The sequence below is a fragment of the Anopheles ziemanni genome, chromosome 3, assembly GCF_943734765.1.
Source record: "Anopheles ziemanni chromosome 3, idAnoZiCoDA_A2_x.2, whole genome shotgun sequence".
Classification (NCBI taxonomy): domain Eukaryota; kingdom Metazoa; phylum Arthropoda; class Insecta; order Diptera; family Culicidae; genus Anopheles; species Anopheles ziemanni.
This window is the reverse complement of record NC_080706.1, coordinates 14,348,725-14,488,665: the sequence shown is the minus strand read 5'-3', so window position 1 is coordinate 14,488,665 and position 139,941 is coordinate 14,348,725. Positions and strand designations below refer to the sequence as shown.

The following is a 139,941-nucleotide window of genomic DNA, read 5'->3' as shown; positions in this document are numbered from 1 at the left end:
GCTACACGGACTGGGCATTGCGGCAGTTCTTGTTTCCAGCTTCACCGATGCCCTCGACATATCGATGTAGGTAGCAATAAACAAAAGCCTTGGAATGGTTTGCTTCAATAACACCAAACCATTATTTTTCAGTAAAAAAGGCCTCCCTGACAACATCGAAACGTATGGGCTCATCTCCGGACTGTGGACCTCAACCTTCGCCTTCGGTGCCTTCGTCGGACCGTCCGCCAGCGGGCTGTTGTTCGATGCGATCGGCTTCCGTGCGTCCACAGTGTTCATCATCGGATTGCAGCTGCTCGTCGGCATCATCACCATTCTGTTCCTCTTCTTCGAGCGCACGCCCGCTCCGTACAAGGAAGTCTCCTCCACCGAGTCCCTCATCAAGCCCGACAATGCCAGCACGCACGATGGGGATTCACACAACGAAAGTACCGCTAGTCGTAGCAGTAGTCTTGACATAACCTACAGAGGGTAAGACTGACACGGTGGCAGCTTCCTTCTGAAGGACTACTTATAGACACTCATTCTCACTCTCGTGCCCACAGCAACAAGTCGGGATTCTCTGGCAGTCAGAGTTCACTCATCGGTTCTTGGCGCCCGTCGGTAAACAACCTGCTAATCAGCAACAGCTATCAAAGCAAGCAAGGACACTGGGCACGTTCCGTCACCGAGTAAGTAGTGGCTTGTTAGTGCTCCGTCCCGTTTCGGGGTGAAAGAGGTCACCAACTTTGATTGACCATCGAGGGGTGACAAGTCGTTAGTGACACCCGGTTTGATTCGATTTTCTGAATGTTTGTTGTTCTTTCTCGCAGATTGGAGAGCAACAGTGGCACGCAGTACGGAACGCACTATGGAAGCTTCGATGCCAGACCCGGCTACCATGACACGATGGCTTAGAAACACTGCGTGGCCACGGGAGGACACGCGCGTCTCATGCCCGGCCCCGCATGGCGGCCTGCGGTTCGGTATTTTTCCTCTTGTCCCGCTCACTCAGCGCACCCTAGACCTGCCAAAAGACAACCAGCTTAACTAGTTGTAACTACTTCCTAAGTATCGAAGCACACAGAATCTACTCGAAAGCGGGGGCGATGTCTTTCGACCCGATGGGATTCCCGAAACTTAACGCAAGCATATACACACCAAGACACCATAAACCGACTACTCTCTGGATCCATAAGGTGATCCTTTAAGAGTCCTATAATGTTGGAAGGCCGATCAACGAGATCGTTATAAGAAAGTCGACAAGGACACACACATAATCTCTCATTTTAAAAACAAAATCCAAGCCCCCAAACTGAGCCCACGAGGAATACAATCTAGTATAACTGCCCGTGCAATCAACACTACCAACCAAAAAATGGCTGTTGGCTGGCTAACAGTCTTCTTTTCAACCAAGACTATTTTACGTCTCACCCCTTAGAGATAGCTTTGGGTATCTTTAAATCCTATGTATCTTAGCGAACCTTACTGGAGCATAATGACGGCACGCTACGCTTCATATAGAATTTTTATTTGAAAGCCCTTCACTGTATCCTTTCTGCGCATTCACTCTCATTTTCTTCATCCTATCTTCTATTTGTTTGCTTCGCATTTGCCCAGTGTCTTCCGCGGGTGTGCCTGTTCCCATTTAGGACATTTCTTCACAGCGCCGCGAAACAAGAAAGACTGTCCCAAAAAGCTGTCCACTTGCCATCATTCGGCTCGTCGGCAGCAGTCAGGGTTGGTGCGGAGCGAGTGGGAGCGAACCAGCATTATGTGTGATGTTGATAAGTTTTGTGCAGCGAAATGAGAGTATGTTAGATAAGGCATGTGAGCAAACACGCAAGTGGAAAGTGAAAATAAAATATTGTATTTATAATCAAATAAGTACTGCTGCAGTCGTGTCGGGAGTTTCTTGAACAAGAGTCGTGGGGGCCACCTTGGGCAGCGATAGTGGACCGAGGGTTCTCCAGTAACATCTGGCAGCTACTATAACCTTTGATGCGAAATAAAATGTTCCCTCAACCGGCCCCACGGGGGTTTTGCTTTGTGTTTCTTGCCACATCATTTAATTCAATAAACGTATCGCTTCTTCATACGTCTTGTTCAAATATTCATTCATTCTCGAACTTGTATGTTCACATTTTACTACGCAATTTACTCCATGGAGTGATTCTCACTCAATCGAAAATATTGGGAAGTGTGTTCAGGTTCGAAACGCACTATTTATACACGTTGAAATTTAAACCACCATCTTGCATAGGTAAAATCAAACTAAGGTATTTTGATGGAAGATGTCTTATTTACCATGACGCTGGTCAACCTACGATCGAAAAATTTTCAAATTGCATGTGATCGACGGTAAAAGTCTGGAATGAGTGTACCCCTCTCACCATTTTCGAATGCAGAGCTTCGAAGCTTTTTTACAAGCAAAAGCTTACACACTCGCGCATACAACTTTTAAGCTCACGCCATTTAAGTGTTACAAGGTGGGTCCAAATACTGTTTCATCCAACCAATTTTAACGGACGCATTTTCCGAAAAAATATGAAACCTGAAAATGTATATGCAGCCGTAAGGATCGAGTTCGATATGAGTCACACCAAGAAACTGTTTATTTTAGAATTTCTTAACATGAGCATAATCTTCATTAGATTTGTTATAAAGTTATAAGACTAAAGCCTCGTATCTCAAACAAATTTGTACAAAATAGATAAAATTTTGTGAAAAATTTTTGATGAGTCAAATAATCTTCTATTATTAACTATTTTTCACCGATAAAGATTGAGATAGAGAAAGAATTGAGATAGACGTTCAAATCAGTAGTTTACAATAACTATAAGATTTTCCAAAATAGGGAGAACATTGCAATTCTTGCGGCCACGAAATTAATTCACGGAGTCCACATTTCTCTTCAGTTGTAAGATCTACCGGTACAGGAGTAAAAACGATCAAGAGACTTGAAAGCGCAAGTGGCGACGAACCGGTCAAATCGTACACCGCACCCCACCGACCGACTCAGCCGGGCCTCTTTGCTGCCGCCGACCGTGCGCTCCACTGCCGGTGTCTCGTTACTTTTCCGCGTTCACACAAACAACCGTCCGGCTCTGTCTGCCATACGTTGGTCTGTGTTTGATTCGCGAATGGTTCGCGCACCGTGGCGCATCTCAAACAAAAAAAAAAAGCACAAGCGCCTCGCGAGGGCTTCGGTTCACCGTCACGAATCGCGACTGCAGACCGTCAGTTGAGTCTGAGAGCTCGCAGCGCATGGAGTGCGGTGCGAATCAAACGCCCGGAACAGTGTAAGATCCCCACCGACAACCGGTTTTCGATCGGAGCCTGTTTGGTCGAGCTTGGCCCCACACGCCAGACGACGAACCTCTTTTCTTGGCTGCGCTGAACCCGCGAAAAGGTTACCAGCCAGCCAGCCAGCCAGCCAGTACTTGTGCGCATGTGTCGGGATGCGTTATGAAAATGTGAGTGTCAAGTGTCGTAGGTAGTGGGTCCGAAAAGGCGGAGGCTGCAAACTGTGCAAGACGTTCAAATATTTGTACCTTCGATTCCAGTTCCAAATCAAAGTGTCACCCTGCGCGGTGGGCAGGCCGCAGGAAAGCTATCGGTGTCGAGTTCCATTAGTGAATACGTGTGAAAAAGTGGAGCATTTTACCGGCACATGCCGTGATCGGTGAAGTGATAAAACTTGGAAAGGACATTGTGGTGAAAGCGCACATAAGAAAAGCTGTGAAATTACTGCCAAAAATCGTAGCACATACGCTTATCACGACGAGTTCCTTGATTTCTGATCACGCCCAAAGCTTGCTAATTTGCTACATTCTCTCAGGTGTTAAATTCCAACCGTTTGTTCCGCTTGGACATCACCCTCCAAAAAAACCTGACGAATGTCCCGTTTTAATTTGTTTGCAATCTCTAAATGTTTGCCCAACTGCCTTCCTTAATTTCGCACCGAAATCGTGTGGTGTTCGTTAGATTCGTTCACATTCCCTCTTTCACCGGTTGTTCAATTTCTTCTCGGACCTTTCGTGGCGTTCATCTCCAGGCAAATTTGTTCACCAACACAATCGTACCACCAGTTGGATTCCAGCTTTTCGCCATTCGCATTCGAATCAATTCGCATAATGATGATAATTCGTGCTTGGAAAAGTTTTCGATCATGTTTTTGAAACTGTAAATAAAGTGTTGTCAAAGCATTAGAATCGATAAATGCTGAGAGAAAACAAGAGTAAAAACATCAAAATATTCGAATTAAATCAAAAAATTCCTTTCCAACAATAATTGCGCACCATATGTTAATTTTAAAATATTCATCCAAAGAATGTTTCTCACTCCAACAGAAGGATACGAATCATTTCGACTCAATAATTTTAAATATCTTTATGTTTTTCTCCTAAGCCTGCAACTGTATCCAATGTAGCTTTCACCCAAAGGGGGACAGCAAGTGACAAATAACAACTTTAAAAACTGTTTTCAAAAGTGATAGCAGTGAACCAAAACGAGAATCAAATAGAAGTTTACACTGCTGATATTATTTAAAAAGGTAAGAATAAAACAATGTAATATTTAATATTTGTGTGCATTGGATTTTAACTAACTAACTAGAAACATGGCTAAATAGGTCATTTGAAACACACCTAAAATAAGCGATATCTGAAAGGAGTTTTCTACAGACGGTCGAAATGTCCTTGTATTAAAACGCACAGACAGATTTTATCCACTCCCAAGCGCCAAAAGTATGCAGCAACCCCGTGACACACGGGTCTGAGTCAGCGCGGGTTGAAATTCGAAAGGAGTCCAGTTTATGGCACCGTTCAAGTACGCGTAACGACATCGACGCCAACGAATATTGGAAGCTTTTATTCCACGTTAGTCTCGGCAATTAATCAAACTTTAGTATGTCGCCGTTCGTCGTACCACGTGTGAATGTGTGGATTGGCAAGTCTAAGCGTTTCCCATTAGTTGGATGTTTTAAGCAAACAAGAAAGCAATGGATGGAGCCCGCTAGGAAAACCATTTCCAAAAAGATGGACAACCCGCGGACGAATTATTGATCCATGTTCCGTTTTCGTTCTCACGCACTTTAACGACCAGCTAATTGAACTTTACGGTCGTTCAATAAAATAAACCGCCTTTTTCCCGCCTCACCTACCCTCTTTCACGGTCCGGTCAGAAACAACTACTACCAGCACAATGGACCCCAATCGATTCGATCGAGTCCGGTGGGAGGAAAGCCAAACCAAACAAATCATTACATAACGCCCGCCACTAACTTTCTCCAGCCGAAGGTCCATCCGGGTGCATCTTTTCATCTCCAGACTGTTACACCCCCTACTTCGTCACCTCTCCCTAGCTCAGTGGGGCGCACTTTTCGATGCATCATTCCACGCGCATCGTAAAAAAAAAACAATGTGCACCATAAATCACTGCTCCGAAAATTCGAACCGACCTGTTGAAACGCATCTGAGCGATGGAAGCCAAATTGGAAAGACAAACAACAGCGGCGGCATGTTGCAAGGTGCACCAGGTGTAGAGCCCACTTCAGGGAAGGGAGGGGTTGTTTTTGAACGATCATCATCTGGTAGGAAGGTTTCAAAAACACGACAAACCCTTGCCCAACATGACTGCTGCGCGGGTGACCTAGTACTCTCGCTCGCTCACCATCTTGATCGTCTTCCCGAGCACCGCGTTACGCCTCGGAAAAGGGCCGTAGACTCGTGGGAGTTTAGCGCCTGCGAAAGCACGTGACGATGTCACGATGCCGTTTCACGCACCACTTTCGAAGTGCAATGTGAGAAGCAATGCATTATTTATGTTGGCTTGGCGTGCTTCAATCTAGTGCTCCAGTTTCTTCGGCACCAACTAAAGCTGGAAAGGGCAAGAGCTAAACGGACAAGAAAATTAAACGCGCTACACCGAGCGAGCGAAAGAATTACACCACCCCAATCCACGGTTGACGATCATCTTCAAATAGTCTTCATTTTATTGTGTGAAGCCTAATTTCGTCACACCTTCACCGTGGGCCGTCGGCGGATATGTGATAAGCTTCGCTTGCTTGACCACACCCGGAGATTGTGGTTAGGTTTCCGCCAGTCTCGGTCGTCCTTGAGCCGGCTGGTCAATGTCCCGTATCGGGGTGAGACATGAAACAGCTCGGAAAAACTACTCGATTATCAGATACACACGTCGTTCACCTGCTCGCTCGATAGGTCAGGTCATGATCAGGCGAAAATGAAATGATAATTGTTTGCTTTGATAGTTTTCGATCGGTTTATATTTCCTCATCCATGGTTCGTGTTTCTTACTTGTTGTGAAACATTTTTCTAACTCAACCACAAAATAAACGTCTTTTGCTTTTGCTCTGCGCTTCAATGATGCAAGTTAACAATTTGGAAACACTCTTGCACCAAAGTTATCTATCTATCGATACTACCGAATCCGATCGACCTTGCTGAAGGTCTTCTAGGTCTTCCGTAAGCCTTCCGGGTAACAGGTACATCCCAGTGCTTCTGCGTCTTGCAACCTACTTCCTTGTTTACGGATCGTTTTCATAACCGGATGGGAGCAAAAAAGGTAACATGCGTGCCATCCATCAAATGTTTCGTCAATATCGTAAATTTATATTTTTTCTGGTGTAATCTCCTCACCTTGATCGTCAAAACGATCGGACACGAATACAGTAATTAGGCGCCCGTGTGTGGAGTGAGGAAAAACTCGCTTCAACTAGCGTTTCAACGACAAAAAACAGTCCAAAACTAAACCCTTCGCTTGTGGTAGCATCCGCTTGAACTGGTCGGATAAATAGTCAAAACTATGCACCCTAAACTATGCCCTCCAGCACAACCGGTTGGCGCACACAAGAACGTTCACAAACTTTTAGTTCCGCCAAAAGGAAAGGTGGCCCCGGGAGCGAATTTATGAATAATTTGTGAGGCTTCGTTTTTGGTTTCCTCGGCACAAAATCCCCACACGAATGGCACATGGTTTTGCGTGTTCACGAGATGGTTTGCAGGGCAGGGCACCCACCAGGCATCAGAGCTTCCGTGTCGTCACAAGTGGACAAGGATGTCAGCCGTCAAGCAAGGTTTAGGGGCACGCAAGTTGAACCATTCCTTGGGCAGGCTTCCAAAAGTGAATGTCGCTGCCTCCAGAAGCGGGGACACGCAATCACAGTCCGCAAATAAAATCATATTTCTAGCTCCAAGCTTCCGAAAAAAACGATGACAGTAATGGATGTACGCCGGAGTCCTATCGTGGTCATCACCGGTTGCCCAATGGAATGGCGTGGCGCATGGCTCGGCTCGTGCTGGGAGCAAAAATTAAATATTAGCTCACTTGTTTATCATCATTCGAGCGGGCAAATACGATTCCGAACCGTGCATCCGGACCGACATTTGCGGTCGCGGTTGTCACGACCACCCTGCGAACTTGCTCTGCGCCATGATCATTAGTTTTCCAAACATGGTCCGAATGGGAGTCCGTTCACGTGGTCTTTTGATGGTCGGAGGGTAGTGTTAATTAATTGTAACCGCCGTCGGAGCGGAGTTCGTCAGCATCCGTCCCGTGTGATGGCCGTGGAGGCGGTCGTCGGTCGTTAGCAACATTTTCCGCCAATAATCGATCGCTTTCGGTGGAAAATGCAAGGCCAACGAGATGCAGCCCGAGGACGAGCGAGCGCACCTCTTCAGCGTGTCATCATCATCAGCGTTCGCTTCGATTTGCCAGGAAGCTGCGCGAGTGAGGCCGGCTTGATTGATCGATTCGGGCAAGTTCGGTGCGCGTATAACCATTCACTTGCAAGGAAGAGAACCATTTCGTTTCCCCTTGAGCGCCGAGGAAGGAGCGGGAAGCGAAAGTTTTCCTCCTCGTTGTCGATGCTCGCCGCTTTAAGTGACCGAGGGCCGGGAAGTGGCGAGAAGTGCGTTTCTTTTAACCGGTCACCCTCGGGCCAGGCCGAGAAAGTGCGACTTTCGAGCGAGCGAGCGAAAGGTGCGACCGGCCGGTTCGCCCAAAACTGCACTCCGAACCCGAACTCGTTGCATTTTGTGTCATTTCGTTTTTCGCTGTTGTTTTACTTGTGGTCGATCGGTTCTCGGCTGTGATGCAAGCTGATGTGGGCACGCAACGTGATCCATTTTCACACCCTCAGGAAAGTAAACAGCGCGTCTCGCAACGTAATTTGACCTGCCTCGAGGCGGACATCGGAGCAGCTTTTTTTCCAGCGAACGGGAATGTCACACCATTTTCCACCTCAAACCTGGTGAAACTGTGCATGCACCTTGGTTTTTGTGTGTTTGTATTTCGGTAAACCAACTCCTCGGCGGCTCATTATCGTGCGGTGGAAAACAAAGTTGTGTTTGCTCAATTAACATTATCGCTTTATTTTCCATTTATCCCTCGAGCCCTCGAGATTTCACCGGGATTAAGGCGGCATCTAAGGAAAAGGAAGGTCGAAAGGGAATAGAGTGAGGCTGAAAAACAAAACCGAAAGTTAACTCATTTGCTCCTGTGTCGGTGGGCGAATGTGACAGGTTTACGGGAGAAATAAAACACCGATCGAGGGAAAGAAAGTTCCACACGTGTTTCCCTTCGTGCCGGCACATGGGATGCCACGCGGAAGATGGGTGGTGGCCACCGGAGGCTTCCAGGTCCAGGAGGAAAGCGAAAGTTCGCCCGGAACAACAACGAAAAAACGAAATTCCGGCTGACAATCTCTCAGATTTCGTACGCCGGCGAAAATGACAACGGAGGAAGGCCAATTTAATCGACCGTTTATCATAACCGAACGTGATCGTAAACGCTTCTCTTCCGGACCAGTGAGAAACATTTTAAACGATATTGATCGAAACTTTACTTAAAAATCATTCACTGCTATTATTTCAACTGCCAAAATTGACTTGTTTGTTTCACCCTTAACTCTTTCTGTCGGCGACTCAAATCGATTTCACTTTCGGGTACACATTAAATTCCAGAGCAATCAAAACCCACTTCTTTGCCACCATAAAGGAACGCATTTCGGCGGCATGTGTTTGCTCTATTTACAACCGGCCAAGTACGGTATTTTCCACACACACACACACACACATACACCCCAGACTTGATCGTATCACCTTCAAAGACCCCCTTGTTTTCGAGTGATCCAAGCCGCGAGATAAAGCTACGCTAAATGCGGCTTTAAAAGTTAGTAAACGTCCTTCGAATTTCGCAACCAAACAACCATCTGTGTATGTGCCGGTATGGGTAGAGTGCCGTTGCCGTCAAGCTCGGGAGTAATATAAATGAGAAGCCGTGCCGCGAAACGGCTAAATTCAATTAAACCCACCACCGTGTGCATGGGTCAAGGCAAGAGATGGCGAGAGAAAAGGTGCACTTTGCGGTGAAACGAGAGGAAACACGGCAACAAGGAAAAATAATGTCAATTAGGCCACGGACAGGTTGGAAAAACGCGTGCGTGGGGAGAAGTATGCTGCAACGGGGGGAAGTGGGAAGTTATGCTGATCGATCGATCGGTGCAATGGATTGCGGGGTTTTTTTAATGCAGCGACCGCGTGATCTTGCGACACTCTCGGATGCATTATTGATCGTGATGTCGACGCTCGATGCAACGATGGTGGCGCTGATGAGCAACCGCAACCTAACCTCCAACAGAAAAGAAAAGAAACGCCAACGAGCATGAGGAGAGGCAATGCTGTACGAGGAGCAAGGAGTGTTGTAATAATGTCAACAATGTTTGATTGAAAAAACATCATTACGGTGATGTTCCAGGGGACGTGGTTTCAATGTTAAGACGCGCTTGGCTGCACCACCACATGTTTGTTTTAACGTCAAGTACAAAATTTGAAAGTCAATAAAAGGGTGAAGCAAACGGTAGCTCTTGTTTTCGAGAGGTGAATTCAACAAGATCCTCTTGTTTTAAAAATCATATTTTTAACAGTATTATTTAAGGTTCAACAACGGACTTTACTATATAAAGAAGACGGTGAAGAAACAAGATAAGATATTGAACTTAAGTAACAACAAAAACCCCTATTATTAACCGTGTTGTAGCCCCGGCATATCGGCATATCATTACGCGTTTAAACTTTCATCAGCATCATCCTGCGTAACTTGATCGATGACGGCGAGTGCACGAACTCGCGCTTCATCTCAAGCCGGTAGCTCGAGCATAATAACATCAGCAGTCAACAACCGGCCGAGGGGATGCTCTCACTTTTTGTAGCTAATTACTTTCAAAACGAGACGACGAGACGAGTGAAAATACACCCCGAAGCGATTCGGTTTAAGGCTCCGAACCTGGCCTGGAAGAAACCCCGCCCAGCGCAAAGTGTCCAGTGTCATGATCAAATTAACGTCATCCACACTGACCCGCTGGCTTCGGGGAGGGTGGGAGGGAAACTGATTAGACTCGAGTCGACTTAAGACGCCTGCCATTTGTTGTGCATCTCATTTATCTCCGCGGCGCATGCCACTTTGGCTGGAAACACCACACACAAAAAATGCCAACGATTTTCCTCACCGCGACGCGACAAAGTGCGCCTTTCCACGGAAGGCTCTCCGGAGCGTTACATGATGTGTTGAAATGTGAAATAAATAACGTTGACACGACAACAGACAAACACACATGCAAACAGGTTCACCTTCTCAAAGTCGAATCGCTTTCAAAACGAGTTGCACCCCGAAACCGGCGCTCCATCTTGGGCCGTGTGGAGATATGCTTTTTGCCAGCGGCCAGAGAGACCTCACCGTGCCGTCGGACAAGCCACGAACCCCACACAGCCCAGCTGGCCACCGTAGGGAGTCACGTGCCACCAGCTGCACCAGGTGTGGAGAGCGAGAAAAGGGTAAGACTAGCAAACATTCCTTGGCAATTAACCGAAACGCAAGCGCACAGACAAGAAATGACCAAATTCGAACCCGAGTCCGAGAACGTGTACCAATGCTTGAAAAGCTGGCCAGCAAATAGGAAAACTCGCCAACGAGTTCTAGAGTGTGGCGAGCAGGTGGCTGGAGAGCAAAACATTTTTTTTTTTCTGTTCCATTAGCTCCCTTTTGCGGTAATCGCTTATTAGAGGGATAAATTGCGCCGGGTTTGGTATTAAGTGCGAAAGGGAAGGTTTGCTTTCCACGAGACTGCAGCTGGGGGCGGAAAATCCACCCCCTTCACGGGGGCGGGGGGCAAACGGAGGCCAAAGTAAAGGCCGTATCAATTACCTGACGAGAGGTTCGGTTCCAGACTTTCGTTACACCGTTGCACAATCCGGATCCGGTTTGAAATCCGGTAGAACATTCGGCTGCTTCGTATCGAACAAGTAAAAACAGTCTTAATGTGTTGCAATAGGTCAGTTTTCATACTTTTTTTACCTTTTTACTTTTTTCATACTTTACATACCCAATTTTGGAATAAAGACATAAGTTAACTTGGAGCGTAAATAAATATTACGAATTTTGTGTAGGAAAGGAATTTTGATCGTCGACAAAAATGAACCATAAAACCCCAAAAGTTCTAGAAGGGACCGAAATTCCGTATTCTATTTATAAACCATGAAGGGTTCTGGTTTTTCTAATGACTAATTTAATCAACCAACCTGTTCTAAGATTGCTCTAGAAGTCTATATCGCTTACGCACAACAAGAGGCGCCTGGAAGTTCCACTTTAAACTTGGAAGATCCTATTCAAATTCAGCAAAATTCCAACGACTCAGCAGAACAGACTCACCCACACAGATGCACTTTCGTGTGCCGTCTGTTTAAAGTCCGTTTACTCATAAAGATAGCAGCGCCAGGCAACCGGCTCCAACCGCGCAACTCGTTCCGCCCACCAACCTTCCGACGCAGAAAACCCGTCCCGGCTTCGAGACCCAATAAGTCCACGTCGTTGAATATTCAAATTGCGATTGGATTGAGCTAAAAAAATGCGGTCCCCGACGAGTTGGTGAAGCTGCTAGCTAGTTTTGTTCTATTTTTCCCCAAAGGCACCTCTCAAAAGTCTCAAGGAAAGCCACTTTCCTTGCCAAACATCAGCAGGCAGTAGCAGGAGAGAGCGAGACATCGAATAGAATGGACAAGTGTTGGGGAAAAAAGGAGTCTCACTTTATTTTCCAATCCGAAAAATCACACCTTGCCCGCGTCTGGTCACAAATCTGCGAGAGGACGGACGGTGTAGATTGAAGGTCGTTCGGCCATTTTGGCGGATATTTGACGACGACAGTAAACATCCCTCCACGAGAAACTTTACGATGGGGGATTTTTTGTTTCATATGCCTCGGAATGCTCGACCCAAGAATGGGCTTTAAGAACTTTTCTGAGTGGCGCAACATCCACTGGATGGTCGATTACTGCCATTTTTGGATCTTCTGTCTTTGATGACTTTGTGTGGACTTTGTTGTTGATGTTTGTTTTCGTTTAATTTTTATTTCCCCTTCGGCGAGGAAAATGCTTGAAACATAATGAGTAAAAACCTGTCGAATCATCGTCAGAATCCTAGAAAATTAACAGTCCGAGGAAACAAAAACCGATCGGCGAACTAAAGAAAAAAAAACCAATGGTTGTTTGCGAAGAATAAAAACCGCGCTAGCGTAATGAAAGATGCACTAGTATTCCGTTAAAATTTAATCAAGTTTCAGTTGATTAGCAAAAATTGTGCCACCTTCTTTGCGCCAATCATGGAAGGCGATCAATGGCGGCTTCGAGGAACGCCAAAACGAGATAACTGTAATGAAAAATACAACTCTTACTGTATCCCTTTTGTTTCCCGCAGAAAACTCTGAGAAACGAAGAGAACAGACAGTGAAACATAACATAAAGTTAACTGTACCAACGTTTGATATTAGTCTTCGATGTTGGATTATAAAAGAAGTAAAAAGCAACCTGTGCGAATTCATTGCATCATCACAACACCCCCAATTTGTTGAACTAGAACAAACACCTTATGAATGAATAAAACCCGACTGAAGATTGCTTGTTGCAGATTTCAACGAATGATCAATGGAAAACGAAGTGACTGGTACTTTGATTCAATCGCTTCAGCTCCTTCCAACCGGTTTGCCTATTTTTTTAACATTAAACCCTCAACCTCTCGATCGTTGAAGAAAGAACCTTTTGGCAGGCAAAGTTCGTGCGATGTAGTAAAAACAAAAAAAAATCGTACACCATCCTCCACAACGCTAAGAGATTTTTGGACTACGGCCATGAGTCAGGGATTTTCTGCGCGTCTGGGAGGCCCTGAAGAACCTGAGTCTGACCTTTATGTGAGTCAGAATTAGAAGGCATTTTTTCGTGTTAGATGGCAAGGGGTTTTACAGTTACAATCCGGCCTACGAGGGGAAACGATAAATGTATTTAAAGCCAAGCTCACCAAGAGGTAAACGCACTCCGAACTCCCGCGTGCCACACACTGGGAGTGGTTCCAAACCCTCTGGCAGGGTCGTATTCAAATGAGCAATCGTCCCATCGCCGTCGATTATGATCATACACACTCCGGATCGATTCGGACGATGATGCGTCCTGCGGGGGACCGAATGCGGGAATCGATGACGCTGTCGACGACAATCTTTCGATCGTGTGAAGATCTTTGCGTTTGCTTTCCGGCCGAACGCCAACAACGACGACAACAGCATCGGTGACGGTGTCAGGGGACGAACGATCAATTTTGAAGATGGCCAATAAAGTACGATAAAGAAGCAGCGAAGAAACGGAGACGAAAGTAGGGGGAACAGAAAAATCAACGGCGGATAAGATTTTGCATCTGCCTCGCGACGAAGAAAGCTAGACGGGTCATTTGAGAAGGCGGATGGAATGGCTTCGAGAAGCGGGAACGGCGCGGGCGGAAGCTTAAATTATGGACCAACATAACCGTTCGCTGGCAAACTGGTTTCCATTAAGATTTTCTGGCCCGCACGGATTTGTTGCTTTTTGATACGGTGGTCAAAGGGTGAGGGACAACCGGGTGAATCCGGGCAGAAGAGAAAATCTGACATTCCAACATGAGCGCGCGATTCGTTGGCCGAAATATGGGACGCGGGACGAGACGCATCTGCCGCACCGTTGCATCACTTCTTGGTGACCTTCTTTGCCGCGAACTCTCTCTCTTTCTCTTATTTTTTCCCTCTTTCCCCCTTTTTTTAACTTTTTTTAAAATAATGGAATTTTTAAAGAATGCCAAGTCGTCGAAAAGGAAGGAAATAAACAAAGCTTATTACGGTACAACCAGGAGAAACGGTCGTATTTATATTTGTAAGGCCACCATTCCTTTATTTATCCCAAATCAACCTAAACAAAAAAGCAAAGATTTAAGAAATTTAATCTCAGATACGGTAAGCCTTTAAAGCATTTAACCTCGTGCAAATGAAATTGTTAATATTATGACTAGCAATAATTTTTAATTATTATAACATCACATTCTCGCTTCTTGTTCGATTGACTGAATTTGCAATGCTGCCAACAGCTACAGCTCATCAAAAAACCACAACCATTGTTCCGCCTTTTAGCAAGTGTATTAAATCTAATTATGTACATAACTAACGACCCGATGGTATCGATTTGGAACCTCACCTTAGTTCAGACACAAACAGACACATTCTCATGCAGTTTGCTTTTGGTTTTTCTCTTCACAGAACAACATTCGATGCCTTCACAGTAGCGACCGTTCCATGTTTCTTGATTTAAAACATTCCGTAAGTACGTTTTTCTAACCTTCAAACCTTCTGCCTCAAACGAGCGAAACAGAAGCTCGGACGATGGTGGTCGATCGGACGTAGAAAATTAATTCGCCTCAGAACGAGCGCAATATTATATTACACGTTTATTAGGGCCCCTATTCAAGTGCCGTGGTTTGAGAGTCGGTGGCGTTCGCGTTACCATCACCGCCACATACCATAAATCAACACTTCTATTCAAATGAAATTCTCAAACGCGGCTCTGGCTCGTCAATACCCCGATGATGTAATGCCGGCCCTCGCCAACGGATGACCATTGCCGCGTTCGGCGACAAGTGCCTTTTCTTCTGTTTGATTATTTTTATTCTTTCCGCAGCGACGAAAGCGACGCTCAGACACCGCCGCGATCGAATTCGTCTCGAATTCCAATCACGTGAGCCGTAACGAAACGGATGACTAACGTAAGATTGTGAGAACCATTTTCCGATTGTGTGGCCTTGTCCGTCTCGGGGTTTTTGGCGATTCTGGACCGCACGTTTCCATGCTGCCCCTTGTTCGTATTAGAAGCCTCTTTCCGTTCCAGTTACTTTTGGGGATTCATCCTAACTAGCGAACAACTTCCAAGAAGTGTCGGTTCGCTGCAGGCTACCTGGTGGGATTTATTAAACTAAATATGGATTTATACCTTGGCGTATAAATCGCGTTTTCATGCTCGCGAAACCCCAGTCGCATTTCAACAAAATCATAAATTTATCGGAAAAGAAATATTCGTTCGAAACGCAATAAAACCCCGACGCCTTTTCGGAAGCCGAGGGATGTGCAAGAAGCTCCTGGTTCAATTAAGTTAGTGATTGTATTTCGCTCAAATCATTCCCTACTGCCAGTAAGCATTCCCCAACGCACCATCGCGCATGTCACTTCCAAACCCAACGTATTTACGAGCCCCGAAGATGCGAACACCTAAAAATAACAAAAATCTACCTGCTGTGCTGCGAGTCCTTGGGGTGAAAAATGTGCACGAACATGCCATAAGCGATGCTGCATCGCGCCGTGAAGAAGATTTCTGCGAATTTTTCATTTCGCACCCATCGTCAATAAATGGACGCGAAAACAGGGTTCGTCGCTTGCCGTTCCGCTCGCAGTGCATAGGGAATGAAGCATTGAAGTTCTTTGTTCGCGCTTGCCGTGCAACTGTGTTTTTCGCCAGTTTTATTGTATCTGTTTCGATGTTTCAAGTGAAACTAAGGGAAAAATTATGTTTTAACACTCGGCATGATATCCGATTTCCCCCGATTAGAGAAAATTAATAAACATTTACCTGAGAATGACCACAATTTGTCAAGCAGATAAGACGTACACATCACCTCAAGCTGTAGCGGAAATGGCTCATTGACATCGCTAAAAACACGGCGACGTAACTGGTAGATGGTTAGATAATGGAATTCTTAATCCACCGAACACAAACGGTATTTCCTAGGCGCCCACTCGTCTCTCTCTCTCTCTCTCCGCAGCGTCCGCCGGGTGGTGGAATTGATATCATCTCGAGGCCGCCATTGTCGGACCGCACACTCGGCCCGTTCCCAGGATGCTCTACCCGATGCGCTTTAATTGTTTTAATTACACCCGGGAGGAAAGCATCATTAATTATGAAACGGAAAGGCTTACCCCGGTTTCGAAGAACGGTTTACGAACGGTTTCTTTCGGTTTTGCTTTTTACCTCGTGACAAAATAGCGGGGGGGCGAGGGTTCGAGAGCGCATTGCACTTGGTCTGCGCTGAGATGTCTGTCGCTAATTCGATTACAACGCTCATGATAATTGTTCGCCGGCCCGAGAGATGGAGAGTTTCACAGCGAACGAGTGGTAGAAATCCGGTGACCGAACCTGCAACCGTTAGACCGGCGCTAGGTTGACGGTCCTGCTAATGTGAGCTGGCGAGACACGATTTGATTAGACGGTGACAATTGACCCAGGCCAAATGATAGCGTGTGACGCGTGAGGTCGGGGTGAGAATAAATTTTGCCACGTCGATGCTACGCAATGCTCATGTCGATGCAGCCTGGGCCCAGCCGGGGATGCAATTGTGTTGCACAAGTGGGTGTCTGTGTTGGCAGTGTTTGTCGCAGGACCAGAGCAATCACCAACACACCGCACTGTGGCACAAAGACACAGCGAGGGAAACCACCCTTGCTGTGCACCAAAAACTGGCTCTCCTTGTGATCGTGCCCGCGACAACGCGATCGACGGCCTTACCCGACCCCGTTGGCCCGTAGGAGTGGTTCACTTTTACTTTCATCCCCGCACGAGCACCGGCGCCCGGCCGGTGGGAGCGAGTGGGTGACAGCGGTACACTACCGGCGCAGTGTGTGGCGACACCATCCGTTAGCTAATTAAATACCGCGCACCATATGCGATCGGGTTTGGCGTCGCCTTCCTTCTGCTGCCGTTCGGACTTACGAAAAACGCCTTCTAACGGCTCGGGGTGAGTAATGTTTGACCCATGTTTGGCATGTTTCACCCTGAGGGTGGTGAGACATAATTTTTGTTTTGCCAAATCCCTTTTTACAACAATTTCAAAGCACTTATATTAAAGCAGTTACAGTTTAAATGTTGTGTGTTGCCATCATAAATGTAAAACAGCGTGTTAAGAGAATTGTCAAACGCCTTTATACCATTCCAAAAGGAACCACAAAAGGCTCTCGAATACTCGCGATCATTCTAAATATTTCTTTATCATTGTTTTACCGTCACACAATTATGCTACTTTATTATTTAAATTACCTACTCTTTAAAAAGTTGAGTCTGCTATACTCATCATATGAAACCTAGGTAATCCTACGATTTTATTTGTGCTTCCCTACTGAATACAGACGAAAAAAAAATACTCATTATGATGTGGTTCCCAAAAATGACGTATCGTTTTACGGAAACTAAAAACCAGTTTCTACCCACAAAAAAACTCAACCTCATTTACCCGAAAACAACCAACGTAACGCAGCTCCCTGGGTTGCGGTAGCAACGTAATCTTCAGCGTTGCTAATGCTGCGCACGGCAGCTCGGATCGGTCGATCAGGTCGATGATTGGCGATCGGACGCCGCATCTCGAGATAAAATCCTCTCCATTGCTGACGGTGCACTTTTTTTTACTGCTCAGCCTAGGTCTTCGCATGCAGCGTTGCGTTGGACAAGGTGGCGCTAACGCGTGTATGCGCGCGCGCGCGAGTTCCATCGCCAAAAGGGTGGCGATAATTAGTGGTACGATATTTGAATGCTGAACACACAACATAGTGTGAAGCAAACGCTTCTTTAGTTCAACGGCCGTCTGCTAGGCATTTGATTCTTTTTTTCTCTCCTTCTTTTCGTCACCTTTCGTCGCTCTCATCTCATCATCACGTGTTAAATGGGCGGAATGTAAACATCGGGCTCGGTTCGATTAAATGCAACGCGCTTTGAATGCTTGCCACGGATCGAAATAGTCGGCAGGTCGGTTTCACAGTGCGCTCGCAGTGCAGCAGATTAATCCGACACAGGGAACCCCCTTTTGACGGTTTGCCTTCACCTTTACCAACGCCCTTCCCTTACCGACTCACCCATTTGCAGCAGGTCACGCGCGTACGAATTTTGCAATGAAGAAATTATCATATTTGCGAAAATAAACCGCGAGAAGCATTCCACCGCCGGCACTCCGCTTCCGACACGGTAAATCCCGTGAAAAACTCCGCAGCTCCCACTCTGTACCGCGATTGCGCGATCGAATGCAATTTTAAATCGTTTTTCCCTATTGTGATTTTCCCCGAGCGCGCCAAACATTCCGGCGCTTAGATTATTACGCATCACCTCTGGCTCCCTCTTGGTGTTTTGTTGTTTGAGGGGGGAAAATACAACGGGGGGTTCTTATGCGCACCCGTCGGTGCAGTGAACTTTCGAACGGTGTGTGTTTGAGAGCCGACGGAACGCCAACTCGGTGGAAAATCGGTCAAATTGGTCACCGGTACCGTACGTACGTCGACGTCTGCAATGAAATTGTCTGTTTGATATGGTTGCCGGAGTTGGGTTTTCGTTCTTCATCTTCTTATTTTGGATCTCCATTTGTTCACACCTCCCCTCATAACGAGATAACATTGTAATCGTCGGCAATGTTTCACTCTATCGCAATTGATCTCCTCCGGCGGCTTTTTTGCTGCTTTCCGCCGGCACGGGCCCGTTGATTTGATTTTTGTGTTTAACTTGTGCAGCTGTTGCAGTTGTTGTTTAACATAATGCATCTCTCCTGGCTGCCTCCCCAGCCGGGGTCGGTTTGTCCCCATTACCAACGTGTGGGTTGCGTCATCACCAACGGCCGCTGCGGCAACACAACCCATCCAACGAATCCGACATTTGCGAAAATAATTCGCACTTTGTTCAATTTCACTCGCAATCGGAGATAACCTCGCCCCGTTCCGTAAGGTAGGCGGGCGACGGTTGGTTACATTTTTTCTCCACCATGCGTACTTTTTCCACTTGTAAAATAAAAACAAACTACAGGATGACATAACACACGTACTCCAGCCCCATTATTGTGCTTCATCAGCTCACAATGTGAGGTTTGTTTTTGTCGTTTTCCACCAAAACTACCCACAATCATGCCAACCGACCGTCGCTCGGGACGGATTTGCAGCGGAAGGCGGATGGAAATATTTGAGATCCTGGTGGCGCAGAACGTGCCACCTCGTTCGGTTCGTGCTAGAGCTCGTGAAGCGTAAACATTTCGCGCAGCAAATCATGCACGAACGCCCCAATTAGTTCTTATCGTCACATTCCAGTAATGCGCGTGGTTGGCTCGGCGCCGTCAAACTCTGTTTCCGGGTGTGGTTCTGTCTGGTGAACGTTCTTTGGGTTTTCACAACCAATGACTCGATTTAAAGAATTCTATTGAATTTTAAAGCTTTGCTACATTCTAAAGAAAAGGTAATATGAGGACGCTCCAATGGACAAACAAGTTGGACTTTGACCATCAGTTTGAGCGTGACAAACGTGCTGCACGAGCGTGTCAACTAGTTAATAGGTCAATTTTCTTCCAAGCAGCTTCGAACCAAGGAAGTGCTAGCGAATGGATTGGATTTAGAAATTAAAACACATTCAATTATCACATAAAAACGTATCTTAAACTGGGAAGCATTTGCTACGGTATCGAGTAAGGTTACGGAAAAACGCGTCAAGAAAAGAAACACCGCTTTTCCATACTCCAATTTTGTTGTACAACTTTGCTTCTTCGCTCGAGATCTGATACAAATTATTGCTAACACCGTTAGTAGTATCTCCTGAGAACAATCGGCCGTAGTAGAATGAATTATTTTCGCACTGATTTCCTCCAACAAAGACCAACAACAAGGAACTCCATTAACCGGAAAACCCCTTCTTGGGCGGAAAATAGTTCATCGTTTATCTGGCAAGGTTTTCCACGCATTTTCCCCTCGAACGCGGGATGCCAACAAAATGGTGCACAAATTTACGCGCAACTCAAGGTGCAAGGTGGCTCCAACAGCTTCTCAAGGCACCGCTGACCTAGTGGCTTCGAAAACCCGAAACCAGCCTCTCATCTGGTTTGGCCATGCAGACGCGGAGCGACAAAGAGCGCCAATCAAAAATGCTAATATCTTATCGTTTTCCGCGGGTTCGAAGGCGTTTTTTTTTTTTTGCAAAACGGTTGGAGAATCGGAGCCACTGAAGCCGGGCACAATAATGGGTTCCGATTCGGAGGGAAGCTTACTCATGACATGGATGCGCCACGTTGTAGGGCTCGGAGCGGTTGAGGTTTCTCCCATTTCGATCCAGTTGAATGTACCCAATTTAGGGGGAAACACGCAATGGGCCATTCATTCCGGGCAAATGCAAAGCCAAAGCTGTTCGAGTATCATTCCGTACAAGTTGAGCGAAACGGTGGAGGCTTTGATCAACTTCCAAACGATCGTTCAAATGTTGGCTTCGTTTTGATATGTTTGAAGAATTTCAAGTGCCACATTGCAAGGCACATGGGAGTGTTCGAAACCCCGGCATGTTCAGCACTAACATAGATTCAGCCTTTATCCCATTCCACCTCAACGTTCACTGGGGCTGGATGCCCTTTCCGACCAGCCTCTTTAGACAAACGAACAGCGAGGAAAACAACACAAAATCCTCTGCAGACTCGCTCGAGACAAGCACTGGGCTGAACTGCACGACTCATACTTGACTCGCTGATCCGCGCGTCGCTGAAAACTGCTCAGACTCCGGATAGACACAACCACAGTGACACCAGATATAAAATCTGCCAGCCACGGACACACCGAAACGGTTCACGGTGACGCAACGTTGACGTGGTTGCATTTGTGGCCACGGTGCATACCGCACGCTGCCAAAGGAGGCGAAAGCGACAGGAAACTCCAAACCGCGATTTATTATTGAATTGATCGATTAGACTCGGAAGGTAACGCACCGTTCGCGAAAGGCACGGAGTTCTCATACCTTCACCAAGAGGTGCAGATTCCATTCTTTTACAATCACCAATAGGTAGGATGAGAGGGCTGAAGAGATAGAGGATCGAGATTGAAAATACCTTCAGGTTCTTGGATTACTCATGCATTGGTACTTTCACAGAAAAATGTATTTGAATGCCAGTTTCTGGGGGAAATAAATGTACGAACCTACGTCACAACATCTGAGAACAAACTTCCACTAAGACGGCCAAATGTACGACCAGAAGATCCCCCCCTCGGATAAAGTTTTATCCTCTTGGGAAAGACTGCATGAGTCAACCACTATGAATTCTCAGGCCAACGGTCAGCGATCAAATCAATATTCCTCGCTGCTACTCAACAACTTCAATGTCAAGCGCGGGATTGAAATAAATTAACTCAAACCACATGTTGGAGTGTTCTAGACTTAAGTACCTCATTCCCTGCCGAGTTCTTCAAGCATATGCATCATTACGCAGGATTTCTTCGTTTATGCTTTAGTGATCGACACTAATTGTAATATGCGTATCCTGAGATCTGTACGCCTTCCTCTCGATATTCACTGCAAATTCATATGATTGATGACTTCCGCACTTTGCTAAACATAGCTTTTACACCACTGGAAGGCGATTAAAACCATTTCGTCTGCGAACAAAACAGAGATGTGGAAGATTATTGCAATTTTCTTATTAGTCCGTAATTTAATTCATCGCTGTGTATGCACACGCTCGCTTGGAACAATCGTATGTATTACAGCAAATCAAATCAAATCAAATCAAATCCATCCAGCTGGAGCGCATGTTCCATTAATTATCAATCGGTTTTCAATCAAACGGAGATTACCGAGATTCAATCAAAACGGCGCTTCGCCTGGAGCTTCGTGTACTCACACCGGAGACTAATGAGTTGATTATAACTTCAGTCACCGCCAGCAGCCACGCTACGTCAAATCATCTCGTCAATATGTTTGCCTCTTCTCGACCCTCGCGGGTCGGTGAATGTGTTGGACGAGGTGGAACGACTCCCGCCAGGGATTGCAATATGTATGCAAAGCCGCAATTGCTGCAGTCCAAACATTCAATCACCGGGAGTGTGCATTGCACCACGTTGCATGAAATGGAAAGAGGAAACCGCATCGAGACGTGGTCCATCAACGTGGTGCCACTCCGCTCGTGTCTGGCCTACGGAACCTCGACGCTATAGAGTCCTCTTCCGAGGTCTGAGAAAAGTAAATCAACTCACACTCATTACCATGACCATCAACTTCTTTACGACCACATCTTTTCCTCTTGCGTGCCCGTTGATGACCCCGGTTCGGTTGACTTCTTCCGTGCTTTCGTTTGTCCAACGGATTCACCTTTCATGCAGTGGTGTGCTGAGGGTAAAACGTCTTCCAGACACGACTCACGCCTGGGGTGGGAATGCCCTTCATGCCGTTCGAGCCAAACTTTGCATTCCCCGCGCGAAATCGACGCTGCAGAGAGCACGCTCATTGCAAGCCAACCGTCGTGTAGCGCCATTTTGTGCGCTACACGTCACGTTCCGGTCGTTCGGGTGGACAACGGTTACGCGACAGGGACGAACACGGCGATTGCGTCGGAGGCTTCAGTTAAACATAAACCCCCGGCACGGCGCAAGAAGAACTCTGGTCAGACACAAGTGCCCGCAATGCTAAACTTTCCGTTTCACATCAATTTGCAGCCGAGAGCCGATATTTGATACGAATTCGAGGCTAGACGGGGCATTGGGACGTGAGGAGTAGGATCTTCCACGGACGCGAGCACGGCGACACTTCATAAATCATTCAACAGGGCGCTTAACATTCAAATACCGATCAAGGTCGAGCTTGCGATAACATAAAATTCAATGTTTTGAAAAACAAACCGGCGAGAGTGTCATGGCCGAACTGAGCTACTTTGCGATCGAGCAGGGGCGATGATGTGTGGAGTTTATTTTAATTCGTGTTGTTTATTGACATGGAAGATTGCGTCATGTGTTTTCGCCAAAATGGAGGCATGAGCCGTTGATATTTTACGCTTGTCTTTACGTTATTATGAAACGATATTGTTTCTTTCTTTTATTAAAAACCTTCATCTTTAATTTCCCGTACCTTCAAATTCCATTAAAAGACAAAGCATTTGTAGAAATTGTTTCCCATTCCGAAACCGGTAAACTTCTCCACAAACGGCAAGAACCAAGCGAGATCCGCTGACGAGAAGAAGAGTTGCTTGAGTCATCACCAAAAAACCGATTTATACTTCATCACAACGCTAAGTGCGCCGGAGATTGGGCAATTAGGTGAGCTTTCGTTGTGCAGCCCGGGCGCGATCTTTCATGGGCGCGTTTGCATTTGCTATAGCACGACCCCGAAAAGCAGAACTCCCCCTGCCGACATGTTGTTTCTGCGCATCATGCAGGCAATTGGAGGCAAATCGGACCAGAGATCGGTCGGTAGTCAGACCACCGTGGGGTTAGGCGTATTACCCACTCCCCGGCTGACCTATGCCGTTCTCTCTACCTTCCTCTCTCTCTCTCTCTACTCGCCTCAATCTGTCCCGTTAGACCTCGAACCGGCTGCTGGATGGGCCATTCCAGTGGGTCAGTCCATCAATCACATACACCCTATAGGCCAGCCGGCTTCATCGATCGCGCGTCGGGTGGGTAACCTTCCGATCTTCGGCACCCAACCGGATGAAGAACACACCGTGGCAGTTCAATGACAACCGTAACCTAAATCCGCTCGGGTTGGTACGAACAGCGACAAGTGAACCCGCCTGTCAAAGGCTAAGGACGGGTCTGGGGTGCTGAACTTGCGTGTGTATCGGCCACGCAGCAAAGAATTCGGCAAATGAGGCGGACTTTCAGCTCTCACGCAAACTTCCGGTTTGGCATGGTTGAATGGGTTGATTAACTGTGACGTACCGCAGGCGCCCTACCCATGCATACTAGTAGAGAAATCAGAATCAGCTTCATCATCGTCAGCTTCCCCAGCTGTGTACATTTCACCGACACAATGCGATGGCAAACAGCACTGATTTATTGACATTCTAAGGGGAACACCGTTTTATACATTCTACCTACGAAGAGCGGGATGGAGCGTACTTTTACATGGAAAATGTTGACGTGTTGTGTGCTTGGAACTTGCAACGAAAACCCACCTGACGCCATTCGCCATCGTAAAACCCAATCAGTCACCAATTCCTACTCTTTATGGCTGATTCTCCCCAAAGATCGTAAAACCCCCGTTTGACCTTCCCAGTTCTGGGGATATTTTCAACTTCAACCAAAGGGATAGCAACAGCCTCACTCGATCGCGATTTGTCTCTGTCACATTATCATATCCCAGGTGAGGAGGAAGAAAGAAGGAGAAAATACGCCCAACCTGACCGATACCGCAACTCCGTTAGAAAACGGGGAAACAAAACCTGATCAAGAGACACAAAGGTACGGATGCTGTTTTGACTGCTACACAGGACAGCCGTATAGGCATAGACATTTTTAGTGTACCCAGTGTCCCGTTCTGTGCAACAGTCGAAACGGGTTTCGATCATAAACAAAATGATCCCGCCGGCCTAAAATGACACAAAACACAGAAATCGGAATGCACCGCTGTGGCCAGCGATCTAGCCCGGAGCCCGTAGACGTGGTGGGCTGTGGTTATGTGGAGCTCCATTGGAGAACGGGTTTGGTTTCTGCGCTTTATCCACCCGGTGCACACCCATCGATCTGTTTCAGAGCTGTCGCTTTGGGGGTCCGCTTCGGGTGCGACAGATTTTACACTTCGATACAGAGTCGCTGGCGCTGCCTTATTCTAAATATACGAAGCCATATTGTCTGTGGGAATGAGCAATGCCGTTCGAACATATTAAACCAACAGAGAGCCAACTCATTCATGTCGATGTCGAACAGTTAACCTTCGCCGCGTTCCAAAAATGGGTTAATATGAACCGGTTCCTGTTTGTATTCTCCGTGTGGCTACTTAAAATTTAAGAAAAACTTGGATTATGGACTTCCCTAGGTTTTAATTAATAGAATGTATGTATGTGATAAAACAACCTTACGATAGCCAGTGTGCAATTCTTCGAATCATATTTGCAGAAGAACCCTCATTGTTTAGGATCAACAACAGCGGGCACCATCTGTTACAGAATTCTTTTGCGTCCACCTAAACCTTGTGAGGCATAGCTCATTATCCAAAGTAGACAAAACAGCCCACGGCCCTGTTTATTTACGAAGTTCGAACGATCGAAAACAACACTGGCAGCGTCGGCAGTGTCAACGGTGTCGACTCCAAAGTCGCCTCCCCATGAACCAACAGCGACTACGTCCCCACAGTCCATGGACTGTTGTTGTTGATTCAGGCAATGTTTTTACATGGTTCGATTTACAAACAACACATCGGCCCGTCCGCTCCATCGAGCGTCGCCAGGGAAACGAACGCGTTTGCACTCACCGGTTTTCCGCACACACGCGGAAATGTTCCGGAACTGGCCACTTGGGCGACAGCGATCCTTCATTTTTCCTCATTATTTATGCATTCTTCCAAGGCTCGGCCGGTTGGGAAGTGTATCGTGACATTTGAAGGCACACAACAATGTCCACGGTGTCGTTTCGTTAATCTCTAGTAGGCTATGGGATCTCGGAAGAGCAGATTCGCGGTGACGGGTGTTAATGAAAACCGAAAGAAGTCGGAAACAATCCCACCAAGCAAGCTGTGATCATTCTGTGGATTCAGTTGGAAGTTTCAGACGCTGCGAAGTGTTTTTTGTGCTTGAGTGTTTCCTTGTGCATTTCCTAGAACCCGAGTGAACGTCATCCGCTGGAGTTAGCGGTAAGTGCGCCGTGCCTTGTAATTCCTGAGCGGAGCATAAATATTACTGCTAACTGCCGTTTTTTATCCCAAGAACAATACGATTCTCACACCTTAACTCGTAGGTGCTAGCGGGAGAAGTTGTAGTTGTTGGTGGCTGTGATTTTACTATCGTTCCGTATCTTCTGCCTTGGAGCCAGTGCCTACTAAAACTAGCCGTACGTTTGAACTCTGTCCAAGCAAGTCACATACGAGCCCTCCTATGAAGTTACCTAGTGTCGGACAGGTCTCCTGCAATTCAAGTGCTGCTCCTCTATCTCTTCTCGTCCCTCTTCTATCCCTTCTTTAACCTACGGGGGCCAACAATTATTTTATTTCCCATCAAGCGTTAGCTGGCTAGGGTGTACGGGAAATTCGCTAACTACACAATTGTTCGCCGCATAAAAGGCCCCACGTGAGAGATGCATCGGCGACATCGATGCGCTTGCGGACACGAACCCTCGCCGGGCGTCCGTCCGGCGAGCGGTTATCCCATCATTACGCCCGCCGGATTAAAATGCGAGCGGCAAACCTTCACAATGCCGCGCATAAGTGGCCCGTCGGAAGACTAGACGCACCGTTGTCGGTTCGGTAGTTGGTTCCACGACGGGGTTTGTTGCATGCCCATCGCCTATGACCCATCTGCCTTTAGCCAGTTTAATGCCGGCCGTGACACCGAGCGTCCGGCGAGCATAACTACCTGCTAATAAACGCCATCATTAGCCTTCATCATTAACCTGTGGCGTTCGTAGACAGGAGCTGAGATTTTGGAATCTGTAGAAAAGGGTCAACCAAACGCTCGTTGACATGACTATTTCGGACACATTTGGAAGATGGCGTCTCAGGCGCAAATGTGTTCTACTCGCCGGCTGTCGATTGTGACGATTAGTCGCGTCTTCCAGAGTATCGCGAAGAACAGCTTTTCTTGTTTGGACCTGCCTTTGCCGAGGTTCACTAACGACACCGTCATAAAGTCCCAGGTCGCTGCCAAATGGTAGCCTAACGAATGCGTTCGAAAAGTCAGACAAGGCGGGAAGGAAAACAACACCAAAGCCAAGAATGCGATAAGGATCGTGATGACTAACGAAGGCACATCCACGGAGGCAAACTCACCAAACACTCTTCCTGTTCCCTTTTCGGGACCGGACACAACATTATGACACCGACACATTTCCGCCCATTTCCGATCGCCGTTCGTTCGCAAATTCTGTAACCTGTCGCCGGCTGCCGTGTTTCATGACGCGGCCCGAAGAAGCGAACGCCTTGCGTGCTGAAGTTCGCCTTTGTTCGGGGAGGGATTGCAAGAACAGGCTCGTTCAGTCAGTCGTTCGGCCACCGTCGCCCGGGAAAGATTGGGTTCTTATTCTACCCCGCGGATCATAACTTCAAAGGTGGTACGTTTTGTTAGTCCACGACGAATCGGCAGCGGTATAATTAAATCGAAACCAACCAGAAACGGCCCGGTTTTGGTTACGCCTGAGAAAACATTCGCTGTGCAGTGTCTGTGCCTTTAAGGAAGTGGAACGGAAAGGAAGGAAGCGGCAGCAACGTGCAAACGAACGCTCAAGCGGACGCTCTACTCGCCGCTGGCGTCTTAAAACCTGCGATCCGCAACAAGTTCTCAAGACAACTGGGCAAACAACGAGCCAAGAGACGGAAGCGTTCAAGCGGTTAGTTTTATTGTGGTGCCGCACCAGAACAACCCGCGTTGGTGACGGTGTCAAGTGAAAGTGAACGAGCTCATTAGGTTGCTGGCCTCTAAGAACATCTAAGCAACCCTCCTCTCGACATTGAACGTTTATTTAACCTCACCGTTCGAGTGGTTTGTTTGTCGAGAGGAATTTTTATTGCCACTGCCAAATTGTGAGTTGTGTTTTTGTATTTGAACACGTTTGTGCCAAGAAATGTTTAACCCTCGACAAGATTGTTCTCAGTGACGAGGAGTTTTCCTCCTGCTAATCAAGTAAGTGACCGCAAGATCGGCAACTTGTGGTACAGCGAGTGCAAGCCGTAGGAATCATTGAGAGAAATAGTGCAACCGTCAGTGGCCGCATTCGATTTCGATTCATCCTTTTACTTCCTTCCCGTTTATGTGGTTCATCGAAAAACCAGTTCCTGCATCGGAACCACATATGTCGTAGACGACACGCCACAGTGATAGTGCAAATTACATCACCTGCTGCTGCTCCTGTTGCTGCACCGGATTGTTTCACTTTCATCTGCGATGGTGGTGTTCCCGCACCCTGAACCAGTTTTCACGAACAGGAAATCGATCTCTGGTTGCTTTGACGGTTACTTTTTTCCGGTGCGTGAGCTTTCTCCAACTGTCAAAGTAGCCGGAATGACGATTGGCCCGTCCTGTTGGGGCACCTGTCATCAGACGGGGGATATAACTCCAAGATATTTGAAGAGCTTAAAAGAGATTAAAGGCATGAGCTTCAAAATGCGCCCACGGTTTTAGTTCACAATAATTTGATTCCTTGGGTGACTTAAACAAGATATATTTCTTATACAAACGCCAGCCATTCAGGCAAAGATTTGAAACTCCGTCGACCATCAAAGAAAAAAGGGGAAACCACAGGTCCAGTCCATTTTGTGACTTCCAACCAACGGAATCAAGTCCTCTCAGTTCGGTCGGGCGGAGAGCCCGGGTACATTTCCTGATCTATTTCACTACTGACCGCATTCCGCTCGGTCGTTCGCAGTTCTGCCCAACGCCCAGCAAATGATTCAGCCACCGACGAGTCAGACCACTCCTTTTAGCTAGCTTGGAGGGAGTTAAACGAGTTTTCGAACGTATGAACCGTGCCTACTCCACCGGCTGGAAAGGAGTTCAACTTGTTGTTGTAGTGGGAGAGCCGGTGGACGGACTCTCCGTAGAGGTTACTTTTCGCAACAACGAATGGTCGCATTCCGTCCGAGCAAACAGCGACGCCTAAAGGCGAGGCGTCCGTCCGCAAAAAATGATTGAAAAATGATAAATTATGTCGCGACAAAGCGAATGATTGTTTTATTGCATTCGGCGTGCAAACGGTGTGTTGTGCAATTGGAGAACTAGGCCGTATTTGAGTGTTTGTGGTCCATGACAACAAGTCCTCATTGCGGAAGCTCTTCCCGCTACCCGCATTCCGAAGAAGTTGCGTCCAAAGCCTGACTTGGAAGGATTTCGGTTGCCTTAGGTTGGGTTTGGAAGAAAAACGTAAATAAATTCATCAACAACAAAATTCCCACAGACACAGGTCCTACCGGGACGCCGATTCTTTAAGTAGGGTAACGTCGGCAAGGCAGCTACAACATCCCCTTTCACGCAAGCCGAATGCTTCGACCCCCTGGTAGGCCAACCTAGGCAACCGAAAGGGAACTGCTGTATGTCGAGCCATCAAGGGTCTCGAGGGGAATTCAGCAAAGAAGAAAGACAAAGAAAACAAGCCTCGGAGAAGAACGCAGCACGACTTTCCCTCTCTTCTGTTTCTGTAGGGAACACAATCCATCTCCGTTCCCGATCCCTTTCCCCGGATGCCCCTGAACATTGCATCGAGCCAAACGTGCCACGGCGTAACGCCGCGACTACCATAAACCAACCCAGAACTTGCTGCGTTTCGCAGGAAAAGCAAAACCCTTCCTGACTCGATCCCTTGCGCGAAAAGGAAGGCGCGTCCGAGAGGATCCACCGCGAACAAATGCACAGAAATATTTTCGTTAAAGGCGTCGAAAACCTGTTTTTTCACTCGGCTCCTTTGCGTGCCCTTTTTTGGATCCCCTCCCCACCTCGATTTCAGGCTTTGTTCAATCGTCCCAAGGCCCAAAAGGACCAACGCTCGCGTTGCCAACCGGAGCCGGAGCCGGTGTGTGTTGCACGATGTGGTTGTGTGTATGGAGGTAAAATTTCTGCGCTTCCTTTTAACTCCTGGCCGGAACGAGGCTGACACCGGCTAGAAGGGGCGGAGGGCGAGAACTTCCCGCGAGTTCACCAACACTTGCTGCTTTCACTGCTTCGCGTATTCGGGTCGACAAGTGGTGGAGTGCAGGACAGCGAGACGGCGAGGAGTGGTACCCTCCAGGCAACGCGCCTTGATTGTTGCTCCCAATAGTAACAACATCAACAACAATCACGCGACTTATGCCCCCGCGGGCCTAGAGACGGACCGGACCAGAAACCAGATCAGACAGTCGAACCCAAAGCGAACGAGTTGAAGTTGCACTCGGTCGGAGAGTTCTCTTGTGCCGGTAATGGCGGAGACAGCGACGACTAGATGACGCTGAACCCGATGTTGTCCACTCCTTAGGTGCTTCATACACAGGGCCGGTTTGCAACCAGCCAAGCCAACGTTTTCTTGTGTTCTCCACAAGCGTTTGTATCTAGTGTAGTCACGTACGAAATTTGCAAACACAACGACCGGATTGTGCGCGCCCACGGTGACGTCATTGGACGGATGTGTGTTACCGAATATGAGACCGGCCAAAAAAGGGACTGTCACATCACCATCGGCAACGCCGTGTGCGTGTCCAACAACCCATCTAGCGGTACCGCCTTATTACGACTCGAGTTCAGATTACGTGTACCGAGTCTTACCGAGCCTATGGCGAACTCTTCTTGCCCTTGGTGGGGTGTCGCTGTCGTTGTAGTTGTTGTTGTAGTTGTTGTTGTTGTTGTGGGTGGCAGTAAAACGTTCCTTTCTCCTTCTGCAAGTGCCATAAACGTGTTTCTTGGTTTCTTGTAATGATGTTGTTGGTTAACTTTTTGTTTTAACGTTGTCTCGTTTTTTGTGTTTTTCTTCCCTTTACGTAGGTCTGTAGAAACGTGAGTGCATAAGTTGGGAGAAGCAGAAGAAAACAAACCAAAGCGAGCGTCCTGCAAAACATACGTACCGGGAGGGTCGAAGAAAACCGACGAGCCAACATGGACGAGTCCGGTTCGTCCAGCAACGACCACCATCAAGCCACGGCCAACGGTGGGAGCGACGGGTACGCGTACAAGAATGAAATATCCCTCTCGATCGGCGACGACGATCAAACCTCGCGTACGAACAGTACGGCCGTACCGACGCCCTCGCCCCGCCACGTCGAGGTCCCGATGCCGGCGGCGGCCAACGGCGATGAGCGCGAGACGACCAACGAGTACGCCGCGCTGAACCGTTCCTCGCCGGGCGGTAAATCGAACGGCCTGGACAACCCTGCCTTCGAGCTGGAGAAGGAGAAGCGACCACTCAGCTCGTTTGGACACGCGAACGAGAAGTCGCTCGGGGCGATGTCGACCAACGGGAAGACGCCGGGCGAGAAGCCGCTTGCCGAGGCGGTTAACCTGGAGCTGCTGAACATGTCGCTGAAACCGACAACCAACGGGTCGCATCAGAACGGTGGCACGAACGGTACCGCCAGCACGGCCCTGCCGGTCAAGAAGGATACCGAGGTAGACCTCGGCGATCCGTACGATGAGTACTTTGTGCCGGTCAACGAGCACCGGAAGTTCATGAGGTAAGGCCGGGATGGTTAGAAACTAACGGACGCTTCACATTTTTTACGCTTTACGTATCACCTCCCAAGTCCTCTGAAAGTCCTTTCGACCACTCCCTCCATCCCTAATCCACTCCATCCATCTCGATAGCTAAGCCTAATGCCATCCATTGCTCCGCAGTTCCAACTCATTCCAGCAATTCCGACTCCAAAGCGGCTAATCGAAACTAAAACTGGCATTTTCTTTCTCTCTTTCTTTGGATTTTTTTTCTTATTGTCGCATCTTTAATACCGAAAACCATGTCCTTTCGCCACCCACCCTTCCCTAACCACCGTGCACTGCTCCTGTGTGCCGTGTTTGTGTGCGTGTGAATGTGTGCATTCTCTTCCGCTCCGCTATTTGCACCCCGCGCGGACTTGTGTGTTGTGCCCAACTCTGAATTTGACCTGCACCCTCCTCCCCCCGGAAATCGTGGACTCACCCAACGTCTGGTGTTCGATATGTCGGTAGTGTCTCCTTCCAAAAGCCACGCCACGGTCACGCCGTGTACGGACGCCATGGGCGCGGTGTCGACTACACCGGACATTCGGTCAATGAGCCCGCCGCCGGAACGATGGACTATAAACAGTGGAGCAAAATCACGAGGTACCTGGCGCTAGAGCCCGCCCGAAATGCACGCCCTAAGCCGGCATTCGTTCCGTTAACCTGTCACCGTTCACCACCAACACCTACTTCCTTACTACCTCCCTACCGCTGTAGTCCACTGGGCTCCATATGGCAATGTGACTAGCTCTACGGTGATCTCCTTCCGCTTCACAGGGTGTCTGTCTTCCTTCCCTAGGCCTCCAGATACAACTTCCTTCGCCCGGACACAAAACCTACGGAAAGAATCGCTTTGTACTAAAGCAAAATTGAATGTGAATATATCCCGAAATCAGACGGAAAGGGTAAAGTCCCCTGGACTATCAAAATCTCAAAACAGGCTGTAACATACAATGCGAGGAGGGCAGACACATTTTGGCACTTGATTCTATGGACGATATACAAAAGCTCCCCTCTTCTTTCTGACACGACACAACCAGACACAAGGCTGCAGCTTTACTCCGAAACAAACCCACAAACCAGACCTTTACTTCCTGCGCAACTAAATAACTCCCCTCTAAACCTCCCGTCACCCCATTCGGAAAAGGTGAATCTTAAGTCCATAACGAAGCCATTCTAACATCGGATGGTGCGGGTGATCTTGGAGCTTTTAACTGTTTTGCACCCATATTTAGCTCATGCCATTCGTTGGGGAGGGTACATGGCCACACCAGGATGGTGATTTGTTAACGGTTCCTTGTTGTAACCCCATTGTACATTGTTCACAAGGTCGCGTGGTTTCACGAAGAGGCAGAACTACCATCAACGATCCTAATTTGCTTATAATGTACTTCACGCATTCCACATGGGAATGATGTATATATAACAATGTACAGTAACGGCTACATCAGGTAGAATATTGTACGGGATATTTACTCACCTTCAACGCCTATCCTTCGCAGGGGTGAAAAGCTGTACGTCACGAAAGATAAGCGAGAAAAGAAGCGGAAAAACTGGCCGTTCTGGTTGCTAGGACTAGCGGTGCTGCTGGCGGTGATTATCGTCGCAATCTTGGCCGGTTCCGGTGTGATCTTTAACGACGGTCCGACACCTGTCGAGTCGCGCAAGTTTGGTGAAACGGTAGTGTCAGCCGGCGTGTTTGGCGGTAAATCTAGGCCAGGCAATGCGAGCACGACTTCGACGACTAGCACTAGCACGGACTATCCGACGACGCCGTCTCCACCGAGTTCAACCGTGCCACCGGTTCCGCCGTCTACGGAGGAGATAACCGTCTACGTGCCTAACACGCTCGAGGGACAAATTACACTGACCAATGCTGAATTCCTGGACGATTACCGCAACCCGAACAGTTCGGCCTACAAATCGTTGGCCATGGAGCTGGAGGAGGAGATCAAGGATACACTTAGCACTCCCGATGCACGCGGGCCGATCTACGTTAAGATTTTGAACATGAAGTAAGTAACCGTTGCTTTGACAGATCCAACAGGTTGTTGAAATACTAACCCCAATTAACCTTGTTCGGTACAGGCCAGGTTCAGTGGTTGTCGACTATCGCGTCAGCTGGGAGGCGAATACGATGGAAATGTCCGAGGACACAATGAAGCACCGGTTGAGCAACTATCTGCAGCAGAACGGAAACTACCTATCCCAGTACATTGTGCCGTCGAATACGATTCGCGTGGCACGACTGCCGGATCTTTGCATGATGAGAAATTCTGGAAAGAAGTAAGTGTTTTTTGAGACAATGATAATAAGTCCAATTTCTAATACAATCAATACTTTACGTTTGGCACTTTGTTTAGCTGTGAATATGGTTGTACATTCGATGCCAAGATTGGCGATTTTATGTGCACTTGTCCACGAGGAATGCTGCTCAATGATGAGGATGGCCGTACCTGCTACAGCCCGGTACCTGCAATCAATGGAGATGAACCAGCAGATGAAGAACCAAAGAGCGAACCAGAACCGGAACCAGCTAGTGAACCGGAGGCCGAACCAAAGGCTGAGCCTGAACCTGCTAGTGAACCGGAGGCTGAGCCGAAGGCCGAACCTGAACCAGCTAGTGAACCGGAGGCCGAACCAAAGGCTGAGCCTGAACCTGCTAGTGAACCAGAGGCCGAGCCGAAGGCCGAACCTGAACCAGCTAGTGAACCGGAAGCTGAGCCGAAGGCCGAACCTGAACCAGCTAGTGAACCGGAGGCCGAACCAAAGGCTGAACCTGAACCTGCTAGTGAACCGGAGGCCGAACCAAAGGCGGAACCTGAACCAGGCAGCGAGCCCGAACCAGCTAGCGAGCCGGAGCCTTCTAGTGAGCCAGAGCCTTCTAGTGAACCAGAGCCTTCTAGTGAACCAGAACCTTCTAGTGAACCAGAACCTGCTAGTGAACCAGAACCTGCTAGTGAGCCTGAGCCTGCCAGTGAACCGGAACCTGCTAGCGAACCAGCTGCAGAACCTACAAGCGAAGCAACTCCGGAGCCCGTCAGTAAGCCGGAACCCTCTGGAAAACTAGTCACAGAAACTACTAGTGAACCTGAGCCTTCTAGTGAACCTGAGCCAACTAGTGAACCAGAGCCTTCAAGTAAATTGAACTCAGAGCCGACCGCTGAACCAGAGCCAACCAGCGAACCTGAGCCTGCGAGTGAACCACAGGCTGAACCGAAGGCCGAACCGGAGCCCTCCAGCGAACCGGAACCTGCAAGCGAACCAGCACCTACGAGCGAGCCTGAACCCACCAGCGAACCAAGTGCCGAGCCTGCGAGCGAACCTGAACCGTCGAACAAATCAGCGACCTCGTCTACTAGCGATCATTCGGCCAAGTTGATTGTAGTATCATCTACTCCAGAACCAGAGCCTACCTCAGAGCCTCAGCCGGAACCGTCCGCTGAACCTGAACCAGCTGCTGAGCCAAAGGCAGAACCAGAGCCCTCTGCAGATTCTGATTCATTGTCTACATCGACGGAAGGCAAGATGGAACTCTCAAGCACGACTGGAAACTCTCAGCTGAAGGTTGTATCCGGAACATCGACGCAGACTGTTGAAACTCCAACACCGGAACCGGAATCATCGACAGTGGATGTAAAATCTTCTCAGTTTGAAAACTTGCAATCCATGAAGAGTACCACGGAACGAGAAACAACCGTTCAAACCACCCCACTTCTGAGTCATTCTTCTACTACGGATGATTCGCAACTGCCGGACTTTATGTTCCTAGACCAGGACTCCATGCTGAAGCACTCCAGTACTACGGAAAACTCAGTCCCAAAGGTCGTATCAGTGACGGAGCAACAGGTGGTCAGTGACACTCCCGCTCCAGTAACGGAAACGATTGTTGACGATACCCCTATGCCGTCGACCTCGAGTTTCTTCGTACCACCGAAACCGACAAACGCGCCTGACTCAAAGCCGACATCGACCGATGCCTTCCAGGGACGCGCCCTACCGTCGAACATAACGGCTGAACCAGGAAGTGAGCTGTACGCAACATCTAGCCCGATCTCGTTGGAGCAATGGCGTTCTTCGACCAGCTTTGCCACATCAACAGAATCGCTGGCAAGGGAGCAAGGATCGGACGAGACAAATCCTTTCCTTCCGTCGATTGAATCATCCAGCGCCCGTAACAACGGCGCGTCATACGCCGTCACGGAAACTGTCGTTGAGGCAGAAACGGTTGCGCCCATTCTGGCGGGACACAACGAGTCTCCCTTCCTACCGGACGCGGAGAACAATGCCAGCCTGGTGAATATCCTACACTTGGGACTCGATCGTCACGAGGGTGATTTCGAGGCACAGAGCCCCGGGTTCATGGATGTCCAACCGCTAGGAAAAGACAGCGATCGGAACGAGTACAAGAAACAGTTGAACACGCACGTCACGGAGACGATCTACATCACAACGACCATTCGTGCCCCAGTACCGGTGGTGACGGAGTCACTGGAGGAACTCCTCTCGGTGGCCAGTTCGAGAAACATCGTCGAACAAACGACAAACAGTGGCGAGGACTTCATCACGAGCACGGAACGAGAAAGCATCCTAGGTGAACCGACAACTGTCATGGATAAAGTTTCATCGGTGAAGGAAGAGGTTGCGTTCGACGATAACGCTTCAACGGCTACAAGTACAACAACAACAGCGACAACGTCTTCGACGAGGGCGGAAGTAGTTCCGGAAACTACGAGTTCTACGACTGCAAAGACGGCTGAAAATACTACTTCAACTCTTGCGGCAAAGGAGGGCGATGTTGATAGAAGCACCGAACCCATTCCAATAACCACAATCAGCGTAAGTGAGATGGTCACCACAACTACGGAAAGTGAAGAGGAGAAAACGACTTTGAAGCTGGACACAACGGAAGCGTTACGAACTGTGGCTGAATCTACCACAGGAAGTAGCTTTACGAGTACCAGTACTAGTTCTAGTACAACGACTAGCAATGGTACGAGTACGAGTTCAAGTACAAGTACCTCGTCCTCAACCTCCACAACAACCAGCACTACTGCATTGCCTCCAGTGGTAACGGAAAGTCTGGAACGCATTACCGCCATCGAAAAGGATCTCCTAAAAGAGAACGATCTGATAGACGACAGCGATAACATTCTGGACAATGAACTCCGAGTTATACCATTGGAACGTCGGAAGGAGCCGGGTCCAACGAGCACAACCACATCGCCAACGGCAACACTGGCAGAAGGATCCACTACCGAAGCGAACAGTGCCGCCGCCAGCAGCAGTCTCATCCCAACCACGACGACCGGTCATTTTTTAGACGAAACGACGTTTCATTTGATTAGATCAGAGCGATCGAATGGAACGTCGTTAATCGGAAGCCGCTTTTCTGATGTGAACGAAGGCCAGGCGCCGGCCAGCGTGGCGCCAACAACGGAACGGACGGAGGAGAGTAAGGACAGGCTGGAGACGCTGGTGCTGGAGCGGGCGGCCGCGGCCTCTATGTTCACCAAGTGTGCCGTCGGTCAGTTCGAGTGTATCAACGGTACGTCGATCAAGGACGGTAGCTCGTGCATTCAGAAGTCGGAACAATGTGACTCCGTGTCGCACTGTTCGGATAACTCCGACGAGCAGGACTGCGAACGGCTTGGTTGTCCGGGTCACTTCCAGTGTCGCGATGGCGTGTGCCTAGCGCGGCTGCACGTTTGCGATGGCATTGCCCACTGTCACGATGGTTCGGACGAGCAGAATTGTGGTGAGTGGCAGTGTAACTTCGATGAGATCTCGTGCAATCCGGCCACCGGCAACGGACCGTGTCTGCCGGCGCTATGGAAGTGTGACGGGTTGGAGCAGTGTGCGAACGGGTTCGACGAGAGCAACTGCCCGGACACCTGTACGAACGACGAATACTTCTGTGCCGGCCAGCGGAAGTGCATCCCGGAGGCATGGCGCTGCGATGGTGCGATCGATTGTAGCGACGGTGAGGACGAACGGTTGTGCGATTGTCCGCTCGATAGCTTCAAGTGCAACACCGGGGGCTGTGTTTCCGGTGCGTTCGTCTGCGACGGACATCCACAGTGTCCGGATCAGTCGGACGAGTGGAACTGCTACCAGCTCGATACGGAGGGTGGAACGCTAAGGGTGAAGCGTAATTCCTCGGAACCACTCGCCGTCTGCGGAGACGGATGGAACGGCAAGCTGGCGGATCTGGTTTGTGCCGAACTGGGCTATGCGGGCGCACGGAAGATTCTTTTCACGCGGGTTGCCAACACGACCCTGGTGGACAGCATGTACCGTGCTACGGAGAAAGATCGGCTCGAGTTTGAACCGATCCATTCGATGGAATGCAATCGTGGGTTGGAAATGTTCTGCGAAGAATATAGTAAGTGTTTGCGAATAACCCCTCATCAAGCCAATGCGAATATGAGTAAACGATTTCCCTTTCGCCATCATACAGGTTGCCGAAAAGATAGTGTTAACCCCTTCGGTGTGCGAATTAGCGGTGGAACTCCTTCAGAACCTAACCAGCTGCCGGCCTTGGCATTGGCATTCAGCAATAACGCTGCAATCAAGTGTACGGCCAACATAGGTAAGCATACTTCAGGTGCATCGTAAAATACCTCTCTTCCTAACCTTCCTTCGTTATGTTGTTTCATAGTTTCTCCCCGGTGGGCACTGGCCAGCTACACCTGCATCATGGGCAAGACCGAGTTTGTCAACAATCGTAACAACGGTGACATGACGTGGAAGCTGTTTGCCGGCAAGGAACAATTCAATTCGTCACTAGAAGAGAATGCCTTCCGGAGTGCGGATGCATCCTACCAGATTGTGGACATTAAGCGGGTGGTGCCGTATCCTCAGGTAAGGGTCCATCATAATGGCGATATCCGCAAGCAAGGGTCCCTAGGCTAACATTCGATACCACCGATTTTTTCCTAGTCGAAATACAAACAATTTATGTACACCGGTGATGTGGCCCTGCTGGAGTTATCCAGTCCACTGAAGCTGAACAAAGCGGTGGGCAGCGTTTGTATGGCGGAGGCGGCCAGTATCAGCTCCGAGCAGCGGTGTGTCACGGCCGGCTGGGGCTCGGATCTTGAGAATACCGCCACCGCGACACAGTATCTGAAGGTTCTACCCGTACCGACGGTACCGACCGAGCGGTGCAACTCCTCGATGCACTATAACGGTGCCCTGCCTCAGGATGCCATCTGTGCCGGTTATCTTAACAGCAACCAAACGACATGCTACGTAAGTAAATCCTCGTATCGAAATTAGCGATGGACAGCGAAGTTGCTAAATCCTGTGACTTTTCTTCTTAACTCAACACAGAACGACGAAGGTGCTCCGCTGATGTGCTTCAACGTCGATTCCGACCAGTGGCAGCTGGAGGGTATTCTCAGTTACCATGGCAACTGTGGCAAGCGGCCACATCCGGCCATCTACAATTCAATTACCTCAAACATATCCACCTGGATTCGCCGCACCGTCGGCAATGGTCTGATGTTTGAACAGGCCGCCATCACCGTATCGCCGCTGTCGGGCGACGAATCGACCACGACGGCAACACTGTTCGCCTCCTCCTCATCATCTTCTTCTTTCACGGTGGAAAACAGTTCTTCTACCACCACCGTGACACCCGATGTATCGAACAGCAGCACTACAATGGCACCGACGGCGTCCTCGGTAGTAGTTCGGTAATCGGGATGCAATGCGCACTCCGGACCAGCTCGAAACACATGAGCATACTTTTGTAAATAATAGCTACCAGTTAGGATGGGGTCACTAGAACCTGCGGGATACGGGGGGAAATGGAGGGAGAGAACGTATAATTAATTTTTGAAAACATTTTCGACATGATCCTTTCACAACGTGTAGAACACCGACAGTGTGTAACACGCCAGGATTAAAGCTTTCCATCTGGAACCGGTTTCGGTTGCCTAACACGGAAAAAAGGATGAAAGGAAAATGAACAAAAAAGCTACGAAAAATGCATGTAACGCACAGAACACGTATGGAAGGAGGAGTAGTAGGAAAACCTAGTCACAAAAGTCGAATACTTTGTGCCAATAATGAGAACGCTGCGTTTGAACCGGATGTACCAGGTGGAAAGGGACCAGCCCGGCAACAAGCGGGAAGGCATTGTACAGTGAAAAATAATTCCTCTTTTTTAGTGTTTGGAAGGTAAAATTGAACGAATCTTACCGGCGGGTCCATTTAACAGCAGCGGAAACAGTGGCTGGAATTCGAGAAAGAGACAGAGAGAGAGAGAAGCAAAAATCGTCAACGATAATGGAAAATGCACGTTTTCAAAGAGCAAGTAAACGTTTTCCAGTTCTCAAGTATGTCTGTAAAACTCGCCTGTGACAGTGTCAGAGGGAAGCGATATTTCTGTTTTTGTAAGCGGAATTGATAGGACAGTAAAAATAGCACAACCGAACCAACCGAGATGTGAATTAAAATTAAACAAATCATACAAGCGCTCGTGGCGCAAGCAATGGCGTCTCACATATTCTTCCCAACCGATGCGTGCGTGTGGAAGATGGAAGAATTATTTCTCATTAGAATACTCGATGATAACGACCGAATGAAGACACAAGGAAGCTCGGAAAGTGGCCACGTGTCAGTAGCTTCACACCGGTACCGCATATAAAAAGGGCAGTGGAAATGATAGCACACTATTTTTTTAAATTCCCATTTACACATCTACCCAGCAACAGCCTGCGCTGAGGCAAGATGGTTTTGTTTCGAAATATCGCGATGAAAACGGTTATCAAACAAGCAACGTAGAAATTGTATCGTGCAGTTTTTTTCGTATATGTAAAGCAATAAACGATTTACTTCTAGTTTAAAATTACTGATAAGAAAACCGGCTTTTCACTGACCAACGATGTGACACAACTAACAAGACTGGATTATTTCGGACATCTCCCCACAAGTTTCCGCACTAATCGGAATTGAAACGACCATTCGATTTTTAGATAACCTTTTGTCACAAATATATTTGTGTGTGTGGGCAATCGATGAAAATACAAATTTTCTCATTTTTTTATTTTTTCTCTTTCCGTTTTGCATTGCCATTCATTTATAATTGTTATGCTACCGCATTTCGAAGCGCATTTCTACAGCTGAAAACACCTTCCGGAGGAGGAGGGCGCACATGCGAAAAATCATCTTTTTCTACCATCTTTTGGATGTGTGGTTTGCTTTCTCTCGGTTTACTATTTAAACTTTTCACTTCTTAATTCTCACTCGCGGTTTGCATTAAAAAAAAAACGCCACTTTTCATTGGTTTTACCTTGACGATCAAGGAAAACTAAATTAAAGGTTCGTTAAGTTTCCTGCCAACGAAACATGCGAATGCGCGCATCCGGAAATTTGTTCCATATTCTGCTAGCCCTCCTCCTCCTCGTTCCTTCCACTGTGATGATGGTGATGATGGTGGTGGAGGTGGTGGTGGTGGTTCGTGGGTAGCTTTGCTTCATATTTTACTACTAAGGAAAGTTTTATCAACTTTCTATGTGTTTGCCCCTTATGCTCGCTCACTTCGTCCTTTTTGCGTTCTTCTCATTCTCTTCCACTCGCTCGCTCGTTGATTCTTTTCTTTTATCTGTCTAACACATAAAATTATACTAGTGAATTAAAATATGAAATTATTAAGTTCGATTCGCTTTTTACGAAACTCAGCACACTGCGATTTATCTGTGGGATCTGTTTGCGAGTTTCCCTTCCTTAGCAACGAGGCGAAGGGAAAGAATTTCAACCGATTGTGAATGACAGGGAAAAGGAACTCAACTTCTTCCACGATACGCCAGCCATTGCCTCCCATTTCCTATCATTGGTGCGTTCTTCCATTGTAATTCTTTTTGTGTGTTAAATTCATTTCAATACCATTGTACCGTTTCTCGGATGGTGGATGTTCAACTGTTTGTTCCATTTTTCGGTTGCTCCGTCGTTAACACCCTGCAGGAATTCGTCGAACCCTTCAGGAATTAATTCTAACTCTACCAATGTTTCAAAACACCGACGCGTAGGCGGCGTAAAGCATCAAGAACAGTCGACGTAAAAACCAAACAAGCACGTATCGTAAATTGGCAACGGAGTCATATAAGAAGCGTATTTGATTACTGTGGCTAATTTATCCTCACTTTCCAAGGAGACGGATCCAACCGCGAATCTGCATCATACACAATCACACATGCACATTCAAAAAAAAACATTCACGCCACCATACACGCACACACACGCACGCAAACACTCTACTGCTCACGATTCATGTTGTTAAGATTCTGGTGCTTGCTTACTTTCAACATTTGATAGTTACACGCGTAGGTTCTCCATCATCTTGTCCAGATGTAATCCGCAATCGTAGCAAGCTTCGTAGCCAGGATTTGCAGTACTAAACGAAATGCGCGGAAAACTTATGTATTGTGTCAGATTTTCACTCCATACCAAATTGCGCTCGTTAGGATTTACATCTTACACCAATATGTTTTTGTCTATTGTTTGTGTCCCAGGATTATTGATTTGTTATACCCTACGGTAGAGGTTGCTTTCCCTTTCGCGTGAGCGTTTTTCTTTTTTGTTTCTATGAATGTCTGGGATGTATCCTTCGTCTCCTCCAGCCTTACGATCTAATGTTTAAAATAATCTTACATATTTGTCTGTTTGTATTCTCTTTCTCCGCTACTGCTTTTCTCTTTTTTTTTCTCCAGAGTGTTTCTGTGCCCTGTTACTATTTTTGTCTAGTTTTATGTTACAGAAGAAACTGTCGGAGGTTCAGTGTGTGCTTTTTTCTCGCGATTTGTTGAATGTGCTGAGCCAGTCTCGTCACAAATTAGTTTGTAGTTTTTTTCTCCAAATTAGTTTGTCCTGCAAGAGGTTAGGCGCTCGAAAGAGCACGCTTGTTGTGTTGCTACTATTTGTTAATATCTTAGCTAGTCGACACATTTTCTAACCCTTTCCGGGTGGCCCTGAAGAGAAACAAAACTAAAAGAACTTGTGTTTTTTTCCTTCCTCTAGTCCGACGTCGGTTCCGCTTTTAATAGCATCCGGAACAGTTTATTTGAAATAATTTACAAACCTTAACTATATGTACATGGTACCGTGTATAAAAGTAACTATTAAATGTGAATGACGAATATAAAAGTCTTTCCCCCTTTTTTGGATGCACATTTGTACCGTGCGATATCCCGGGTTGTTCCCCACTGTTACGCTCCGCGTAAAGAGTTTCTACCTCGCTGAACCATCCTCTCGATAAGGGGGGTTTTGTTTTTCTTTTCCCTCCTTTTGCCCTGATTTTATTCCTTTCCTATGGCGAGAGGGAATCTTCCAACCATTAACAAAAACCAAGAGTGTTCAGGATAAACTTTCGCTTTCGCGACCTACTCCGTGTGTCCGTGCGACCCTTAGACATCTAATATTACACAACTCTCAGTTCTGCGGGAGAAGAGGGGAAACTGGGGATGCAAAATAAAAAACCGACAATCGGAAACAAATAATTCAACAAAAGAAAATACTTATCAAAAGAAATAACCTGATCTCTAGAAGAAAGAAAAAAATGCTAAACAGAAAACAAACCATCTAACAAAATTGTGTAACAAAATAAAGGGTTCGAAGCGTGGGAGGGTCGGGAATCTAAAAACCTATTCTGTCCTATCCGCTCCCATCCGTCGATTATTTAAACCATCCTCGTGGAGCTGTTGTTACTTTTGTGGGCGCCCTTCTGTTGAACGTCTTTCTTCGAAAACCGCCAATGATTTGTGTACGAAAAAGGACCGACCCGACAAGTCGCCTGGTGGTAAGCGCAGTGGACGTAGAACGAGGGGGGAAAGATGCCACGGATTGGTGTATAAGCACAGCACAATTGCCGTACCGGAGAGACCGTCGTGCTAATCAAACGAGAAACTCTCTTTGCTTAATTTTCTAGTGTGTCCTTACCTTGCACTAACAAAACGGATCAACTACCGACCGTCGTGTGTTGCTGTTGTTGAATTGTATGCCTCACTGCCCTTCTTCCCGCTACTACCTTTTTCGCTTTGTATCATTCCTATCACTATCGCACGGCATGATAATGACACGTGGCTGCTCGTTGTCGAAAACGCCGCGTGTCGTGTTTGTAGATTTCATGATGATGTGGATGATGTTGATGGTGAGGTGTAGGATAAGAAAAACGACATACGGGGGATATTTGTACAGGACGCGACGCACAACAACAGCCGATAGTTACGGCAATCGACTGCGGCTTCATCAGTTAAAGTCGAACAGATCGAAGACACCCTCCGATTCGTTCATCGACAGGTTGTAGTCGGCAGTCGGTTCCAACGGTAGGAAAATATCCAGATCTAAAAAACAATCAAAACAGAAATTATTTGAAATGCGCTCTTCAAAAACGCAACTTTTAAATAAAAAGCAAAATATAGCAAACTTTGTGGTATGTTAAAATTTCCATTCTTTTCGATATTTTTTTGCTGGCAGGAAAGTATCAAACACCGGAGCTGAATCTCATGGTGCTACACGATGCTCCGATATAATGTAACTGCAGACCCATGAGAGTTCAGTTCCGGTATAGATCAATATCACACGATGTAATTGAATGCACACCAGAACCACCTAGCTACGCACCACACTAACATCCTTTATCCTATCGCGTCGTTTAAGGCAAACCATCGAGCAAGAACTCAGACTGTGATGTGAAATATAAAAACCACACAAATCACAGCACCGAGTTCCTGCTGGATATAGTATGCATGGAGATTCATGGCCCAAAACAGCAAAGCAATTCCCCCCACAAGTAGCCCCACTTTAGGAACTTACCGTGCATTGAGTCAAAGTCCGGAATTCCGTACCGCTGAAGATTCTCCGGGGACGACTTGGCACTCGGTGTCTTGAGCGCGGACAGACCACTGATGGGGAAATCGAACTGGAACAGGTTCGGACTCAGCTTGCTATCCGACAGGGACGCGTTCACGTTCGTGATCTCCTCCGGCATCAGCTTGCCGCCGCCGTTGATATTGTTGTTGTGATTAACCCCCACGCTGCCGTTGCCCATCACGCCACTACCACCGGCACCACCACCGGACGATACACCCTGACCCAGCATCGCATTACCGCTGCTGCCGACAAACGTTCCCATGGTCGTGGTGTGCATGGCGCTTCTACCGTTACTATTACTACTATTATCAGGCACATGTTCGGATTTAACTCTCTCGCCAGACGCCACCATCGCACCATTGACCATCGTCGTCGTCGTCGTCGTCGTTGGTTTTTGACTAGCATTGAAATGCATCCCGCCGCCGGCATGAACCGTACGCCTTGGGTTCGAGTAGCAACCCTCAGCTTCGGTTTGTTCGTCATCGTCGTCGTCTTCGTCATCGTCATCTTCCTCGCCGTCGTTGCGGTGGCTCTTGTCCCCATTGAGCAGCGAGTCGTACCGTTCGGTGTGTACCACAACCTTCTGCCCATCGGTTGGTGCGGCCGATCCGAACAGCGTCGCCATTACCGAATGTATACCCGTCGATTCCTCTTGATCCGTTTTTTCATCGCAATCTTCATCGTACAAAGCGTGGTTGAGGTTACGTTGGGCTGCGTAAGGAGACGATCGCTTCGACGCTCCTCCTAAAGTGAGAGCGAATAAAGAACAAATGATCAACTTGTATCAGGGAGAAGGCAAGCAAGCGATTTACTACTCACGATTCGGGCTGGACGTTTTATCTGCGCGCTGGAATGGCGACAGGATGGGTTCGAAATTCTCCAACAACGGATCACCGGCAATCACCGCCGGACTGTTGACAGTTCCGACCGGCTCCGTCGGACAGATGAAGACATCAATTTCACCCTTTTCCGACTTGAGTAAGATTTCCTGTGGCGTTTTCACATCCGGCCACTGCAACAATACAAACGGAAAAGAACCAAACCCTTTAAAACACGCGCGAATGGATAAACCCTTCCCAGCACACCACTCACCATTAGTTTAGCCTCTGGTGGTGCCTTGATCACGACGATCGTCTGTTCGCGGAACATTTCCATCGAGTTCAGATCCTGGCAGGTAAAGTAGCCGTGCTTGGTGCGCAGCATGTCATCGTTCGTGGCCGTCCGCAGCTCTACAATCATCTCATCGAGCAGGTTCTCTTTCTGCTGCAGCCGATAGCGTTCACGCTGTATCCGCGCGTTCCGGTCGATATTGCACAACGAATTGCCGCACTTCCACTGGATGTTGTTCTTCGACTTCTTCTCCAGCATCCCGATGCCCTCGAGCACGTTGGTAATGTCGTAGATGCGCCGCTTTTGCACCTTCAACCGCGTGGACGCAATATTAAGATCGACCACGCCGTCCGGCGATGCATTTAACAAATCGATGAACTTTTTCGTCAACAGCCCGAGCGACGTATCGTACCTGGTAGAGTAGAAAAGAAGCAGTTATAATGTTGTAGTCACATGGATACCCTCCCTAAGGGATATCAATTCTCACCTAGTTCGATCCGAGTAACGCTTTTTGGATGACGAGGACGATATCGAGGACGTCGGGGTCGAACAGGTAGAGTGTGGTGTCGTCTTGATGCTGCCAGTGCCATTGCTACTTTTGGCAATTTTGGCCGGTGTGGGAGATATGCTCGACGGTTGTGAAGATCGTTTGATGGCCTGCGGAAAGGAGTTGTTAGCTAGAACGGTATCTCGCGCCCCATGTCTCGCAAGGATGGATGTCTTACCCTGAAAAAGTTTGTTATCGGAGGATCGACAGCTGCCTGCCTACTAGTAGGCTGTTGCTGTTGGTGATGCTGCTGCTGTTGCTTTCCGTTGCTCCGTGAAGGCGTCGAAGACGACGACGACGATGGCATAGTGGTCGTAGTAGGCGTATTGTGGTGATGGCTACCTCTTCCATTGATGTAATTGATTCTACTGCTACCGGTGCTAGTACTACTACTGCTGGTACTACTGCTGCCGCTACTTCCGTTGTATTGTTGATGGCCACCTCGCTCCTGCGCGGACAACAGCTGCTGATGTCTAGCGCTCGACTGCTGCTGCGATGCAGCATTCTGCTGTGAACCGACGGAAAATGAGGAGGTTACTCCGCACCCGTACCCATGATCTAGCAGGTGCGAGCTGACCTGCAGATCCGGTTTCACTTCCTCGTAGTCCTCGTTCGATACGTCACTGCCGTTGCTGACCACTGACGCCTTCCGGCTGCTGTAGACGGGCCCCCCACTACCACCGGCTCTTCGACCCCCGCTGAGTGGGCCATCACTGGCACTCCCAGTACCCCTGCCATTGAGGTACTCCACTTTTATGTTCTGCCTGCCACCAGCAGCAGTAGCAGTTTTTCCACCCGTCGCATGGCCCTGCTTTGCGTACATTATGTCGCACACACAGACCCGTCACTAACAGTTTTCACAAATAGAACAACCACGCTAACGAAACTCGACGTCGCTGGCGAATGTCATACGTGCAACAATGGCTACCACCACTGAGTCCAGTAAAGCATATCACCGAAGATTTATCCGCGGGAGGTAAGGTAAACTTTTGAAGAAATGGAAACGTTTCTGACGGACGGGCGAACTTTTCTTCTCACGTAATGTCCTAGGGATGGCAACTTATCGTATGCATATTTTTCCCTATAAACCTTTTTTTGTTATAAAGTGTTTGTATCCAATTTCCTTGCCCCTCAAACCTCAAAGGCAACCGGTTACTTCTAGAATTACGGTTTTCGACGGAATCGCATGTCTGCAAAGATAATGAGTTGAAAAAATGGAAAAATTAATAGTGAAACACAAAAAGCAGGTTTTTACTCAATAATTTTAATACTAAAATATAATGGTATGCTTTCACTAAAAAGAAATTCATAAACCCTATCTAAATGATAGTTGAACAGACAATATTCTTGATATAGTCAAGCATCGGTTGACCACACTGGTGATGCCAACCAAACAATTTGATTCTTCTTCAGCACATAAACAACCTTGACCGGCCGTCATTTAAATGCAACTGCGCACTTTATTATGCTCTTCTTCACCAGTGCGCGCACCGCGATGAACACACCCGGTACAATCGTACCAGTGAGGAACGAAGTGAAACTAAATCGACAACAGGGTGAAATACAGAAATTTACTCGTGACCTAAAAAAACAAAACCAGCAAACCTTACAAACTCAACGGTTTGCTATAAAAACCCAAAACTCTATGCTATGATTCCGCCGCCCAAGAGCGCCACACATATTTGCACTCACTTTTGCAAAGCGAACGCAAATGAAGGAGGGTGTACGACTAACTGTATGAGAACAAGGTGCCATTACCATTTCTGATTTGCTGCTTAAAGAATGTAGCGTACTGCCTAAATCATCGATTTCTTTTTTTAGTTTATTTTCGGCCCTTTAAACCCAAGCTTCGTCTCCTTCTTCTGACGGCTGTTCTTGTTTTATGTACGTTCATCGAACTGCGAATGACACGAACATCTGCGCATACTTCTTTTTTGTTTTTCAACCATATTCATGGACATTTAAATTCATTGTGAAAACAACTAACGGCACTGAGTGAAATCGAATTACACTAAACTAGCGAAAGTTAAAACAACTGAGGATGGTCAAGGAAAAGTCAACACGATGAATTATTTCGACTTCGACACGATGTTATGTTTAGTTCTTTCCTTGTAAGTGATAACCCAAAAATGAAGATGGAATGATTCTCAAAGCAATGGGAACACATTAGATTATGTATCCTCTGATTCTCGGTTTAAAGTTACTCAACCAGCGCGCTGCTTAAAAGCCGGCTAATGATGGCTGCGATCCCGCAAGAGTGGAGGACTAGGGAGCGGAAACGGAAAAATAAACCAGACTGCTTTGACGAGCGAAGAGGCAGCAACGTCCACTCAAGATACACGTACTCTGCGAACCGCGCAAAACAATTGTGGAGAAAAGGTTTTCGATCGAAGCAAACAGCGCCCGGTACTAAAACATCACCACCATCACCACTTACGACGACGACCACGACGGCCGAGCAGAGCAAGCGCTCGCTACGATGGAACGAAAGAAACCGTGCATAGCTTTTTAACGGTGCCTTTGTGATGGTGTGTTTGTTCAATGGCCGGCTCGCGCGCGCTTTTTCCACCGCCCGAAGCGTCACTTTTCTCCAGCATCGCGCGAACTTGCTGCTTCTGCTGCTGCTGACTGGGATTCAAGGCGCGCGCGCTGCTCCAACCCGGTGCTGCTCCACCGGCGACCAGCAGAACCGGGTCTGCTGAGAAAAGGGCAGCACTCGCTCGATGTATCGACGGAGAGAAAAGTGTTCTCCGGGAAACGGTTGGGCTTTTTCTTTGCTTTTTGCGTCTGCCAGCATGGGAAGTACTCTCGCAATAGTTCTCCTTCGGTGTCTTTCATTGTACCGCTAAACCAACCCTCTTTCTATGCTTGGCTCTTTACTTGCGTCTCGCGCCTGCTTTATGGCAAGACGGTCGGTTTCAGGATGACGTTTCAAAAAGCTCCCCCCATCACCTTCACAGTGTGGATCCTTTCACTATCACTCCGCTGTTTTTCATCTCTACTTCGATGACAGAAGGTAGCCGGTAGTCATCGCGAATAATGCTCTATCGTCATTAAGGTATGGATACCACGATAAACGACTAGGACGATCACCTCACCTCGGCTGGATAATAATACGGAGGTAACATTAAACAACTTAGAATTGCCATTTACCATCACCATCTTCATACCGCCTCGGTCGCTGTCGTCTGTGGACCCCGGGGGATGGTGTCAGACCAGATCCGATCTAAAAATAGATCGAAAACAGTAGAAAATGTCTTGGAAACAGCTGAAATGTACGCACATGCGAGATGAACGAATTGCCGCGTACCGCGAGCCATGCGCCTCGGCTCCACGACATTCTTTTTCTCAGTCTCCTCGCACATTCCACACATGCCCGTGATAAACGGGAAGACTTAAAACACACACCCCAAACGAACCGGAGGAGGCTGGAGCACTGGTACGCAAAATGGTGTCCACACACATCGACACAGTGTGTGTCCCAAAGCGTTTGCTGCACAAAAAGGATGTACTCGGAGAAATGCATGCAGGAACGCAATGAGCGACATGCACACACGAACGATGATGTCTCGTGTGCACTCTCGGAGTGCAGCCATCATCCGTCCCAGCCAGCCGTCGTCTGTTTCCGATGCCGGCAAACATTATCATGTGGGCTTGTGCATGCAGTGAGAGCGCAAAAATTATGCCGGCAGATGAAAAACACCAGAGGGACACACGGCTTAATTGAGGAAAAAAGAACTGCACATCGTCAGCCGCCGTTACTCATGCAGGACTCCTTTCTTAGCAGGGGGTCTCTTTTGTCAGCTTCCGTGGTGTCTGGTTTAGGGCCCAGTGCGAAGGGAGTCTTGCAGTGTTTGCCCATAGCGTTACTCGATTAGCGCATATGGCGATGATGCTCGCAAACCCACAGCCATCCGAACCTGGTTGTTGGACACTGGGAGACAGTGACCTCTGTCGGCATTCGTAATGCAATGAAACCCATTTTTTCAGAATTCTTTTTTCCACATTCCACGGCTCCAGAGGTTGCTATGACACTTTCTCACTCACTGGTCAAAATGTCATCGCACAAGCCATCGGGCGGATGTTGCGATTAGAGTACACGGATTCATCTGCAGTTTCGTATTTTGTGAGTCATCATTGCTCACCGCGGTAGAAATTTACCGGCTTACTTGCGGTATTAGAGATAGGCACGCTACAAACAGGTTTTATTTTTCAGGCCGTTGTTACTACCCGTGGTATTTTAAGTGTGGATGTTTTTATCTTCATAATTAAATAGTATTAGCCAAAAATCCTCGCCTGATGTTCATCTTCCATACCGGTAGCATCCGGTGTAGAAGCGAAAGGAAACTAATAGGCGAAACGCCACAAACCGGACGAGATTATTAAAATGGATGACGTTTCAACCTTTGAAAACAGCACTATCTCCAGGATAGTAGAGTCCAAGATTTCTGTATCTGAATTTTCGGTAACCATCAGCAAGCTACACCGAGGCTCGTTGTATTCTAAAAATGATGAAAAGAGATTCAATCAAGAGAAATGGCAGTCGATTAATACTAAAGTGACCTGTGCGATCACATTATTTGGCAGGGATGCCTTCGTTCCTGTCCGCGGACAGGAAGCTTAATGTATCTAAGGAATCTTTGTCTTTATCGGGAAAGTATGAACGGTTCCGTTTTGCAACTTAACACGTTGGGTGCTTCACGTTGAACGGTCAGCTTCGTCGATAACGAAAGCAGCTTCACCACTTCTACTGGCGTTGATGACGCACCTCAACAGTGTTGGTGTTTGTGTGCGTCAACACAGTTTGCCCCAAAACAGGCAGGAAGTTATGCGGCTCAAACACGAACGCCGCTTCAGCGGAAAGTCAGCAGAAAGAACCTGATGCTAAAATTGCGGTACCGCGGAGGAGCAAGACAAACCCAAAGACAAAAGAGAGGCCAGTCACCCAGCCGAGGCTGGTAAGCATACATCGAGCAGCGTCGGAAAGATGCCCAAATTGACAAAAGAGACAGAAAGAGAGCAAAAATGCCGAAAACATGACGCGGATGTAGAGTGGTCATGGGGCATGAGGAAGCGGTTTATGCTGCTTGTAAAAAGGATAGAAATATGCGATCAATCCGATACCATCGGGTTCATTGGGCGTAATGCGGCAACAACTCGAAAACACCCGAGATGGTTTGATTGTTCTACGAATGTATCCTGAGTCGGCATCTCAATCCACAAAACTGTGCACGGGCACTACGGCCCTCCAATAATGGGACGCTATGAATCCTTGCTCTTGAGAGTCAGGATCAACCAAAAACAACGACCAGCCAGAGACTAGAAGCAGTATCGGGATGAGGTAACACACGGAGAGCATCGACAACGACCCAGGAAAAGAGAACTCTCGCACAACTCCGCCACGAAGACGCACCCCGGCCAAACGACGGCGGTGGGTCAAGCAGCATAGCTAAAAGGAAAACCGAAAGGAAGAAGTTTTCATTCCCGCAGCTGCGGGATGTGAAACCAGATCGAAAAGGAAACGGTTTCGAACACACATTGAACAGATCGTGCTAACTAGGGGTGGTGGAAGATCCCACATCGCGACGGGGAATAATAGAACAAACATCAATGTGCGAGTTGAGCCTTTCGGTTGCGTTCAAATTCCAGATATTCCAGAACCGGACGGTACTAGCTAGAATTTTTCTTTGCCTAATTACACATCGATTCCAAAACCTCCACACGTTTGACTCCTACATGGACGCGTTGAGGATCCTTGAGGATGATTCACATTTAAGTAACAAATATTTTTAATTTACCATTCATGTCCGTAATGGGAAGATTACCAAGAGCAGCATTAAAGCCAGTGGTTTTCAAAGGGAGCAGCATATGTAGATGACATATTTTTTATGGAGTGATTCTTCAAATTTCCTTCCGTCTGACGCATGAATAATTGAATGGATTCACTAACGATGGAATATAATAATATTAATACTGACTCTTAAAAAGCCGCGAGTTTTCTACTACTCGCTATTTTTTAAGCCTTTGCCTTCCGAAATATTCTAAATCGGACGAGCAAGGCGAAGAAGAGTTTAAGTGATGCAAAAAGAAATTGTTCTTGCACCCATCATTCATCAGAATTTAAGTATTTAATCAATTTATGCTTCTAATGTTTATTGAACAAAATTGAAGCTTGAGGACCACTGTCTTGGTTCTACTGTTAGTTGCTGGGATTTCTACCGCTGTCACTTTGATTTTCCTGTCACCTGACAATTGACAGATCTTTTGCTGTTCCTGTTGCTGTATCGAAATTTCAGGTGAAAGGAACTTCACGACTTTAACTTGTTCGATGAAGTGATCGGTAAGCAGCGAGGTGGATTTAAAGTCCCCAATTTGGCTTTAAATGCCCCATGCGTCAAAAATCGCGTCGTCAATTATGAAAGTGACGAACTGCTGCTGCTGTTGTTGCTCTCATTCTACGCACTCGTTGCGGCTGCTGCTCTCGCATACACATGCGGGACGACACAAATGGACCGCGAATGTTGTAGCACCAAACCGCGAGAGTTTTCGTGCCCACCGAGAGAGACTCGCGATGTGTATTCGTGGTGTGCTGCTGTGCTGATGCGCGCGAGCTGCGAAACAAGTAACCTCCTGTAACTGATACTACAGTACAACAAGAAGCCGCACACGGCACTACACCTTCACAGAAAGGTCCCCGACACAATGTTTTCCTTAAACGAAAGCTAACCCGTCCGGCTACCGTGCGGGCTCCGGGTGGATGCATGAACGACCAAGCCCACATATCAAGCCCCCTTCGTATGGTGTGCGGAGCAGCTTAAGAGACTAGAATGAAAAATAATATCGCTGAAACTAAATCCATTTTCCGTTCGATTGAACCCCATTCAAATCGGGACTTTTTCAGAGCAAAAAAATGTCCACCACACCACTTCCGGCACTGCTCTCCCCATCGAAGACAATAATCCAGCGATGATGTGCTCGCGCAAGCATCATCAAGGGCGAAAGGAAACGAAACCAATATCAGACGACAGAGGACGGTCGTGAAAATGTGGTGCTATATGGCCAAGAAACTGTACCCAAATGTGATCCTGATTTTATGAGACCTTTTCCATTACGCCAGAGAGCTGTCAGAAGGATGTGAAGCGAAAACGAAAGGACATATACAGACCCCAACAATGAAGTGGGAAAATGTTTAACGAGCTAGATCCGAAACCTTCCAAAAACCCACGGGGTTCGGAGCAACACTGAGAGCCGTGGCAGCCTACAGCTCACACGGATTTCTTCCACCGTGCAGTACGTCGCCGCATCGGCAATTTGACGTCTCGATGGGTAAATTAAACAGAGCATGCGAAGGAACAACAACAACAATAAATACACACAGGGGGAGAAGAACATACACTCTAATCAGAAAGGGTGGTTCGGGCCCTGTTGTGTGTCCGCCGCTCGTATGTGCCGGGTTTCGTGTGCACCTCTTGTGCTACAACAAACACATACAGTTTGTAGAGCCGCGCAACGGCCGGTGTAGTGCACGCTTGAGCGTGTGTGTGACCGATTGCGTTGTGACTGCATTCTGATGCACCCAGCAGCACCCTCTTCTTCCCAAAACGCGATGGGCCCTTTCCTTAGCCATGCAATCGGATCAGATTGGTCGGGGGGAGGAGGGAGCTGCGATTCTGTTTTCTTCTGCGAGATTTCTTCATTCTTGCAATCGGAACGATATGTGCGGCCTGAAAGAAAAACTCCCTCCAGGATGGTGTTGTGTAGGGAGTTGACTGCTGGTTTGGAGTTCACCAGCATATCCTTGCTGGTAGTTCACTCTCCCAATACTACTTTTCCCTCTCTGGATGTGGAAAATTTAAACAAGTAACAAGGAGTACCCTGTAAGTAGACCGGCCGGCAACCGAGATATAACATCATGTCTTCGTAGCATGACTCCATAGAAGCACACTGAATATTGCTGCCCTTGCTTCAAGCTTGAACGGAAAAGAAAACTCTGTACTAAGGTAACATATAAATCCCATCATGTTAGTTTAATGCTTTGAGTTTAACCCTTTGCTAAATACTCACACGTGATTTTCAAGCGATGTTAATTATCATCCAGCGAAGGTGACCTGTTTCAACGCAATCTGATTCCGATTGAGTGAATGTGGTGACAGCTTCCGAAGCTGCAGCTCGTCATGGATGATGGCCGGAAGTCGAATTATCAATTATCACATCCACGGAAGTACGTTGCCAATAAGTTGAGAAACATCCCCCCAATAGTCACACTTTTCACAACGCCGGTTAAACGGCAAGTTTTCACTGCTTTCGTCAGCGAAGGCTGCTGAGACGGTTTTCTATCTGCTGATCAGCAGCTCTGCCGCCGAGCTGTCACTTTGCCCATTCCCGGATAGGATGACATTGCGTTGAGCTTCGATTGCGACTTGTGTCAGCAGAAGAAGACGCAGCAGCGCATACGTTGCTGGGTCGGTCGACAGCAGAACACATCGTGTTCGTTCAGCAGCAAACTCTAATTGCATGCTGTGCCACCCACTCCCCCAATAAAATCGCTGATCCCTTGCGGTATAGGGGGAGAAAATTCAGAAGCAGCAACAACTACCACAACCACGTACACTTCCTGCACAGGCGAGCAGCATTAATGGAGCAAACGAACACTCGAGCACAGCTCGCAACCTCGACGTACGGGAGTAAGGTGCCGGAAACAGTTCTTAACCATGCTTTACCAAGAGCCAACGGTGATGACCATGATTTCGACAGTCGGGCTACGTCTGCTGACTACGCGCACTTCGCACTGAAAAGCTCTTTTCCGTCACCACCCCAACTGCCACCGTGAGCCTCCACTGTAGCAATCCGCCTACAAAGCACATGGGATTTCTTTTGCCTTCACGAGCCAACAACGGGGAGCACACTATTATTTCCAAATACCAGCACCTACTACGTTCACAACCTACGCGCTTATTGTTTCTCCTCTTCGTCGAGGGCATGTACACGGGGCATTTTCACAATTCCCTGATTTGCAACAACGACACAACGTGCAGGAAAAATGTCTGCCCTACTGTCCGGCAGCTATCGAAAGTAAAAGACCGTGTACCCTCGTCCCGTGTGTGCTGCTGACACAACGGCGCGGACTCTCGCATTTGCCTTGGCCTTCGTCGATTCTTTACCGAGTATGAGAGATGCAGAACGATATAGAGAAACGCACGAGGCCTCCTCGATCGCACAACAGCAGGGCACACTGTGTGTGCTGTGCTGTTGTTCCGTTTTTCTGTCCTCTCGCTCTGCCCTAAATGTCGGCCGTCTGACTGTTGCTGATGGCGCACGCACCGCCTCGGTTCAGTTTCACGGCTCCGACTTGCTGCTGTCAAAAGGGACCTCTGCCAATGGTTCCTCTGAACTGCTGTCGTTCCGTTCTGTGTTCCCTGATCGGACACGGATTAGACTTTGCCTACTGCTGTTGTTGCTGCCCACAAGCTTCACCTAGAACTGCTGCCGCTGTTATGCTGCAAAATCTGACTCTCTTCTCGCGGGCACAGCACAGTGCCGTAAGGGATGGTGTGTTGGTTTGCTGCCGTGTTCAACCCGCTGCGGGTGTGTTCGTGCAAAACGCGGATTCAGTCAATCGATTAACAACAAGATACCAACGTTCATCGTTTTCATCGTTTCGTCGACTGTTATCGCGACTGGCAGCTCGCGTTGCTGTTCTCCGCAGGAGTTTCCTGTTCAAAGACACTCCGCAACATGACGCAGTCAAGTTTTCATCAACAGCGTAGCGTAGTCAAAAAGGAAACAAAAACCTTCAACGGTTGAAAAAAGGTTTCCCCATAAAAACATGCTCTGGAATAGGAACAACGCTTCACTGCATTTTTGGTCGCTTCGCTTCCCCGTGACTGCAACAGGAAGAAATTAACGTGACTTTTACCTACTCTCCTCTTCCTTGATTTCCCCCTTTTTTACAAGTTTCACTGCTTGTCCTTGCCTAACGAACGGCGTTCGAGCATGTACCTCGTCCGTACGTCTACGAAGCGAGTAAGGATAAGACGTTATAGTTACGCATTGTTGCATTACTGCAAAGGAGGGCGAGAAAACGGAACCTCTCATTGTGAGCATAGGGAAGAAAAAGGACTTTCCCGTCATGCAGAAAAGCTAGCGGCAGATGTGCGCTATGCAGCCCGTCGTTCCATCGGCCCATTGTAGCTGCTTACTGGTGGTCTATCACAAATAGAGCAGATGACAGGATTCGCTTTCGAGTTGCAATTGCAGTCGCCCCTTCCATTCAGTGGCTTTGAATAGACACGGTTGGATTTTCCGTTGAACAAATTAAAGACATTTTTACCAGCGCCCGACAATTTGATGTGTTCTTTTCAAATACTTTCACTGCACTACGAGCGAAAATACTGAATTTTTCGGCATTTCAAACTGGATAATAAATAACTGATTTGACTAGGATCGAATGCAGATAGACATACCCCGCAATTTAAACAAAATCAAAACGGAAATTTTAATTTGAAAGTGACAGTTTAGTTAAGTTGTTTCCTCTAGGAGGATTCGATCGTCGATTTGTGTACGATGTTGATGTTTAATGCGCGCGCTTCCCAGCAGCATAACTGTCAAAATTGTCGAGCAACCGATTGCGCTTGTGTAGGTGAGATGGTACTAAACACAACACATCGCTACGAGAGAGAGAGCAACACGACGAGCTGTCAAACTGCGGATCTCAGATCGAACAAACACCAGCATACAACATATGGCAATGACAACAAAAGTGGCCTCCACCGTTCCGTTTCATCTCCTTCTTCGTTGCCTCCAACACCCCTTACGACAATCCTGTTTTCTGCATGCTGAGTTAACAGAGAGAGCTAGAGAGAGATGGAGCAAGATACAGGGAAAACATATTCCAGCGACCCTTGCACGCCGTTAGTTCGCCGTTTCCACCTATCGATCGTCATCTGTTCCATTCAAACAGCCGCGAACGCGCCACCAAATGTTAGGCCGCAGGAAGGCCGCGACAGCGATTCCTGCACGTATACACACGCCTACCTTCTGCGGACGCCACGCGCGCGTCCCAGTCACTTGAACACGCGGGTTTTGGATACTAAATTGGATATTACACATAGAAAAATTGGATATCCAATTGAGCCCCTAAACAATCGCCAAATTCAAGATTTTTGGGTGTCGCGGTCGAAGCGCGCCGCGTTATACACACACATGAGCGCTTGCCATCACCCGATTTTTGCGGTGTTGCGGTGTGTTTAGGGTGATGCCGGATTGATGACGTCACAAACGCGTTGCATAAAAAAAAAATCGGTGTCGTATTTGTTTTGCCCGTGTTCTTTCTCTCTTCTATTATTTCTCCTGCTTTGTTCTTTAGCTCCGTGCTCTGTGCTGACTCAGAGAGTGTAGACAGCTGTCTGCTTCTCGTTTGCTCTTACACGCGCGGGTATATCGTGCCTGTGGGCCTGTGGCGGTGGCGTGAAAGGAAGCGTCATATCATATTATTCTAATTGAAGAGCTAACTTTTTACGGTGCAATTGTTCCTGAAAGAAGGCAAGTAAGAATTGATTATCGTTATTTGATGGTTTATATTTACCCATGGAACGAAGTGTTTTCCAGTTGTGCTATCGGCTGCTCTTCTGCATGACCAGTTGGTGATTCAATATAAATAACGAAATGTTTGAATGTAAGCATAATTCAGTTTACACCTTAAAGTGCTACGCAATCTACTATCTAATAATTTTTCGAATCTAGTGCCATTACATCGATTCGTGTTTTCTTTTCCGCTTTGTGTAAAGAGTTCTCCGCATTTAAATAATTTTACTAGAGCCAAAGTTTACAAATTTTCGCTATGCAGAACGAAAGAACGGTCGTTCTCAAATCCATCAACCAATTCGGATTTGTCTCAGGTCGTTGACTTGTATCAGCTGATACCAGTGCATCCTGATGCATCCTCAATAACTTGTCTAGATACCAGATAGTAGAGTGAGAACGACTGCTCCTTACTCTCTCATCCTTATCAGGAGTTTCCCTCTAGCGGCAATTTGTTCGACTGGTCAACTGCCATCGAACCATTCGTGATCGATCTAGCAGCATCCAAGATCGATTAAGTTACATTATTAGGTTTTCATTATTATTTATTTATTCAAACCTTGCTCTTCATTTCCATCATCATCACCATCAAACTATGCTGAAGCAATGGATCCAAAAGCAATGGAGTTATTTGTGTTTCTTTTTAATATTTGTTTGTTTTACAGCCGTGTAAATTAATGAGCAGAATGTCATTGTTAAGCAGAATTACAAATCATTTGCTTTAGCTACCTACACCTTGTGCTCTACACTAGAGAAGTTCACTAAACTAGAAAATCAGAATAGAGAACTTCGATTTCAAAATGAGAGGCTCGAAGCCAAACTGGATTTAGTTCTGCGCAACACTGCGACTACGAATGTCACTTTGGACACGGTGGTGGCAGTAAGTCAGCCTAGAGAAGGCCTCATCCGTAAGGAGACGGATTTTGAATTTTCTGCTGTATCTAGCACAGGAGAACTTTTGAAGCTTGAAGGTGACCTAAAAAACGTTCAATACAAAAGAAAACTTTTGGCTTGGTTGCAAAGTCAAGTCACGCGCGCAGAACCTTCCAATCGTATGCACGATTCTATTGATATTATTTTTGCTAAGCCATTTTTTGCCAGTTTTAATTGGTCGGGTATCAGTAGGACACCTGGGCAAGCAACGATAGGTTTGATTGATTTTAAAGAGGTAGAGTATTTTTAAGGAAATAGGCAGTAACGAGCATTAAAATAGTAGCTGACAAACATGTTGGTAACTTTTTGATGAAGAAACTGCAACATGCTGCAGCCAGAGTGCATATAAAAGATAACAAGATGACATCATGTCATACCAATAGAAATAGATTCTAAATAATCCGTTAATTTCGGATCTTCGGAATGAATGGATCTCTCTGCTTGATGCTCTTGTGGTTCAGATGGCATATCGGTGCTATCCGAAGGATTAACGGCATGTAATTGTTGTGACACTGGAAAATAAAGCTTTAACACTAATTCAATATTATTAAATCATTATTTTCACTCATTCAATCCACTTGATCCTGCTTCTTCATCGACTTCATCGACTAAATCCATCTTCAGGTACTTTGCGACCCTACCCTATTTTGGCACAATTCAAGGTATAATTTTTCACTTTATAAACACTGGAAAACTTTGTTCACTTGTAATCAACGAAACGATGGTTTTAATTCTACCGCAAGTGACAATTAAAATCGTAGTAAACAAATGCAATGTGACGTCACTTCATAGTTTTGGCGCGAAGCGAAAGATGTGCAAAAGAGAAAAAAAGCGCAAAAAAGACAGAAAGCGATTTAAAACGACAGACGTAGGGCAACGGCCGCGGGGCATGAAGAATGGAGGAAACGAACGATGCAAGTTCGTGGGACCCAAAGGAGGGATGCGTGATGCGGGGAGTAAATTCATGCATGGCTCACGCATACACTCGCAGCTCGGTGCCGCGGCAGAAAGTGGTTGCATACCCTTGTGCGAGTGGAAGCAAGAGAGAAAGTGCAGATTTAGAGTGAGAGGTCCGAACAGTATCCGATTTTTGCGATTGGGGTTTGGACGAAGCTTTTTCACCCGACGAAAGACCCCACGCCATTTAACCAAACCGACTGCGTAGTCGCTTGCTAGGATTGCAAAGAACGAATTGCGACGCCTACACATTTCGCACCAACAGCACGAATTAGAGTAGGCTAAAAATATCCCATTGCATCCAACCCGACACGCACTGCTATCATCCGCGGCCGCGACCTTAAACCATTCGATTAAATGACCCTTCGGAAACATCTTTCTCGAGGCATCCTTGCCACGATTATATCATCGCCCGAAAGCTGCTTTCCATGCAATGGCGAACCCCGTCTGAAAAGGAAATTTAAAGCCATTCAATTGGCTTTTCGGCAACCCCACCGTATCCCGCGACGACCCCTCTCGGGCGTTGCTTTTATGATCATTCCTATCTTTCGAGTCGTGAGGACTTCCTCGTTGTGTCGGAGGGCACCCGGAATACCCGGTCCACCTCATCCCTTACTGTGGTGGTGCCTTTTTCCTAGCAGGCGCCTTTGCCAACACACACATACACCGGGGATGGAGAATTAGGGGTAGCCGTCAAATGCCACTGCGACGAAAAAGATTACCTGTGGAAGAAGGAAATTGACCAAGCGAAAGATGGGCCCGCGTATCTTTCCGCGCCGGAACAGGGAAAAGGGAAACATTTTATGCTATTTTACGCATTTCATTTCGAGCAAGCCACAACAACATACTGCGTACGCATTGTCGGAGGGCGCTAGCAGTGGCAGAACCGAAACATATTCCCCGCTCTCATCCGATCTTGCGGAGTGTGCACAATACCCATTGCTAGATATTTTGCTGTAACAACCGCGTACATCCCGCACTCATACCCATACATATTATCACACACACTCATAAGCTCTCTGGTTTTCCTGCAAAGAGACCTCCGCTTCATCCAGGCATGTTCTGCTCCGCGATACGGCTCCTTAAATGGTCGGTGTGTCACTGTATGTGAGCTGCTCCCTTCCTTGGGTCCCTGTTGGTCCTGGCGTTAACGACATCAAGCACTACACCCCAGGGCCAGGGAATCCCTATTCCCTGGGACCCCTTGGCGGTATGATGATTTTAAACCGTTCCGGCAACGACGCAGAGAAAGCCTTATCCTTGCTCCTTCTGTGCAATTAACGCAAGGCTTGCTGCTGTGCTGCGATGCATAAGCTCCTTTTTTATTGCTCGCTTGAGTATGAAGGAGAAAACTAGTATGAGGTAAAAGGAAGAATAAAAGGGAAGAAGAAATCGGACGTCGATACGCGAAGGAAGCGAATAAGAAAAGAAAACCTATTTGTATGTTGCTAGTTATCCCGGGACGAGTGCGGCGTGGAATAGGAAAGGAAATTCTTCCAAAATCACTTCGCTAATCGTGGCATCCTTTGACTTCAACTGAGACGAGGCCTTTTGCCTTGCCCTTGATCGGTCATCAAGCGCCTACTTTGACTGAGAACATTGGGATTTCTATTTGAATGACGGAGCCCCCGATGATGTGGAGATTTGCAAAAATGGCAGACCACTGTTGTTGGGGAACACAACAAGGGTTGTACGGTTCACACCACCATCATCATGTTGATGCACGGCGCAACACCATAAGCGTACATGCCGGATAGGTTTTATCGCGAAAATATTGGTGCCCTCCTGCGTAGCGCCAGCGAACGTGACCATCAAGTGCAACCCAGGCTAAATAAGGCCTTTGCCCTCATCGTGGCGACTGAAAAATATTTTAGAAGAAAAGAAACAAAAACCTGCCACAAAACCTACGACGACGACCAGTTTATGCTTCGTTTTCTTCGTGATGCTTTTTTTCAAAAAGTTGATCAGCGCGTTCAATTCGCCGAGAGATGAGCGCGCCATTATTATAGCTGCCTCGCCCGGCTATCAGTCGACATGATAGAAGAAACACCTTTCCTCAATGGAAAAGATTGACAATTCATTCGCCATGACGCCATGAACCATCATGGATGGGGACCCGGGGAAATATAATCGCTAGGCAAATGAAAGCTAGGTGGAGATTATTGAAATATATATATATCGTGCATACCGTGCGGGAGTGTCTGCCCTATCTGCTGAATTACGTCCCGTGTGCCCTTCGCCGGGGCTGGGCTGCTTTGCGGTGATGGATCCTTCCGCCTTTTTGCTTCCGAAGCAATTTGGTGCGTGCACCGTTGGCACTTTCGATGATGAAATCTTCAATCACTTCTCAACAATTTCTACTACGCCGCATATGCACACACACCGTACGCTCGATTTGACTTTTCTGATTCAGACATGTTCTTCTTTTTGGCCTCAACGGCGGGCGGCGGCGAGCGGGTTTTTGCGTTCGTCTGTTCCTTTTGTTGCACTAGTTATAATTTTCCACCATCATCACACACCGTAACCATTATCGGTCGCGCAGTCGACCGCCACTGCCCACTTTCGCCTATTTTTTCACGCCACACACCCTCTTCCCGGCCGGGTTCTTCTACTTTGCGTCCTCTAAGGGAAGTAGGTATCAATCAGCGTTCGAAGAAAACAAGCTTTCCTGAACGCAAATGTTCATTGCATCTTGGCGACACAGAAATAAATATATTCCGATTGGCAGAAAAACTATGGACCAAAGCAACAATTTAAGGTTCCATGAAGGTGGTGACGGGTGCGCCTCTTCTTCTTCTTATCTCACTAACTACGTTGCACAGATATCCGTCGTCTACGAACCTCCTGTAGAACGTCTTTCCTTTTCGACGGTCTTCCGCGCTTTGTCCGCCTGTCTAATTCTGGGTCAGAATCAAGATGATTAAATACTGAATAGGTGACTTTTCAGGAGGTATTTTTTTAGAAAATGGCAACCGTGGCTTTTGACAGCATGGTGATAAACAGCATAGAATGTAAACAACTATGCAAGTAACCAGAAGGTACGTGAGGTGAAACTTCGATACAGTCTGTTCTCGAGTTACGCGGTTTTTGCGTTCCACAGAAATCCGCGTATCTCGAATTTCCGCGTATCTCGAATATTGCTTGACACATAGTTTATATTAGGAGTTAAGAGATCGAGCTATTGTGTACATGTATCATAGAATATTCAAAATTTTTCTTTGTCTATTAATATGAATGCAATGCAAGCGTATTCAAACTACATAAATTGCAACAAACGAAATTAAAAGCGTAAGTTATGCAAATGTGTAATTTACACATTTTTTCGTGTGGTTGTACATCTCAGGAATTTAAATCGATGTAATAAACCCAATCTACTGTCAAATTTTGAAAACCGCGTATCTCCGAATCCGCGTAAAGCTGGATTTAAAAGTTACATATTAATCTGTGCAGATCTTTGACGTCTACAGATTTCCTTTGTTCTCTCGTACCCATCGTCTGTCAAACATCCCTCGAGATATCCCGAATATCTCGGGGATGTTGGAAAGAGCTAAGGAAAATCTGTAGACGTCAAAGATCTGCACAGATTAATATGTAACGTCTACGGCTTGCTTAAGTCGAGAACCGCGTAACTCGAGAACAGACTGTACATTTGGTCGAAAAATCGGTGACCCACTACAGCTGACGGCTTCTTAAACATTTCCCATGAGAGCAAAATAAAAGCAATTGAAGAATCGGTTTGTTTGGTTCTCAAGCGTTGTTGTTTGTTTATCTTCTAAGGACGATTCCCGCCAAATTTGAGTAGCAGCATACTGTCAAAAGCTATTTTTCGATTTTTTACAGTCTAGACTATTTTTTTTTTATTAATTTTAGAGACTTTGACCTATTCGGTCATTCGTCTCTTTACAGTCTAGACGTCAAAATGCTCTACATTTCGCTACCTTACATCGTGTGTATTTATATTGGTCAGAATCAACGTTCCGCTATGCTCGTTGAGCTTCAAAAACCTTGGTCACAACTGTAAATAATGGCTAAAGCAACTAATTTCTCAATAACTTTTTAGTGGCTTGGCCAATTTTAGCGCCAGACCCCTCAAATGAAAGGTCTTTTAAAGACTGATAACTCTGTGCAACAAAGACTCTTCCGCAATTCTTAGTTTATGAAATTCTGAGGCGTAGGTACAGATACCTTGGTTCGTATTTTCTACTGAAATAACAAATTTGTTAATAACTTCATGATCGCTTAACCGATTTGCACATGTGACCCCTCAAATGAAAGTTCGTTTCAAAACACACAACTTTGTACAGCAATGGATCCATCCATAGTTTCTAGTTTTTGCGAAAACTAATTATGTGGAAAAGAGACAGCACTCTACCGGGAACAAGGTTGATAAACCTCGATTACTGAAACGCAAAAAATTGCCAATTTGTTAATAACTATTGATTCTTTCAACCGATTTTCTTGATTGATCCCTTAAATGAAAGGTTTTTTCAAGACGCGCATTTGTGTTCAGGCAAGATACTGTACTGTACTTTCTTGTTTTTGAGTTTTCCTTTGTTCTCTCGTACCCATCGTCTGTCATCAACATCCCACCAGATATCCCGATATCTGGAGGGATGTTGGAAAGAGCAAAGGAAAAGCTGTAGACGTCAAAAATCTGTACAGATTAATATGTGACGTCTACAACCAGCTTTAGAATAAACTCGGGTAAATCTGTTAGTCTGCATGTTCCCAAAAAGGACTAGATTGTTCGTGTTGCTTGAATACAATTAGAAGAATAATGTCAACCGTTCTGATATTCTTATGTAAATCATTCATTGGGTAAAATCCCAAATGAAGCCCCCCCGACGCCGCATCGTCGTCATTTTTTCCACGTTTGCGCCTGAAAGTTATGCAATAGGTGGCACATCGATTCAGTTTGAATATTTGAACCGTTGATGTTCCGTTAGAAGCTGTAATGATTTGAACTAATCGGTTAAACTGAGCAAGATGGACATCATAAACCAATGAGTCGGAGTGAAAAAATGAGTATGAAACGGCGGCGCGCCCGCAGCGAGCGCAGCGAGCGGACTGCGCTAGGTCTACCGAAAAAGGGAGTTTGTTATAAATTTGTGAAATAAGGGGGGTCCGTGGGCCCCCCTCATACCGCACCCCTAGGTTGATGGCGTAGCCGAATTTTCATACACTCATGCAAGTTATGCATGAGGGAATTTATGTTGTACATCCTTTCCAGTATAATAATCATCTTAAATTTAACGAGATTTCAATTCAAACGGTTCACACAACGGCATTTGTTTCACCAATTGCATACCTTTAAGGTACATCTGCTCACAAATGGTGTAGCCACGACAGCGATTTTGGCTGGGGGGGCTTCATTTGGGATTTTACCATTCATTGAATTAAACACAACATATGAAAAATCGGCATTGGATGATCATGTATGATATGACGGATTGGGATTCGGATTCGGAGATCCGGATCTCATAATGGATTTGAATCGAAAGATTCGAATCCCTGTAGGGATTCTGTTTCCCCATCACTAATTCTAACCGATCAACCCGCTTGCTCAACCCAAAGTCAGTACAGTATAAGGTAGGCTCAAAGCAAGTAGCTTTTGACAGATGTATCACCTACAGCAAGGTTCCGTGTATACTGCCACAGTATATCACAGGATTTTACCTGTAAATTGTACGGCCAACCCAGGTTTCTAAGGATTTAAAAGGACATTTTAAAATCACAACAAACCACACTTGATTGGTACATGTAACATTTTTACATTTAAATTTTATAAGAATTTATAGGCCAGATTATTGAATTTCTAATAACTATAACTTAAGCTAACTACATCCCGAAACAAAAAGGTTGATTTGGTAGATCAAGTTTTATCGATTTTCGATCAAATTGAATTCTGTTGGAATCCTTTGCTATTTCAACAGTTTATTCCGATCGCCCAATTATTTGCACTGAAACGCACAATTCCTTCCTCAGAAAATCCTTATAATTTGATGGTCTCGTAGATCATGAAATGATTACGATTAACATAAAAATTCTGCCACCCCTACTGGTTTTAGCGTACGCTGACCGACTTACATTTATTCAAATATCGATTATTACAAACACTTCATTCTTTTCGTGCTCTGGAGTTGAATAAATTTTCATTGCCGAATACGTTATAGCCTTCACTTCAGTGCCTTGCGGATGCTTTGTGAGATCGAACTCTTCGCCATAGCAGTTGCATTCGATCGTAAACTGCTCCAAATCGAACTTGGTTATCTCCAGTTTTTTGCAAATTAAAAACGGTTCCGCTGAAAACAGAAACAACAGCTCATCGAGAAAGCGAAACAAAAGATTATCGACATCATCCGTCGGATCCGTTTTGATCTGGTAACACTTCTTTATCTCCACCGTGGACAGCTCGGTCATGTACCCGAACATTGCCATGCCACATTGCTCGAAGGCTTCTTGTAATGTTTCACCCCAGGCGTGCAGTCTGTAACATACATTAACATTATATCTCCAAGTACCACAATTCTCCGTCAGATACTTACTGTACATCCGCCGTATGATCCAAATCTATCGGAAAACAACAATCAAGCGAAACGACATGAAATAACGATTTTTACACATGGCAACAGAAACTTACATTCGTATTTGATTTCCGGCACCACTTGTTCACCAGCTGCAAGCGTTACTTCCATTTTTGTGCGTTATCGAACTTTGGCCCCTACAAGAGAAAAGATGATGAAAAACAGATCAATTAACACTTCTCGCACGGATGGAACTGATTGTGCCGATTCACCTGAACAGGTGAATTCCTGAACCCGCGGAATAGAGATGATATGCATAAAACATGTTGCGCAGAAATATTCTTTGAATACTCACCAAAAAGTTTGGTATGTGGAAAAGTTCTGTTCTATTTGGATACTTATATGCAGAATTAGTTTAGTCACCGTTTGCAGCATGCATTTTTTCCGGTACTGAAATTTGCTATTGTTTACATTCGCCGCTCTTTTGACACACGAACAACTGACAGCTTTCTTGACAGCAGAGATTATTTTCGTGGATGATTAAACGTCGTCGGAATCGGAAAACAACAAGCGCAACTTTCCATTCGATTTCCCAAGATGTTGTCCAATCGATCCTTTGTGCAGTGTGTAAATGTTTAGTGGTCATGATTGTTTTTCGCTACGGATAGAGCCCTGGTTTGATCTGCAATCGATTGAATGTGCCTATTACCTTGTCTACGCCACCTGCTCAGAACTCGATCAGGATCACCAGGATGAAGAAACTAACAGGAACGTTTCGCAACACGCAATGGGACCCGTACCTGCTCATCACACAGATCATTGCAATGCAAGCACTTTTGTACGTAAGCCTCGGGTCGATCATGTTCGTGATGGACTTTTTTGCCGAAGCAAACCATACCTTGGATCATATTTTCGAGTATCATGTAAGTTGCCGCCAGCTGGGATGAAGCAAAACCGTGTGGTAATTACGTTCCTTTCGTTTCGCGCAGGAAATACACGTAACCGATCTCGGTGGACGATTGGTTATTGTCGCCTTCATACTCAACTCCCTAGTCGGTGCCGGGTTGCTGTGGTTTATTGTGCGGCGGACAAAGCTGTGCTTGGATTTTAGCTTTACCTTCCACGTCATACACCTGGTAATCTGCTGGTGGTACAACGAGGCCTTCCCATCGACCATTGGCTGGTGGATGCTGAATGCCGTCTGCACGGCGCTCATGTGCGTGTGCAGCGAATTTCTCTGTCTCAAAACGGAGCTGAAGGAGATTCCGGTCGGCTATACGGCGCTAAACAACAAGGTTGACCTGTAATTTGTATCCATATCCGCTGTGTAACTGAGGTTTCCGTTCGACAAAAGCTTTGTGGACTCCGAGGAACGTATAAAAGAGAAAATAGACGCCATGGCTTCAGGGACGTTCTCCGGTAATTCCTGTTCATATGTTGTGTAGCAACACTGCAAGCTTTATAGGTAGAACTTTATGTAAGATTATTTTTAAATTATTCTGTTCAATACTAATCCAAAACAAATAAAACAAAAAGAGCTGAATGAGAATGTGCATCAGTATGAATTAGTTCGGAATGGCTGTAATAAAAAACAAACTTTCAAATATTTTATAAACCAATACTTAGCACGTGTAACACCGCTTGCAAAGAATTCCCTTGGAAACAGTTTCGACAAAGAAGATACTGGCGTTAGTAAAGCCCTCAGTCGACCATTCGTTGGGTTTCGCTTTGATCTAGAAATATAGAATTGAAACATCAAATTTGTGGACTTTGATACCACATGTTTTGTTTGCCGTTTAGCACTTCAACCGTTGAAAATAAGTGCCATGCTTTAAAAAGGGGGCAGAAGACTACAAGCTGCAGAATACGAAGCCCGCTCAGTCTGGGTTGGTCCGTTGTTGCAGGAGGAGAATAAATTATCAATCAATTAAAACGCCGTTAGTAATTCGGTTCTCACGTGAAGATAACACCCAGGATACCCCTGAGGAGACTTTCTCTAAAATTACTACGTGGCTCAAATACAAAACAAAACTTCAAATTGTTTTCTTAAAGAAGTTCAATACAAGACACTTCGACGATCAATTTTAAAATACAATAAAAAAAAATAAATTTCAGTTTCAAAGATAAACCGAACTAACCGGATAAACACAAGTTCTCTGCATTAGCTGTAGTGTTTGATCAAGTTCAATGCTGAGGATCTTATCTTTACGGTCTCGTATGTACTTAATCTTCCATTCCTAGTCCAGCCCAATTCACACACTTCATGATCATTGGCATAGTGTTTGTTTGAATCTGTTATCTGGTCCTGATAAAAGATTCGGCTAGCACGCTCCAATTATTGTGCTTTCGCATGCTGCTTTTGCATTCGTAGTTCGGACGTACAGTAACATCACCACGATCGGAAAAATTAGCATCAAAATGACCAACACCGTGGACGAGTATTCCCGAGTGGAGAAGTTCGCCTGCAAAACCTATCTTCCTCCACTGGAACTTTACTACAGCGGTAAGTAGTGCCGAGTTTTCCTCACGCTATTCACTGTGGCTATTAATTGCAATTTTCTGCCCAGAATACTCGCTTGCGTTGAAATTGTCACTTACCGTCGGGTGTATCATCTGGCTGTGGGTAACGTTCGTCTTCGTTCGAGTGATCCGGCTGATTAAGAAGCACACGGGAAAGGACCAAGTGATGGTGCTAATGATTGCAAATACCGTTTATTTGGTAAGCTTTGGGGCGACTTTTTAACGCCATTCAGCCTTGTCTGGGCAAACGGGACACATTTTATCTCACTTGCTTTATTTTTATTTGCAGATCGTGGTCACGTTCAGCGTGTTGGCGCTATTGCTGCCACATGTGGCCGTTGTCTGCGACATCGTTCCATTCGTAGCGTTCTGCTGGTGCATATTGGTGTTTTTCCGTTACCTAAAACAGTCGGTTGGAGGAGATTCGGTCATCATTGCACTGTACGAATCGAAGCAATTGGATGCACCGCAAGTGTGTCCGTGTTTTCGAATCATTCTAGACCGGAAGTAAGTTTCAAAAGTAGGGCAAAATAGGGTCCATAAATGCATGTTCTATTCTTTTTTTTTGCAGAAAACAGCTGGAAGCAATCCGAATCGGCATCTTACAGTTTCCGATCTATAACAGCATTGTGGCCAGTATTCAACTTCTCATATTCACATTCGACAAGGTATGATTTTCTTCACTGTGTCCATGTGAAACCGAACTTAAAATTTTCTTTCCCACAGAACTTGTTTTTCGAAGTGTTCTACTACATTTTACCGTTTGTCATTGCATCCATCGTGTGCTACGTTGTATCGTCGATTTCGTTCATCAAAACGGTCGCACCGTTGTATCCGGATAATCCTATATTTGTGAGTTTCGATTTTGATAGACCTTTCCACGTGTTTCACTTCATTAACCAGCGTTTTCCAATTTGCAGAAGCGCTTCTTCCTGCTGCAGTTGGTTCTGCTCATTACGAAACCGCAGATCATCATACTGGAATTGATCTACAATTTCATGACCTTCGAATGCACCATTGCAGGGGAACCGAAGGCATACTTTAATAGTAAGATTAAAAATCCCACCTGAAGTTTATTAGCGCATCGTTGATTTGAAAACGAAATTCTTTCTATTTGCAGTTTTAAAGCAAATGATCATCCTTGTCCAGGTTGGTCTTGTGACGGTATTTTCCTACAAATTCTATACGGCAGAGCAAACTATCCAGAAGAAGGCAGGAGTCCAAAATGATGGATTTGAGGCATAATTAAAATAAAGCGTTTGTTGAGCACAGCCTCAGAACATAAGGATATCTATTTGAATAAAATGTTATCGGAATAATTTAGTACAAATAAATAATATTTTTTCCCAATCAGCTGTAAAAGGAATGGGCGTGCAGCTTCAAGTATAATCCTATTTGCATATAATAAGTTGAACAAACGTGGATTGATATGTTTCTAACCAATGTGTGCATCGTGGTGCATCATTAAGAATTTACATAAAGGTGAAAGAGGATACTCAAACAATATGTTCCTTTTTTAATTAGAGGGTTGTTTGAACATCGCGACTAGTAAATATGTCAGTTGAAAAATTGTGTAGGAAAATCAAACGACATTTTAACTTGCTTTTGTTAACTTGCGAAACTTCAATTGAAACAATAAAAGACAAGATACTGAAATGGAAAGCTTCGAAAAAAATTTAAATCATGTTGCATAGGTATGTTTTCCCACGCAAAAGGTAGGAAAAACCACCGGCAGCTTATCGTACAACCCAAAAAAGGCGCACCTGACGATGATGAGTAAACAGTCGAGCGTGCCAGCGTACATCCGTGCGTTGCGGGAGCTTCGACATTGTTTGCAAACAACCCGCGCAACCCCGCGGGTCGACCACGCGAGATGGACGCCATGCCGTACAGCTCGTTGACGATCGCACGTTGAGAAACAGCAGCTCCACTCCGCGGTCTACTATGATGATGAGCACATGAGCGTAGAGAAGAAGGAAAAAAGAGCGTGTGTACTAAAATAGTCTCATGCTTCTAGCGTACACGGTTCAATGGTACTGTGGCGCGGGGTTTGATCGGCGAGAAGCTCGCGAGCAGCAAACAGTCTTTGACCAAGTCGCGCACGATCCGGTTCGGTGTATTGCGAATTCGTGCTGATGCCGCACGGTCGTCGAAGCAGGGCATCTAGCGTTTCGCAGGCATCCGTTACAAGGAGAGCTAATGTGCTTTCGGTCTTATTTTTCTATTACTTTTGTTATAAACACCCTTTCCAATTGGTGAGTTGAAGCAGTTTTACGAAAAATCTATGTCCAGACAGTGTTGAAGTGAAAATTTAAAAAAATATTATTCAAACATTCTTAGTGTTACATAGTGTTTACCGACCCTCGAAACGGTGTACCGTGGTTGAAATATTTTGTGTAACCGCACAAGAGGACGTTGTGTTCCTGTTGATCTCGGCGCGATCAAGAAGACGATGACATAAGAGCTCGGTGTGTTTGAAGGCGCAAACAGCAGCCACACAAGCGATCGTTAGTGTGTCTCCAAACCACCGCCACAACGGGTTTCCCCGGCATCCATCATGCAACCGTTGGCGCTGGTGGATGGTGGATGCTGGCCGCCTCAAAGCTCTTTTTCTGTACAGAGGGACACAGAGATTCAGTATTATCTAAGCATGATCCGCTAACACCCAGCTTAAACCGCGTGTTAGAAAAGTGAGCCTACGGAAGCCAGTTTTTCCCCTTCGTGTGCGCCAGCAAACTTTGCATCCAACCGCGGCCAACAGCTTACATTTGGTTGCACGTGCTCCGCCGTTGTTCTTTCGGAGCAGACCCCAAATGACCCACACACCGTGTTGAGTAATCTCGCCGATGGTGGTATGCTATGGCATACACTTTCGCTTCGATGCCCTCGCTATATGAGCGATCCAATCTAATGGTCAAACAGACTAACGCAAGGTGGGAAATTATGATTGTCTCGGCCAGTGTTGGACCGCAATTTTATACCAAAAGATAGCGAGACGGATACACCTGTTATTAAAGCCAACGGAGGTGAACCGGTCAATCTGTGGGACAACGCGAGTGCGGATAAATTATGCAATCGACCTAATCGTACCAACGACAAATGCATGTTTTCTGTCAACTAGGCAACTGATGGAAAAATAATATCCAACATCTACCATATGGCCGCCGCGGGATGATTAATGACATAGATTCAAAGATAGTGCTTCAAAAGTAAAAAATGTTCGTACTGTTTTATGAATCAAAACGAAAAGAACTAAGGTTCAGGTCATCATGGAGCAGACTTGCCAAGACTCCCGTTTTTGTGGATTGTGATGGCTCCCGTTTGTCGTGCTTTTGATGAACCACAAGGATGAAACCTGATCCTACCGTCATGTGTTTGATGGATTAGGAACAAACTCCTTTCACATAATTGATTAAAGAAAAAAATTGTATATCGCGTGTAAAAGGACATGCTAAACCTTTTCCCACAAGTACAATTTTTTTAAATTTCACTTTTGTGAACCAATTTAAAATCCATACGCTCAGGTTATAGTAACAAAGATTTTGAAAATGCTTCGATGTGTACATTTTACTACATCGTGTTAAACGTAAGTTTCATAAGAGACTTTCAATGTCCTCAAAACTAAATTCCTCATCGCATCAAAGCTCTGACGGAGCGTTAGAGCTTGCACAAACCGTCCGCGCTTGGATAAATACGATGTAGCATAGCGGCTAAGCCAACAACACCTATCTAACGCCACTTCTTTATATCTCGAGCGCGAATCGTTTCAAGGTTGTGGCGTTGGGTAAATGCCATGCTACCAAACGCCACGAAACTAGAAAAAAAAGACACTGACACTGATTTTTCGAAACAGCTTCACCAGCCCGAAAAGCCTGCCGCACGGGTTGGGATCGCGCCCGGTTGGAACGGGGTGGGAAAACGAAGAAACTCTGAAAACTTCCAAGTCACCCATCGCCGTCTCTCGATCGTTCGATGGAGTTTAAACGAAACTCCTAGTAAATGTATAGGATTTCTTCCAGCTACATTTTTAAAACCTACACGCGAAGAAGAGTTCCAAAGCTAAGAAATAAAAAGACTTCAGTCACAAATGCCAGCGCTTCGGTGAAGGAATTAATTTATGGAATCGACAGTGCTCAAGAACATCGTACGCCACCGACGAAGGACCGGCCACGGAACGGCCCATTAGATGACCTTTGGGAGGTCGCTGTGCGCCTTTATGCGCGCTTCTTCCAATGTTTTGCCATTGAACGACGGTGCGACCGATCGTGTCACGATTCCAGCAACGCCCTCCTACCAAATCGACCGTGGCGCATACATGTTGATATTACTCATGGCCCACGGGAAGTACGCGTTCGGAAGCTATACGCAAAATACCGCTTCGGACGCGACGACCTTGACTTGGGGAAGCATCGAACAGCGCACCTGACGACACGAATCATGCCTGGCGGGGGATGAGGTCGCCGGGTGTTGCGTCAATGAAAAATCCGTGGTATTTATTTCACCCCGTTATCCCCGTGGGTCACATAATGTTTCGCTTGTTCTTCAGGCTTTTCGTTTTCCTTTTTCCTGCTCGATTGTGGAGATCTTAATAATATCTCCCTACCCGTATCATGGCGAAACATTTTTTTCCTTTTTTAAACGATCATCAGCATGTGATAAATCAGACTTGATGAATGTTCATCGAAGCAGCAGATTATGGTCATTTTAGTGTTGAATTAATTTTTTTTATAATTATGTACTTTTTCCATTCATTTGTCTCTTTTTCGTACACTTTTTTGCACTACCCATACTTATGCTAATGAAGTGATAAATGGGTACAAATATATCAGAGACCAAAAAAACAATGATAAAGAGCATAACAGACACCACACGAACTCTTTCTTATAACACAAGGTCGTTTACTGCTTTATAAAACCGGTATCCTCTCAAGCTGGACGGGATTCAACAAAGGAACATAAATTGAATTTCCTGCAAGTTGCGGTGGTAATGACCTCCTAAGCCAGTTACAAGAAACTTTTCTGCCCAATGTTTGCCACTCATATTGCAGCATGCAAAAGCACACAGAAAGCACTTGAAAAAATGAGGATTTGGAAAATGAAAAAAAAAACAAGTGGCATTACATTTGGAAAAAGTAAAATCGGTTAAATTGACACAATAAAGACAAACAAGCGGGTGCGGGAGTTTGCTCGTTAGCGGGTTAAGTTGGGCTTCGCGTTCAAATATAACACCTTGCCGTGAACACCGCAACATGCTGTTGCTAAATAGTGTGTTTAGCCTCATGCTCTATTGCTTCACCGGTGATGGGTAGCACGAAGACAGGGTCACGGTAGAGCGAGCGTTTTCTTTTATATCTAGTTCAGTGGGTAAATTTCCATGTACCACCGGCTTTGGCCAAGGACTTGAGTAAAGGATCCTTTGCAACACAATGATTGTGATATGATTCAAACAAGCTTCCGTAACATAACATATTCCACACGGAAGAAATTTCCATCGCCCCCAATGTATTCTGAACATTTAGAAGATTGGCTCCTTGGAATGAACTGCGATCGTACGGAAGGATGAAAGGCTGAAGAATATCGCACTTCGTTAATTAACGGCGCATTGCATTCATCGGTCAATCGAGAAGTGGCAGTTTTCATCCCGGTGGAAGATGGGTTTTATTGAAATTAATAGAAGAGATTCAAGATTCATTCGCCTTGCGTCACGCGATCACGTGGGTAGGAGTGTTGAAAGAAAAAGTCATGCTAAAAATAAACAGAAACCGTTGAGATTCAACAAAATACGCATTTAAAAAAACTTCACCTCTTATAAAGTTTACAGAATTTTCTACAAAAATGGATACTAACGGATCGATGTACAGCGATGAGTCGCTATCACCAACAAATGTAACGACAGGCGATCAATGCACCACCAAGCTTCCCACGGTTCAGGAATACCTCGATGGTATGTGACTAAATTGATGGTGTAAAAATGACATTGCTTAACTCTCCTCCCGGTCATTTACAGGCCTGAACTACCCAATCGCCTTGATCATCGTTGGCACGGTGGTATTGAGTATTGCAACGATAAGCATCTTCTTCAAGAATGCCTACCATATCCTCCATCGGACGCCGAAGCAGTTCAAAACCAAATCGGTCCTACTGCTTAGCATCTACCCCGTGAGTGATGTTTGCGATGGAACGTTCCAATTACCTTTTAATACCATTTTGTTACCCACCCTTTTGCAGCTAATAACCCTCTTTTCCGTGGTGTCCATCGCGGTGCCCCGTGCCTTTTTCTTGTGTGACACGGTAATGCACGTTTACTTCATGGTCTGCGCATATGTTTTCTTCGGGTTAGTTGGAAGCGGAAGTGGATGCCGGTGGTAGTATACTAAAATGTTTCTTTTTCCACCCCTAAACCAAGCCTCTGCATGCAATATGTCAACGGAGAGGATGCGCTTATCAAATCAACCGATTCGCAGACATTTTCCTTGCGAACACCACCACTGTGCTGCTGCGTACCGCTTTTCAAACGAGCCTCCGTTACCAAGTAAGTGACATTTACACGACTGTAATTACTGATACGTTGGTTATCATTTACCCGGGTTTCGTACGATCGAGGACGGTGATAATAACGGTATTTGTTTCTTGCAGAAATCGATTGCTTTTTGTACGAATGCTTATCATGCAATTACCGGTCGTACAAACAGCTCTCTTCTTGGCGCTAAATGTAGTTTTTGTCGAGGACTACGTAAGTATGAAGAGACGGTTTCCACAAAACTTTGTCAAAGATAGATTAGTTAATTATATGTTAACTTTCAACAATTTTTTTGAAATTAATTTTAGCCGAATTTTAACCGCATTATCCTGTACTTTGTGCCATTGATCGTCATTTCGATCCTGTTGGGAGTGTGGGGATTGAACATTCTCGTCCGAATGCTTGCACCGCTCTACTCCGATCTTAAATTGATGGTAAATATAGATCACACCAAGCATTTTACAATTTGAACGGAAAAATATGAAAATATGTTCGTAAAATTCTAGGGAAAATATTTTGTCCTGCAAGCCGTATTGATTCTCTGCCGGATACAGCCACTGATAATTGGAGTTATCGTAAGCAAGAGTATATCCGACTGCGAATTTCCCATCACACTGCAGGTTCAAAAGAATGGTAAGTAACGTAAAAATTGTTCCTCTCACCATTGCACGAAACTTAATCTCATTTCTTATACTTTTTAACAGCTGTTTTTCAACTGTGCCTTTGCTTCGAGATGGTGGTACTGTCCTTCTGGGCTTCGCTTCTCTACAAATCACCTTCTACGATAATAGCACAAGGATAAGCTATGCAACATGGAACCTGCTAAACGGATTTTGGAAAAAAATCTACCAATGATATTACGAAGAATAGCACAGCCTAATATGCTGACTTAACAATTCTGTGTTTCAATGTTTAAATGTGATACCAAATCCACCAACTCTCGATTAATAGGAGAAGAATGTATTATGTATGTTGCAACCATTCTTTCATAACATTCGTGCATTTTCATTCGTTATGGTATCGGTGTGTATTTGTATGGAAACTTAGCAATAGATCTAAATAGAAGGAGAAAAAATGTAACCCACCATGTGTTTTTACTTCTTTACAAAGACCAGTTTATACCACCAAATCTGGGGGACCGGAATCCGAACCATAGACGTATGCAACACTACCTTAATTTAGATTTCGTTATCACTATCGTCCTCATCGACGGCCTCCTGGCCGGCACGGTTGGCGGCAGCGTACACCTCGGCCGGGACGGTTTTGTGAACACCCTTCGAGTCCTGGCAAACCCAACTGAGCTCGAGCTTGAAGTCTTTGTCCTTCAGTTCATCATGCACTTGGTAGATACTGTGGATGAAAGAGAACGGTACAATTTGCTGCAACAACGTTAGTGGGACAGTGTTAATATGACTTACATTTTTCCGGCCGTAAGAACCAGATCCTTGACGCTCATCTCGGAAAGCTTCAGCTTTTCGATTTCCGTTTTCGCGGTCTGCTTCGCTTTACCAACGGCGCAACCAAAGTACCCCTGCAATCAACGATTTATTAAAATCAAAGCCACTTATGATGATGCACACAACACTTACGCAAGACACTCCGGAAGGATCGATCATGTACATCTCTGGACCCTTCTCTTCCGACCAAGAGGCAAGGATCACGCTCACACCAAACGGACGAACCGCACTGTACAGTGTGTACGCGTGGAAATAGCTGGACAAGCGATCATTCAACTGCTTCAACGGAATGGGACGATTGTTCTGCTGCCGATAACTGGCGGCTTCTTGCCGGGCAATGTCCACAACTGCTCTACCATCGGTGATCATTCCGCTTATAGCCTGTGGCGAATAATTAAAGACACCCCATGTTATTGGCATGATTCTTATGCACGGAGATGATTCGATCCAAAACTCACCATTCCGATGGAAGTGTCGATGGTGAATATGCGTGTACCGCAATCGGGCTCGTACAGTTTGCTGGTAATGAGCTTTTCCACGGCCAAAACAATACCATCCTTACCGCGCAGTCCGATAACGGTGCCACTGTTTTCGACGGCCTTACCGGCGTACTCGATTTGGAATACGCGACCATCTGGGGAAAACTGTGATGCGGACAGATCGTACTGGAAAAGCGCGACGGAAAGAAAGGAATCAAAAGTTAGTAGCACTTGCAAAACCCAAACAGAACCATCGCCCACCATAACCTCAACGAGTTTATTCAGTTTTCAATACAGCCGCAAGCGTTGTTTTAGGTGAATATTACTTACACCGGTTCCGATCGAACTCATTTTTGAAGAATGCAATAAGCTTGATTCGGAGCACTACTAGAAACGGGAAACCACGATCACTTGCCGGATGAAACAGCAGAAATTACTACACCGAAGCGATGAGAAACACAAAAATGCAATGTATGACAGCTACGATTGACAACAAAATAGACGTCCATTGACATCAAGATGCCTACAACACAGATGTTGAACTAATGTCATATAGAAACCTTGGGTAAATTTAAATTTGTGAGATCAGACGGGTTTAGATAAAAAAAAACTAAATTGAATGTGTTAAAAATTCAGGTACGGTTATGAGTTACTGAAATTGAATATTGGAATAAGAGAAAATAAAGAACATTAGCTCATAAGTCTCGTTTGTTTATTTAGAATTGGAAGTAAACACGTAAAATGCTAATAAATTCATAATGATTCTTCAAAATGTAGGATTAAAATAGTTAACACTGTTAAACTACCACCACACGTTCTTCGCTACTACTATCGGTATGCTTGATTTTAAAACATATTTGAACAGTTAGCTAGTGCTGTTTTTCCGGTTTGCAGCACGAGAATGGCGCATAGCAGTACAGAAGTCGCTGGTTTCTAATATCGTTTGGCGTTTAGCGAACATATCCGACTAGCGCATGTGTTGTGTTATTTAAATTAATTTTCGCCAAGGAGTACGGACGGCACAGCGGCACCGAAGGTAGCAAATCTTTCGCTTCGCTTTACACGTCAGCACGTGGTTGTGTTTGTTTGTTCTATCACATTAAATCTACTGCGTTTAGAATAGGAGTTATTATTATTTAACTGACTTTGCGATATAGACGCTCACTGGAGACATTGGATGTTTCATATAAAATGCGTTAAAACTGTCTTGGGTCAGGAATCACCGATCGTTCCCAACACACCGTGTGACATAAAAAGCTGATACGCTTCCGTTATCGCTGCTTTCTTGTTGGGAAAGATGGTTTCAGCAATTGACGATATTTTCAGTACTAATGATACGCTTTTGAAACGCCTCATCTTGTGCTTTGCCTCAAGGAAACGATGGTTATATCATACGTTAAAACGAATGCACGTAACATTGCATTATTCGAAAGGCAAACGTTCATTTGTATCAGAACTGTCGCGTTGTATTATTTAAGACTCCGTTTGCACTAGTACAAGCTCCTGGCGCATTTTATCCGGAGTGTCCCAGCAGCTTTTCATACAGGTCCAAACCAGAACATTGCCAAAATCGATCGGTGCCCTTTCATCGTTCACCTCGAATCGCAGTTTGTCGATCAACGTTGGCAGCAGTTGAACTTCACAGATCATCTCGCTCTTGCAATACTGACATTGTGGCGGAATTGTTACATCCTTGATTGGAGATATCAGCAATGGCACAGCGTTGCGCGAGTAACGCAAGATTTGACCTGGATTTTCCTGCAACTTGCACATGAACGAGTGAAACATCAGATCACCATGCATCGGAATGCCTTTCTCATATAGCTCTAGATCGTGGTTGGTTTTGGTTGGTCCTTTACCTCCTGATGCCACGTTTTCAGAGGGACTATCTGGGCTCGTTTTGACTAAAAACAGGAAAAAAAGCGTTTAATAAATTATCTACTCGTATATGGAAATCACGTACCTTCATCATTACGCCGATATTCTTCGAGAAGTTCCCGTACATGCTCGGACATTACCGGTACGCTCGTACGCTCTTCATCCACACTGATGTACAATCCTCGCAGCGTTAAGTCTTCGATATTTCGTGGCACAAGTTGTGGCTGCTTGAGCAGCGCTATCAAATCACGTTTCGGTGAGTTGGGCTCGTCAACAATCACTACTTCCGCCTCCGGACCTTCAATCTCTGCAGTTGCTTTGGGTGTGTACAAATTATCGATAAGCTCTCCACCCATCGCTCCCGACGATCGTCCATCGCCTCCTGCATTGGCGTTTGTCTCGTCAACACGCAAGTGTTCAAACCCCGGAATCGGTTCCACCTCCATAGAATTACTCTCGTCGTCTTCATCGGACACCTTCTCGTACTGGATCACATTGCCGTTCTCTTCGTTCAGTTGTTGCTCGGAATCGCCAACATTGCTCGTATCGACCCGCATAAAAGTGCCCGTGCTGTACTCATCTCCCTTGCCCGTGGGTGCACTCTCCTCTTCGTCTCCCCAGTCATCTGCACCACTGCACCAGGATATCGTGGCATCCTTCGCCGGTAGCTTTACGGATCGCGTCTCACAACCATCACCTCCAGGAGAGCTCTTTTCGAGGGATTGTATTCGTATACAAGTCCACGATTGTGATTGCGTCGAACACGGGGCGTTTAAGCAAGCGAAAAGATAAAGCGTGCGGTGGAACTGAGAATCCTCCAGTGGAGCGTAAATCTGCAGAATAAGGGGCCTTTGCAGACCACAGAATAGGCACGGCTGTATTTCCACAGCACCAGCAGGCCAATCCTATCCCAGGTGGTTACGAACAAAGAAGTACAAAAATTATCGATCGTTTTCATAGTATAAAAGAAATCACACCGAACTTACCGCGTGGCCACCGATTTTGTTCGTCGTGTGCGAAAGGTACAGTCTATCCTTCACCGCAATCGGTTCATCATCGTAACCTAGTAGAATAAGGGATTTTTGCTTTGCCATCCCAGCACTTGTAAATTGCAACGCTCGAATACAAATGAGTAAAATCAGCTGGGACGATTGATTTTTCAGATCCTTTTCCAAAGTCTGTTGTTTTCTGACAAATTGTATCTATCACGCAGGCGTATAACAATCTGTCAATTTGTGCAAACTGTCAATGGAATCCTCACAACATTTCAAACGATGATATAGGGGTGGATGGGGTAATACGCACCCCTTAAGGAAAACTAGAAAATTTTCTAACAACTTGGCTCTTGATTGTTGATTTTGTCACTGAATAGGATTCATAAAGGATCAAACTAGTTACCAGTTCAGGAATGTTTGCTTTTTTTGCTACGAAAAACGTAATTTTTTCAGTTTTGAAAAAGTTCAATTTTTGATCGATCTGTATCTGGTTGAGGCAAAACGCACCTTTGCTAGGGGTAATACGCACGCCAACAAAGGGGCAATACGAACCACAACAAAGAGGCAATACGCACCACAACAAAGAGGCAGCATAGACTGTCAAATAAAGATACAGTTGGTCCCCGCAGTACGCGATACTCGATATACGCGAATTCGCAATACGCGATTTTTTACAACTGACAGCTCATAGCGTTGCTTGAGTTCTGACAAGTCAATTTTACTTTGTTTTGGTAGAATTAAGTTTTTAATATGCACTTTTTAACAAAGACATAATTATGCAATGTAAGAAATGGAACACTTTTTAGTGATTTCGATAAAAGATATGTTAAATAAGCGGTTCCCTCTCAGTGTCAACTCTTCAATATGAGGTATAAACGAAAATGCAGTGGAAATCCGCAATACGCGAAAATTCGATATACGCGATTGCGTCCGGTCCCAAACATTCGCGTACTGCGGGGACCAACTGTAGTTTGTTTACAAACTGGTGCATTATACCCCGACATAGTGGGTGCATATTGCCTGTTGAACACATTTTCAACTAAAATATGAGTAAATCTGCATACTTTCCGAAATTTTCATGAACAGTCTCAAGCACTGATTCTCAATTCACTAAATTTTGTATTCCTCGTGGGTAAATATCGGTTTTTGCACTTAATATTCCTTAGCGGAATGGCACGTCACGTTATAACAAAAACTGTCTGAGCTGAGAATGATTTTGTTTTGCGTTTATTTCGCGTTTCTGTTGATGTAGAGCTATCAAACTCACAGAGTGACCACATTTTAGTTTGATCTTACAGGGTGACTACTTTTTACGCGTCCAAAACTCGTTTTTCAAGGGAAATGGGAAAGGGTGCGTATTGCTTCAGGGGTGTGTATTACCCCAGCCACCCCTACATCATTTTCATCGGGCGTCTGTTTAAAACAATTTTCTAAATAAATTTTCGTTCTTCATAAAACCTACGAACGGTTTGTTATAATGCAAGAGTTAAAATTTAAACTAACAGAAAAGAAATGTAAACCAAAATATCATACAACAGTCATTCATCAAGACCTTCTTTTCATTAACACACGTATTTATTGGACAACCCTTCGCATTCTTTTTAATAATTCCACCATTCTGAAAGGCTATTGACGAACACCAAATATAATCCATTTCTCAATATAATAATTTGAAAAGAATTAAAAAGCAGTAAGTAGCGTGAGATTTCAACGTGCTGATGATTTATTTTCAATTTTAAAAACCACCACGCAGACGAAGGACCAGATGGAGAGTAGACTCCTTCTGGATGTTGTAATCCGAAAGAGTACGGCCATCTTCCAGCTGCTTACCGGCGAAGATGAGACGCTGCTGATCTGGAGGGATTCCCTCCTTGTCCTGAATCTTGGCCTTCACATTCTCAATAGTATCGGAAGGCTCAACCTCCAAGGTGATGGTCTTTCCCGTAAGAGTCTTGACGAAAATCTGCATTCCACCGCGCAGACGAAGGACCAGATGGAGAGTAGACTCCTTCTGGATGTTGTAATCCGAAAGAGTACGGCCATCTTCCAGCTGCTTACCGGCGAAGATGAGACGCTGCTGATCTGGAGGGATTCCCTCCTTGTCCTGAATCTTGGCCTTTACATTCTCAATAGTATCGGAAGGCTCAACCTCCAAGGTGATGGTTTTTCCCGTAAGAGTCTTGACGAAAATCTGCATTCCACCGCGCAGACGAAGGACCAGATGGAGAGTAGACTCCTTCTGGATGTTGTAATCCGAAAGAGTACGGCCATCTTCCAGCTGCTTACCGGCGAAGATGAGACGCTGCTGATCTGGAGGGATTCCCTCCTTGTCCTGAATCTTGGCCTTCACATTTTCAATCGTGTCAGATGGCTCAACTTCCAAGGTGATGGTCTTTCCCGTAAGAGTCTTGACGAAAATCTGCATTCCACCGCGCAGACGAAGGACCAGATGGAGAGTAGACTCCTTCTGGATGTTGTAATCCGAAAGAGTACGGCCATCTTCCAGCTGCTTGCCGGCGAAGATGAGACGCTGCTGATCTGGAGGGATTCCCTCCTTGTCCTGAATCTTGGCCTTCACATTCTCAATAGTATCGGAAGGCTCAACCTCCAAGGTGATGGTCTTTCCCGTAAGAGTCTTGACGAAAATCTGCATTCCACCGCGCAGACGAAGGACCAGATGGAGAGTAGATTCCTTCTGGATGTTGTAATCCGAAAGAGTACGACCATCTTCCAGCTGCTTGCCGGCGAAGATGAGACGCTGCTGATCTGGAGGGATTCCCTCCTTGTCCTGAATCTTGGCCTTCACATTCTCAATAGTATCGGAAGGCTCAACCTCCAAGGTGATGGTCTTTCCCGTAAGAGTCTTGACGAAAATCTGCATTCCACCGCGCAGACGAAGGACCAGATGGAGAGTAGACTCCTTCTGGATGTTGTAATCCGAAAGAGTACGGCCATCTTCCAGCTGCTTGCCGGCGAAGATGAGACGCTGCTGATCTGGAGGGATTCCCTCCTTGTCCTGAATCTTGGCCTTCACATTTTCAATCGTGTCAGATGGCTCAACTTCCAAGGTGATGGTCTTTCCCGTAAGAGTCTTGACGAAAATCTGCATTCCACCGCGCAGACGAAGGACCAGATGGAGAGTAGACTCCTTCTGGATGTTGTAATCCGAAAGAGTACGGCCATCTTCCAGCTGCTTGCCGGCGAAGATGAGACGCTGCTGATCTGGAGGGATTCCCTCCTTGTCCTGAATCTTGGCCTTCACATTCTCAATAGTATCGGAAGGCTCAACCTCCAAGGTGATGGTCTTTCCCGTAAGAGTCTTGACGAAAATCTGCATTCCACCGCGCAGACGAAGGACCAGATGGAGAGTAGACTCCTTCTGGATGTTGTAATCCGAAAGAGTACGGCCATCTTCCAGCTGCTTGCCGGCGAAGATGAGACGCTGCTGATCTGGAGGGATTCCCTCCTTGTCCTGAATCTTGGCCTTCACATTCTCAATCGTATCGGAAGGCTCAACCTCCAAGGTGATGGTCTTTCCCGTAAGAGTCTTGACGAAAATCTGCATTCCACCGCGCAGACGAAGGACCAGATGGAGAGTAGACTCCTTCTGGATGTTGTAATCCGAAAGAGTACGGCCATCTTCCAGCTGCTTGCCGGCGAAGATGAGACGCTGCTGATCTGGAGGGATTCCCTCCTTGTCCTGAATCTTGGCCTTCACATTTTCAATCGTGTCAGATGGCTCAACTTCCAAGGTGATGGTTTTTCCCGTAAGAGTCTTGACGAAAATCTGCATTCCACCGCGCAGACGAAGGACCAGATGGAGAGTAGACTCCTTCTGGATGTTGTAATCCGAAAGAGTACGGCCATCTTCCAGCTGCTTACCGGCGAAGATGAGACGCTGCTGATCTGGAGGGATTCCCTCCTTGTCCTGAATCTTGGCCTTCACATTCTCAATAGTATCGGAAGGCTCAACCTCCAAGGTGATGGTCTTTCCCGTAAGAGTCTTGACGAAAATCTGCATTCCACCGCGCAGACGAAGGACCAGATGGAGAGTAGACTCCTTCTGGATGTTGTAATCCGAAAGAGTACGGCCATCTTCCAGCTGCTTACCGGCGAAGATGAGACGCTGCTGATCTGGAGGGATTCCCTCCTTGTCCTGAATCTTGGCCTTCACATTCTCAATCGTATCGGAAGGCTCAACCTCCAAGGTGATGGTTTTTCCCGTAAGAGTCTTGACGAAAATCTGCATTCCACCGCGCAGACGAAGGACCAGATGGAGAGTAGACTCCTTCTGGATGTTGTAATCCGAAAGAGTACGGCCATCTTCCAGCTGCTTACCGGCAAAGATGAGACGCTGCTGATCTGGAGGGATTCCCTCCTTGTCCTGAATCTTGGCCTTCACATTCTCAATCGTATCGGAAGGCTCAACCTCCAAGGTGATGGTCTTTCCCGTAAGAGTCTTGACGAAAATCTGCATTCCACCGCGCAGACGAAGGACCAGATGGAGAGTAGACTCCTTCTGGATGTTGTAATCCGAAAGAGTACGACCATCTTCCAGCTGCTTGCCGGCGAAGATGAGACGCTGCTGATCTGGAGGGATTCCCTCCTTGTCCTGAATCTTGGCCTTCACATTCTCAATCGTATCGGAAGGCTCAACCTCCAAGGTGATGGTCTTTCCCGTGAGGGTCTTGACGAAAATCTGCATCTTGATTGCTGTTAATCAAAGGGAAAAGAAAAAGTATTATGTGAATATCAGGAATACATACACTATGCAAATCGGTAAGTGGGACACTTGGAGAAAGAACATTTGTCTGACTTCGCGTTCATTTTTAGAGTAGTCACTATTGATAACAATGGTTTTTTTTTGTCAATTTATCTTCACACACCTTCTGGCGAAGCATGTACAAAAGAAACGGTCCAAAAATCCTTCAACGAACGGCGTAATGACCGAAATAGCGAAAAAAGTCATTATTTTGCAAGTCAATCGTTAAGTTGGACAGTTGGGTTCTGGTAGAATTCATTGTTTATTTCATTATTATTGTTGGTTATTAATACTTTGTACTGTTCCCACTAGCGTCTATCACTGCCTTCGAACGTCTAGGCATACTGTCCACTAACTTTTTACAAACTTCAGGCCCAATTTCATTCCACTCTTTAAGAATTGCCGGTTCTAGTTGGGTTTTATTGGTTGTTCTGTGGTGGTGCTAGTTTTTTTTTCAAGTGTCCCATAAATGTCCAATAACATTTAGATCAGGAGATTGAGGAGGGGTCTCCAGAACTTTTGGGCAGTTATAAAGAAGCCACATTCGTGTTACCCAAGGCTTATGCTTGGGATCATTGTCATGATAAAATGCATAGTCTTGTGCGATTCCCATTTTATCGACACTTTCCTTCACATTTTGTTTGAGCATGTCAATGTAGTAAAATCTGTCCATAGTGCCACGAATAAAATGAAGTTATCAATAGTAGCCATAACAATGGTAACTACTCTAAAAGTCAGACAATTGTTCTTTTTCTATGCGTCTCACTGTAAATAAATTTGTTGCGTTTATTCACACAGCAACTTGTTTCCAAGTGCGTCATTCGACTATATCACGGAAGTGTACACAAGTCAACATCTATAAACACAATTGCGGGAACCTTCTAGAAGGCTCTGTGACGCAGCGACCTAGATCTACTTATCGCGAACAAAGAAATACAAATTGATGCGAAGAAATTTGCTTTAAAGTGTTTTAAACGCCCTATTTCGATGACTCATGTTATTTTCCCAAATTGATTTCATCATTCTCTAAGGATCATAGCTATGACGTGTCGATTTTGTTATGCACAGCCTTTTCGCATTGTATAGCAAATATAGTGATTACGATTTTAGTTTCGTAATTTATATAACTCAATTATGATTTAGCCCGCTTTGGTTCAGTCTTGGCTTCAAAAATTAGGTCAACTCGTTAAATCTAATTTGATTTGCTGCACTGCACAGGATGATGCAATCGTATAAAGTGCACAAAAGGAAGCGATTACGAATGATTTGGCATAGCTCCTTGTGGCACCATTATTTAGCAAATGTGAATATTGTAGCAACACAGGTAAATCACTACACTAGGTACACTGATCTAACCTTTTTCAGAAACACAGTACAATTAAAACTTCTTTCACACAATAGGGTTCAGATAATATTCAACACTGCAAATTCACACTATCGCTTTTTCACGTAGATTTCTCAGATGTGATCCGTTTAACAGCTAACAGCAAACTGCGCTCTGTAGGATTTTCGCCTGTTATTTATAGTATCGCCAAATCGATTCATTTTCTCCGAAATGAATTCAGCAGCGCGTTCATTTTGAATGAATCAGAATTTGACGTATTTGTGTTGTATTCAGCGTAATTTTATCCCGTGTTTTATTTTACTTTTTTTGTTTATTATTTAAAAAATAGATATTTACGTACATTTAAACCTGCCTTCCTTAGGTATAAAGGGGATAATGGAGTCCTTGAAAATGCTGTTCTCCTGCAACAGACGACTGTCTTTCTTCTTCTTCTTCTTCTTCTTCTTCAGCGAGGATTTACTCCAGTACGGCTTTTGAATCCAGCTTCCTGGGCCTTCGCAAGCTAACCTGGAGACATAGACCTCTGATCCCAAATTAGGACTAGCTACTACGGCTATACGTCCGTTTTTCTGTAAGAATAATACTTTCTGTGTTTAGACCTCAGCCTGTCTAGCTATCTGTTGGAACTGAAAGCCCTACTTCATATACCTGTTGTCTGTTTGCTACTTTACAACTGACGTTTGTCCTGATACCAGACGCTGTGTGTCTTCCGTTTATACTGGTTAACTGTAGACTCCTAACCTTTCCAGGATGGTCGGTGGGCTAACCAGCATTTTCTTTCTGGTAGCGGAGAATTAACCCAAGCCATATACCGGGCCTTCTCGGTGGTTGATTGTGTAGCATGGAAAGGTAAGGATAATCCTTGGTTAACTTACACTGTGTTTCTCTGTTTTTCTTTGATTATTTTTTTTTTTTTTTTTAAAACCTTATTTTGTTCGATAATATAAAGTTGCATATGGTCTTCATGTAATGACTTTCCTTGTTTTTGAAGCTCTCTACGAATTTTTGCATGGTTATTCCGTTCTTTTTTCTATCTATCCTGTACTTCTCGCAGTCAAACACCATATGCCTTGCAGTGCAAGGCATGTCGCAGCTGCTGCAGTTTCCGTCCTCCACGATTCCCATTTTATTCAGCCAGTACCTGCTACACTCGTGTCCCGCTGCTAATCTGTTAACCATTCTTATTTCTTTGGTCGTTAGGTTGAGACCATGGTGCCACATTCTTTTTTCCATTTTGTTTTGAAAGTCGTAGAATTTTTTTCCTTTCGTCTGGCTTATTTGCGTGTACCATAAATTAGTCTCGTCCCACATTTTCTTATGTAATATCCCAATAACATCCTGCAGTCTAAGCTTATTATGTATCATATTATTCGCGGACGTCCCTTCTTTGGCGAGTACGTCCGCCTTCTCATTTCCCGGAATCCCCACATGACTAGGGATCCATTGCAAGGACGCTTCCAGGTATAAGATATTGTCGATTATACTACTGACTATTTCATCTGTATAGTCTTCTTGACTAGTATTTTCTATAATCTCGCAGGCTACCATACTGTCTGTAAATATCACAGGATTTTTCAGTCTTTTTTGAGCAGCTATTTCTAGCGCCTTATTGATCGCGGTAAGCTCTACTGAACTTATGTTAGTATCGTTACTTAATCTGAATGCGTATTCCTGTGCCTCTTTGTTTGTAGGATCAGTTATGTATATCCCTACCCCACAGCCAGCTGTCGTCACACTTCCATCCGTGTAAATGGCGGGTTTGTTCTTGTTGTTCTCCACTAGGACCAAACAAGGCTGTAGAGTCACTTGCTTATCTACATCTTGTTTTTTATTATCTACCCCTGGCACTTTCTTATTAATTTTTATATCACAGTTTGCGTTATCATTTATGCTTATTCTAGCTACGTTATCCATAATTGATTTAAACTCCCAGTATGCTTTTTCGTGGGCCGTCATTCTTTTTTTCCTGCCTCTACTATCCGTGCTGACCAAGTAGCGCGCATTCGGGGGTGAGTAGGCTAACATTTTTGCCGTTTCCTTGGCTACTAGAAACTTGCTCCTTATGTGGAACGGGACTTCACCTGCTAAAGCCATTAGGGTGTTGATCGGGGTAGTTTTTGAGCACCCTGTTGCCCTTCTCAGCGATTGATGCAGTACAGTATTTATGGAACTATGGACAGATTTTTGAGCATTTAGGCTTAGGCCAATTCCATATTCAACACTGCTCCTCACAATTGCCCTATGGAGTTGCATTCCTTTTTTGGGGTTAATGTTATGCCTGATATTACATAAAGCCTTCATCACATTTAGTCTGCCAGCTGCTTTATCGCGTTGTCCTTTCAAGTGCTTGTTAAATTTCAGCTTATTGTCTATTTCCACCCCCAGGAATCGGTGCTCTTTGGTATGTTCGATAGTCTCTTGTCCTATATCTAATCTTACTTTAATATCACAGCTAGGGAAGGTCATTACCTTTGTTTTGTTTGTGTTAACGGTAAAATTTAAAGAGTTGAGTGACCCGATCAGCCAGTCAAGAGAGTGTTGTAATTTGGTTGCCATAGCTTGGAACGTCTTTGCTGATTCAATCAGGGCAAAATCATCCGCATACTGAATCAGTCTAATTTTTTCATTGTTTATACTATGGCATTTGGCTGTGTAGATGTTAAAGAGGATGGGGGATAGTACATCCCCTTGTGGCAGTCCATTTGATACTTTTCTAACTATGATCGCCTGGTCCGTTTTTAGTTCTAGCCTACGATTAGATAGAAAGTCGCCTATCCATCTTATATCCTCTTGAGATATTAGATAGGATTCTAGAGAGCTTATTAACTTATTCGTTATCACACAATTGTACGCGTTTTTTATGTCTATAAAAATTACGCCAGTATGATTGTTACTTCTCCCATTTTTCGTAATTATACTCACAAGGAGGTTTAAGGCCGTTGTGGTGGCCCTGTTTTTCCGGAAGCCAAAGCTGGTTTCTGGGAGAGAGTGGTACCTCTCTAGCTGCATCCTTACTCTATCTAATACTGCTGTGTTAGTTATTTTGGTGAAAGTTGGGAGCAAGGATATCGGTCTGTATGCCTCTACTAACTCCGAATCTTTCCCTGGTTTCTTTAAGGCTACTACTTTGATAGTCTTCATTTTTTGCTCTACTTTCCCTCTTTGGTACATTTTGTTAATATCCTTAATTATGGCCTCTACCGTTTCGGTATTGAAATGTCTAATGATTTCATATGAAACCCCATCTTTCCCAGGTGCCGTGTTCTTTTTTTTTTTTAGAATGGCGTTCCATTTCTCTACATCTAGTATCACATTTTCTGATATTAATCCGTTGGGAATGACTATCTTCTTAGGACCGGCGGTATTGAAATTCTTTTTCAAGAATTCCTTTGCTGCCCGATTGTCACTTACTATCACGTTAGGTTCTTGCTCGCGTTGCTTTGCTCCTTTTAGTCTTCTGACCAGTCTCCATAATTCAGACGTGGACGTGTTAGCATCTATCTTATCTATCGTCCTTTCCCATTGTTTATTTTTCTCTTGTTTAATGAGGAACCTTAGCTTTGCCGCATCCTTCTTTGCTATGATCTGGTTCTCAATTGACTTCTCACAGTTATATCTCCTTCTCGAGTCATCCCTTCTCTCTAGTGCTGCCTCTATATCCTTAGTCCACCACGATTTAGGGACCATTGTGCTAGTCTTTGTGTTTACTTTTTTAATATTATTTATGTCTTTGGTTATGCTAGCTAAGCTCGTCTCTTGATTTACTTTAAGTTCTTGAATTTGTTTAATTATCTTATTCCTATCGCTTATTCTTATTTTCTTAGTCACACTAGTTTTGTCAGTTATAATGGTAATCATTTTGTGGCTGCTCCCACCAATATGCCTATCCGTGACCGTTCTTTGTACCCTATGTGCCATGTTTATTGGTACTAATGTCAAATCAATAGCAGTGTTTGTTCCGGTGTGACTTACATGGGTGTGTTCCCCATTTTGTAGAATCAACAGATCCCCTATCTCACACTCCTCTAAGAGGATTTTTCCTTTCGCGTCCTCATATGCATTCCCCCAAGCGCCGTGGTGGGCGTTGAAGTCGCCAGCGAGAATTTTTATATGATCTTTGGTTTTCGTCATTATCTTCCTCGTCTTCATAAACCACGACCGGAAGACCTCTTTGGGGGTATTTGGTTTTACATATATTGAAACTATTAGCATTTTCAGCTGCTCTACTTGTCCTGCAACCGCTTGGATATATTCATTGTTCAGATCCTTAATATTAATTTTTTTCACTTTGTAGTGGTCTCTTACTGCCAAAGCACTACCACCGTAACCATCAGATCTATTACCAGTTATCAACTTAAATCCTTTCAGTCTGGCATTTCTATTACTAGCACCTCCCAACCATGTTTCTTGGAGGCAAAGGATGTCCGCTTTTTCCACTATCGACACTCTAAGAATTTCTTCTACATTGTTCTTCAATCCTTGAACATTGGCCTGTATTATCTTAGCCATGATCCTACGATTTTTTTTTTTCCTTTTCTTATTTTATCTTCTTTTTTTTTTTTTTTGTCGAGCGGACTATGCGTCATCTTTTATATCTCCTCATCTATAATGCCCTCCATCGTCGATGTCTCCACCGCTTCTATCAGAAATTCCTCGATGTATACCTTCGCTCCTGCCTTGAAGGCAACTTCTTCATCATTCGTAAGAGTAACATTATCGTATGTTTCTATCACTTGTTCGTTAGTATTCATGTTATCCGTTTTTTTTGTTGTTGTCGTTTCTGTTTTTGTTTCTGTGATTCTCTGTGTACTAATATCATTTGAACTTCTTTCTGTGTTGTTACTGGTGTCTATGTCTAAACTCTTTCTTTCTTGAGATGAACTTTTTATTTCTTTATAGTTTTGTCTGCCTGCTGTTTGTTGGGCGTAGCTTCTACCGTTGTATGTATAGACTCGCGGAATGATCGGACACTCCTCTCGTCTCAATTTTTTTGCTGCCATATATGGTATCTTCTTTTCTGTTCTGATTCTCTGTACCTCACACTCATCCTTGTACACTGGGCATTCCTTGTCCAGCGTGTGGTGCTCCTCACCACAGGATACGCACTTTATTCTTTTGCAGGGCTCCTCATGATCTATTTCCGAACACTTGGCACATGTTTTTTCCCCCCTACACCATTTTTTAGTATGTCCTAGCTTCATACAATTTAAGCAGCGCATCGGCCTTGGGACATATAATTCTACTTTTAACGGGTACCAACCAAAGTCCACTTTTTTAGGTAGTTTTGCCGATTTGAATGTGAGGATAGCCATGCGGGAGTTCACTAGTTGACCATCCTTATCTTTCCTTTTGATGATTTGAACCTCCGTGACCTTTTGGTCCTTCAGCCCCTCTGCTATTTCCTCTTCTTTGAGATGCGCTATGTCGTACGCCCTGATCACTCCTTTTACTACATTCAAAGTAGGGTGATCCACCACTTTTACTTGTATACGTCCGTTACCATACTGCACACTAGTAACTTTTTTCAATTTTTGTGCCTGTTTTTGCGACTTCACTTTCACCAGCATTTTGCCGTCTCGTAGGCGTCTTGCTTCTAACGGTTTGTCTCCAATCGCACACTCGAATGTTTTTTGAACTATAAACGGGTTCAGCCTGTCACAACTTTCACCCGGAGTCGTTGCTTCCATTACCAAAAATTGTTCGTCCTCTGTACTCATGACCGAGCTATAGATGTCCACTTGTTGTTTAGTAGTCTTTTTTCTTTTTATCGTTGTCCCCTCGGACAAAATGCTGAAGGGGTTATTGGCTAATAACCCCCCGCCGGGGTCCTGGACCCCCATCTCTTCTGCCTTCCTCTTCTCCTTTCACTTCCTTCTCACACTGATCAAAAAATATGTCCTTCCAACACACTTCTCTACCCTAATTCCTTCCTTCTTTCTCTCTTCCTTTGATGCTTTGTGGATTTTAAACCGTTTCGCTTTGTATAATTATACTCGCTGTTAACTGCCAACTTAAAGACGTGTTCGTCCGTCGGAGGCCAAACGTCGAATGTGACGACTGTCTTTCCAAGAACGAGAAGCTTCTAGTTGTTTACATTCGAAAATAATCATCCTTTGATGCGTGGAATTTTCTTGACGATTGGCGATGTGAATCTATGGAATCCATTGCAATTTTCTAGCCAATAAACATCCTTCCGGAAATATTTATCCCCCCCTTTAGACGAAGGACCAAGTGGATTGTCGAGCCCTTTATAATACTGTATTCCTGCAGCTGCCGACCATCCTCGAGTTGTTTGCCGGCAAAGATCATTCTCTGTTGGTTTGGGGGAATTTCTTCCCGTTCATCAACCTGCTTTTTGACGCTTTCGACCGTCGCTTCCGGTTCCGTGTCGATGGCGATGGTTTTTCCCGTCAGCATTCGCACGAAGATTTGCATGCCTCCTTTCAGACGCAGGACCAGATGCATCGTTGATCCGTGCTGGATATTGTAGTCGGAAATGATCCTCCCATCTTGAAGCTGCTTTCCCGCGAAGATGATACGTTGCTGGTCCGGTGCTATACCTTCTCGCTCTTCAATTTTGCTTTTTATATCCAAGACCGTCTCGGAGGCCACGACATCTAGCGTGATCGTCTTGCCGGTTAGCGTCTTCACGAAAATTTGCATTTTGCAAGCCTGTGAAAAAGGACTCTTAGTTTCATTTATATCGTCACAAAATAATTACATCATCGGACGACTACACAAAACACTGGCAATATAATTTATTGGCACCGGTAGTGATCATGCTTTCACTTCCGCTTGACTAGCTACAGGTCTTTGTTTAATCTTTGTGGGAAACGTCGCGTACGTCATGCGTCGACGAAAGAGATGGTTAAAAATAAAAGTCGGTTGTTGTACGATGAAGGTCATTCTTAGTAGTAGACACATTGCACTTTTCGTCTGCCTGCCAACGGTTGTTTACACGACCATGTGACTGGATCATTTCAGGTATGATGCGATGCGAATAAGTCTAGCAAGATGAGTTTAACAAAATGTGGTAGATTAATCTAGGACATAAAATAAAAACTGAAATAACATTTATTTAAGAATTGTGGCGCACCTGTATCTTCGACCGCTTACTGCCAGCTGATGTCAGGTGAACGATGAAGAAAGGGATTTAAAATAAAACGAAAGGGTTTACGAATCGGACTAAACAAATCACAAGACGATAGAAAGGGCTTTGTTGATTACAATTGACGCTACCTTGAACTGAAGTCAAGGGTGGCAGAGTGAAAGCATTTTATAGTGTAATGGTAGTGTAGTCTGGCAATCCACCGAGATGATTAGGTCATCAACCGAGACGATGAAATTTCGCCAAAGCGTATGCGTACGAGTACAAGGGACGCATGTGACGTAAGGACTTGGCAGAGGGTAGTTTTTACATTATAGCCATATGTAGGCTTCCGCATATCTTTGAGCGAGCAACGAATCTTTTCAGGGATAAGTATTGCGATATGTTTGTTAACATAAAGGTTCAAAGAACACTTATTAAGGACTACCTAGGCTTTGATAAATTGACAAATTAACATATTGATAGTTCAATAGGTTCTGGGAAACAAAAGAAGACAAAAAGGACATTCACTTCTTTTTCGATGTGTTTCTCTATCGGGTCATAATGAAGGTCAATGTCTGCGATTGTTGTTTCGATTTTCTGTTGGCAACATACCATCAAAACTACAATTATATCACACTCAACGTTCGATACTATAAAAACCGTTGATCAATCAGAGATCGCATCATACAGGCGGTGCCCTTGGGGAGAGCTAGCGCTACCATTTGAGTTGATTTTTTCTGTGGAGATCTAAAGGTGGGCAAGATTAGTTTTTCGCTGCAAGATGAGTGTTTGGAGGTTGTCGTTTTTATAACATTCTTCTAAATTTTTACTCGGTTACAGCGATCTTATTGTCAGCATCATGCAGATCTTCGTGAAGATGTTAACTGGCAAGACCATTGCCGTGGACACCGAACCGGAAGCAACGGTGGAAAGTGTAAAGAAGCAGATCGATGAGCGTGAGGAAATTCCCCCGAATCAGCAGCGCATGATCTTCGCCGGTAAACAGCTTGAGGACGGCCGTCAGCTTCAGGAATACAGCATCATCAAGGGCTCGACCATTCATCTCGTTCTGCGACTGAAGGGAGGCATGCAGGTTTTCGTAAAGATGTTGACTGGCAAGACCATCGCCATTGACACGGAACCAGAGGCAACGGTCGAAAGTGTTAAGAAGCAGGTTGATGAGCGGGAGGAAATCCCCCCAAACCAACAGAGAATGATTTTTGCCGGCAAACAGCTGGAGGATGGTCGCCAGCTTCAGGAGTACAGTATTATCAAGGGTTCCACTATCCATTTGGTACTGCGTCTCAAGGGTGGCATGCAGGTCTTTGTCAAGATGTTGACTGGCAAAACTATTGCGATTGACACGGAGCCGGAAGCGACGGTCGAAAGTGTAAAAAAACAGGTCGACGAACGCGAAGAAATTCCTCCGAATCAACAGCGCATGATCTTTGCTGGCAAACAGCTAGAAGACGGTCGTCAGCTGCAGGAATACAGTATCATCAAGGGTTCAACGATTCATTTGGTCCTTCGGCTCAAGGGAGGCATGCAGATCTTCGTGAAGATGTTGACAGGAAAAACGATCGCAGTGGACACCGAACCAGAGGCAACGGTCGAAAGTGTGAAGAAACAGATCGATGAGCGTGAGGAAATCCCCCCGAATCAGCAGCGCATGATCTTCGCCGGCAAACAACTAGAAGATGGTCGTGAATTGCAGGAATACAGTATCATTAAAGGATCCACCATACATCTTGTGTTGCGGCTGAAAGGAGGTCAGGAATAGGGTCATATTGTGCAATTATTTCACAAGTGAAGATCGTGCTACACCAAAGATTGTTGACGCCAAAGAGAAATTATTGCTAATTCACAGCTGCCTGGGAATGTTGCTGAAAACATTCTGCAAACGTATGAAATCAAAAACTGCCATTTTCTTGAATTGTTTAACGATTACATAAAAAGAATACTTCGTCTCCAGCTAAAAAAACATACACATTTTGGAGCATTTCATTGAATAAAATTTTTGCTCAAACTGGAATGTAAACAACGGTTTTTTTAAATCGCGACGATGCTGCCAGTTTCTCGTAAAAATTTGTTTACATCGGTGATTCATTTTCAAATGTCACTCAAAGACTCACAGTGCTGTAAGTTTCTAGACAAAACAATAATAAACAACATGTTTTGCCGATCAGGCGTATTTTGTGCGCGGCGTTTATTTTATACTGAAAATGTACGATTCTACGCGGGAGTTTTTCAAAAAAGTGCTCGTCTCAAACCCGCCAATGCCACGGTTGATTACATCAAGGCCAAGCTTGGTTCAAACCGCCCACCATCGGTTGAAGAATGGGGTAACATTCGGTCGAGCATTCTCAACGAACGGCGGTTCAATGATAACAACGTGGATAGTATAGTTCTGGGATTGTGTCCGAATCTAGGCATCGGAAAATCTTACGTGGGTTACATGCAAGAAAAAGGCCTGGAGACTAATTTAGCAATTGTGGGTAAATTGCTGCGGCTTTACCGACTTACTGAGGACCCATTGACCGATCAGGATGAGGCCGATATCTGGAGGATGTACTCTGAGTTACGTGAGCAGAACTCGGTTCTAGATGCGAATACCTGCGAGCATGCCATAAATGCCCTCACTCTAACAAAACACTGGAAACACTCATTGGAGCTGTTGGAAATGATCAAGATTATAGGAACACCGGATAGCTCGTCGTATAACTGTATTGCCACAAAAGCGTTCCTCTCGGGGGAAGACGCGATTGGTTGGGCCATGCTGAAGGAAATGTGCGACAACAAAAGGCTGCCGAACGATGAAACGTTTTTGTCCTGGTTAGAGTACAGCCGTAGAGATGGCCAACCATTTGCCAAAAACGTCGAGAAAATGTTACAGTTTACGAATGACAATTCCGTTTTCCTATCCAAACACTTAGGAAACGTACTAAAGTCACTTCCAAAGGAGTCGGGTGTTATCGCACAAGAAACGAGAGTCACTGATAACGGCAAATGTTCCAATTGTAAGGGTAGTCTCGCCAGCATCGTGGTCACCGAAGAATCATTTCAAAAGCTAAAGGAAAAATTTCTCGAGGCCATATTTGTAAACAAGGAGATATTCAACCGTACCACACCGGATGAACTGCGACGGTTCCAAAATTTCCTCAAAAAGACTACTCCGTATGATGTGGTCATCGATGGTCTGAATGTGGCATTTTCTTCGGGCAATCAGAAAAGTCCTACGGTTTATGCGCAACAGGTTGCAGCTGTAGTTCGACACTACGTTCGACAGAAGAAACGAGTTTTGGTAATAGGCAGGCAACATATGGACAAATGGCGTTCCAAAGAAATGAAATACATTCGTGAGAATAGTTTCCTCTTTCTCACCGAGGATCTGTGAGTATTTACCGAAGAAATTATAGAATATGGGTAGAACAAAATCTTACAACTTTCTTTTTCTTTTACCTACCCTCCGAAGGTCTCAAGATGATCCGTTCCTGCTGTATGCGGCTTTGGAAAGTGGCCCTCAAACCGATTTCTTTTCGAGAGATTTGATGAGGAAACATTCGTTTATGTTGGGTGATACCGTAAGCGGCATATTTAAGCGTTGGCAGCAAGAACATCAGTACTCTTTGCTCTCAATCCTGCCAGATGGAAGGGTAATGATAAAGGCACCGTTTAAATACGAACTATACGCACACAAGAGCATCGATAATCGTTGGCACGTGCCTTTGGTTGAATGCGGATATCGTATACCGAGAGTTGAGAAGCAATCAGAGTGGCTTTGCTTGAGTATAGCTCAAGCTGAATAAATCGGGATATAGTTGAAACTAAAAGTTAGTGCAAAGTTTGAAGCTGTGCTTAAATAAAAATAATAATAAAAGACTGGGAAGCCAAAATTCAAATTTGTTTTTGAATTCAAACTGTCTAAGTTCCCAGCTGATACATGCCATTTTTGACATTTTGTTTTTTTCGGAAGTAAACAATAACAAACCTAATCAACGAACCGGCATCGACAAATTGTGCGTTCAATCATGGAAACAGTACAAACATTGCCTCGCGGAAGATTGAAAAAACTTTTGTCGAAACAAAGTGACAAAAACGGGAATATTCGTACGAGTGAAACCAACACCGACAGGAATGAAAACAGCGTAAAGAAAAACGAATGTGATACACCACCTTTCGAAGATAAAATCGTCCAGAAAGACATGGCATCGTCAGCAGCAGAGTCAAACCCGGAACTCGGATTTAGTAGCGATTCTGATGCCAGCAGTGTTAACGAGCACCTTGTCGATCCAGAAACGCTAAACCTAGATGAGACGTTTTTCTCGTCAACGTACCAAAGTCAGCCCACTGCCTTAGAATGCTCTGTACCCTGCACAGAAGATTACGACTGCAAATCGTCAACCGGCGATGCAACCGATGCCGAAGAGGGTGGAAAAATGTATGAAATATTTTCACAGCTAACAGATTTCGAAAAGCAAGTAAATGAAGCGAACGCTTGTTATCAGGTTTGGGAAAGAAGGAGGGAGGAGTGGCGCGAGCATAGCATATCACCGATGGACACGATCAACGTCCAATCGATGCTGACTCAAGTAGAGGATTGTATGAATACCGCAACGGAAGAAGATCCCGAATGGCATAGCTGTGAGATACCGAACGATACGTCCGTCGATACCAAAGACATAGAAATAGTCGTATCAAATACATCACACAAACCTGGTCGCATAATAGATGTTGCGCAAAGTCTCAGGCGAATTGAGCTAGAAAAGCGAAAACAACAATTCTTGGAGGTTCATAAAGTTCACCTACTGCTGCTCCTGGCCCATGGCATGCAGGTAAGCAGATTGGTAAACGTAAGCATCGTGGATAATTCATCAGAACTTTATGACTTGATATCGGACAGCAAGCTTTCGGTTCGTGAAAAAGATAGTCTCCATTTAGTAAAATCAATTGTAGATCACTATAGGAAAAACGTGATGTTAGCCACGACAAGAAATGGCACCGACCGGACAAGAAATCGGAGGACCGTAAAAATCAAGAAAGCAATTCACAAGCAAATTGTCGCTCGAGAGGCATCCTGCAGACGGATGTATAATTTAATTCTACTCACCGTTTTGCGATTTTGTGGCATTCGCTCGAGACTCGTTATGCATCTGGATGTTGTACCAAGCTGTCCTCCAGTAGCGAAGCCACCTGCAAAAGTTAAAATTAGTCAAACCAATCGACCATTGGTCACCGAACGTTACCACAACGTGCCATTAACCACGACGGAAATATTGAAGCGCAAACCAGAAATTCAGGAAATGTTCCAGTTAACACAACTCGACGGGGCGGATGACGATCTGGTGGACGGTGAACTAGCGCCTAAAAAACTGCGCATTGAGGGTTTAACGAATAAACCACGTTTGTGGAAATTAAAACCACCGGACCCATGGCCGGTAAAGCAACCGCGAGACAAACCACTGAATCAAATTGGACAGCCAGTTTCAAGTCTATCGCAAAGTGATCAGCAGGGTGTAAAATTAGTTTCATCGAAGTTTTTTCGTAAAAAGCCATCGCTGAAGCAACGTTCAACGAAAGGGAAATTGGCCTTCAAAACAGAAACAAATGATCAGAAAAATGCTACCAGCATTAAGCCGAACTTGGGTCGACTGATAAATCACAAGGTGGCCACGGTTTCTAGCGATTGCGCAAAGAAAAGGCCCCGGATACCAAAGCTTGACTTGTGGATAGAATGTTTTTTGGAAGCAGAACAGCGTTGGACGGTTGTGGAAGCCTCGTTAGGAGAAGTCGATTGTATGGAGCAGGTAATGGATCTCATTCAGGATCCACCGGTGTACGTGTTTGCCTTTGAGGCTGTTGATGACGTTGTAGTCGATGTGTCCGAACGCTACCGGTGGCGCAATGAGGCCCTGGCCTTAAGGCAAAGGGTAGACAAGAAATGGTTGAAGAAAGCTCTTCACCGATATAGGCCACCGATGGGGGATGAAGCGTTCCTGCTGGAGCAGCTTGAATATCGACAGCTTAAATTTCGGGCGCCAATGCCAACCACAATCGGGCAGTAAGTAGCATGATGTGTATCAGTGTCCAAAAAAATATTCATGTCAATCCTTTTTTTTTTCTAGGTTTAAAAATCATCCATCCTACTGCTTACCGAGAGATTTACAAAAGTTCCAAGGCATATACCCACCAGATGCACCTCCGTTGGGCTACATCAATGGGGAACCGGTCTATGCCAGGGAATGCGTGCATACGTTGCATTCGCGCGAGGTTTGGTTACGACACGCGAAGGTCATCCGGATGCACGAACTTCCGTACAAAATTGTCAAGTCGAAGCTGCGCCGCGAGCAGACGAACCTCGAACTGTTCGGGTACTGGCAGACGGAAGATTACATCCCGCCCGAACCGGTCGATGGGATTGTTCCACGGAATGCCTATGGGAATATAGAAATTTTCAAAGACTGTATGCTTCCTAAGGGCACCGTCCATTTAAAGCGTAAGTTTTGTGTACTAAACTGAACTAAGACTTTTTACTCATATCTTTTGCGTTGATTTTAGAGTTCGGATTATCTCACATATGTCGAAAACTTGGGATAGACTACGCCGTGGCCGTAGTTGGATTTGGAGTGCACGCAGGAGGGAACCATCCGGTGTTTGATGGTATTGTGATTTGCGCCGAGCACCGAGACCGTTTGCTAGCAGCTTGGGAAATACATCAGGACGAATCGGCACAGAAAAAGCTGGAAAAGAAACGACAGATAGTACTTAACAATTGGGTGAAACTGGTGAAAGGTTTGCTTGTACGGAGAAAGCTCAAGAATAAGTACAATTTCGATGGAATGTGAGACGGAGGGGGGACATCTGGTCGTAATAAATTAACTCGCAGAGCTTACTGTCGACGTACGCGTTCAGATAACAAATTCCCAAGTACACGTGCTTTGCCCATGTATTGGCTCAGTTTTTTAAATGTTTCGAATGAATCTATTTTCCGACCTAAGAATAAGCCATAAATATCCACTGCATGGTATCTTGACAGTGTGTTTCTGCAGCTATTCTTGACGGTTGTAGAAAAATAAATAACTAGACTGGACTGGGTTACTGCAACAGAACGCGACTTTGAGGCAGTCAGTGTTCGAAGGCATTCCGGAGGAAGAGTAACGTGTCATCGGAGACATCAGGCACGATGACGTCGGTAAAGTTAACCGTAGCGGAAGTCAGCGAGTCCATGCAGCGCTTTGGACTGGTCGATTATGTGGTGTTTGTGGCTAGCTTGCTGATATGCGTTGTGATTGGGGTATATTTCGGATGGAAGGATTGGAGGGTACAGCAGCAACGAAAACATAATGTACGCCGCGGCTCGGAAGCACTGAATTATCTTGTCGGAGGCCGAAAGATGAAAATTTTTCCCGTGGCGATGTCTCTGATCGCTAGTTTTATATCGGGGATCGCGGTGATGGGCTCATCCACGGAGACGTACCTGCATGGAACACAGTTTTGTTATATCTTCACCGGGATCTTGTTGATGGCCGTTAGCATGAATTATATTTTTCTGCCAGTTTACCAGGGATTGGATATCACTTCCGCATACGCGTATCTTCAAATGCGCTTTGATCGACGAATAAGGTTGCTTGGATCGGGATTGTTTGTTTTAGCTACGGTAAGCTTAATTTCTCTTCTAAAGAACTTGAAGGCACAAATTCATTTTTCCTAATTGTTCTCTTCTGTCTCGACAGCTTCTACATCTACCAATAGTTATCTACGTACCAGCTTTGGCGTTCAACCAAGTGTCGGGTATTAATGTACACGTCGTATCAACGAGCGTATGCTTGGTTTGCATATTTTACACGCTAGTGGTGCGTAATTTTCACTTGTCCTTTATTTGATCCATAGCCATATGCTAATGGCCATTTTATGTATCCTAGGGTGGCATAAAAGCGGTAGTGTGGACGGATGTCATTCAAATGTTCATCATGATTGGGGCATTGATCTTGATCGTCATCAAGGGGACTGCAGACATCGGTGGACTGTCGGTGCTGATCGAGAGGAACATGGCGAGTGGAAGAATAGAACCTCCGAAGTAAGGATCCTCTCCTCTTATTTGGGAATTAAATTCTAATTTTTTACTTCTGCGCAATCAGTTTCAGTTTCGATCCCACCGAAAGGCACACCATCTGGGCAATCTTTATCGGAGGTGGCAGTTTTTGGATGGGCAAAAATGCCATCCATCAGATGATGATCCAACGCTATCTGGCGCTGCCCTCTTTCCGGGACGCACAGAAGGCTCTGGTTTGTTTCACCGTTGGAATCATTCTTCTGTTAATGACGTGCTTCTACAACGGTCTACTTATTTACGCTACCTTCCACGACTGTGATCCTTTAACGACGGGTTTGGCCAAGGCAAAAGATCAACTGCTGCCCGTGCTGCTGATGAAGGTACTCGCGGACATTCCCGGGCTAGCGGGTTTATTTATCTCCGGCATATTTAGTGCGTCCCTTAGCTCGCTATCCACAGGCCTGAATTCGCTTTCGGCGATCGTGTTGGAGGACTTTGTGAAACCCTTCACCCGTCGGCCGCTCAGTGAAAGAGCAACGCGTTACATCATGCGTAGCACCGTGTTTGTCTTTGGTATTGTTGCCGTCGTTCTAGTGCTGGTGGTGGAACAGCTGGGAACGGTGTTACAACTCGCGATGAGTTTGGTGCCGATCTCGCTGGGACCCTTATTGGGGTTATTCTTGATGGGGATGCTCTTACCGTGGGTTGATGCCAGTGTAAGTGACATGGACGTGTTTAGATTACCCAATTTTTTTTGTCAACTTTTGTTTTAAAAATGTATGTTTTCTTTGCAGAGTGCCTTCGGCGGAGCCATCAGTGGACTGATGACAATGTCGTACATCGTGATCCGGGCTCAAATTGCGGTGGCTGCGAAGGAAATGCCCATCCTTGGAAAACCTGTCTCGGTTGAGGGCTGTGATTATACATTTGATCTTCCGGTAGGGTTTAACACAACGTCAATACCACCACTAGGTTCCTCAGAGAAATCGTTGCATCATGTGTCCTATCTGTACTACACGTTCATCGGTGCCGTTACCACCGTTGTCGTCGGTTCACTAACTGCTGCCATATTTCGACGCCAGCAGCCAGACAAATTGGATCCCTTGCTTCTGGCTCCTTTTGTTAGAAAGTTGTATCATTCGGAAAGAATTCCGTCATCCGGTGGTATGGTACACAATTTTAATAAAGAAGATACACAATTGTAAACGTTGTGTTTTTTACTAGAGGTATCTACCGAATCTGTAGGCTTATCCAGTGCAGTGATTCGATGACATGTTGGATGATGTAAAGTGGAGAGGGTGGCTTATCGCATTCACACCCGGGCGGTGTGTATTACTTCCGCCTTCTGGGGCATTAAGCTGGCGCGGTATTTAGTTGACACAGCGGCATTATTTATGCACCTTCTCATGCGCTTATCACACCTCCCGTCTTTGCCTGCGTACAATGTTGGGTCAAAGAAGGCAAGCTGATGGTGCGTCCGGGGCACTCTGGTTGTAAGGTCTTCGCCAGTTGCCCTTTAGATGGCGTGGTTTGTAGTAGTCAGTGCTTTGGTTAAGTTCAGTGCAGTCGTTTGATATTTCGTTGAATCATCTCAGGGGCTTCAAAATTAATCAAATATAGTTTTTCCTTTCTATATTTGCTACTGGTACTTAGTTTTATAACGGAAACTTTATGAGTACATAATGTTTTTAATTTCACCATAAAGTAACTGGAAATTTGTGCTGAATGTTATCTCCCTCCTTTTTTAGCCCGTCTGGTAAGGGTGTGCAATTCCTTGTGTTTTAAGCTTCCGTGCATGGAGGCGCCCGGTTAGGACAAACAATAATGGCGTGGCGTGTTTTCAGATACAAACAAGTCATAAATCCTTTCGGTAGCGTGGCCAGTTGTCGCGGATCGGTTCGCACGTTTTCCCGCGCAACTACGTCACGCTGACGTGATCGTGAGTGATAACATGCTTTATCATTATTTGCCGACGACTGGAAAAATCTGACCGTCCGTTATCGGGAGTAATTTACTGGTGGGTTGAATGAATGCTGAATCTAGTATAAGAGCACTTGAACAACTTGTGTCTGTTTCGAATGGCCGTCGTTAGGTAGCGCATGCTGGAGTTAGCAGGAGTGTGCCATTGTGATCTGCGATCGTTTGTCAAGGTGTCGACAATTACCAAATCTGGATTAAATCGCGGTCTACAAACGCAACGATGGCAGAATCGACCATCTCGGAGAGTACAACGTTTGGCTCAACGGTGTACGAAGAGAGTGTCGATCGATCGACTTCCACCGACAGCTCCATCCTGCATGGACCGAGTGTTGAGGAAATCAGCCGATCGCTGCAGCGATTCAACTGGCCTGACTATGTGGTGTTTGTACTGATGTTGATCAGTTGCATGGTGATCGGAGTGTTCTTCGGTGTGAAGGACCACCAGAAACACAAACGGCAGAAGCATGCCCGGCGAGGTTCGGAAGCGCTCGACTATTTGGTTGGTGGTAGAAAGATGCAAATTATTCCGGTGTCAGTGTCACTGGTCGCGAGCTGGATATCCGGGATCTCGTTGCTCGGCACATCTACGGAAATCTATGTTTACGGTGTGCAGTATTGCTACATAATCAGTGCGGTTGTGCTCATGGGTCTATCGATGAACTTCATCTTCCTACCGGTGTTTCATGATCTTCAAATAACTTCTGCCTATGAGGTTGGTGTTGTTCTCGATTGGCAATTTGTTCAATTTGTCAATTCGGTATTAAAATATTGAGTCAATACTTTTCCTTTTTCAGTATCTACAAATGAGATTTGATAAACGAATGCGACTCGTTGGATCTATACTCTTTACGCTAGCAAGTGTAAGTTAACTGTTGGAATTCCGTTAAGTGTAAAGTCAAATGAATAATTAATGTGTTTACTTCTACATCAGATCTTATGGTTACCCATTGTAATCTACGTCCCAGCACTTGCCTTCAATCAAGGTTGGTTGGAATTAGATTTGTCGTCATCTTATAGCTAATGAATTTTTGAATTTTCTGATTTTCCCAACAGTCTCAGGTGTTAATATACATGTGATAACGCCGATCGTTTGCTTGGTGTGCATATTTTACACCAGTCTGGTAAGTTTGAAAAGGACATCTTGATGAGATATCAGTACGTAACCTAATGTCCATTTGTAGGGTGGACTAAAAGCTGTCGTCTGGACCGACGTCATCCAAACGGCGGTTATGGTCGGTGCAATGATCATAGTGATCATCAAGGGTACGGCGGATGTAGGAGGGCTTAGTGTGGTGATTGAACGAAATTCCGCAGGAGGGCGATTCGAGCCCCCAGAGTACGTAAGCAAATAATACTTTGGAAAAGCTCCTTATTTATTAAATGTCGTTTTCTTTTTATATAGTTTTAATTTAGATCCAACTGCACGGAACACATTTTGGACGTTGCTCATCGGTGGTACTTTCTTTTGGACTTCAACAAACTCTATCAACCAAAACATGATGCAACGATACCTGTCGTTGCCTTCTTTGGCATCGGCTCGAAAGGCTCTGGTACTGTTCCTCATTGGAACGGTAACTGTGCTAGCCATGTGCTGCTACAACGGGCTGCTCATCTTCGCCATGTACCACGATTGCGATCCACTGACGACTGGCTTGGCGAAGGCGAAAGATCAACTAGTTCCGTTGCTAGTGATGGAGGTTCTGGGAGAGTATCCAGGTCTGGCCGGATTGTTCGTCGCGGGCATATTCAGTGCAGCGCTTAGTTCCCTGTCGACGGCTCTGAACTCGCTGTCCGCTATCGTTTTGGAGGACTTCTGCAAACCATTCGTGTCGAAACCTCTAACGGAGACGCAAACACGATACATTATGCGCTTCACCGTGCTGGCTTTCGGGGCGCTCGCAGTTGTAATGGTGGTTCTGGTGGAGAAAATGGGTGCTGTATTGCAACTGTCGATGAGTCTGGGTCCGGTGACGATCGGACCTCTATTTGGTTTGTTCCTGATGGGTTTCTTCTTCCCCAGGATCAATGGAACAGTAAGTGTTTCGCTAGATAAAGTGTTATGGCTGAACCATGAAATGAATGAAATTACTAACTTTTTATTTCGTCCTACAGAGTGCTATTACGGGGACTGTGGCTGGCTTGGCTCTGATGTCGTATATTGTCATCCGATCGCAGATCTCGATCGCTCTGAAGGAGATCGTTTTTGCAGAAAAACCAGTAACCGTAGAAGGCTGTCATTACGAGTTTACGCCTAAAAATGAAACACTCTTCGAGTCCGATTACACTCCAGGTGAAAAGTCACTACATCATGTCTCCTTCCTGTATTACACCATGATCGGTTCAGTCGTACCAACTTTGGTGGGGTATCTCTCCTCTTTTATTCTACCTCGCTCGAAAACGGACGACATCGATCCGCTACTACTGGCCCCGTTCCTGAGGCGATTCTATCCATCGTCAAACAGCAAGTCTCACCACATGACAGAGGTACTGCACGAGTTCGAAACGAAGGACATTCAATTGTAGGTCCAACACGGATCGTATCATCATCGCAGCCCATAACTATTACTGTACATTATTGTTCACTGTATCGAAGAACAAGTCGAAGGAATGCATGGGAGAAATGAACAAACAAATGTAGTTCAATGAAGCAATAAAACTATTCTAGACCAAATCAAAAGCTTGTCTAATCACATGGGTTCAAATAAGGTATTATTTCTTCTGGTTTGTTTTAACAACGCTCATTAGGGTCAGCTGTTCGAGACAAACAACAAACACTACATTACGAGATAAAAATGATGCGAAAAAAACGAACAAACATATGTTCAGCATCAACAACCGCTCGTACGTTAAAGCCAAGTGCTAAAGAGTTGTGACCCCGAAACCCTTACACATAAATTTTACTGTGGATTTGGTTGTCCGCTGCACCACGAGTGCACTGTTTGCTCATGATTTACGATAGGCGAGTCGCCTAGTTTCTATGTACCTAACGAACAATAGTTTAAGCTGTCGGGAAATGTTTGGGCTGATTAGATTAAGGTTTTTTTGTTCGGGCATTTGGGAATAGATTGATGAACAATCCGTCCTAAAGTAGTGAAATGAAAATTGTTTGATTGTTTGAAAAAAGAGAATTAAAAATAAACTCTTATTTACGAGGCCAGGAACTATCTTGACACTTGGCTAAGAAGATCATCATAATTTATTCTTATCAACGTTGATAAGCAGCGATTTCCAAGAGGTGGAAGATACAATGGCGGCTTCAAAGAAATCTTTCTGAAATGCAATCTTCAGTTGGGTTGATCACTTCTAGCCGACACCACCACGATGTCGAGTGATTGGTTGGTGGATACAAGTGAAGATGATTACTCGAGTGACGATACAGATCTTCACAATGCGGAAAACTATTCCGAACAGACGATCGATTCGATCCAGCGGTCGTTGCAGCGCTTCGACTGGCCGGATTATGTGGTGTTTGTAGTGATGCTGATGATCTGCATCGTGATCGGAATCTTCTTCGGATATAAAGACCACCGGAAGCACAAAAGCAAGCAGGCGCGCAGGGATTCGGAGGCACTGGATTACCTGGTCGGCGGCAGGAAGATGCAGATCTTTCCCGTGTCCGTGTCATTGGTAGCGAGTTGGATCTCCGGGATCTCGCTCCTAGGAACTTCTACCGAGATCTACGTATATGGGACGCAGTACTGCTACATTGTAGTAGCGGTACTATTGATGGGCTTTGTGCTACATTACATATTTCTTCCAGTTTTCCACGATTTGCAGATTACGTCGGCCTATGAGGTAAGAGTTGCGAAACGAGTCTTAAGATATAACTCTTGAAGTCACATTCTCTTCTGAACAGTATCTACAGCGTAGATTCGATCATCGTATGAGGCTATTTGGATCAATTCTTTACACTGTTGCTTGTGTAAGTCGTAGGTTTTGGAAAATATTACGTTAGAACTGTGACAGAACATAAAATTTTCTTTTTAAAGCTACTGTGGATGCCAATTGTTATCTATGTACCAGCTTTAGCATTCAATCAAGGTTCGTATGAAGCGTACAAACAAATAAGATTTGATTATATTTTAATGTATTTACCATTAGTGACCGGACTCAGCATTCATATAGTAACACCGATCGTATGCATCGTCTGCGTATTTTACACCAGTATAGTAAGTAGTGATGTGGAAACCAAACTGACGCTTCACTGTTCATAGGAAGCTTAGTGTACGCCACTTGTGGACCTGATCATTATTTTAGGGTGGACTTAAGGCAGTTGTTTGGACGGACGTCATTCAATCAGGTGTTACCTTGCTCGCCCTACTGGCTGTTTTGGTCAAAGGAACGTTTGATGTTGGAGGACCGAGAGAAGTTCTCGAGCGAAACATTGCAGGCGATCGTCTCGAGGCACCGAACTTCGACCCCGACCCAACACTGCGTCACTCGTTCTGGATTATATTGGTCGGTGCCCCGATATGGTTTTGCTACGGTGTATCCTGTAGCCAGGACATGATCCAACGTTTCCTGGCTCTCCCAACGCTTCGGGATGCTCGTAAGGCCCTGAAAGGTTTCATCGTCGGTTGGATTATCGTAAACGTATTATTTTTCCTCATTGGAATGCTGGTGTACGCCACGTACTACCGGTGCGATCCTCTCACGACCCAATTGGCAAAAGCCAAGGATCAACTGTTGCCTCTGTTTGTAATGGAAACCTTCGCCGATTATCCCGGTATGACGGGAGTTTTCGTGGCTGGAATCTTCAGTGCTGCCCTCAGTTCGCTTTCGTCCGCGTTGAACGCCCTGTCGGCCATCACACTCGAGGATTTCTGCAAGCCGTACTGCAAGAAGCCATTGACTGAGAAACAGATCCATTACATCATGCGAGGATCAGTGCTGGTGTACGGTGCTCTATCGGTGGTACTGTCCATAGCGGTCGAACATATGGGCACGGTGATGCAGCTTACGATGACTCTGAGTTCAGCGTCCGGGGCTCCTCTGTTTGGACTGTTCGTAATGGGTGTTCTAATGCCGTGGGTAAACGGAACAGTAAGTTTTTTGGAGTTATCCAACGTGAAATATCTGGGAATACTATTTGTTTTATTTTTCTGTTCTAGGGTGCTTTGTACGGCGGCTCGACAGGACTCCTCGTGATGCTGTACATGTGCTACAAGGCACAATATTCTATTGCTACAGGTAGTAGAACATTCGATACGAAACCAACGTCGGTGGAAGACTGCCCCTACGAATTCTCGTACAACAGCACTGTAGATATCCCGCTCGAGACAGATGAAACGATCGAGCAAGTAGAAAAAACGATCTATCACATGTCGTACATGTATTTCACCCTCTTCGGATCGGTGGTAACATGCCTAACTGGAACGGTGATAAGCTTGCTGACGAAGCTACGCACCGGAGGCGATCGACAGGAACCGATCGATCCGATGCTGTTGGCACCGTGCATTCGTAAAAAGCTGCCAAGTGGAATGCCAATGACATTCCTAGCGGTGCCAACCGATAGCAAACAGGCAGAAATGGTGGAAGCTACGATTAAGCACCAGCTTGTGGAGACTAATAACGAATAGTTTGCGTTACACTGTATTTAAATAGGCATGTGATGAAATAAGAATAACACAATGAACTCATCGTGTGACGTTATTGTTTATGAATTTTGTTTTTATGTCAAAGATAAGTTTGGGAACAGCTGTTGTTACTTTGATAAGGATGGTTTGTTTACTAAAAATGTGTTTTTCGGTGCAAACCTTTTTTTTGACGTACTGTGTCTGAAAAAAAAAACAATAAATATTGACATTCGTTTCTACAAGGACCCGCACACACCGATAGCGCGATCGTCGGGTGCTTGACATTCAGTTGTCATGACGGACCCGACGAACGTGCGCACGTCATGTGCGCACCCGGTAATAATTGGTACCTTGAAAGGTCATTCTTATCTCGCGTTAGAATTTTACTAAGCCGGAACTGACTGTTCAGCAAACAGGATCTTCAGTCGAGTGTAGCCTTCCGAAACGGTGTCACGCTCTTGGTGGACAACATGGGGAGCACAAGTGAAGACGAGTATACGATCGAGCCGAGAGATCGAGAGATAAGTGGCAAACATCCTGGAAAGACGATCGAGTTGATCAACCGATCGTTGCAGCGCTTCGACTGGCCAGACTATGTATCGTTTGTGATGATGCTGTTTGTCTGCATTATTGTAGGGATCTTCTTTGGCTACAAGGATCATCAGAAGAACAAACATAAGAAACTGCAGCAGAGTGAGAGAGATTCGCAAGTGCTAGACTATTTGGTCGGTGGTCGGAAGATGCAGGTGTTTCCGGTGACTATGTCTCTAGTTGCGGGTGGTTTCTCCGCAGTCACTCTGCTAGGAACAACTACCGAGATCTACGTTTACGGTACGCAGTATTGCTATATCGGGATCGCGATGATCATAATGGCGTTCGTTATGCACCATGTGTTTTTGCCAGTTTTTCACGAGTTGCAGGTCACATCGGTCTACGAGGTAAGTTTTCTTGTTGTTCAATGTTGTTTTATTAACATTTTTATATTTGGAATTTTCTTTTAGTATCTACAACTACGCTTCGATCGCCGTATGAGACTCTTTGGGTCTATTCTTTCTACCTTTGGAGATGTAAGCTAGTCATCTGGTATTGTTTTCGGCACCCTATCTATCGATGTTATAACATATGATCATCCATTTCGCAGATTCTTTGGATGCCTATTTGTATATACGCTCCATCTTTGGCATTCAATCAGGGTTCGAACAATTCTAAGTTATTGAACTTCTATCTTGTTATTTACATATGTTTATACTTTGTGTCTCTTTATCAGTTACTGGAATAAGCTTATACATCATAAGTCCAATTGTTATCATGATTTGTGTGTTCTACACCAGTCTGGTAAGACATATTTTAGGCATTAGAGTACAGTGAATGCATGTTGTGACATTATCGTTGGTTCCAGGGTGGTCTTAAGGCGGTCATTTGGACGGATGTGATTCAAACGGGAGTAGCCTTGGCAGCTCTGTTGGCAGTTTTGATCAAAGGAACGTACGACGTCGGTGGACCGCGAATAGTGATCGAGCGGAACATTGCAGGCGGGCGACTCGAAGCACCAAGCTTCGACCCAGACCCAACACTACGCCACACTATGTGGACGATATTGATTGGTGCACCGCTGTTCTACCTTAACTTTATTTCCACTGTTCAAGACAGTATCCAGCGGTTTCTATCCCTTCCAACGCTTCGAGATGCGCGAAAAGCTATTCATGGCTATGTCGCCGGTTGGTTCGTGGTGAACGGGATGCTGTTCCTTATCGGGATGGTTATCTACGCTACGTACTATCGGTGCGATCCACTCACAACACAGTTGGCCAAATCGAAGGATCAACTACTGCCTCTGTTTGTGATGGAAACCTTCGCCGATCAACCCGGTCTGACGGGAATTTTCATAGCAGGAATCTTCAGTGCAGCCCTCAGCTCACTTTCGTCCGCATTGAACGCTCTGTCTGCGATCACCCTTGAGGATTTCTGCAAGCCGTTCCGCAAGACACCGCTGACGAAAACACAGGTTAACTACATAATGCGAGGTGTGGTATTGGCACATGGTGTCCTATCGGTGCTTCTTTCGTTGACGGTGGAACATATGGGCACCGTGATGCAGCTTGCAATGACTATGGCCTCCGCTACCGGAGCGCCACTCTTTGGTGTATTCGTGATGGGCATACTTATGCCGTGGGTTGATGGAACGGTCAGTTGAGGAAGATAACATTTCTTAGGGTTTTCTGTTTTACAACTAAATACTAATTTCATCTTTTTACAGGGTGCCCTGTATGGAGGCATTATGGGGATAGTGGTCATGTTTTACACATGCTACATGGCACAGTATGGTATCGCATCTGGTAGCATGAAGTTTGAAACCAAACCAACTTCGGTGGACGATTGCCCATACGAGTTTGCCTACAACACCACTGCAGGCAACATGGAAGAAACTTTAGAACATGTGGGAAAATCGTTCTACCACATGTCCTATTTGTATTTTACCCTGTTCGGAACTGTTGTTACTTGTGTGGCTGGAACGTTGATTAGCTATTTTAACAAATTGCGCGAGGGACGTGATCGACAGGAACGAACTATCGATCCGAAGCTTTTGGCACCATGGATACGAGGTAGGCAGAAAGAAGAAACGGTGGTGGCTTTCCATTCAGTACCGACAGATTCAAAACGGGCAGATAATAACGAAAATGACACGCAGTAGAAACATTTTGTGCAGGTGTTGGAACAGTTCTCTTATGCAAGTGTTGGTAGATCCCAACGTTAAAATACTCAAATTTTTGGTTTGTATTAATTACGTGTAACAAGTACATCTTTCTTAACACGAGATTATGATTTCTTTAAGCAATAGCAATTTATTTTTCCAAAGTACACATTTGTAAATATTTACGCTAAAGTGTCGATTCGATCGATCCAAGCCGGTAACTAATGTCTCCGTCAACAAATAATCGTTAAATATATGTTTACGACGGTTTGCCGGTCATAAAACGGACTTTTACGACAACGGCAAACGACGACGATAAGTGTCCAAAAGCAAGTAGGCGGTAGTACTATAGTTGCCAACTGTTACCGGTTTAACAGGCACTGTATTGACATTGCCCGCGTGTGAGGTGAACGGAAACAGCAAATTAATGATTATGCAAATCAGGATCAACCGAATCAGGTTTTAAATTTTTAATGTCATGCAATTAATGATTTTCAAAAGATATTTCTACGCCTCAATGTAACATTAACTTCTTTTGAATAAAAAGATCATAGGGACAAGTGTTTGAATAAGGGTAATAACATATAGGCAACTTTTTATTTCTTAGGTGTTAAATAATTTGGAAGCTTAATGTTTGACGACTCTGCGTTAAAATGGCGTGAAGCTGGCAGGAAAAGCTAACAGCGTCGGGCAGGGAAGTACCGCAAACCTATACGAAAATATCAACATGATACATCTTCTCGATTTCCCCATCGATCCAATCGCGATAGTGAGGAACGTTAACGTACACTCCCGGTACACCTTGCGTGCCACACTCGTACCCAAAGGCGACCAGTCCGACCACGAAGTACTGGTTCTCGGAATGCGGAATCGGGCAGACGAGAGGTGATCCACCGTCTCCACGGCACGCATCTTTTCCAGACTCCCCGCCAGCACACAGGAATCCTTGGTGCAACCGGAAGTGTCGGCTCAGCAGGTGACGGCGTAGGATGCGCTGGCACTGGCCATTCGGTACAACCGGGAGTTTGGTGCGCTTCAACACGGACGAGTTGCGGCCCCGTTCGTCCTCGCCCCAGCCAGAGAACAGGCATCGCTTGTGGTCAAAGTTGGCGTTCTGAGGCGGGAGGCAGGCTATCCCGACCACCTCGGTGAAGTCGACATGCTCATCGAGAAACAGGATGGCAATATCGTTGAGTAGGAGATCACTGTAGAACTCGGGGTGTGTGACGCTAGCCAGCACGGCGCGATCCTGCGGAGGATAGATTTCGACCATGTGCTCCAGATCCCATTCACCGAGACGGACTCGCAACTCGCTGCTTGTTCTGTTTTCGATGCAGTGAGCTATGGTGATGACCACCTTCGAGTGGATCAGAGTGCCTCCACAAAGATATAGCTCGTACTCGCCCTGGGAGGTGTAAACGAACGCCATCCAGGGAAATTCTCCTGTAACATTTAAAATAAACAAAATGTGTTAGAACAATTTCCTACAATTATTTAACAAAGTTTACGGTAGTTCTATTCTCAATTACTTGCCATATTTTGCCCGTGTTTTGTCTCGTTGCTCCACATGGCCGATGCCGTTGTTATTCCTGGCGGCACAAACAACCTCGTTCTCGTCCGGTGCCTCCGTGTCCTGCCCAAACAAATTAGATGAAGAAATCCATATATTTTATTTCAGTTCATACAGATTTCTAATATATCTGAAGTGGATATTTGGAAATCTTCATTTATCATTCGTTTCATCAAATTTTACGCATTGATTACTTATTCTTTATGGAGGCCTTTAATATTACAATTTCAACTGTTCTTCTATAAAAACTCGAGTCTCGTATAAATGTTTGAAATGAGGTCAACTTAATTTGAAAGTGATGCAAAAAGACAAACGTCACTTCCTGTTCATGCAACGGTGATACAAATAATCAAAAACGTTCGCGACCTCGTAAGTTGGGTCTTGTTTTGACTGATTTTTTGTGGAAGTCAAATCCGTCCAGCCTGCCTTATCAACATTCGCGAAATACTTCGCTTCTCGTCTCTCAGCTGAGCATGCGATATTTTCGTCTTCTTGTCCTATCGCGCGGCTTTGCACTTTTATGAACGAAACCCCTTTGCTCCGTACGTCTTTCCTGCCTTTCCGACCGCGGATAGATTAGAGTGAGTCTAAAAATGGATTAGCAATTTCTTTCCTACCGGTGCACGGACGATGCGTTCGTAGGGGCAGCACTTTAGATGCGGCAGCCGGCACTCGTCGGAGCTGGAACGATCGAAACTTTAAACGCTGAGATTAAAGCGGATCGATGGCGATGAAAAAATGGTTGGGAATGGTGGCAACGATGTCGTGGCGCCCGGCGATGACACTTCCGGATAGTTACCTGAAGAAGTCGAGATGCACCTCGTCGTACACGTTCACGCTAACGGGGCGACATAGTTCCGGCAAGATGCACAGACCACCACCGCAACGCTGGAGGAACGTTTGGGAGCGGGAGAACTCTTAGGTTGTGCACAAAGATGATAGGTTGGCCAATCGCTTACCTTGGTTGTTGGTTGATCTGTGGCTAACGAGGACGTTGGCATCCGTTGATGAAGCCAGAGTAGCAGCAGCAAAAACCCCGATCGCACCGGCATCGGTGGACACTAGAAGGCACTTGAGGACTCAGGATACTATTGTACACTAACCCTGGCCCACACGGGATCGGCACTGTCAGCACTTAGAGGACAACGGAAGGAAGTATACCAAAAGTAGCTCCAACGTCAGTACAAAACGTCAAACGACCGCTATGCGATCGACACACACTACTGCTGTTCGATTCGGACGCACCGACTGCACTTCCCGGTTTCACAAGAGCGAGATCTTTGGGCTTATCAGCTGCTGTATGTTTGCGTTGTTGTGTCTCAGTCGGTTCTCTACACTACCAGCCTCAGCTGTTGGCACACTACTGGTAAGAGATGCTGTCCCAGCAGCAGCGGCAGAAGCAGTAGCATCAGCAATTTCAGCGATTCATCAAACCACGAGGTGCGTATTTTTCCGTCGGCTTGTTAGCAAGGATTGAAATCTTCCTTACTGAAAACTGTACACGAATACAGGGAACACTTCACCGATGAGAGTGAGCCGGTGTCCAGAGACGCGTCTCGTCCACGGCGCTCCCGGCGACTGTCTGGCATCGTAAAGCTGGCCGGCGCCAATGTCCGCCCGAAAACTGCAAACCACGCTTCCCGCGGTCTCCCCACGACGACGACGATGGAAGGAGAGTGAGAGAGCATCCCAACCATCCCGGGGACGGATTCTCACATAGCGCCACATTTAGTTGGCACGCGGTCAACAGAAGCTCCATTCAGTTTCATCTCATCTCATTCATCCCGCCGCCCAGAGGGGAAGCAAAGCGACGAATAAAAAAAGTTACGGCAGAACAGCAAAACAAAAAACATGACAGCGGGAGCATAACATCATGTTGACCCGAGAGGGGGGAGACCGTTCGATCACGCGGAGACTGAGGAGCGTATCTCGCGAAGCATAATCACAGGACACGATCGGATCGTCTGAACAAAAGGCCAAACGGAGGGAAGCTGTGGCCCCCAACGGATGGTGGTGGTGGGCGATTCGACAAGACGCGTCACTTTTCTTATCGCATTTGCCCGTTTCCTCTTTTTTTAGCATTGTTTTGGTTCAATCTTTAACACTCTCCCTTACTTCTTGGAAGCCTCGTACGAGCATCGTAGAAAACTCGGCGTTGTCATAATTTATCGCCCTTTTTATGCTAGTTTGTTCGGCTTCGGCTTGTTGTATCTTTTTTGGTATAGTTGTTTGACAGCGATAACATTTTTCGCCATGCAAGCAGCAAAAGAAGGGGCGAATTAATTCAAAATTTATTTAATTGTTATTAATTTCTATACAAGAGTCGTCTTCAAATGGCAGGAACAAAAACCAACATTCTTTCCTAGAACGCACAGAATCCTACTTTTTCCTGAGTCATTAGAAAGAAAAAGTTTTCTTTGCTCCTTTGACCTAATCGTAGCAATTCTTATCCATGCTATCTTTCCATTACTCATCGTCGTAAATCGCTCGAAATGTGTCTGTCCATCTGTCTGATGGTGTTGGATTCGAAGCTCGACCACGCTTCGATTGATGAATAGAACTTTTAATTGTTTCCATTGATTCCGTGTTGTCTAGACACAAATAGTTCCTTCCCCTTCCCCCAAGAAACTCCAACCGAAACGAGGGAAAACTCTGAAATATAAAAAAAAACAGTAGAATAAAGCGATGCCCAAAACGAACGGTGAACATTAAAAGAGCGAGGAGAAAAAAAGGTAGGAACAGATTCGTTCCGGTCGTTAGCATTAGCATATTTTTCGCTAGAACTATGCGGCATTGGTCTGTCTGTATGTTGGCAAAGATAAAAATGATACAAAATAATAACAAAAGAAGTTGACTACATTTGTCCTGCATGAAGGCGTAGAAGATGGCGGACAATCTGAGGGAAAACTATCGTACTTTCGGAAGGATTCGGAGTTAGAAAAAACAAAGCAGACAATATTGATGTGGAATTCTAATCGAAAAGAAACAAGCAAAGAAGTAGAAACATATCAGGAAAACATTACAATTGATGATGAATCGAAAGTTACCGCATGTTTGTTAATTTTCTTTTTAAAGCCCCAGAGATTCTAAAGAATCATTTAAATGTCTTATTAGCATCTCGTACAACAATAGTATCAACTCCAAGGGAAACAAAACCAGTTTTTGTTCGTTCGTTTATTTTGTCTCAAGTTCTCGTGCCATCGGACCCTACGGAGGCAAGGAAAAAAATAAAATGGCCAATTAAATAATGCTATCGGAGAAATAAACGATGACACCACCTCTTGTTGGCGGTGTGTGTTGTTCCATCGATTGTTGATAAAAAATGCATTTGACTTGTTCCTTTTCTCAACCTCATCGAGATGCAATCTGTAACTGGTGGTGTTCAGAACCAAACGGTAGTGTGAGATAAATTCGATGGCTCCGGAATCGATTTCGTCGCCAAACAATGTTGGTCATCTTCTTTTTTCTGTTTTTATGTTTGCTGTTTTGCAGACGCAATCGAATAGGTATTTTGGATGGATATCGATTTCTGATTCTTGTACATCTCTTCACATGAATATGTCAGATGTGTTGGAACATATCTTTAGGAAGCTATTTTATTGTTGTTGTGATTTAAAGACTCTTTAACACTATGTCAGGGGCAAGTATTGCTACCTCTGCAAAGTACCTTCAAAGACTCACTCCTGTCGGAAATCAATATTAGAAATGAGCAACAATTTAAAATAAAATTCACTTGTCTTTTGGATCAAAACCCTTGACTGGTTTATGACACGTAGTGCTTGTGAAAGATTAACTACCAAGAAGTAATCTTGTTCGCAACATCAGATTACACACATTTGGTGTTAACCATTGCTTTTTCTCTGTATATAGGAAATATAAGCCAATAAAACATGTGCAGCTATAAAAAGCCTATTTCAGCCTAAAAGCGTAAGGGTTTATTTTAGGCGCGTCTTATTAGGCGCTACCTCTTCGAATTAAAATCTTGTATCCTGTAAGCGATGGTTAAACTTGATAACAGTGCACTGTTTATAAAGCTCCTGTCCGTCGACGATTGGGATTTTTATTTTACATGCTTCTGACTTTCGCATCGCGTACATGCGAGAGAGATAAGCATCGCGACATCCCGAGTACGCTTCATTCCATTCCCGCGATATTTAGTGGCTAGCTTTGGCCATGATTTGGCAAACCAATCCAAACGTGGCCTCTTATTTGGGAATGTGAATCTCTTCGCCTGAAACGTAGTTGTTTGATGTGCAAAGATTAGCTTCAAGATATGTACACATTTACGTCGTTTCCTTTGGAAATTCACTTCCATGTGCTGCGATCCTCGAAACAGAGGAAAAGTATCCAAAATGAGCGAAAAAAATGGGTGCAAAGCCGCTGAAATCACCAGAACACCGAATTACACGAAGGGCACGCTCCTTACACAGTCTCAATCTCTGGAGCATAATTTATTGCAATCGTTCTCCTAATTAAGTCTTTACTGTCCGGCTGCATGTACTTCTACTTGGTTTTCCCCCCTACGAACTCGCGCCACACAAAAAGGAGACGAAGAGGACCTTAAATTGAAGTACAAACAAAACCAAACAAAAAAGCCACCGTCCACATGAATGGACGAAAAAGATAAACTTTTCTCGCACTTCGTACCACTACCAAACATGATCATCGGTTTCCGCTTTTTTGCGCCCCATCGCCCCAAGACCTCGAAACAATCTCATGCCGAGGCGCAAACTCCTTGCGTTTGCTTGCAGGGAACGCTTAATTTACATTTCATTTCTACCGCCCGGCTTGGGTCCCCGTCACTCATCGGGGCCCCAAATCGGGAAGGAAAACGCTCCGGGCCAGCGAGTTAATTAATCATCTGTCAGAAAGTGCATTCGTGTGACGCCCCGTGCGTAAGGGAGGTCCGCTCCCCTATTTAAAGCAGTTGGAAAAAGTTGGCAAAGCATAAGAAAAATAAAAAAGGTTGGTTTGGTGTTGAAATTCTTTACACACTTCCTGGCCCTTTGGTTTTTCTGTCCCGATGGTGGGAATCGATAAATACGATTTAGGTGGTTGTTCAACGATGGCTTGAAAGATATCGTTAAAGGAGCAGCTCTATGCAAATTTAAATATAAAAACATTTTTATATGAAAAAATTTAAATATGAAAACATGCATACAATAATTTTTGTTAAAATATTCATAAGTGCGACATATTGAAAGAAGCTCGTTTTTAAATTTTTATTCTAACCCCACTCTGAAAAGTTTCTTGCAAGACAATGCCAGAATTTGACATGGTTTGAAAAAATATTTTCGAACATGCAAACGGCAACCGAAGTTCCACACACTTCTTCGGCCATAATTCGAATCGACAGGGCGATGGAAATCATAAATTTGCGCGCCCGTCTATCGAACCCCCGTCACGGTTTTAACCATATACGTTAATTTGCTGTCAAAACATATCATAAAATGAATAAATTCTGTTTAATTTAATTACCCCTTTCACGGAGAAGGGAATTCAAGCCTTTGTATATTTTGGTCTTTTGAGTGAGGAACGATTTCTTTTCTCTTTACGGTATCCAGGGATCTTGCCTTCACCCTTGGACGTTGGTGGTCAGTTTCAAGCAAACAAGTATCTTTGCTTGATCGCCGTAAGGAGTAAAAGATTCGTGTTGAATGAGAGAAAAAAGGAAATTTAAAGCCAGAGGCTACGAAATGAGCTGTTAAATGAATGCATAAAAATACCAAAGAGCTTGGCAATAACAATATCTTACTTTTGTATGGTAAAATATTAGTCACAGCTAAAACACACTCTAGGAGGGTTTGAGCAGGAAGCTCTGAAACATACAGAACCGTTGGCCAGGGATCGCTTTGGCAAGCACGAAATCGGCTTGTTTGGCGTTAACCCCTGGTCACAGCTTTGCGCAACCGCATGCGGTTGCGTTTTTTCCCATGGGAGAGATAGGAGCTGTCATGGGCTGTCACCGCAGACGCAAGACCTTGCGGTTTCTGTACTAAAAAATCAAACGAGTTTGATTCTTGCCGCAGACTCTTGCGTTTTTATATGTCAACAGTAAATATTGTTCCTAGTAGACTTTAATGAGATTATATGCTCATATAAGTGGTATATTCAAACATTAAAGTATTATTTTTTGCAAAAAGCTGTGCTCGTTTGACAGATCAAAAACGCAACCGCATGCGGTTGCGGAAAGCTGTGACCACAGGTTTATGCTTCACTGGTCAATTTGCCGATCGTTATTGTAAACCACGGACCGGCCGCACGAGCGCACCTCCGTAAAAGGACCAATGAAGTTGTTAATCATTATTTATGGCGTCAAAAAAGTCCTAAACTATGCCCTCGTCAGCAGCTCAGGGAAAAGTAAACACCGAAAGACGAGGGCCTCTAGGCGCTCGGAGGGACGCGTCGGAAGAGCATAATGCTGTCGACAGTGCTGAACCTCCGTCCCGACCTCTGAGTTCAAGAGTGGACCGTCGAAGTGTTTAATATGATTTTGAGCAATATGGAAGCCGTCGCGAAATGGAACGCCAATGGAGCGCGTCTTATGCTCCAGGGAGCATTTACTTCAAGCCGATCCATCGGCGAAGTGCGTGTATTTGGTGCTCATTATTGTATGGGGAACGTCTTCAAATTCATTCAACTGCGACAAAACGGCCACACGCCAGCTGTGGCGTGAGAAGGAAATTATTTATGTTATGCGCAAAATGGAACCGCCAAAAACCGATCGCACTTCATGCGACTGTTTGGGAAAATGATTTCCATATTCAATGTTACCGCGAGTGTTGCACGGTGCCCGTCTTCTGTACGGTAACATACTTTTCAAGCACCCGGGACGGATATGGTCGCCTTGCAAGAAGTTGGTGCTTTCAAGTGCGGAGCAATAGTTGGCAGTGAACTTTGAGTGATGAATTTGACGTGTAACCCCTCGTTGGATGTTCACTTCAGGGTTGTCAATCGAACAGATGGTTAGGCTTGATTTGCCAAACATTTTCATCAGCATTTTCTTGTATTAAAATCTAACTCCACCATGTTCCTGGTATCAGTAATTTTGCTTGATATTTCATATAGCTTAACACTATGATATTTTAGGCAGTTTTGGTGAGATTGTAAAGAGATAGGATTTTAAATCAAACATAGCATAGTTTTTCTTCACTAAAAGGAAATAATCAGGAAACTATGTGATTATCGATCGGAACATAAAACTGTGAGTTGGAATAGCTTAGAAGAAAGGAATGTAAAAGGATCGATTAAAGCGGGTGTTAAGAACTCAAAAGAATTTTCTTTCATTTATATAAAATCATGAGATGGTCATATTAATGCTGTCAGTGCTATAAAACATGTGTTTGCTCGACGGAAACGGAATCATTACGATGTAATGAATTTTATTGACTAGCCAATCGAGTACGACCAAGAAGGACGAGCGATTTATTTGGCAATCTTCTGCACCACACAACATCGCTCTGGAACATGTCCAATAATGCCGTCTGTGGCTTCTAATCGAAGCACGTGCGTGGCCATCAAATTATAGCCCCAGTTCCGCGAAATCCTATCGCCCGAAATCAAAGCTAAATCAACGCCACACAACAGGACACACTTGTGTTCGCCAGCTCGTAGGGAATTGCCTTTGGTTTACACAGTTTCCCGTCGTAAAAGAAAGGGACAAACAAAGGAACGAGACTCGGCACGACGTGCCTATCGGAAGCCGGATTGGGGTGAAACTAGTTTTGATTTTATTTTTATACTTACCCTGTCTAGGACGGTGCGCCGTACCGTAAGTAGCTGTTGTTGTAAAAAAGGTAAATAAATAAAACATAAAAAAACCGGCAACATACCGGGGGACGACCATAAAACTCGGACAGGATGAAGAAGCAGCTCATTATGAGATTTACTGGCCATGCTCGTGTCCGTCCGTGCTGCTGTTGCCATTTTTGGGTTACATCCAGCTCGCTTGCAAGGCTTGGTGCTGGCAGATGGAAGAATAAAAAGTATCCACCGATGCGGTTGACGCCAACCGGGACACGTTGAACGGGTTGACAGAGGACGGGTGGTGGTGTGTCCTGAAATGGATACGTGGATCTTGGTGCTACCGATGGGTCGGGGCGATTTCGCACGTCGTTCTTTTCCAGTTCTCTGTCCATGGAAGGCCTTTCGCTTCCCATTGTGCTTGTCGTGCGTGGATTGCGTGGAGGATCTAAATCTTAATCTCATCATCAACAAGTGTGGCCCTGGGCACTCTACTCCCAAAGGTTTGGGCCCGTGTCGTCGGACACCTCAAAGTCTTACTTTCCGGGCCCTTTGTCCGGACATTCTTAGATCGTTCGAGCATTGATGGTTCTGGTGAGAGCGCTTCTTCCTCTGTGCTGTTGGTTTGGGGTTTATGTTGTTTTTTTTTATATTTTACTTCCACTTGTAACACCAACCAACAGGGCCCTCGGTAGGATCCGGCAGCCTCGGCTTCCTGCTCACACCCCGTTGGCCGCCGAAATGCCGACGGATTTCGCACGAGACCTTTCGCGGTTGACTAGCATGAATTATGTGCGAACGAACAACGTTGAACATACATTCCAATCCTTTTCTGTTCGCCTCAGCCGGCAGGCCTGCTGGTGCGGCATGGACCCCCAGAGCGGGGAATCGCGTATGCACTCGGCTGCAGTCGGATGCACTCCGATGAAGAACGGCCGGCGTCGGTGCATCGTACGCGTCGAGCCGTGGAGACACTTCACGGCTTCGGCTTGGTCGATCTCACGACCGAGCTCTCAAGAACTGTCGGTGGTTCAGACGCTTTCCCGCCATCTAAAGGGGGTGAAATGTTTCACAGAGGGTGAAATATTTCCTTGATAATGTAGGGGAAAGCAGGGCAACACTTAAGCTATACTGAATTGTTTTAGTTGGATTAGGCAGTTTAAAGATATGCTAATGAATAAAATATGCTCATGGTATGGAAACCAAACTTTTTTCCGGGTTAAGTTCATCATCAAATGATTCCATTACGAAAGGTTTACAAGCTAATTCAATGTGGCACTGTCGAAACTAAATGAATTCATGGTTCAGCCTTTTCAGCATCAATTTTTCACTAGTTCATTTTTTTATATTTGTGATTCAGATGCGACGAGAAAAATTTATTGCATATTGCCTCGCCTTCCCTTACGCATTCGCGCTCGTAACCGAATCTGTAGGAAAGATTCGCGACTTCGGCTTTCGGCGAATCTTTCTCTCTCGGGAAATTTTGCTCTCCGCAAGACAAAAGCGGTACGAGAAAGCGCGTGTACCATAAATTAATCATCAAAATCATCTCTTTTCTCCGAAATCTTCTTTCTGGCATGCTGCTGCAAGCGTGATTCCATTTTTAACCGTTCTGTTCTCAACAAATTCGATTTTTATTGCTTTCATTAACAGGTTATTGGATGTTGGTATTAGAAGAGTATAAATAGTGTTTGTTTTAAAAATTGATTTGAAACATGCTCGAAAAAAGTGCAATATTTGACCATTTTTAAAACATACCAAACGATTTAGGCACCAATCGTACGTCACATCGACATATTGTTTATCACATATTTAAACTTTTGTTAAAAAAAAAAAAAACGCACTTTTGTTTTTTTAACTGATTCCCTTATCGTTGTGAGCTAGTTTTTCATCTTTAACAGCCTATAAAATCGATTCAAATGGTGATGTTTTGGCAATTGATCTGTTCAAGAAAACAATCCAAAGAGCAGCGGAACAGGTGAATCGGTTGAATCCGACCGGGATGCTGCAGCAACGTACGGCCGCCGAAGAGTAAACACACAGAACACCGGTCCCTTCAACCTGGCCTCCCACATCCCCCCTCCCCATACCGCGTCTGGAGGGTCCACACATGGGCTGCAGATCATGGAGTGAGTGAACCAAACCAGCGCCAGCACGCGAGCGAATGTGCTGCGGGGAGTAACGCGTTGCTCGAACGCGAGTTCAGCTCACGGCGGGACGCAAGAATCGGACGCAAAAATCATCAGTCGCTATCGGATGATCAGGGAATGAAGACGCTTTCGCGGCCGCTCTTCGACGTCGAACGTTCGTCCTGGGCGAGGGCATTGGTTTCGCGTGCCGCGTGTCGTCATCCGTCGGCCACGGAAGAAAAAGGAACAAACCCGGGTCGGAGTGTTTTTTCCCGGAGCGTTGGCGGCCTGTCTGTGACGGTTTGATATGTGTATCTTTTCGTAAGAACTTTTCGCGACCTTCGTGTAGCGACGTTTGGCCGCCTTTGGAGGCGATTGTTCATCAACAGCTGTTTGTGTCACTTTCCTTGCGTCTGGGACGTTCATTGCTGGTGTTCGGTTAAGGAAAGGAATGTGAGAATTGTCATCATCTCTGCTAGTGTTACAGGTGTCGTTTGATAGTGGAAGTGTTTGCTGGAAAGCAGTTTGCTAAAGCGCTACGTGACTATTTAGTGATTTGGTAGATCTCTCCCGAAAAAGCCAGTAGTCCTCGGGAAATTGTTATACTTAATTCCGCTAAAAAGGTTTGTTGATGGCCGTGCGTCTCGAAGGCTTAAGGCTGCTAAGCATTGTGCGTGACATCTGTTCGTACGGCATTCTTTCTCCCATTATCCTCCAACCCTCACGAAGAAACATCTCAACCTCCCAAAATGTTTGGGTAACCGAAGATCGCGCGAAAGTCTGAAGGCTGTAACCAGGAAATCCAGCAACTTGCGGGCACACCGATGCCAGGGACACAGCAGTGGAAACAGGAACGATGAATGGTTCACTCATCAGGGTGGTAAATTAGCGATGAATTATGTAGCCATAAATTTTCCCAGAAACACCGTTCCGGCTTTCCGGCTAGAACGTGCCAACGCCGAAAGCTGAAAGGAAACGCCGTTGACGTCGTCCTCGTGCTGACTATGGCGAAAAAGTGAACTGTGGTGTGAATTTGACGGGTTGGCTTTCGGTGCCTCGGTGTATCGTTGCCGAGATTTCACCGATTAGGCGAGCGTACGACGGTGTACCGGGTGTGTTGTTTGGTGAAGTGTTTTTCCGGTCGTTTTTCGCCAGACGACACCAGGACGATCGGTTCTGGTGGAAGAGAAAGTTTACTCTGCATGCTCGACTAAAGTGGTTTTAAGTTCTGCTGTAGCGTAAGGTGATGTGTTTTGTGGAAAAGTGAAGCGTGAAGAGGATAACAAGAGAGGACAATGTGTTTTAATTGTACATTATACACCGCTCGATAGGAAACACATAAAAGTAAATTAAAGCGAAAGGTGTAAAGCGTCTGGTACTAGTCGTGTAAAAAGGTAAATATTGCATGCATGAAGAAAATTAGTGCCCACATTATCTCATGCAATTATTCCTATGAAAGACAAATTGGTCTTATGCTTTATGGAGTGTTAAGTAGGTTCCTTCACAATAACGACAACCCGGGGAAAATGCATGCGTGCCTGAGTGTACTAACTTTATAAAACATTCCTGACATAAGTGACGCCAGCCGGGGTTTTGCTGCCATTAACAGTGTGCTCGAGCCATGCACGAACCATAATTGGCGATCCATGCGGTAGAAGGTTCAAACAGTTTTTCTGAAGCAATAAGAAAAAACAAACAACAATCTCAGCGGAGCATTTCCATTTTCTGTTGACTGTTTCCTTTTGCATTGGTTTATCCAAGCGTTCGGGGGAGGCGATTTGCAAGCTGTGTGGCTCAATTCACAGCTGACTCTTTAATTCCCATAAATCTGTTATGACTACCAGAGCTGGCTTGGTCATGACGGGGCCCGGTACAATGGCAAACGCCGGTGCCGACAGCAAACCATTTCGCCAACAATAGAGCCCACTGTTAATGTCGTAATTGGCGTGGCCCCATGAATTACAATGCCTTGCGATTGTGGTAAAACAGCAGAAGCGCAAGGCAGAGGAAAGGGGAGCGATACGAAGTGCATTTTCTCGTGCTTCACGTTTAGTGAAGTAATGCGCGAAAAGAATCATAAATTTTCCGGCTTAAACGGAGGGAGGAGATCAACGGGGCTGAGTGAATTTACTTTTCATTTGTATTTTGTGTGAGCATCTCGCATCAAGAATAAACTTTAAGGCTTTAAAAAGGTCGCTTAAATTGCAATGACAATAGAGGTGGACTGTGCAACATAAAATGGAAACAAAAGTGTATAATTTTCACATGGTTTCGCAATGTAAATTTACAAGTTTATAAAATCTGTTCCAATTTTGGCACAAATACCTTAAAAGGTTGGTTTTGAAGATCTTCAAGAAATTGTAAATTTGTTTTCCAATCAATTACTCTTTTTAAAATGTTAGGTCATTCACAAAAAATACTTGGACCAAGCATCTTGTTGTAATGATAGTCTGTTCAATATTTCCATCATTCAATTCAATCCACAGTGGTGGCTCCCCAAGCCTTTGGTCATCGTGAAGGAGGGGGGGTTGGGTGGAGGGGGTGGGGTTGGGGAGAAGGGTCTTATTTTATCTTCTGTCGATTTAACGGCGTACCATGGTGAGAATGAAAAATTTCGCTTGGGAAACTAATAAAATTTTTCAAAAAATGGAGGAGTATTGATCAACCGAAAAAAGCACTTCACAGTATTTTATCCACCATACTTTGCCCATTTTCGGTTGCCGATGGCATCCCAAGAGGGTGCAACATACAAATGCAAATGAAGAAATGCAGGAGAGTGTGGCGCACCAAGCGCCAATACGCGAGCGCTTCGATAAAGCGACATATTTTATCCGTTTTTGAAGATTAATTTTATGCAATATCTTAAGGCGGCCGCACCAGAGTCCACACACTCTTCGATCGGCCATCGGGCGCGCGACAATTTGCTTCACTGGGAAACCGTCGTCGGTGACCATAAAAAGACACGGTTTCAATAAAAACCGGATTGCGGTCGCGGATTTGGACGGGGCTCACCTAAAAAAAACGGTGGGAGGAGGCACACCGCCTTTGGGATGCACTTTTTAAATTTTTTGGGCGGATTTTAACGATGACACCGTAACGATAAGCAGTGATGCTTTTACGATATCTGTGGACACCTGTAACGCAGATCGTAAACCGTCTCGCGGCGATCGCACAAAAGAAGGAAACCCACGACAGGCATGACGGATGGAGCGTGAATAGGTGGGTGACGTTATGTTTGTTTGTGCTTGTTTTTTTTTTCGTTTGAAGATCGTGTTTTGATCAGCTTTCTGCAAAGCCGGAATCGACCATCCAACCACGATCCCATGGCTTCGTTCGGTAATATTGGGAGTGTTATCGATGATTTTTCGACATACAAAATTACTTTCTTCCCTCACTCCAAGCTCGATCAGCTCGATTTTCCAAATAATTGCAGGTTTTACGGATAGGGGAAAGGACCAAAAAAACTAAAATAAACAAAATAAACTCCCCGTAATAATCATTGATCAAACCCCGAAACACGACGCCACGATGAGGCGAAGTTGAAATAATTGAATACAGACCGTCCTCCTTCGATACGGGCGCTCGGCGCCAATTGATAGAACAGTCCCGGGACCTAATGATATGTTACATGTTCGGGGCCAACATATCGATTCGCAAACGGCTTGTTGCTTCTGCCAGTCGATAATTGCCGCCTTCGGCAGGCCTCGCTTGCCTCCTGCGAAGCCGGCCGCAAAGCGAGCGTGGTGTTTTTAATAAGTTTTAATGTGCCCGTTTATTAAATTATAATGATTATCTTCAGCTCGGTTTGCTGCTCCTTGCGGTGCATGCTTCGCTCATTTAGACGCTCCGCGTTGCAGCATCCGTGGTCGTAAAAAAAGCCCCAGCAAGCACCAGCAGCCGCCATCGGGCGAAGAAAAGCAAACGTCAGGGTTTGCAGAAAGAAAAACAGATACAAAACACATGAACACACAGAAACGGGAGCAAATGAAGATGGGAAAACGTTCAAACATGCCACTGGCACTGGCAGACATACATCTAAGAACGAACCCGGGAGAAATAATAAAGCAGTGTGCATCCTTCATCTTACGTCTGGCGTCGATGAGCGATAGATGGACAAGTACAAAACTAGTAGAAGAGAAAAGATACTCCTAAAACCGCCGGAGACGACTTTCGCACTAGACATTGCGGAGATCACTCATGAGTCTAGTTTGGGGTTTGGGTGGGGAGAAAACGACGTTGAAGCATAAATTGCGGCTCGCTTTTGCCGCAAGGATTGGGCCACGATTGAAGGCGTATGCGAGGTATACGAAGATCCTCGTGAACGTGAAGTTCAACCGAGTGCTCAAGTGCTCGAGATTGTATGAAACCTCCAGCGGTACATGAAACGACGATCGTCTGAAGTTTACTACATAATGACATTATAATAGAGCTTGCAAGGGACCTTTTCCGTTGAGATATGGGCCGGGTAATGTAAGCTGCCCAGAGTCTGTTCCGTGTAATGTACCGAAAGGGGAAGGTTTACAGGCTTCGCAAAGATAAAAGACCGGTTGAGGAATCTGTGCGTAAATCTGCAATAACGAAATCAATTTCTTGGCCTTCTAGCTTTCACCCAATTTGTCAACGATTGGTCCGCAGTGTGTGTCAGACGGGTGAGATCTAAAGCGTCGATAAAACGGAACGGTTCAGCGCTTGAGGTTAGTTTTCATGTTTTGCGAACAAACTGAAGATTGATTAATGATTTCAACGAATCGACTCGTTTGTGGTACGGTTCTTTCTTCTTCTATCGTTGAAGAATTAATTGAATTGAAGGATTGAGTAAAAAGTATACAAGCGATAACCGAACCACCGTAGCTTTTGATAGGCAGCATATTCGGGTTATGTAAATCAGACGGGGGCAGGTTAAACGAGTCAATTAATTTTCAACAGCAACAGGGTAGTCGCGTGCCCAACACACCGGAAAGATAAGCGTCCCACCCACGGTCACTTGCCTTCTTTCGCTATCGTTTTTCTTCATCGCTCCTTCCCCAAACAGCAACACATTCATTATTTAAATCAGTTACAAAACGGGTGTTCGTGCGTGTCCCGGCTAAGTAATTGCTAATGTAACTAATCGGACACCGGTTCATCTGTCATGTTCGGGGGGAGTTTTCTTCGGTCGGAGCGGTATATTTTGGGTTTGCTCTGGAAAAAGGGAAGGCGAATGGCAAATGCGAACAGGGATCGGCGTGAAGGAAGGGATCCCTTTGCGAAGGGATGAATTATTTATACACCGAAACCGAACAGGACGCTATATTTATACACCACTCCAAATGCGTAATGTCGCCCGGTGGAGCCGACTTTCATCGCCGATGCGATTGCGAACTCCATTTCGCGTGACCGATGACGGAGCACCTTCTAAAAATGTTCTCCCCCCGCGAACCCGTCAACCATGTACGGTTGCCGCCGACGGGTTTGCGGATATGGATGATGGAGTGTTTTGGGAGACTAAATTTTGTAGCAGATTTTATTTCTCACCTCCGACCCGACTTTGTTTAAGTTTGGCGGATTATTTGGTGAGTTTGGCTCATCCGTACGAAGCAAGGGAAAACAACTTTTTCAATGAGCCAAGCAATAAAATAGCAAGCTAGTTATGTTGTTTGGTTTGAGTTGGAAAGAGTACTTTGTGCAGCAGGGTTCGTTTCGCATAAGAGGTCATACGTTATGGTGGCAACGGTACGTAGGATGTACGCTGGTGTTAACTGTTATTTCTCACATGCCCAATGTCGGTTGGCACGTGGGCTGGAAAGCAGCTTATTTTATTGCAGCAAAGACATTTCATGTCCTTACGCATGGCTCTCAAAAGGCGTGTGAAGGCGTTTTACAGGGAATGGTATGAAAAATCATCGTGTTTCAGTTCGATCCACACCGGGTAAGATTTGTTTAACCTTGAATAAAACTTACATATCGCATACAACAGGGTTGTCCACACGTTCAGTTTTAGTAAATTACTTTGTACTTTGTGTAGCAAAATTTTCCATTCTCCAGATGTCACCCTGTCTCAAAAGTGGATTTTCCGATAACGGTCTCCATTCATACTTTGTTACAATATGGTACTAAAATATCAAAAAAAGTGCCTTGCATGAGAAGAAAAGATTTTTTTGGAGGAGTTTACCACCCCCTTCTATAAAATGAAGTGTATATAAATGAGGTCAGCGTAGAGCTGAACAAAATTTTGGTTCCCAATCTGGCGAGGCAACATCATAGCATCCGGTCTGTCCAGTAAAATTTTGAAAAAGAGAAAAATCACAACAAGCAAGAAGATCAGAAGAAGATCTTAGCTAAAAAGGGAGCGAAAAATCATCCATTGGAGCTAGATTTTATTAGCATCAACAGTCGTAATAATCATCATTTCGCTAATATCGGTTTGCCATTCATCATGCAAATGGCTTTGAACCTCTTGAGGATCACTTGTTGTTTTTTTTTCTTTTCTCTCGGACTCTCTCCTCTTCCTTTCATTGGAAAAATGCGTGTCTGTGGGAATTATCACCGAGGAAGCGACCTCAAATCTGCCGCAATCAGCCCGCCCGGTACGAAATACGGTGGCATCGTCGGCGTTCATTTCGTTCCCAGCCGTTCGAAAGCATTGCGGCTTAAACGGTGGTTGCCCCTTGACATCATCATCCTCACCGTTACTTTGTGGTGAAGGAAAACCGCGCGGCTCCCAGCTGAAAATGCGGCCCCCGGCCGCGGGTTAATCGTGATTTAAAACCATTCTGTTTTGCTTCTGTTTGGCCTCAGATTTGTGTTGTTTTATTACGCGGAAAGGCCCCGAGCAGGACGAAACATTTTACTGCCACCCTTTACTCGGTCGGAAATGGAAAGCTGTGAAAAACCGCTCGCCCGAAGGTTCGCCACCAATCGGGTTTTTTCCTCGCTGGTACTTGCTTCGCCCAAAGTTAAACTTTTCACCCCGAAAAAGGCGGTCGGTTGGTGTAAATAACCTCCGGGAGAAAAAGATCATCGTTAGCCGAAAGGAATAAAATTCTCCATTTCCTGTGACCAGTACCCGGCCCTTGCCTCCCAGAGCCTTCCGTATCGCTTCCAAGTCCACAGCCTCAATTCGAGGGCTCCCTTTTGCCAGGGAGGGGATCACTTTTTCCGGCCTTTGGTGGAGCCTCCGTTTCGCGGGAAGCGAAAAGCGTGAAAATTAACATTAATGAAATGGATTATTTATGATCCGGTCTCCGATGTTCCTCTGTCCGTCCGTCCGTCCGTCCGTTTGATAAAAGTTGTTCCCAAGCGTGGCGGTCGTATTAGGTGCCGAAAAATCGAATAGCGTGCCATAAAACACAAAAAATGGAAGCCTGCCGGAAATAGAATATCATCACATCGTCAAAAGATTGGGTCGTGATGATCAATCTAGCAGAGGATGGATTTTTCGATGATTTGTTTCAACTGCCAAGCGTGCTTCAGGTCGCGCCGTCTCGTTCATGTTTGAGCATTTATTTGGGTGTAATGCGATCCTGGAAGGCGAAGGGCTGCCACCATTCTCGTTTTCCATGAAACAACCATTAAATGGTACTTCATTATCGACCGCCAGATATCCACTTGTACGAAATTATGCTTTGGTTTTCTGTTTTCGTTTTGCCACTCATTTGATATTAGCAGGGTTTCTGTTCTGAACTAGGTTTTGAAGGCAATTAAGAAATTGTTGGCCTTTTGCAGTTTTCTGAGATGCCTTTTAAAGGACGCAACCAGATAGGTCGTTTCAAACGTTAAATTCATCGACCTACAGAAAACTCAAAATGGTTCAATTGTTTATCTCAAAGGAACCTTAAACATCTTAATGTACAAAGTACTGCTTTTTAATTTGATATATTTAAAGACTCCTTTTAATGCTTGCGGATATAACGGAGTGGTAAACATCGTTCTCCGATTGTCTGCAGACGAGCCTCCATTACAGAAAATGAAGAAATCTTCCTCTTCCTCGCAAGATTGTTTGTTCGCACACTTAGTTTTCCGAACGAAAATAAAATGTACACCCGATTTGGGTTAAAGCAATAACTACGGAATCGAATTAAGCTTGGCTGATGGGAATCACTTGTTTGTGCACACCCCTTCGTAATACTGTGTTGTCTACCCAACGGCAGGAAATGCAGCACAGATGCTGGAGACAATCTACTCAAACGAATTGCTAGATTGCGATGATGTTATGTTATAACCACAGCAGGAAAATAGTCCAACTGGCAAAGCAGATGCTGCAGAGCATTGATTGTTTCCTTCAAGTAGGAAATGAATATTGAATAGAAGGAAAAAAAAAGAAAAACTGCGCATTACTTGGGTGTTCCAGTTTTGGGTTTGTACCCCTTCAGAACTTCCTATACCACCGATCAGTCCTTTGATGAAAGCAAGTAATTATCCATCAGTGCGACCTCGATCGGTTGACCACTGCGGAACTCCCGCTGTCCGGAAGGGTTCACCAAAGACGAACGGACGGTTTGAAAGTTGAGAAGTTGAGGCAAAACTGTCACCCCGAAAGCGAAGGCAATCTTTGCCGCTTACCAAAGCAATTACTGCCAGAGTGCAGCCCTCGACGTCGCCCACTTACAATGTCGGGTATAAAAAAGAAGCTTGAGGTGACATTGTTCCAACGCTGCATTCGAGCTTGACGTGAAGCAAAACAAAAAAGTGAGAGAATCGATTGTACAGAAGATTGATGGATCCCGAAAGTGTATCGGTGGTCGGTAAGGGGACAAAAAAAAGCGTTGCCCTAAAGTATCCTTTTTCCTACGCGCCAACTTGCACCGTTTGGTTGACAAATTTATGAGACTTGATTGACCCGCTAAAGGTATCAAGATCTGGCACCCCGTGAGTCACTGGAGTGGAGAAAGAAACCCGAGTTCGAAAGATTGTGCAGTGATACTCGCCATCGTCGCCATTGTTTGGTTTTGATTTTTATTTTTCGGTTGTACTGGGAAGATCTTTTACCCCAATTTAAGGCGCTTTAAGCAGCTTAACTTCAAGTGAATCGGATGCGAAGTTGGCAGACTATAAAAAGAGTCGCACTTTCGCAGCGACCTTTCAGTTCGGATGACTCCTCGGCAGAATGCGACCGAGCAAGTTTTGCTGTGTGCGTTTTTCGAAGAAATTTATGATACCCTGAAGCGGGAGAGCGAGCAAGAAAAAATCTAACATCCAAATTATTATGATAAGCTGCTCGAGATGTCAGCAACCAGTGCAGAGTTGAAGGATGAAGGCCCGTTGACGGGATGAATATGGCGACAACAAGTCTGCGTACCGAACAGGGGGAAATTCTAGCGAATTACTACATGTGTGATATGAATGGATCTGAGGTTATTTTCCATTAGGAGTTCAGCCGGAAAGGAAAGAACGGACATGATTAGATTCGACGATAGGCGGAAGCACACAAAGCGCACCGTTGCTCTTGTGTCGTGTGACAGCTCGTTGCATGTTTCCGGCAGTGTTTATTATTTCTGCGTTCCGAAAAGTCACTTCACTCTTTCGCATCGGCAGTAAGGATGAAGCGAAAGCCGGCCAATTGAATCGCCACGTCCTTCAATCAGCTGTCAGGTCTTATGCTTCGTCCGGTTCGTTTGGGCGAAATTTGAGTCGACCTTCAAGATGGATTCAAGTTCAGAGAATAAATAAACTGCGCTTCTTATGACGTCGATTATTTGTTCCCCCCATTTCCCAGCTTCCCGCCTCGAGGTTACCGCTATTGATTGGTTTTGGGATGAAATGTGCCAATTTGCGGCTTGCGAAAGCCTTGCGCAAGGTAAATTTTCTTCGTGAGTGAGGTTGCTGTCTGGTATGAGGAGATGTATTTTATTTAATTTCGTGCCTTCCCACAGGCTCGTACGGGGGATGTCATTTAATTAGGAATTTCCCTACGCGAAGGCACGGCAAGGCGACTCACGCTCAAACAGCGTTTTATTTTATACTTTTTAACACAGCAACACGAAACGCAAACATACCGTCCATGCTGGTTTTAATCAAGAAACGTGCGGTTATGGGTAATTTAATTGTATGTGTGTGCCCCGAACCGCACGGCACGCACGCCTGATTGGTAATACGAGCGCCGAAGGATACTTTACTGATAAGGATAATTTCGCAATCTCGCCCATCCGTCGCTCGCAGACGATCAGGCAAAGTGGTGTTTAATTAATGTTTGCACCTTTTTCGGGACGCCGCGATGGCAGGGGTGGGACGTTGTTATCGAGATGAATGTACCGGTCGGGCAATTTTGGGCTTCACTTGTCCTGTTTGTGAAAGTTTGTTCGTTCGAGGCTTCGTATAACATCTTGATTTCTGCAATAAAAATATGATTTTGGTAAGATTTCATAACTGTTAGTGGTTTATTTTACGTACATTTATTCAACTATTTAGTTCGAGTTTTTGTTTCATTGTCGACTTTACAAAAAGAGTGTCCATTTACCCAAAACGAATGAGCTCCTGACTACCTCGCAATTTAAATTAAACGTGCTTGTAAGAGCGCTGCTTTGCGTTTCCTTCCACACGGTTCCTTTTTCTTGCGAGCGATTCCGTTCAGTTGACAAGGTGATGGCAGTCTGCGTACCTGTTTATCTTCCCCCGAGCACCGGTCAATCTCCTCCGAACGTCTTCCCCACCGGGCCGGACTCCGGATATGTTACGCGTCGATCGCGAAATGCAACCGCCATCCTGCGGCGAAGTGCATACGCCGGTACCCGTCCGCTGATCGACATGACACACATGTTCCATTAATACGCCACCGTCTTTCGTCCTCTCCGTCCTCGTTGGTTGACGTTCTGGGAGATTTTTTTTTTTTTATTTTCACTCCGTCTGATCCTCATTCCTAAAAGGTTGCCCAGCGCTATGTTAGCCGCAAACAAGCGGATCAACACGATCGCGATCAACGGCCAAAACGTTCAACTGCAGTCACGCGATGTTGAGACGGCGATTCCGCAATGGGCAATGAACCGGTGTGTTTATTTCTTTTCCCGGGTCAGAACGAGGTTACTGGCCAAAAATTTGCGTACGGTCTTCAAAAACCCATTGTAAGACACAATGTGAGGGGGAAATAAGATATCTGTGGCCCCGGCTGTGTTGCCAAGAGATAGGAAAAATAAATCAAACCACGAGACCAGCAAAGATCCGCTGCGCACTAATCCCCTGGCTTTTCACACCTGACAGCTACGAGCGGCGTTGCAGTTGTGCAGCTATATTCTCGAGAAATAAAAAAAAACAGACTACAAAATGGTAAAGTTAATTCAGTTCGTGACGAGTACGCAACCGGGCGCATTTTTAAACACCGAACGAAAACGAATGGGCCATTCGCGTATAATATGTACGTTCCTTGGGGGATCTACTCGGACGCTTGATTGAAACCGTGGGAGACTTGTCCTTCCAATTTCCTTCCGCGAAATGTGGAACACAAATATGGTATTTTGGGGTTTGTAACACGATGCATGTTAGCTGCCACAAGCTTGCGAGAAGATCAGATGTCGGCACCGTTTTTCGTTGAAACAAGTCGGTATGATTTCACAAAGGAGAATTTTTGTGAACAAAGTCGAACTTTGAAGACGCATTTCAACTTAGTTAATTTATTCTGCTTTCAGGAATGTCTCGAGCAGTTAGTTTTGAGTGTTTTGAAAAGTTCTCTGAAGTTCGGAGAAACATAAATTGTTCTGGTAAAGTTCATCACGCTGCCATGAATTTGGCTAATTTCGGATGTCATCTGATGGAAAACACACTTACGAAAGATATCTTTTCTCCTGTTAAAACCTAGTCTTACTTATAAAGCTTAGGATAAAAAAGGCTAAGTCTAATTTATAATGCTAAGGTTTAACTATTTATTTACAGACGAAAATCTTGAAAACTCGTATCTTAGCAGAGTATTAAAATTTATGTCGTCTTCCTCGGCGGTGGCACAATCCAAAGAGAAAGACTTTCTCCGTGGCACCGCCGAGGAAGGTTTCCTTACGCCTATTGTCGTCTCGCTCATTCTTGGGTCGGTCGGGTCAACGTTCCCCGATCGCTTATCAGCTTCGATCGAGAGCTATCAGCTGATCGATGAGTAATGGATAAACTCATCGATCAGCTGACCGCTCTCGTTCTCCTTCCTCTCATGATGGGACGTTGACCCGACCGTACTCCTCGTGCCTCATCTCACTTCTCACACACTGCTGTTCGTTAATTTGGCAACACTCCCCCCAGTAAACAACTCAAGCCCATACACTTGTTTCTGGGGTCGAGTTGTTTACTCCTGGTCGAAGACCCGCCAAATAAACGAGCAGCTCTTTCTTGCCCTGCATACGCTAGCAGTTAAGAAGCGTGGAAAATTCGTACATCGTTCCCCAACGCGGTGTCTACCATCGCTTGCAAGAGAGGTCAGCAGCCAGTATGTGATCGATCGTCCGATAGTTCCGTTGAGCAAATTTATGAAGCTCGGGATGAATCCAACCGCGTAATCGTCACCTACGAATGTAGAGATTATTAGGCAAGAATTAAAGTTATTTTTGATTCGTGTGTAGCGACTGTTCACTAGATCACTATTTATTTTCGACGTCGCCCGCGGCCTTCCTCCATGTACCGCCATGTGCACCACTCGTCGATCGTGTGGCGCTGGAAGGCTGGTCCTTTCGCCACCTTTCGTTACGCTGAGCTGGTGTGCACCTCTTTTAATGATCACACTTTGACGCACACTTTGATCCCAATTGGCTTCAGATGTCAATTGTCCTTCTCGCTGCAATCTCGCTTCGTCTCTAACACCTTCCTGTCTCCGTGCCGCAATTCGCCTGTTCGACTGTTTTCGTTCTTTCTGCGACGGTTTCTTCAGTTTGTTCGACTGCTCCCGCGGTTTTACTGTCTGCTCTCTCTGGTCGTAAATACGCTGGGGCCGATCAGTCAAATATATCAACTTCTCGAGCGCCGGCTCCGGCGGTGGACTCGGTATAGAGCACGCATTCATGGCCGTTCGTCCAATTTTCTGTACAGCCTTGATGCCTGTACCTTCACTGCTGCTCTGTACCTGCACTGCTGCCCGATTCTCCTGCCTATATCCGATGAGCTGTGGGTCGGTTTTCTTCGAGCCACTGTGTTGGCGATTCACTTCTTTCGGCGTGGAAATCGGAATGACACACGTATTCACCACCGCTCGTCTCGTCGCCGATAAGGTCGTGGCTGGTGCATCCTCGAATCCGTCAGCACGGTACTTCCAGTCCTTTTGCGCTAGCTCCCGCTCGGGTACCGAGATGGAGCACGCATTCCCCGCCGTTCGTCTCTTCGAACACGCATCCATAGCCGTTCTCCTCTCCTCCACCGTCGTCGCGTTAACATCCTGCACCTCCTGCCTTGCGTGGTTTGCCCTCTCAACTGGATCCCGTTGCACTATCACGCTACTCCCTGCCTCAACAGCTTCCGCCGTTCCTTCGTCCGACACAGGTATTTCATCCGACGCGGACTCTTCTTCACTCAGGAATGAGAGCATTAACGCCAGCTTTCTCTGTCTAATGCTACTAATTTGGTTTGCCGTTTCCAATTCTCGTTTAATTTGCTTCAGCTTTAAATCTTCTTCCCTTCGCTGTAGCTGGTCAGAAATTCTACGAAATCTTTCGTTTTCTTCTGCTAACTGCTGCAGTAGCTGTTGCCGAGCATTACTGCGCGAACTTACTGCTCTCGGTGGCTTAAAGATTGCGGACGAAAAGAAGTTCAATTCGTCACATGAACGTTTCGTGCTCGTCTTACTTCTCTCGGCCATATTGCTCGCACCTATCACACACCCAATTTATGCACTTTCACAGCACTGATCGCCTTTCTTTCGGGTGTGCTCTTACGAGTCTTTTTCTTACCGACAGCTCGTTCTGAGCTGCTTGCTGATTGCTCCTTCTGAGCCTGCACCCGCAATCGAGGAAATAAATTTTAAGATGTTAAAACCTAGTCTTACTTATAAAGCTTAGGATAAAAAAGGCTAAGTCTAATTTATAATGCTAAGGTTTAACTATTTATTTACAGACGAAAATCTTGAAAACTCGTATCTTAGCAGAGTATTAAAATTTATGTCGTCTTCCTCGGCGGTGGCACAATCCAAAGAGAAAGACTTTCTCCGTGGCACCGCCGAGGAAGGTTTCCTTACGCCTATTGTCGTCTCGCTCATTCTTGGGTCGGTCGGGTCAACGTTCCCCGATCGCTTATCAGCTTCGATCGAGAGCTATCAGCTGATCGATGAGTAATGGATAAACTCATCGATCAGCTGACCGCTCTCGTTCTCCTTCCTCTCATGATGGGACGTTGACCCGACCGTACTCCTCGTGCCTCATCTCACTTCTCACACACTGCTGTTCGTTAATTTGGCAACATTATTCTTTTTTTAATTTGGCAACATTTTATTATTCTTCCCCTGAACCTCGCTGCGTGATTTTCCACTGGAGCAAATTTTCGTTCCGAGTTTTCCACCCTACGACGGCATTAGCACTTGTTTGTTGTTGCGATAATTAAACGACTCATCAGCTTCCAAATGGGAGACACTCTGCCGGTTCATGAGACCACTTTCCATCCGTTCGTGCTTCACCCTCGTCCGGGCTCGAGACTCGTTTATTTACCAAAGTGGATGTTTTGTTATATCGCCTTCTCTACTTCCCGTTCGAGTCCACCGCGTCTCTTCATCAGTATATTTAGGGAGCAGCAGATCGACGATATCACATCCTGATTCTATTTATCGTTCCACTGGTTTCGATTTCTTCCCCACATGAGCCCGTCTTCGGGAGTAGAGGGATTATGGATGATGAGCGTTGCGAGTTATCGAGTTTACAGAAATGTACTTGAAAAGACGTGTGAGTTCTACTCATTATCAAAGTATGTGATTTACGGTAAAGATTCACGTACTTTGATGTAAGGAGTTTAGAAGCCATTAGTATGTGTATTAGCACCCAATCCTCTCGGGCACGCTCGAGTCTTCTAGTAAATGTGCAAAATACTTTTCGCGACCGGCAATGGTGAAAGGAATTCTTGGATCCCCAGAGAACGGTTCGTGTGTGGCGGAGTTTTTCGGAATTGATCGAAATTGATATCTACGAGTGTTCAATTTCCGCCGTTCGAACGATAAGTTTTCTTCGGTATAAAAGGCGCCGACAGAAAACAACGAGTTTACGCGAGAAGAGCAAAGGGTGATTTTATGAAAGAGGCTTCCGTTTGATGATACGAATCCTTATCATCTCTGGATGCGCTTCTTAGCATCCATTTTGCATGTGAAACGATATGGAATACATTAGCCTTTCATTAATTTTCGGAATTGCACATAACTCGATAAGCTTTAAGAGGATTATATCCGGTAGCAAATACCGTTGTATCAGTCTTTCAGTCTTATAGTTGAATATTGAAATGAGGGTTTGCTCAAACAACCGGAACCGCTTCATTTCGCTTATTAATATTCCAATTTTCTTATTATTATCTTTAATTTAATATTCGGTGATGGTTTTCCAAGCTATTTGTGTGAAATTGGATGCTTTTTGATTTTTATTGGTTTCTTTAAAATTACAAATTCACTCTGCCAAAACTTCGCTATCGTAATTAATTCATTTATATATTTGTATGTTTAGCGTGGACGTAAGCCGGTGCTTTTCGAAATAAACGTCCATTTAAAATGGCCCATTTCTGGCGTGGGGTTAATAAGAAAATCTCTCTCCCCGGCATTTTGGTCATTTTATCGATCACGAAGAGGTCGGTGCCAAACGGTCCCGGGCAACGAAAAAGAAACATCCGATCTGTCGCATCGCGGCCAGCTGGAGGTCGGGAGTGTAATTTTCAGCGTCGTTGAACCTGTCATAAATTATCATTAGCGTATTCGGTTATCGCCTCTGCAATTGACATTCACCGCGCTCGACGCCGGACGTCTTCGTCTTCGCGAGCACCGAAGGAGTTAATAACAGAAATTTGACCAGTTTACGGTCCGGCCACTCGCGAGGGACGACAGGAACGCATGGCGAGAGCTTTCCGATCGGTGAATGCAAAGGCGAAAACAAAGCTCACCAAAAGCAAGAATGTCTCCAGAAATCACATCCCCTCGCAAGCAATGATGAAAGCAAACAAGACAGGAGACGGTGAACAAAATAAAAAAAACAGTCAGCAGAGAATAAATGGTCAGCATCTTTCGAGGTGGACGGGTTGGGCAATAAAAACCGACTTCATAATGCTTCCCGGTTGGGATTTTTTTCCCGTTTCTTCTTTTCTCGGCGAGGAAATCCGTCCAGCGCATTTGGGGCGACTTAAGGACGGATTTGTGAAAATGAACCCATTAGAGGAGGGAATTTATCGTTTTCAATTTTGAGCCACCAGTTAGTTCGAATTTGCTGCAAACCAAAGTTTGTTGCATCGAAAATTGTACTCTTGTGAAATCCTCTACCAGACGTGCTTCCGTTCAAAGGAACTTGGAGACTGCTTGCGATCCCTTTTATTTGCAGGTTCTGTCATTTATTCAGCAGTTTATCATTCCTACACGGTGAAGAGATAGGATAGAACATACCTTCGAACACATGTACACACATATGTGGTTTCTTTCCCCTTTCTCCGTGGAGTCAAACTCCTAAGGTTACCGTTTCCAGTCAAACAAGCACATACCGGTTCCAGCAGAAAGAAACCACCAAACAAAGCCCAAAAAAAGGACACATCATATCCTCGTCATTTCGAAATGACCAGCATTTTTCCGGCTCAATTGATCCGGGGCCGGGACGAAATGCCATTCCGGAAGCGAGGCCCGTGACGCCGTGCTTCAATTTTCACCGACATCGATCCCCTGGTTACCAAGTCGTAGCGCTTTCCCGGTCGGACCGGTGAGTGTTTGTGAGACGTTCTTGTGCTCGTCCATTTGCTGGTTCTGGTTTATCTTTCGGATTTCACCAGCAACGGTCGTCATTTATCATACACTAACCAGCCTCCGACCCGCAAACGGATGTGACGATCGTTACGACCGTACCGTTGGATTTTTCGGGATAGCCTTTTCCACCAAAGCCGGACCTCCGGAAAAAACAATAACGGCGTGGCCATGAACATTGTGGATTTTTTATTTTTTTCATATATGAGAGTTTCTTTGACGAAAGCATTATACATTCAGGCTAAGAATGGTGGCATGTTTTTCTCGGGAAACAAATGTAATGTTCCAAACCTAAAGATGAAATCATCACATATGTTTCAAA

General features: G+C 45.4%; 15 protein-coding genes and 1 pseudogene across 16 annotated transcripts in view; 11 read left to right on the top strand and 5 right to left on the bottom strand.

Annotated features, from left to right (window-relative positions):
• LOC131287439 (MFS-type transporter SLC18B1-like) overlaps positions 1-1,117 on the top strand; it is a 2,992-nt gene extending 1,875 nt beyond the window's left edge. The window contains exons 4-7 of the mRNA XM_058316487.1: positions 1-66; positions 133-471; positions 546-671; positions 813-1,117. The exon at positions 1-66 is cut by the window's left edge and continues 30 nt beyond it. Of these exons, the coding sequence (XP_058172470.1) occupies positions 1-66; positions 133-471; positions 546-671; positions 813-897 (616 nt within the window). The 3' untranslated portion in view covers positions 898-1,117. The remainder of the gene's footprint in view (positions 67-132; positions 472-545; positions 672-812) is intronic.
• Positions 1,118-30,864: 29,747 nt separating this feature from the next.
• Positions 30,865-39,165, top strand: LOC131284170 (mucin-2-like). Its single transcript, XM_058313025.1, has 11 exons — positions 30,865-31,439; positions 31,930-32,064; positions 32,964-33,476; positions 33,550-33,747; positions 33,825-34,765; positions 34,871-35,028; positions 35,137-37,846; positions 37,922-38,053; positions 38,123-38,325; positions 38,404-38,715; positions 38,797-39,165. The coding sequence occupies exons 1-11, from the start codon at positions 30,865-30,867 to the stop codon at positions 39,163-39,165; spliced, it is 6,246 nt and encodes a 2,081-aa protein (XP_058169008.1).
• A 4,272-nt stretch (positions 39,166-43,437) lies between these two features.
• LOC131284169 (transcription factor E2f1) lies at positions 43,438-46,817 on the bottom strand. Its single transcript, XM_058313024.1, has 6 exons — positions 46,173-46,817; positions 45,935-46,104; positions 45,430-45,859; positions 45,157-45,349; positions 44,281-45,078; positions 43,438-43,808 (listed from the first exon to the last, which is right to left on the bottom strand). Exons 1-6 carry the CDS (start codon positions 46,815-46,817, stop codon positions 43,714-43,716), a joined length of 2,331 nt encoding a protein of 776 aa, XP_058169007.1. The 3' UTR covers positions 43,438-43,713.
• Positions 46,818-65,441: 18,624 nt separating this feature from the next.
• On the bottom strand, positions 65,442-66,159 carry LOC131289721 (protein archease-like). Its single transcript, XM_058319023.1, has 3 exons — positions 66,105-66,159; positions 66,010-66,034; positions 65,442-65,951 (listed from the first exon to the last, which is right to left on the bottom strand). The coding sequence occupies exons 1-3, from the start codon at positions 66,157-66,159 to the stop codon at positions 65,558-65,560; spliced, it is 474 nt and encodes a 157-aa protein (XP_058175006.1). The 3' UTR covers positions 65,442-65,557.
• Positions 66,160-66,533: 374 nt separating this feature from the next.
• Positions 66,534-67,537, top strand: LOC131289720 (protein SYS1 homolog). The gene is made up of 2 exons (XM_058319022.1): positions 66,534-66,911; positions 66,978-67,537. The coding sequence occupies exons 1-2, from the start codon at positions 66,741-66,743 to the stop codon at positions 67,293-67,295; spliced, it is 489 nt and encodes a 162-aa protein (XP_058175005.1). The 5' UTR covers positions 66,534-66,740; the 3' UTR covers positions 67,296-67,537.
• An 869-nt stretch (positions 67,538-68,406) lies between these two features.
• Positions 68,407-69,753, top strand: LOC131289719 (uncharacterized). The gene is made up of 7 exons (XM_058319021.1): positions 68,407-68,491; positions 68,556-68,707; positions 68,798-69,015; positions 69,080-69,176; positions 69,235-69,360; positions 69,429-69,555; positions 69,629-69,753. Exons 1-7 carry the CDS (start codon positions 68,407-68,409, stop codon positions 69,751-69,753), a joined length of 930 nt encoding a protein of 309 aa, XP_058175004.1.
• Positions 69,754-74,342: 4,589 nt separating this feature from the next.
• On the top strand, positions 74,343-75,829 carry LOC131284168 (organic solute transporter alpha-like protein). Its single transcript, XM_058313023.1, has 8 exons — positions 74,343-74,451; positions 74,515-74,666; positions 74,736-74,842; positions 74,914-75,039; positions 75,144-75,240; positions 75,336-75,461; positions 75,534-75,660; positions 75,732-75,829. The coding sequence occupies exons 1-8, from the start codon at positions 74,343-74,345 to the stop codon at positions 75,827-75,829; spliced, it is 942 nt and encodes a 313-aa protein (XP_058169006.1).
• Positions 75,830-76,494: 665 nt separating this feature from the next.
• LOC131287332 (polyubiquitin-C-like) lies at positions 76,495-92,606 on the bottom strand. Of its 2 annotated transcripts, XM_058316373.1 has the most exons (3): positions 92,367-92,606; positions 81,577-84,535; positions 76,495-76,520 (listed from the first exon to the last, which is right to left on the bottom strand). In XM_058316373.1, the coding sequence occupies exons 1-3, from the start codon at positions 92,604-92,606 to the stop codon at positions 76,495-76,497; spliced, it is 3,225 nt and encodes a 1,074-aa protein (XP_058172356.1). The 2 variants fall into 2 exon arrangements, with proteins under 2 accessions (XP_058172356.1, XP_058172355.1); XM_058316372.1 differs by lacking the exons at positions 76,495-76,520; positions 92,367-92,606 and having other exon boundaries at positions 81,572-81,658; positions 81,758-84,542.
• On the bottom strand, positions 77,784-80,018 carry LOC131287334 (programmed cell death protein 2-like). Its single transcript, XM_058316375.1, has 3 exons — positions 79,828-80,018; positions 78,927-79,746; positions 77,784-78,867 (listed from the first exon to the last, which is right to left on the bottom strand). Exons 1-3 carry the CDS (start codon positions 79,933-79,935, stop codon positions 78,437-78,439), a joined length of 1,359 nt encoding a protein of 452 aa, XP_058172358.1. The 5' UTR covers positions 79,936-80,018; the 3' UTR covers positions 77,784-78,436.
• Positions 92,607-93,883: 1,277 nt separating the features above from the next.
• On the top strand, positions 93,884-94,813 carry LOC131287335 (polyubiquitin-B-like). The gene has a single exon (XM_058316376.1). It carries the CDS (start codon positions 93,893-93,895, stop codon positions 94,811-94,813), a length of 921 nt encoding a protein of 306 aa, XP_058172359.1. The 5' UTR covers positions 93,884-93,892.
• A 557-nt stretch (positions 94,814-95,370) lies between these two features.
• LOC131284167 (DNA repair protein complementing XP-C cells homolog) lies at positions 95,371-99,917 on the top strand. The gene is given in 5 exon segments (XM_058313022.1): positions 95,371-95,375; positions 95,496-95,528; positions 97,280-99,091; positions 99,156-99,526; positions 99,589-99,917. Coding segments are annotated over 5 exon segments (2,508 nt in total). The 3' UTR covers positions 99,876-99,917.
• A 296-nt stretch (positions 99,918-100,213) lies between these two features.
• LOC131284166 (sodium-coupled monocarboxylate transporter 2-like) lies at positions 100,214-102,288 on the top strand. Its single transcript, XM_058313021.1, has 5 exons — positions 100,214-100,687; positions 100,764-100,883; positions 100,953-101,107; positions 101,169-101,799; positions 101,878-102,288. The coding sequence occupies exons 1-5, from the start codon at positions 100,214-100,216 to the stop codon at positions 102,286-102,288; spliced, it is 1,791 nt and encodes a 596-aa protein (XP_058169004.1).
• Positions 102,289-103,283: 995 nt separating this feature from the next.
• Positions 103,284-105,586, top strand: LOC131284165 (sodium-coupled monocarboxylate transporter 1-like). The gene is made up of 7 exons (XM_058313020.1): positions 103,284-103,775; positions 103,858-103,923; positions 103,995-104,046; positions 104,117-104,184; positions 104,245-104,399; positions 104,466-105,096; positions 105,176-105,586. The coding sequence occupies exons 1-7, from the start codon at positions 103,284-103,286 to the stop codon at positions 105,584-105,586; spliced, it is 1,875 nt and encodes a 624-aa protein (XP_058169003.1).
• Positions 105,587-106,384: 798 nt separating this feature from the next.
• On the top strand, positions 106,385-108,642 carry LOC131284164 (sodium-coupled monocarboxylate transporter 1-like). The gene is made up of 6 exons (XM_058313019.1): positions 106,385-106,858; positions 106,920-106,985; positions 107,053-107,104; positions 107,165-107,232; positions 107,321-108,106; positions 108,175-108,642. The coding sequence occupies exons 1-6, from the start codon at positions 106,385-106,387 to the stop codon at positions 108,640-108,642; spliced, it is 1,914 nt and encodes a 637-aa protein (XP_058169002.1).
• A 467-nt stretch (positions 108,643-109,109) lies between these two features.
• Positions 109,110-111,331, top strand: LOC131284163 (sodium-coupled monocarboxylate transporter 1-like). Its single transcript, XM_058313017.1, has 6 exons — positions 109,110-109,577; positions 109,641-109,706; positions 109,781-109,832; positions 109,907-109,974; positions 110,039-110,824; positions 110,897-111,331. Exons 1-6 carry the CDS (start codon positions 109,110-109,112, stop codon positions 111,329-111,331), a joined length of 1,875 nt encoding a protein of 624 aa, XP_058169000.1.
• Positions 111,332-112,040: 709 nt separating this feature from the next.
• On the bottom strand, positions 112,041-113,953 carry LOC131287683 (phenoloxidase-activating factor 2-like; annotated as a pseudogene).
• Positions 113,954-139,941: the final 25,988 nt, after the last annotated feature.

Coding starts and splice junctions, on each gene's coding strand:
- LOC131287335 (XM_058316376.1), top strand. CDS start 93,893: ATGCAGATCTTCGTGAAGATGTTAACTGGCAAGACCATTGCCGTGGAC.
- LOC131284164 (XM_058313019.1), top strand. CDS start 106,385: ATGTCGAGTGATTGGTTGGTGGATACAAGTGAAGATGATTACTCGAGT. Junction 106,859..106,919: donor AGATTACGTCGGCCTATGAG/GTAAGAGTTGCG, acceptor TCTTCTGAACAG/TATCTACAGCGTAGATTCGA. Junction 108,107..108,174: donor TGCCGTGGGTAAACGGAACA/GTAAGTTTTTTG, acceptor TTTCTGTTCTAG/GGTGCTTTGTACGGCGGCTC.
- LOC131289720 (XM_058319022.1), top strand. CDS start 66,741: ATGAAGAAACTAACAGGAACGTTTCGCAACACGCAATGGGACCCGTAC. Junction 66,912..66,977: donor ATCATATTTTCGAGTATCAT/GTAAGTTGCCGC, acceptor CGTTTCGCGCAG/GAAATACACGTAACCGATCT.
- LOC131287334 (XM_058316375.1), bottom strand. CDS start 79,935: ATGGCAAAGCAAAAATCCCTTATTCTACTAGGTTACGATGATGAACCG. Junction 79,747..79,827: donor ACAAAATCGGTGGCCACGCG/GTAAGTTCGGTG, acceptor CACCTGGGATAG/GATTGGCCTGCTGGTGCTGT. Junction 78,868..78,926: donor ATATCGGCGTAATGATGAAG/GTACGTGATTTC, acceptor TCCTGTTTTTAG/TCAAAACGAGCCCAGATAGT.
- LOC131284168 (XM_058313023.1), top strand. CDS start 74,343: ATGGATACTAACGGATCGATGTACAGCGATGAGTCGCTATCACCAACA. Junction 74,843..74,913: donor TGCGCATATGTTTTCTTCGG/GTTAGTTGGAAG, acceptor CCCTAAACCAAG/CCTCTGCATGCAATATGTCA. Junction 75,661..75,731: donor ACTGCAGGTTCAAAAGAATG/GTAAGTAACGTA, acceptor ACTTTTTAACAG/CTGTTTTTCAACTGTGCCTT.
- LOC131289719 (XM_058319021.1), top strand. CDS start 68,407: ATGACCAACACCGTGGACGAGTATTCCCGAGTGGAGAAGTTCGCCTGC. Junction 68,708..68,797: donor TTGCAAATACCGTTTATTTG/GTAAGCTTTGGG, acceptor TTTTATTTGCAG/ATCGTGGTCACGTTCAGCGT. Junction 69,361..69,428: donor ATCCGGATAATCCTATATTT/GTGAGTTTCGAT, acceptor TCCAATTTGCAG/AAGCGCTTCTTCCTGCTGCA.
- LOC131289721 (XM_058319023.1), bottom strand. CDS start 66,159: ATGGAAGTAACGCTTGCAGCTGGTGAACAAGTGGTGCCGGAAATCAAA. Junction 66,035..66,104: donor GCCGGAAATCAAATACGAAT/GTAAGTTTCTGT, acceptor GTTTTCCGATAG/ATTTGGATCATACGGCGGAT. Junction 65,952..66,009: donor GATCATACGGCGGATGTACA/GTAAGTATCTGA, acceptor TGTATGTTACAG/ACTGCACGCCTGGGGTGAAA.
- LOC131284166 (XM_058313021.1), top strand. CDS start 100,214: ATGACGTCGGTAAAGTTAACCGTAGCGGAAGTCAGCGAGTCCATGCAG. Junction 100,884..100,952: donor GCATATTTTACACGCTAGTG/GTGCGTAATTTT, acceptor TATGTATCCTAG/GGTGGCATAAAAGCGGTAGT. Junction 101,800..101,877: donor TACCGTGGGTTGATGCCAGT/GTAAGTGACATG, acceptor TTTTCTTTGCAG/AGTGCCTTCGGCGGAGCCAT.
- LOC131284163 (XM_058313017.1), top strand. CDS start 109,110: ATGGGGAGCACAAGTGAAGACGAGTATACGATCGAGCCGAGAGATCGA. Junction 109,578..109,640: donor AGGTCACATCGGTCTACGAG/GTAAGTTTTCTT, acceptor ATTTTCTTTTAG/TATCTACAACTACGCTTCGA. Junction 109,833..109,906: donor ATCTTTGGCATTCAATCAGG/GTTCGAACAATT, acceptor TCTCTTTATCAG/TTACTGGAATAAGCTTATAC.
- LOC131284169 (XM_058313024.1), bottom strand. CDS start 46,817: ATGTACGCAAAGCAGGGCCATGCGACGGGTGGAAAAACTGCTACTGCT. Junction 45,860..45,934: donor CGTTACTCGGATCGAACTAG/GTGAGAATTGAT, acceptor CTACTCTACCAG/GTACGATACGTCGCTCGGGC. Junction 43,809..44,280: donor GGACTTTGACTCAATGCACG/GTAAGTTCCTAA, acceptor ATTGTTTTTTAG/ATCTGGATATTTTCCTACCG.
- LOC131287332 (XM_058316373.1), bottom strand. CDS start 92,606: ATGCAAATTTTCGTGAAGACGCTAACCGGCAAGACGATCACGCTAGAT. Junction 84,536..92,366: donor AAGGAGGCATGCAAATCTTC/GTGCGAATGCTG, acceptor ATCAAGATGCAG/ATTTTCGTCAAGACCCTCAC. Junction 76,521..81,576: donor CCTTCGTCTGCGTGGTGGTT/TTTAAAATTGAA, acceptor AGCGAAGCAGAC/CGCGAAAACGGAAATCGAAA.
- LOC131284165 (XM_058313020.1), top strand. CDS start 103,284: ATGGCAGAATCGACCATCTCGGAGAGTACAACGTTTGGCTCAACGGTG. Junction 103,776..103,857: donor AAATAACTTCTGCCTATGAG/GTTGGTGTTGTT, acceptor TTCCTTTTTCAG/TATCTACAAATGAGATTTGA. Junction 103,924..103,994: donor TACTCTTTACGCTAGCAAGT/GTAAGTTAACTG, acceptor CTTCTACATCAG/ATCTTATGGTTACCCATTGT.
- LOC131284170 (XM_058313025.1), top strand. CDS start 30,865: ATGGACGAGTCCGGTTCGTCCAGCAACGACCACCATCAAGCCACGGCC. Junction 34,766..34,870: donor TGAACCCACCAGCGAACCAA/GTGCCGAGCCTG, acceptor CTCCAGAACCAG/AGCCTACCTCAGAGCCTCAG. Junction 38,326..38,403: donor GGGTGGTGCCGTATCCTCAG/GTAAGGGTCCAT, acceptor ATTTTTTCCTAG/TCGAAATACAAACAATTTAT.